Source organism: Xenopus laevis, chromosome 7L (assembly GCF_017654675.1).
Source record: "Xenopus laevis strain J_2021 chromosome 7L, Xenopus_laevis_v10.1, whole genome shotgun sequence".
In the NCBI taxonomy this organism is placed as follows: Eukaryota; Metazoa; Chordata; class Amphibia; order Anura; family Pipidae; genus Xenopus; species Xenopus laevis.
In genome coordinates this window covers 33,252,380-33,396,558 of record NC_054383.1, presented here as the reverse complement: position 1 = coordinate 33,396,558, position 144,179 = coordinate 33,252,380, and the positions used below count along the sequence as shown (strand labels likewise).

At 39.6% G+C, this 144,179-nt stretch overlaps 1 protein-coding gene across 5 annotated transcripts; it reads right to left on the bottom strand.

Moving 5' to 3' along the window:
• Positions 1–53,636: 53,636 nt before the first annotated feature.
• pcgf5.L (polycomb group ring finger 5 L homeolog) lies at positions 53,637–112,069 on the bottom strand. 5 transcript variants are annotated; one of them, XM_041568754.1, is made up of 12 exons: positions 112,027–112,069; positions 95,226–95,335; positions 88,992–89,069; positions 73,929–74,233; positions 72,869–72,965; positions 69,151–69,206; positions 68,996–69,055; positions 66,412–66,554; positions 65,275–65,373; positions 63,572–63,661; positions 60,770–60,850; positions 53,637–55,922 (listed from the first exon to the last, which is right to left on the bottom strand). In XM_041568754.1, exons 4-12 carry the CDS (start codon positions 74,038–74,040, stop codon positions 55,875–55,877), a joined length of 786 nt encoding a protein of 261 aa, XP_041424688.1. In that variant the 5' UTR covers positions 74,041–74,233; positions 88,992–89,069; positions 95,226–95,335; positions 112,027–112,069; the 3' UTR covers positions 53,637–55,874. The 5 variants fall into 5 exon arrangements, with proteins under 5 accessions (XP_041424688.1, XP_041424690.1, XP_041424689.1 ...); XM_041568756.1 differs by lacking the exon at positions 88,992–89,069; XM_041568755.1 differs by lacking the exons at positions 88,992–89,069; positions 95,226–95,335; positions 112,027–112,069 and adding exons at positions 75,774–75,880; positions 81,782–82,066.
• Positions 112,070–144,179: the final 32,110 nt, after the last annotated feature.

The window sequence follows — 144,179 nt, the reverse complement described above, 5'->3', positions numbered from 1 at the left end:
AAAGTCTTTAACCCCGGCCACACACTGTCCACTTATCTCATAGTAAAAGTTCATTGTGATGGGCATTGCTGACTAGCTGGTGCAAGAGGATGAAGAGGGAATTACTGGATTCAGAATATGACAACTCTTACAGTCCTAATGCCAGTTCCATATCAAGCACCTCACAGCCCAGCATCTACTCATCTCTGGTCTAGTCACTCCAGATGCCAGTCATCCTGTAGATGCTATTAAGGACTTAACTGTCAGAAACTCCCTGGGACCTGTTGTATTCCTGCCACTGCTCCCCCAGCTTTAGTTACAGAAGGCGGTGTGTTGCAGCCTGACCCTGACAGAATATCTTCTTTGACACTGCCCCCAATTCACATGCCTTTTCCAGCTGAGGGCAATAGCTTGTTAAAGGGCTAGTTAAGCCCGCTTCCCTGTCTCCCCAATGCTGGATCATTGGCCAATCTGCCTTGTCTAAGGCCCGTGTCCCTGTTATACTGTTTCTGTTATCTTATTCCTGATCCTGAAACCTTGCTCCTGAAGTCCTGTTCCTGCCCTGTCCCTGGTCCCCCTGATTCTGACTCCCTGGTTTGAAGTTGGCCTGTTACCTAATTATGCACCTTCTCTGCCCATCCTGACCTCCTGAATTACTTTGTCGGCTGCTTGCCCTAGACCTTCGCCTATATCAAAGACTTGTTTTTTCTGTTTGCCCCCATTTTCAATTGCCTGCAGAGGTCTATGTAATTTTCTTCTTTATTAAACTGAGTAGTAACTCAGCACATTGGCTCCTGGCGAAAGAGTAACCCTCTTTAGATGGTGGGTTCCACAGTCATGCCGCTGTTCCTGCACCAACTATTGGGGGGATAAACTTCAGGAAGCTGATCCTAGATTCAACCAGGGCCGCCCATCATATTTATGGTGGAGAGCAACTGTTGAGCTTAGTCTGATCTTCTATTACCCCTCTGACTTGGCACAATAGCTATTGGGTCACAGAATCTGAGTTCCTGGCTTGTAAAACTTTACACACATAAAAAATATACTAAAGACTGCACTTTAGTAACTCAAGATCCCATATAAGGTTAATAGTCATCTCACACTGAAGTTGGTAGCATCAAGAGCAACACATTACCTCCAGCTATAAGGCTACACCATAAACACTTTGTTTATTCTTTATAAATAACACGCCTATGCATTGTTCTCCATGAATTCTTGAAGTTGTTGTTCAGCAGCAGGTAGAGCACCTGAAGCACTGCATGTTGAATACACTGTAGTGTTAGAATAAATAACCTTAGCACTAATGCCCAAAATGAGATGGCCCCACCTCTGCTAAAGACGACCCTGCTTACAACTACTAAGCTGACGGCTGTTATGGGAAAGAAACAAAAGTCAAAATTTTCCCTATGGAAAGTGTTGTTCAGAAACCTACTGTGCAGTCGGAAGTCACATCCAACATTTCCACTCCATTCTCTTTCTCAGTCCAATTTACAGAAGCAGCTCAGTATAAGATGTAGTTTTGTACTGGCACAAGTAGAATGTTAAACACAAGACTATTTTTTGGGAACTTGTTCTTCAGTAGACATCTGAAAAGACTGTAAAGAGAAATAAAAAGGAAAAAATCAAGGGAATGTTAAAAAAAAAAACAATGCAGAAACCCCCAAAGCCCAATTTATGTTATATTTATTCTACAGTGAAGTGATCAGCACATGGGTCTTTGCATTAAAGTAATTGTTCAGTATAAAAATTAAAATTTAGTTATTAGATAGGCTGTGCAAAATAAAAAATGTTTTAATATAGTTAGCCAAAAATGTAATGTATAAAAGCTGGAGTGACTGGATGTCTAACATAATAGCCAGAACACTACTTCCTGTTTGCAGCTCTCTTTTTCCATCAATTGGTTACCAGGCAGTAACCAGTGACTTGAGGGAGGCCAAATGGTTCATAACTGGTTGCTTTTTAAATTGACCTGCATGCTAAGAATCAATTGCAAACTCACTGAACAGTTATGTCCCATGTGGCCCCCCTTAAAGTCGCTGACTAACTCAGAGTTAGAGAGTTGAAAAGCAGGAAGTAGAGTTCTGTTCTGTTAGACATCCAGTCACTTCAGCCTTTATAGATTACATTTTTGGCTAACTAACTATATCATGTAATGTGTTATGTCTACCGCTCACCCGCCACTTCACTTTCCTGCAATGGTGGTGCTGGTCCTCTGTCGACCCCGACAAGGTCCCTCAGTAACAGCAGTAAATTCACAGGTCTGCACACACTCTATATATCTGCAGTTGGGGACGTGGCCCCTCTTTTTATTAATGTATCATCACAAAGATCAACATTTCGGGGGGTTCAACCTCCCTTATTATGTCACAGTCACTCCAGCCTTTATACATTACATTTTTGGCTAAGTAACTATATCAGAAACATTTTTTTTATTTTGCACAGCCTATCTATTTACCCAGTTTTTATTTTCACAAAATTTTAGTATGTTATACAATTGCCAATTCTAAGCAACTTTTCAATGCAAATATATATTTATTGCTACTTATGAAGACTCACCTTTGTATTCAGACCCTCTCCTATTCATATTCCAGGCTCTTATTCAAATGAATGCATGGCTGCTTAGCTGTTTTGAACCTTAACAACAAAATTCGTGAAATTGCGAACTTTTGAGCTACTGAATAAAAAGTTAAATAACTAAAAACCCACAAATAATAAAAAATGAAAACCAATAAGCAAATTGTCCCAGAATATCACACTCTACATCATACTAAAGGTTAATTTAAAGGTGAACAACCTCTTTAAAGGGATAGTGTCATGGGAAAAAAAAATTTTTTCAAAATTAATCAGTTAATAGTGCTGCTCCAGCAGAATTCTGCACTGAAATCCATTTCTCAAAAGAGCAAACAGATTTTTTTATATTCAGTTTTGAAATCTGACATGGGGCTAGACATATTGTCAATTTCCCAGCTGCCCCAAGTCACGTGACTTGTGCTCTGATAAACTTCAATCACTCTTTACTGCTGTACTGCAAGTTAGAGTGATATCACCCCCCTCCCTTTTTCCCCCCAGCAGCCAAACAAAAGAACAATGGGAAGGTAACCAGATAACAGCTCCCTAACACAAGATAACAGCTGCCTGGTAGATCTAAGAACAACACTCAATAGTAAAAACCCATGTCTCACTGAGACACATTCAGTTACATTGAGTAGGATAAACAGCAGCCTGCCAGAAAGCATTTCTCTCCTACAGTGCAGGCACAAGTCACATGACTGGGGGCAGCTGGGAAATTGACAAAATGTCTAGCCCCATGTCAGATTTTAAAATTGAATATGAAAAAATCAGTTTGTTTTTTTTGAGAAATGGATTTCTGTGCAGAATTCTGCTGGAGCAGCACTATTAACTGATTCATTTTGAAAAATGTTTTTTTTCCCATGACAGTATCCCTTTAAGAATCATGGGTCATCTAATGTGGGTGGTCCGAGAACAACGCAGTCCTTGCAAGTCTCTATTACTTATATATGGTGGAACAGTCTATCCCTGTGCCCCTTTATCTGTTCTCAGTAGACTTCCCAGTACCCAAGAGATTTTAGGGAGAGCTGGGAGTTTGTATTCAAGAAAATGTATGGTAATCCAGTCTGATTAATAGAGAATCATGCAACAGGACTTACACATTTTGTCAAGATACTATGTAAAGGATCATTCACCCGAAGCCAAGATGCACTTTATATCCTGTGTTATGAACATGGCTAACACATTTTGGGCACAAGCACTTTATCAAAGGCATCACACAAATCAGTTACGCCATGTTTGTAAAAAAAACATCTACCACTCTCTGCGGTAGGTTGGGTCTAATGCACCAGACCTCTTTGCTTCTATTTAGGCAATTTGGTCCTGTTACATGGAGCACAACCCCCAAAATTGCCTCAGGTGCCATTTCCCAAAGAGTAAAACAGTGCACAGTAGGTGTTAAGTTGTATACAACTACTGTTCAAACTGTAGAAACCATTTTTGGAAACTTCACTGCCAAAAAAATCTACTTACAGTGCAATGTCTTCAAGATGTTTGGAAGCAGAATGTGAGAGGGACACATGGAAGGAAAGTATGATCCTCTACAGCTATTTCCCTCATCTGCTTCAAATAGTCGTTTTGTGCCCTCAGACAGCCACACTGCTTTGAACTGCTCTACAGAACAAAAAAGTACAATAGACATAGAAAGCTAGTTACTAACCCACTTAAGTCAGCAGATGTTCCACTTCAGATCAGTGCTCCACGTTCCATGGTACTACAAGCAAACTTTTGCCATCTTTCAAAACAATTTGAAATTTACGAAAAAGCAGTAGGAATATATTCTTCAGTATTATATGAAATGGTACACTGAGCTCCTCAAAACCTTTTGGATAATATAGAATTACATTTTTGATGGTTAGGGCAAAATTGCATCTTGGACCGTGGCCACAATTACCCAATTATGAGCATTTATAAAATGGCACTTTGCATATTGCACTTGTGTTCATAATTGCCCCCATTGGTAAAACAAAGGGAGGAAGAAAGGACAGGAACAATAGACTTCAGTAGACTTTTAAAAAGGTACTTGACCCATTTGGAAACTGGCCAATTACTGTAGTTTTGAATATTATAATGAGCTGCTGCATGGCAGCCTAGGAGGAAATTCACTTTGCAACAGATTTACGACATGCTATTGCTGTGCAGCTGTGATGATAGAGGGACACCAGCAGCAGATGATTTACATACCATTAGAGGTGGAAGAGAACACAGGTACCACTAAGACAATGTTTTCAACAAACAGCATGCAGCATCAGGGGGCTCCCCACTCCATCCCCCACCTGCAAACTCCTCTATGCCACCGATTCCCACCCGTGCATACATATGTTTTTCCAGCGCAAAAGAGGTGGTGCAGGAGTGGGTCTGGGCCACCAGGGCCCATCAGGTTTTTTCCCGGGGTCCCACTGGCCTTGTCCGACCCTGCTTGCCTGAATTCAAAACAAGATTACACACATGAAAACACAGTTTTATTTATTCAGCCAACCAAGAATCTTTATTACACAGAGCTGTCAACTTTGTAGCAACAATGTTTGGGGGAAGTTTGGCGCGCAACAATGCACCATCGAAAATTTCCGGATTTGTGATGTAATAGGAAGTGACATCATGTGCACAGAGCCTCTCCTGAAGCTGCTCCGCTGACGTCACTGAAATATTCTGCACATGCACACATAAGGTTTTTGCCTACAATCATGCAAAGTCAGAAATCTGGGAATGTGTGTAAGTGACAGGAGATTGGGGGACACAGCGTAAAATCTGGTAACTCTTGATAAAATATTACCTCAAATAGATGTTCAACCAAATTTTACTCTTATTGACCTTCAAGATTGGCTTTCAGGATTTCAAAATCATAAAATCTGCATTCTACCCAAATATATCCCTAACTGGCTTAGAGGCTGCTCCCCACCCAGCCTCTGCTCTGAGCTTGGGAAAATTGGAATTATTAGTGTGGGCTCTACTTCTCTGAGGTAGAGCTTTATCAAAACATTTACCAGGGTAGGGGCAGTGCATTGCTCTTTTCTTTGTGTTGGGAACAAACAGTACAATAAGCTCATGGGCCTTTATCTGTGTCGAACAGCTGTATGTAGAATGACAACTGGGGCTGAATGCAATAACATATCTAAAAATAAAATGCAGGGTGGTCTGCAGTACAATAAACGTGGGCATTCATGTATGTGATTACATTGCAATGAAATATATTGTTCATTTTTATTTGCAATCAGTGTGTGCACTGTCTCTTTGAAGCATATAGATTATCTTACATGAATTTGGACCTGTGTTTTCAGCTTGATTTTATTCCCTCTGTGTCATATTTTGAGATGCCATAATGATCTTGTATGAAAGTCAACTATGTTCTACTCATATTCTACCAAGTTATGTACCAGTAAGTGCAGGTTATTCAGCTCTTGCTTAGACTTATCAACTGCTCTATTCCCACAGCTTTTACAGAATGCACATACAAAAAATCACCATTCTGATGACCCACAAGTAATTAGAATGAATACATAGTAACATAATAAGTTAGGTTCAAAAAAGACACACGTCCATCAAGTTCAACCTTTTAACCTTTTTAAACCTGCCTTACTGCTTGTTGATCCAGGGGAAGGAAAAAAAACATCTGAAGCCTCTCCAATTTGCCTCCGAGGGGAAAAAAATTCCTTTCTGACTCCAAAATGGTCTAGTCCCTGGATCAACTTGTACTATGAGCTATCTCCCATAACCCTGTATTCCCTCACTTGCTAAACACCATCCAACCCCTTCTTAAAGCTATCTAATGTATCAGCCTGTACAACTGATTCAGGGAGAGAATGCCACATCTTCACAGCTCTCACTGTAAAAAACCCCTTCCGAATATTTAGGCAGAGCATCTTTTCTTCTAATCGGAATGGTTGACCTTGTGTCAGCTGGAAGGACCTACTGGTAAATAAAGTATTAGAGAGATTATTATATGATCCCCTTATATATTTATACATAGTTATCATATCACACCTTAAACACCTCTTCTCCAGTGTGAACATCCCCAATTTGGCCAGTCTTTCCTCATAGCTAAGATTTCCCATACCCTTTACCAGCTTAGTTGCCCTTCTCTGTACCCTCTCTAATACAATAATGTCCTGTTTGATCACTGGAGACCAAAACTGTACAGCATATTCTAGATGGGGCCTTACCAGTGCTCTATAAATTGGACGAATCAATGCCCCTTTTTAATACAGCTCAAGACCTTATTTGCCCTTGATGCTGCTGACTGGCATTGCTTGCTACAGCCAAGTTCATTATCTACAAGGACTCCAAGGTCCTTTTCCATAATGGATTTGCCTAGTGCAGTCCCATTAAGGGTATAAGTGGCTTGGATATTATTACATGCCAGGTGCAGGACTTTACATTTATCAACATTGAATCTCATTTGCCACTTAGCTGCTCAGATTGGCAGTTTGTTAAGATCCTGTTGCAAGGATGCCACATCCTGGATGGAATTAATTTCTATGTTGTGACCATTCTCATTGTTCACCTTGGGTGATTAAAAGGGCTGTTAACTTTTAGTATGAGAGTGACATACTGAGACAATTTGCAATTGGTTTTCATTTTTTATCATGTATGGTTTTTAAATTATTTAGCTTTTTATTGAGCAGCTCTCAAGTTTGCAATTTCAACAAACTGGTTTCTAGGGATCAAATTGCCCCAGCAACCATGTATTGATTTGAATAAGAGACTGGAATATGAATAGGAGAGGGTCTGAATAGTAAGACAAGTGATAAAAAATAGCAAAAACATTACATTTGTAGCATTTCTTTAGATGGGGTCAGAAGAAATGGCAAATAGTTAAAAAAAGTATAAAAATTAAATAATGTAGACCATTTGAAAAGTTGCTTAGATTTCTAAATCATACTAAAATGTAACCTGAAAGTGAACCACCCCTTTAACTCTGGAGTGATAATTAAAAAAACTAATGTAGAAGCTCCTGCCATGTGAACCCATTTAATTATACTGTAAATGCATGCCAAACCAGTCATATTCATCCAAATCTAAGTGCACAATAACAATAGCAAACAAGGGCTTGTCTAATACTGAAACATATGGTCGGTCTAAGCTTAGAGCTATACTGTCCAACTCACTGACTGCCAATCATTTATTTTGTCCCATGCCCTAGGAAAAGATACCTGAGTCTCAGCAGCCTATGTATTGGGTGCCATAATCTGAGGAGTTGGAGTCAACGGATTTATGTACCACTGAGGAGTAGGAGTCGAAAGATTTATGTACCAACTCAACCAACTCTGACCCATGGTTTGTGTCGAGTCAAATCTTTTCTATGAATGCAGCGCTGCTTTCATCATGATGGGAGGCTGGGGAGGTAGCCCATGGTCATCCTTTTGGATGCCCCAGGCAAGGGAGCACCAAATGGCACAAAGTTTACATTTAAGTTAATGTTTAATATGTTATAGAATGGCTAATTCAAAGCAACTTTTGCAATTGGTCTTCATTTTTTTGTGTGGAATTATTTGCCTTTTACTTCTGACTCTTTACAGCTTTCAAATGGGGGTCCTCCATCTGACCCTAACCCTAGCAACCAGATTGTTGAAATTGCAAACTGGAGAGCTGCTGAATAAAAAGCAAAACTCACAAATCATAAAAAATTAAAACCATTTGCAAATTGTCTCAAAATATTACCTTTTACATCATACTAAGGGCCAAATTACTAACCAGTGAAAATTCACCAGCGAAGGCTTCGCAGCCATCGTAACACTTCGCTAGACGTAAATTCACTAGGACAACACTAATTTACTAAAATTCGAAGTTGCATCCAGGGCGCCAAACGCTGACAAAGTTTCGATAGCGTTACTTTGGCAATCAAACCAAATATGTGCTAGCGTTGGCTAATTTGCATACAGTGGGAAATTATAAAGTAGAATGTACGTATATGTTGCAGCAAATACATCACATTACACAAGTCCAGGGAACCTTAATAAAGAAAATAGAGTTGTTATATTGCCCTACACATGAGCCCACTGTATAGTTTACGTTCCATATGTTAGAAAATATATAGGGGAACCCGGTTACCTAAAAAAAAATTACGGACTTTTGCAGGCTATCACTCTGTAAAAAGGAAAAGACGCCAGCGTTTTTTGGGACTTAGAACATTTTTAAACGAATACACCAATTAGACCGCTCCCAGCTTCCCCCTCCTGCGCTGCTCCGTGTATTCCTTGCTGGCTGCTCAGTCTGCAGCGTCCCCACCGCTTGTCACACACCAAACCAAAAAGAATGATGGCACTCCATTCAAGGAAAAGGCTGGTTTATTACAGACCCCACAGGGATCTCAAGCCCATGGGTTTGTTACACTAAAAATTGACGAACATCTATGCACTTCGCCTGGTCTGAGCTGGCGAAGTCTGGTGAAAGAGGTAAATCCGCATCATAGTGAATTTTGCGGAGTAACAGGCATTCGCCATTGCGAAAAATTGGCCTGGCGATAGAGTGTGAATGATCGCTAGCATCTGCCTCTTTCGCTAGCGAAGTTATGCCTGCGCCCGTTAGTAAATCGGCGAAGTGCCTGAAAGACGTAACACTGGTGAAGTTTCGCCAACGTTAGTCATTTCGCCCTCTAGTAAATCTGCCCCTAAACGTTAATTTAAAGGTGAACAACCCTTGTAAGGGAGCTCCCTTAAATCTGAGAGCACTGCCCAATGCACAGAAAGCAAGAAATAAGAGCAGAAGTGCTCCATGGATGGGATTGCACCGCATTTAGGGTACTTGCGCCCATGGGATTACTAAATGAGCCTTTTCATTTTTTTTTTTAAATTAAATTTGACACAAAAGTCAAATTGATAAACAGAGTTATACAAATGACCTGCAGTGGTATGCAATGGAATGTTAATTTTATATTACATTATATAAATGGCAGTTGGGTGGAATAAGAGCAGGGACAAACAGCACTGTGGGCAAAAAACAGCAGTGTTTTAATGGTTACAGTCCAGTTTTATTACAGCTCATAGTGCAGAGGATAAAGGAGTGCAGAGAAATCCTCTCTTCTCATGCAGTTTAATTCCCGATGTTTTGTCAGAAATGTGCTGAGAATAATAATCAGCCTACAAGCTGAGTCATAGGGAGCAGAGAAACTCCTAATACACCTCCTTGGCACAAGGTCCACACCATTACCCTCTGCAGGCTGGATACATGTATATCATTAACAATTAATGGAAGAGAATGGCAACAAGCACTCTCAAGCTGGAGCAAGGATTACTTGATAATTGCCGCTGGTACAATTTACAAGTGGCCTTTGAGTGCCTATAAGAACATCATACAATACTGGCAAATATGTAATGTGCAGAAAATGGTTATTAATCTAGGTAATTACAGAGAATCCAGCACTTTACTAGTCTCTCTACTTTATAGTCTCATCTGCCATTTGCTTGTATGAGACACAGGTCTCAAAAGAAAAGGTGTCTAGAAGGAGGCTGAAAAATATCTATCTATATATATTGCAAGTCCAATACTATCTTTGATAATAAGACAAAGACAGGCACTAGATGTGATTTTCTATATGTACAAGTGACCTGCATTTATAGGATATATTGAATGGTTGTTTCAAGTGAGAGGTTTGGAGCCTGAGCATCCGAACTAATTGAGTGAGCGCTTTAAAGATGCAAAGGTGCAAAATAGACAGTCGCTTGAATGTGAATATTATTGTTTGGGAACCAGCTTTTGGGTTTAAGCACATCCGAATTTAATGTTTATTTTTCATATTTACAGACCAAATATGTAATGTTTGTTTTCCGGTACAATGCAAATGTGAAGGAAAAGAACGAAGCTCCTTCCCATTACTGAGTGAGTGAATATCTCCATCTAGTGGCCATTGGAGAGACATTAGTGCTGTAACTGCATCTACATGGACAGGAGTTTTATTTGCATGATTATAAAATGCACCCCTTAATTATATCTATATAATGTAAGCATACGACTTAGCATTTTGACTGTATTCATGTTTTACAATATAAAATGGTGCCCTTAGTCACAGGCTTATGTCTCAGGGCAGTGATGCCAAAAACGTATAAGGCGTTGGTCTTGAGGCTGCCTGTTTTTAAATGGACTAAATATATATATATATATATATATATATATATATATATATATATATATATATATATATATATATATATATATAATTTTTTTTTTTTTATGGAGCATGGTTTTGCGGCTTCAACTTTTTATTTGAGGCTCGGGACACGGGGAAGCATGCGCTTGTCTTTCAGCAGTGCACGAGTGTCTACAAATTGAAGCTGGAAACAGCTGTTTCATATCATATAGTATTGTTTTAATTGTGATTTTGCCAAAAATATCAAAAGATATCAGGTTTTTTTGTGATTGCAGCAAAAATACGATTGCAAATAAAAAAAATGCCACAAGCCAAATGTGCTGAAAATAATAATTATGAATGATTATTTATAGTTATAAAGAATAAAAATTGCAATCAAGATGTTGCCACAATTTGTGAATCACAACAAAATCACAACTCAAACATTTATAAATTGCCCCTAAAAGCTTGTATTTTTTCCTGATATTTGGTTTAGGTGGGCAGGGATTAATATTTCTACCTTGCAGTGCTGGGGTCCCAGGTTTGATTCGGGGTTGGGCACTGCAAGAAGATTGTATGTTCTTCCCGAGTCTGTGATAAAACTGACCATAGAGTGTGATTAAAAACCTTAGATTACATTGTTACAGGTTCCACTGGGACAATGACTAATGTAAATAATATATATAATCTCTGTAAAGCATTGCAGAATTTGTTTCGACTGTACAAATAAGTAATACTAATGATAGTTAGGAACAAAAATTAGAAACCTTTCACAAAACTTTCCTAACCAGAAAAACATCAGAGCAGCCTCTTTCTCCTGACAACTTACTTGGTGGTCAGAAAATGACCAGCAAGTGGCGCTGTTGTAACAAAATTCATTCATGTTAACAGTACATGTATCCTTTAATATGTTGAAAAACATATAAATAAATGTACATTGCAAAAGTTCTTAGTATAGCACCCTCATTAATTTTACCTTCACTTATTTTAAAGGTTAACGTATCCTTTAAGGGGTTATGGGCTGAGATATGCCGGTTACTCCTTTAGGTCTCTGTGGCCAACCCAGATCCACTGGTTTAATAATTCAGACACATAAATCCAAACTTGCACACGACCTGTTTCAATCTTGTTAGATCCTATCAATGCAAGAACATTGTAACCTGGCTCCTCATGGGTAAGACCTGGAAAGCAACCAAGCAAAACAACAAAACATCAAGGTTAGGGTGAGAGGGGCCAAAAGGAGACACAAACCAAAGGAGTAATCCATATGTCTCCACCCATATTTTTGCATTGCTTTTCCTGCATTAGGAAGGATTCTTACTTTTTCCAAAAGTCCCGAAATAGTCCTTTGTGCATAAATATGAACTTGAAACGTTGTTGATTCTCTACTCCCTAGGGCACCAACATTCAAAATAAAAGGACGTAGAGATCACGTGTTCGATTATAGGAATTGCTGACTTATGTTTCCTGGGTTTCCTAAATTCCTAATTTGCTGTTTCCTGGATTCCTGACCCTCTGTTAAGACGCTGATTCTGATCCTTGGAAACTAAAGAAGTTGCTGAGATTTGAGCATAAGGGATCCCATGTAAGTTCTGGCTCAGACCATGATCGTCTGATTCACTTAGTGCAAGTCAAATCATGGATGCAACCCACTGGGGAGCCCTGGAATTACTGCCAGGTCCATACTGGGTTCCCTGCAATTCCAAGTACCTTTATGATTAACATCAATTTTGTGTCCATTCTAATGTTTTGGACCTGTTGTATTAGTACAAATATATCTCTGAATAAAATTCACTTGAAGGCTTTACATTCAAAAGAAATATGCACGCTTGCGAATATAGGAAGTCTTACTGACATCAGGGTTAATGGGGTTTAGCACCTATAAAGGCTGATGGACGTACTGGGGTGGGTGTAAGACTAGAGTGGTTTTTAAGAAGGATCACATACAGACATGCCCAAACACTTCCTAGGCAAGTGATATTACGTGAGCTTATCACTGACATTAAGGAAGATTAACGGCCCTATCAGCAGCAAATATCACTTATACAGTACTTGCGCTAAGCAGGAAACAAGGGAAAGGAATGGTGTCTGAATGTTGCACCACAGAAAGAAAAGACACTTTTCAAATTCTATTTCAGTCCATAAATCTCAAACATTCAAGTTCATTAAAATCAAATTGGAAAAAATTGCGTCTTTTCTACATTCATTTTCTTAAATATGGTAAAGACATGATCTTGAATGTGAACAAATAAGCCACTTATGGGGATTCAGAAATCCTGGCAATTTACTTATTTTCTAGTAAAAAATTTTAAAAACGAAAAAGTTTGTAAAAGCTAAGTCAGTGAAAAAACAAATATAAACACAATCAAGTTATTTCTGGAAACATCACATATTTACTCATGTTATGTAAAATGAAATTACTAGTTTTTAGAAATTTGACTTATTTTATCAAACTCAAATAAAATGATTGCATTAGAACCTTTGAAGGCTTTTTCCATTGAGAAATCTCAATGTGAGTTTGGGAAACATTTTTTTGCTGTGATTTTCTCAAATTGCTTTAAAAAACAATGCGTCAGTTTGAAATAAATTGCCCGCAAAGTCTAGTGGACTAAAAGATTTCATGTAAAAAACAGGACTAACAGTAGTATATTGGTTCTTTGGATAGAGGAGGGAAGCTACTTAGTCAACTGGATAGTTTTAGAAAACTGGGAGGATTTATTTTATATATATATATATATATTGTGTCAAAATCACAACTAAAAATGAAATATGATTGCCCCATAGTGAGCAGAAGTCAGAATGGAATATCAACAGGCTATAGACAGAAAACAAAAGATTGGGTAGCAATTTAGAAGAAAAATCATCATTACAAATAAAATAAATGTAGCCCTCACAGTTGATCTTTTTTTTCAGGGTCAGTGACCCCCACAAATAAACAGTATTTACAGTTGTGGGCTGTAAGTAAGCAGAATAGGAAAGCTAATCATTCAAACGCCATGCAAATAAATACAGTAGGACAACTGAAAATCTATAGGTTCTGTTATATAACATCTAGGGGCACATTTACTAAGGGTCGAATTTCGAAGTTAAAAAACTTCGAAATTCGACCATCGAATTTGATACTTCGATAGCCGCAGTGCCGGGCGTTTTTGAGCGAAGTAAAAATCGTTTTAATCCTTCGAACGATTTAATCCTTCGAATCGTACTAAAAAAAATGTCAACTTCTAAAAACTTAGCCAAAGACTCAGAGAGGTTTCTAGGAGGTTCCCCATAGGCTAAACAGCAATTCGGCAGGTTTAAGGTGTCAAAGTCAGAGTTTTTTTTATAGAGACAGTACTTCGATTTTCGAATGGTCGAATTTGTGAAGTTTTTTCAATTCAAATTGAATTTTGGCCTATTCGATGGTCTAAGTACCCAAAAACTACTTCGAAAATTCACTTCGACCCTTAGTAAATGGGCCCCATATAGTCACAAATGAGCTCCACTGAGTGATCCCATCACCATACCAAACAGCATTCTCACTAGAAAAAAAAATTGCCAAAAATTTGAACCAGTGGGGGAAAAAAACATTACTTGCCTCCCCTGCCTTAATAGAACTGTTTTTACTGAAACGGGTAGGACTGTGCACTTCTGCCAATATCGAGTGCTTCTAAAATTGGAATTCTAATACAGGGTGAGAGCTGGGGGCCACAGGGGACCTGGACCGGTGTGGGGATAAAATGAGGGGCAATTTGCCTGGCAAAAAGGGCCTGGGGAGAAAACTGCTGAAGCTGAAGTTGCTGATCACTGTGGTCTTTGCCATATCTGATCTTGGAAATGTATTTTAAGGCAAGCTGAATAACTTCATTAAGGTGACCTTTCAATGCGGCGCATGCCTGTAACATAATGAGTTACATTTCTGCAATGCCTCGGGCTGACTTTGAGCCTGTACTTCAGGATATAAATATATCACTTAGTAGGACATGAAGATTAGAGGTTGGTGTGAAAGATCTATTACTATACACGTGGCTATAGCGAAGGCTGAAATAAAGATACTGTACATGCAGATGCTAGATATACATGTAAATACATCACCGTAATCCAGTTCTCATCCAAATAAAGATCCAAATAACCTGGAAAATAAATCCTTATAAATGGTCGTTGATGTAACCTTTGTATTGCAAGTCATTTGGGGGCTGATTTATCAAAGGTCGAATGTTAGAGGTTTTTTTTTACCTCGAATGACCTCAAAACTCGAATAGTATTTTATTGTTAGATGCACCGGGAGATCCCTGTGCCTTGATACCTCCCGGAGTGTCTCTCCTCGCATCTGTGGGGTGCAGGCGCTGACGTCAGGAGGAAATTGATGCTGGCGTCGGTTCTCCGGCATGGACGCTAAGCATAATGGCGCTCGCGTATCGGCACTGAGCGTCACGACGTCATCATTCAGCGTGAAATTTGAAATCTTGGCGGCAAATCCCCTTTAAAAGGGGATTCTCCATTTTGACAGTGCCCCAAGCTGGCTTCTGTTTACAGATACTGCCGAAGTGTTTATACTGTTTTCGAACTCTTGGTTTTTGTCTTCTGCCTGATTCCTGCTGCCTACATTGACCCTTTCGCCTGATCTTCGACTATGTTTTTGCCTAATTCTTGCCAGTACCTCGTTTTTTGGACTTGTTACTATTTTTGCACTACTCCTTGTAGGTTCCGCAGCAGAAAGCCTGGGTCCCCAAAAGGACGTCGGTGAACACCGGAATCCACAGGGGTGCCCTGAACATCTGAGTGCGCCCACTGCTTCTAAGGTTCCTAACTAACTAGTACATTACAATTATTTAAGAAAAAACACGAACGTCTAAAACTGGAATGAATACTACCGTCCCGAAAACTCAAATCAAATTCGACTAAACTCGAATCGAGTTGTTCGTCAAATGGGTCACTGGACCTCTACCATTGACTTCTACATGAACTCGGCAGGTTTTAGGTGGCGAATATTCGAATTCGAGTTGTTCCCAGGGTCAAGGTATGATAAATTCGAGTTTGGATTATTTTTATTTGGATTGAGTTTTGACCAAAAATTCAACTCGAAAATTCAAATTCACAATTCGAACCTTAATAAGTTTGCTTCTTAAAGTCTGCACCCCCCAATTAGTGTCGCTCTGTATATATTAATAACAAGCATGCCCTTTTGGATTTAGTTATTACAAATGTTTGCTCTGCTTAGCCGAGGCAGTATAAGGAGCGTGGGAGTGTACATTCTCCCCGTGCTTGCATGAGTCTCCTCTGGGTACTTTAGGTTTCCTCCCACATTCCAAAAATAGACAGGCAGGTTAATTGGCTCCAGATAAAACTGACCATAGTGTGCGTGAATGTGATAGGAACTTTAGATTGTAGGCTCCACTGGGTGCCTGGACTGATGTGGTGGTGTATAATCTTTGTAAAGCAGTGCAGATTATTTTGGCAGCATATATATATATATATATATATATATATATATATATATATATATATATATATATATATATATATATATACACATACACAAACCAAAAAGGCGTAGATTCGCCAGGAAAACGCAAATTCACTAAAATCCAAAGTTACCTCCAGGGCCCCGAAGTTGCGCTAGCGTTACTGCGTGAAGCGACGTTGCGCTAGCGTTGGCTAATTTGCATACGGCGGGAAGTTAAACCCTTTAGTGAATTTTTAGAAAGAAACATTTAGGAGTTAGCCGAAAATTGTCCATGGGACTATATCAGTAATGGTATGACCTACTTATTTCTACATAAGACCTGTGAGTGCAGACCTTTTTGGCTTGTTGGATTTGTTACTACTACATTGGACTGCACCCAGGCATGTGGAAGAGCATACTGTTGTCCTGAAACACTTGATTACATCCCAAGTATCTAGAGCACCTCAATTAATGTGGGAGTAATATTCCAGCTATTATCACTTCTTTTTTAATTATAACCATAGTCTACCTTAGGTGTAAATGAGGACCATTTTTTTATAAAACCGAAAAAGCTTTATTATTTTTTCCTTAGTTTAGAAACATGTTAACACTATATGAAAGGGTCTAGTACCAATATTACCTACCTCAGCAAATAAGTGTCTAATCTAGGAGACATTATCCTAAATCTCACTTGTCTAACTGGTCTTTAAACTGCCCCCCCCCCACCCAACCATGTCAGGCCCACAGTTCTGGAACCACTGCTCTAAGGCTCGGGCCAGATGACGATTAACATTGCAGATTCTCTGCAGACAGAGAATCCTCTTCCCTGCTGCTCCCCTTGCACAAAATGTCATGTTCTGCGCTCGAAATCCGCCGCGTATGCCTGCATCTGAGCGTAAACAATGCTTCCAGGTTTAGGCAGAGCAGGAGTGGAAGAGCAGTGGGGCAGTGGATTCTCGGCCATCCAACATTGTCTGGCCCTAGCCTAAGCCCATTAATATACGTCTGCACGGCTATAATTGCCCACTACCCTGGATGGATCAGTAGGTTCTTTGACTACTACTGAACTGTTGAAGTGTGCTCTAAGGGCTCTTACACATGGGTGTTTCTTGATGCATCGCTGGGCTTTTGTATGTGTTCCACCACACAAGACATTCTGTCATTCTGTCCTATAGTGATTGTACCCACGGCACTACACTGAATGCAGGTGAGATGCTGCAAATTGCATCTCAACTGAGTGTGGCAGTTCAGCGCAATAGTGTGGGTATAGACACAATAGAGAAGAATGGGCTCTATTATGTATGGAACACCTAAAAAGCCACCACGATAGAGCACATGTAAATAGGCCTGTGTGTAAGACCCCCAAATATGACATTGGGTCATGGATTTTAGATTTATTTAAGACTCTATACAAGCCAAAGCGTTCAAGCATCTTCAAGCTGTGTTCAGGGCTGGCCTTAGGCCTATTGGACCAATAGGGCCCGCTCCTCAGGGGGCCTCGCACCAGGGGAGAGCACGAGCAAGAATTCCCCCAGAACATAACACTGCCCAGCCCGCACCCCCCCAACTTCGTAGGGCCAGCCTGCTCCCAATTTTAATAGGCCCAGCCCAACCCCAACCTGAATTGGTCCAATCTGCCCAAACCCCGATTGGCCCAGTCCACTCTCCTATTTCCTTCCTCTCTCTCTCTTTCTCTCTCTGTTTCCTCCCTCTCTTTTTCTGTGTGCCCCTTACCCTGTATGCTCCTATTTTCTCTCCCATTCTCTCTCTCTTTCCCCGTGTGCCCCTATTTGCTCCCTCTTTCCTGTTCCTTTGGGCCCAATTTGCTCTCTATAGTTTGTGCACCATGTGCCCCTGTTTCCTCCCTCTCTCTCTTCCCCAGTGTGCCCCTTTTTTCTTTTCTATCTTGGTCCTGTATGCCCCTATTTTCCTATATACTTGGTGTGTCTGTAGTCAGCAACACCTTGTCTGGAGGCCCTGCCAAAATAGTCCCAATTGGGCCCCACATTTGATAGGACCAGCCCTGACTGTGTTCATGGTTTGGGGGGTTATACTCTAAGCCCCACATTTTAATTTCCATTTAGCCACACAGGCTACAAAAATAGCTTGCACTCATACACCCATATAGATTTATTTTTCTCTATATGTAATTGTCCATTTGCAGTGAAAGTAATTGCAGCCAAATAAGTGAAGCTAGGAGATTTACTTGATACCATACACAGTATATAATGCGGAGTCATTGCCATATAGGGCTGTGCGTTAACTCTGAAATGTAACTAAAAATATTGGCTGATGAGTCCATGAAGCGCACTGGCATTCTGAACAGGGTGAGAGCTGAGTGCCTGAATGATGAAGCCCTTAGTAAGATCACAGAATGAACACATCAGAAATATTTGGGGCCTTGACACAGACACACACACTCGCTCTCTCCCCTCTGACACAGATTGCTACAGACATGGACACACTCCCTCTTTCTCTCTGCCACAATTTGCTACAGAGTCGCACACTCCCAGTCTCTTTATGTTTGCCCAACACATTCTTTTTATCTGACACAATTCCTTCTCTCGCTCTCTCTGGCACACTGTGTTCCAGCAGGGTTTCCCAAACTGCCAGGCTCATTACTAAAGCCCTGGTTAACTCCTTTCTCCTCCTCCTGCTTCATAAAACCTAAAGTCCAGTCAATTGTATGAAGAAAGCGATGTGCAAAAATAGTTTATTTCGCATTTGTTACTGGCTACTACTTTTTTCAGCGGTGGCAATGTTAGAATGTAAAATTCAAAGAATTGAAGTAACTACAATATTTTTTCAGTGATGTGTAAATAAGTCAGGTCTGGGTGTCATCTACAGTAAGCATTTAAACATAATACGGGTAATTAAAGTCAGCAACTTGCTCTTTTTCGGACAGCAATTTGCAACAAAAATCATTTTTCTTAAAGCGGACCTGTCACCTCCACATAAAAAGCTGCACAATGAAAGTCCTTTGCAAATTAAACATGAAACTCACGTTCTTTTTTTCATTAAAGCATCCATATCTGTTATAAAGGTATTTAAATATTTTAGCTGTCGATCAAATATTATATGCCCCGCCGTGGGGCAGTCAATTACTTTCACTTTCAATTCAGCACTTCCTACATATGACTGCACTTCTTACATTGTCCCTCCCTCCTCCAGCTCTATAATTATGTAGGGCACTGTGTATGGAAATTAGGTTCCCCATTCTGGTGCATACACAAGATTTTGGGGTGATAAAAAATGTATCTTAATAACACTGTCCACAAAATGGCTCCTGCCTGCTTGCTGTGTAAGTGTAATTCTAAGACTGAAGGAAACAAAATTTAAATAATACATTGAGTGTAAGTAAAGTTTATTTTTCTCAGCTAGCATGATAATAAATAATTTGGAATTATTTCTTAGGGTGACAGGTTCCCTTTAAAGGAGTTGTTCACATTTAAATTACCTTTTAGTATGATGTGATATTGTACAACAATTTCCAATTGTTTTCAAATTTTATTATTTGTGGTTTTTTATTAGCTTTTTTTTCAGCAGCTCTCCAGTTTGCAATTTTCAGCAATCCGATTGCTATGGTTCAATTTACCCTAGCAACCATTCACTGATTTGAATACAAGACTGGAATATGAATAGCAGTTATAAAAAGTAGCAAATAACAATAAACCCGAAGCCTTACAGAGTATTTGTTTTTTAGATGGGGTCAGTGACCCTCATTTGGAAGCTGGAAAGACTCAGAAGAAGAAGGCAAATACAGTAATTCAAAAACTACAAAAAAGAAAAAATGAAGACCAGTTGAAAAGTTGCTTAGAATTAGCCATTCTATAACATACTAAAAGTTAACTTAAAGGTAAACCACCCCTTTAAAAGGTACCTGTGGCAAAATGTGCTTTCTCCATATAGTTGCACTTGCTGCTGGTCAGTCCTACCTGCTAGTAATGTGCGGGTCAGGTTTTTCCTGATCCACACCTGCCTGCCCAAGCCTGACTTACGGGTTTTATATTCCCACCTGAGCAGGCACGAGTCTATAAAAGCTGAACCCGGAAGCTGGAATTTGTAAGGTCACAGACGGGGAGAGCAGACAGAAGAGCTCAACCCGGACCGGCAGCGACCGAGAAAGGGGGGGGGAGGTTGGCCCGAACCTGCCCGACTTGCGGGTATTGGGCCGGCCCGCACATCACTACTACCTGCCTATTGTTGCAAATTGGGGGCTGCTGTATCTATTGACAGAGGGGAACCCTGCAGCTACCACCACCTCTTCACTAGGCTCCAGGGTTCCCTTAGCACCCTGCATACTTGCACCTAAACAATCACGTGCAGATGTCACATGCACAGCAAAACCCTGGAAAAGATGCCCGGCAGTCTTGAAAAATACTCAGTGCAACGCCATCCAATTTGTGAAGAAGCACATGTACAGTTACATCCATTTTGGCGAATCATATGCAATTATGGTAGACACAGCACGGTTGCACTAAGCAAACCACCCAGTTGCTGCTAGAATTCTGGGAAAAAAACAGGAAGGAAGTAGGAAAAAAAGGTTCTGATTGTGCTCAAAATTGCACTTTGCTCACTAAATGAATGTAAGTGAATGTATCCTATCAGCTATACATTCAAAACAAATGAAACCTATTCAGCCTGAATGAATTTGATGTTAGACCATTATGTTTCAGGGCTGTACCTTCTAGAGATGAGCGTGAGTAGAACAATTACAGAAGAGTAACTGGATGTCTGCCATGTTTAACAGATCATAAAGTCCTCCATCACTACCTGTTTATGGCACAGATTGTAAAGAGGGTTGGGGAATGTGCTGGTCATAATCATTCGGGCCAGTTGTAAACAACTCGACTTATTGTCACTCTCCAGAAGTTTCCATCTTTACAGCACATCACTGGTTATTAGATAATATAATCTCACAGATGTGCCTGTTTAGCGCTGGTTGTTTTTGTATCTTTAACATGATCTCTCTGTAGTTAATAAAGACTTTGCCCTGCCCTGGCTGCTTAAAGCAAACATCTGACCAAGAGAGATGTAACCATTTTACTCCATAAGCCCCAAGGATACTGTTTATTTCTAACAGGGGTAATTTACGCCTGATGGATACTGATGGAGTGGAACCCATATCAGCATCTCGATCTCTGCCTTCATCTAAAACAAAAGTGAGATCAACAGGGTTATGTTTTTTTTGTCCTGTGCCAACATCACAAGTATTCAATTTCATCCTATTCCTTGATGCTCAGTGATAATAGCCATCAGCCAAGTGCTCAGCATCTGCACAATTATGGGGGTTATTTATTACGTTCTGGGCAGGGTGCAAAAAACAGCGCCAGGCTCCAGCCAGACCCCAAGTCCATGCAATCTCTGAATGAGCACTGAGCGGCACATATTAGCACTTCTACACTTAAGTATGGGCTCTATGTAAATGATCTCTTATGTGTGTCTATACTATTGAGCAGGGCCCTCATTACCTTTTCTATTGCTCAGTGATGATGATGTATACACCCTTCTATGTGGAATATGTTGGCATTTTATAAAAATGTGTTAAAATTACATTGTATATGAATGTTAAAAAATGCTTATATATAATATAATATAGTAATGTGTGTGTGTGTGTATATATATAGTGGATAATGTACCCCCTACTGTAATTTATAAAGATATTATTAGTCACCGAGGAGTTATGTGACCATATAAAAGCACGAGGCCGCAGGCCTTTTATACAGGTCACATAACTACGAGGTGACTACTAATATCTGTATAAATTTAAGTAGGGGGTACATTATGTATTATAATCTACAGTTTTGTGTCCAGTGTCTTCCTTCCTATATATGTGTAGTATTTTAATGGCTTTGCCCTATGTGCTGTAAAATTACACTTTTAATGCTGTTTTCCTTTCCCCACCCCAGCCCCCCACTTAATTTTATCCCCGTAGTTACTTTTTTTGTGTGAAAGTACCTGTTTTTGAATTCAATGTTTTTTTCCCAATATGCCTTGTATCCTGCCCTGGGTGACGTCAGTTGCAGGGGAGGGGGGAAGGTGAGGGAGGGGAAGTGTCAGAGGACTGGAGAATGATGGGTGGAGGCGGAGCAATACCGGAGATTGTGTGAGGGAGACAAATGGCATTGTGAGGGGAGCTAAAGGAGCCGACACGGTTACAGGTTACACGGAGGAGCATGAAAATGGATGTTAAGAAGGTGGGTGGAAGGGAGGGGGACTGAGAGTGAGACGGAGAGTCACTGTGCAAACATGAGGGAGCCCATTGAGCCATCATGTGAGGGGGGAGCTAGACTAAAGAGACACGGAGGGGGCAGGACCTGAGAGTGAAGCAGCCGAGAGTTAGTGAGAGCAGCGCGACAGTGTTAAGCTAGAGCTGAGCCAGGGAATTAAAAGGAAGGGGGGCAGAGTGGAGGAAAAGAGCAGCAGCGGCAAGTGCTCTCTCTCTAGTTTATAAACGGCGCGTTCTGACGCAAGAACGCGCCGTTTATAAGGATATAATTTACAGTCTGGTCCCATAGGGAAATGACCAGACTGTAGATTATATATATATATACAATATCAAAACAGGGGGGTTGTGGGAGCACTCTAAAGGCTTTAAAGTATATATATTTATATAAGTATAATAAATGCTATTGCATATGTACCCAAATAGGGGTTATTTTGTTACAAAGTTATGATCATAAAATTGATAAGCCACCATACCACGTCAAGGTAAACCCCGAATGGTGGTCCCTAGCTTGTTTTATTTTTTATGTGCATTCTAGCATTACCTGTAATCAATGTCCGTTGAACGCTGTTTTATTATCTCTAAAGGCAGTGTTAATCGCCGATCTATGGCCATCAATGTGTAATCTGAGCATAAGGTCTGTCTTGCCGACATAGGACAACCCACAAGGACAAGTAATCAGATAAATGACATGTGTAGTTGTACACGTAATGTGATGCCTAATCAAGAATCGATGTCCTGTTCGAAGATGTACAAAACTTGTCCCGGGAATCATATATCGGCAAGACAGACAAGAGGGGCACCTAAAACAACCACACTTATTTGAAGGGAGCCATGATAATTCAGATTTTGGTGGTAAGTAACTTTTAACTGGATCTCCCACTACTAATAGATCCCTCAAATTTTGACCCCTTCGAAATCCGAACATAGGGGGATTGGGACTAATCTTGTCTAGTTGTGGATCTGCTTTAATGATTTTCCAATTTGATCGAACCGCTTGGCTAATAGAGGGGGATAAATAGTTAAATTTGTGTAGAAAGTATTAAAGGGCAAGAATTACTATTATGATTTGGTGACGACAAAATTCTATTTCGTGCTACATTAAGTGCCCTATCCAAATCTTTCTTATGGTAACCACGTTCCAAGAAACGTTCAGTCATTTGTGTTAGTTATACTTCACAATTAGATGAATTAGAGTTATTTCTTAACACTCTGCAATATTGTGATATTGGTAGTGAGCATTTCAAGGCTGGAGCATGACAACTAGAAGCATGTAACAGGGTGTTTCGATCTGTTCTCTTACGAAACAGAATATACTCCAATTTCGACCCCAAAAGTGTCAAATGTAAATCCAAAAATTCCAATTCTGTACCACATTTAGATGTAAATTTAATTGAGCCTGAACTCCGATTCAATTCTGTTATCATGCATTCAAAACTCTCCACATTACCCTTCCAGATTAATACAATATCGTCGATGAATCGTTTATACATCACTATATGGTGATGAAATTTAGACAAAATATGGGCTCGCTTGAATTGATAAATGTATAAATTTGCATAAGAGGGGGCCATTGGCGCCCCCATAGCTGTCCCAGAAATTTGTTGGAAAAAATTTTCTTCGAATCGAAAGTAGTTGAAATTGAGACACATGGTTAATAATTCTATTATGAAGCCAATGGGGGTCCCTTGTAATCAGTACATTCTAAGAGGGATTTCTCTACAGCCATCAAACCATCACAGTGTGGAATACTGGTATATAAGCTGACTACATCAATAGTAGCCAGCAATAGAGTATCATCCTCTGGTAGAGCAAAGTTCTTAATGCAATCCAAAAAATGGGGAGTATCTCGTAGATAGGATTGTGTTGTTTGAACCACTGGTTGTAACACTTGGTCTATATATATACCCAATGGATGTAATAGGCCATCCCTAGCAGACACAATAGTGAATGTGAATTTTTGGAAGGGCATATAAAATCGGACATATAGGGAAGTCCTGTCTTAGATATTCATATAATGTCTGGTTAATCCAACCATTACTGGATATTACAAATATCTATTTGAGTTTTGAATACCTTGACAGGGTCTCCCTTCAGTCGTTTATAAACCCTTTCGTCAGACAATTGAGTAAGAATTTCCGCTCTGTAGTCACTATAATTAAGGATCACAATCCCCCCTCCCTTATCTGCGGGACGAATAACTATAGAAGTATCTTGGCGTAAAGAGTCAATGGCTAAAGTTTCTGCCCTTGTCAGATTATTATGAATTCTTTGCTGCTTAGTACAAAGTTGATCAACCTCATGGTCCATTGCCTGCTTAAAAAGTTTAATTGCCACGTTCTGTGTGGGTGGACAGAATGTGCTCTTAAATTATGGATTTCTAACACGGTGTGCGTGTAACCTTGGAACGCTATATATATATATATTATATAATATATATATATATATATATATATATATCTGTCAGGCTTACCGGTATTATCCAGACGTAGAAGGAGCTGGAGCTGAAGATATTGAACCCACAAGCGCCTCACACAACCGCTACCCACCTGGAGTGGAACAGGGAGCAGGGTTGTGGAGAGTAGCCAATGAGACGATCAAGCGAAGTACAAAAGGATTAAGCAGAGTCGTGGTCAGGAGGTCCGAGATCAAAAGCAGGCAGCGAGGTTCGTAAATGATGAGACAGGCCGAAGAGTCGAGGCAGGCAGAAGAAATCGTAGTCCAGGTACAGGCAAGGGTCAACAACAGGAATTCAATAGTATAAAGACGCTAGGGTTTCAGTCAAAATAACCTAATAACCAGGCAATGCATCACAGTCCGGATTTGGTTTAAGTACTGATACTTTGGCGCCAAACCGGCGTCATTGCGCTGACGTTGCGGAACTGACGCCAGCACGTCCATCACTGGCGTTTCCGCTTACGTCCTTGCGCCCGCGACTGTCGCCGACGCCTTCGCGTCCGCGACCGTCGCCGGCGTCCCGCGTCACACGCCGGCGCGCATTGACGCGCCCGGACAGGACGCATGCGTAGATTCTCACATTGCCCCTCACATTGCGGCCTCAGGACGCGACAACCAGAAGGCTTACCAGGGTAAGTTCCATGGAATTTTTCCAGCAACTCCGGAGCGTGGATGTTAGACGCTGGTTCCCAAGAATTCTCTTCCGGACCGTAACCCTTCCACCTCACCAGATACTGTAGACGCTTGCCTCTTAATCTGGAATCCAGGATCTCCTCAACCACAAATTCTTCTTGACCATCGACCACCACAGGAAGCGGAGGAGGAGTCGAACGCCCAGGAAACCGGAACGTTGAGGCCGGTTTCAGAAGTGCAGCATGAAACACAGGATGGATGTGCCAGGATGCTGGAAGCTTAAGCTGAAAAGCCACAGGATTGACTTGACGAATAATAGGAAAGGGACCCAAGAAACGTTGACCCAACTTCCTACTGGGACAAGAAAGCTTAAGGTTAACAGTTGATAACCAAACACAGTCACCCACCTTGAACTCTGGGTCACCTCTCCGCCTCCGATCGGCATAAATCTTGAAATTTTGTTGAGGCCTTCTTCATGTTTTCTTGAAGTTTTTGAAAATTATTGGGATAGAAAAGTTAATCGGGTCCTTGACAGCAGGAACTAAAATATCAGAAACAATGGCAGAGGGAAAAGTTACTGGATGAAGACCATAGTTTGCGAAGAAAGGGGACTGATTGATTGAAGAATGGTGGGAATTATTATAAGCAAATTCTGCAAGAGGAAGAAGATTCACCCAATCGGCTTGGAGGTACGAAGAATAACATCTCAGATATTGCTCGAGAGTTTGGTTAGTTCGCTCAGTCTGGCCATTGGACTGAGGGTGAAAGGCGGAGGAAAGGGATACTGAAATCTTGAGTGCTCCACACAACGATTTCCAAAACTGTGATGTGAATTGCGGTCCCCGATCCGACACCACCTCATCTGGAAGACCATGGAGCCTTACCACTTCTTTAATGAAAGTATCAGCGGTCTCAGAAGCAGAAGGAAGGTTTGGTAAAGACTTAAAATGAGCCATCTTGGTTAAACGGTCAACAAAAACAGCAATGGTGGAACAATCACAGGACAATGGTAAATCAGAAATAAAGTCCAAAGAAACTGATCCCCATGGACGGGAAGGCACTGGCAGAGGTTGAAGAAGACCAATAGGCCTAGAATGAGAGTCCTTGGATCTAGAGCAAACTTCACATGATGCAACAAATTTAAAACAGTCTTTAGCCATCCCAGGCCACCAAAATAATCTCTTAGCCAAGATAATGGTTTTCTTGATACCTGGATGACCCGCCAATTTGGAATCATGAATATTCTTAAGGACCTCTAAACGCATCTGTTCTGGAACAAAAATTTTACCTTGATGAAGAAGAAGACCGTCCTTGGAAACTAATGATGGTTCAGAGATGTTTATGGAAGCGTCTTTAATTCCATATACCAGGGTAGACTGTAACAGGAGGAAGTTGTTAGAGTTTAAAATCGTCTCAGGAGCCAAAGGAACCTCGTCTTTAGAAGAGAACATTCGGGATAAAGCATCTGCTTTAACATTCTTAGACCCAGGTCGGTATGTAAGATGAAAATTAAATCTCATGAAAAATAAAGCCCACCTTGCTTGTCTAGGTCTCAGCCTCTTAGCCGAACGTAAATACTCCAGATTCCTATGATCAGTAAAGATTAGAATCGGATGTTTAGACCCCTCAAGAAGATACCTCCACTCTTCAAGTGCCAGTTTGATGGCGAGTAATTCACGGTCAGCTACATCATAATTGCATTCACTCTTGGCTAATTTACGAGAAAAAAAAGCAACAGGATGAAGATCCTCTTGAAACCCAGTTCTCTGCGACAACACAGCACCCACCGCAAGTTCTGATGCGTCTACCTCCAGAATAAAAGGAAGGGAGACATCCGGATGGTAAAGAATTGGGCCCGAAGTGAAGAGTGACTTCAGTTTCTCAAAAGCCTCCTGAGCCTGTGTGGACCAAACAAACTTTTGATTATTGCGAGTCAACTCAGTGATTGGGAGGATAACTTGGGAAAAATTCTTTATAAATTTTCTATAAAAATTTGCAAAGCCAATAAAACATTGAACTGCCTTTTTAGAAGACGGAATTGGCCAGTTAAGAATTGCAGAAATCTTCCTGGAGTCCATCTGCATCACTGAGGAGAAATGAAGAAACCCAAAAAAGTCCACAGATGATTGTTCAAACACACATTTCTCGATCTTAGCATACAGCTGATGAGTGCGCAGACGAGCCAGGACCCTCTTTAAGTGTAATCTGTGTTCTTCCAAAGAATTCGAAAAAACAAGAATATCATCTAAATAAATGATGACAAATATATCAAGGAAGTCTCTGAAAACATCATTAACAAAATGCTGAAACGTTGCAGGAGCGTTGCAGAGACCGAAGGGCATGACCAGATATTCAAAATGCCCGTAACGAGTACGAAAGGCCGTCTTCCATTCATCGCCCTCTCTTATTCTGACCAGATTGTAAGCGCCCCGGAGATCCAGTTTAGAAAAGATCTTAGCCTCCGCAAACGTTGAAATAGTTCAGGAATGAGAGGAAGTGGGTAACGATTTTTGACTGTGATTTTGTTCAAATCCCCGATAGTCTATGCATGGCCTTAATGAATGATCCTTCTTCTCAACAAAGAAAATCCCGGCTCCCTGCTGGAGAAGAAGATTGTCTAATGAACCCTTTAGCCAAATTCTCATCTAAATAAGAGCGAAGTTCCACAAGTTCAGACTCGGATAAAGGATAAACTCGTCCAAAAGGAATCTGGGCCCCAGGAAGAAGATTAATAGGGCAATCATAAATACGATGAGGAGGTAACTTGTCAGCCCCTCTTTTATTGAAAACGTCCGAAAATTCCCAATAAACCTGAGGAAGAAGTTCATGGATTTCAGAGGCAGGTGATAAAGAACAGACTCTTTTTGAAGAGGAAATTCGAAAGAAACTTTACTTCACCGGTAGCCCAGTTGATAGATGGGTTGTGTTTCTGCAACCAGGGTAATCCCAGGATAACGGTCAATAAAGGAGAAGAGACCACATCAAAGTTCATGACTTCAGCATGCCTTTTATTCAGCAAAACAAAAAGAGAAACAGTCTCTTGCACCACAGGACCTGAGGTAATCAGAGAACCATCAGCCACACGGAGAGCTACGGGATTCTTCTTGGTCTGGAGCGGTATCTGGAATTGTAGTGCTACTTTATTGTCCAGAAACACCCACTGGCCCCAGAGTCAAGGATTGCTTGGAGATCTACCTGTTGGTCTCCCCCACTGCAAAGACAAAGAAACTGTCAGGAGAGGCACAGGAACATGGCAGGAGGTAAAGTCTTTTTCGAGCAACTTCTTACCCGTTGGGCGGATCGGACAACCCCGAAGCAAATGGCCTGCTTGTCCACAGTAAAGGCAGAGGTTCAGTCTGCGGCGCCTGATACGCTCCTCAGGAGTTAAAGCAGATCTAATGGCACCGATCTGCATGGGCTCTGGAGCTGTACTGAAGACGGGTGGAGGCATAGCTGGAGGAAAGGTGGAAGGCATTCGGACCGGAGGAGGAGCAGATGGTAACATCCAAGTTTGAGGTGGAAGGCCCGCTTTCTCCGCCCTTTCTTCCTCTCTACGTTCCCTGAGCCTCTGATCAAGTTGGATAGAAAGGAGGATGAGGTCCTCCAAACTGTCAGGGATGCCAGTACGGGCTAACTCATTCTTCAGTTCGGATGAAAGCCCAAAGCGATACTGATTTTTTAGTGCTGCAGGGTTCCATTCAGTATCATCCGCCCATTGCCGGAACTCCAGTGTGTAGTCTTCCGCAGGGCGGACCCCTTGCTTCAGGGCACGCAAGGCGGCCTCGGCGGTAGTGGTTCGGTGAGGATCATCAAAAATGACCGCCATTGCGTCAAAGAATGAATCCACTGTGGCCAACACGGGACTGTGGCGATCCATGAGACGAAAGGCCCAAGTCTGTGGTTCTCCCGTAAGGAAAGAAATAATAACCCCAACCTGGGTTTGCTCAGTAGGGTAAGTGTGGGGTTTTAGTGAGAACAGCAGCTTACAGTTGCTCCTGAAATTCCGGAACATCTTTCGGTCACCGGCAAACTTCTCAGTAAACGCTACTTTTGGCTCAGAGATTTCGGAGGTGATGACCTGGACCTGGAGCAGGAGGAGTGGCAGCAGACGTGGAAGGGAGTACAGCTGGCGGATGAGCTCTGATATGCTCTTGTAGCTGAGCATAGCCACTTTGCAGCTCCCGGACCGCTTGCGTGAGCGACGACAGCTGCTGGGTTAGGACAGCAAATGGAGAAGCCCCTTCAGCTGGATCCATCTGGCCTGGTTGTACTGTCAGGCTTACCGGTATTATCCAGACGTAGAAGGAGCTGGAGCTGAAGATATTGAACCCACAAGCGCCTCACACAACCGCTACCCACCTGGAGTGGAACAGGGAGCAGGGTTGTGGAGAGTAGCCAATGAGACGATCAAGCGAAGTACAAAAGGATTAAGCAGAGTCGTGGTCAGGAGGTCCGAGGTCAAAGGCAGGCAGCGAGGTTCGTAAACGATGAGACAGGCCGAAGAGTCGAGGCAGGCAGAAGAAATCGTAGTCCAGGTACAGGCAAGGGTCAACAACAGGAATTCAATAGTATAAAGACGCTAGGGTTTCAGTCAAAATAACCTAATAACCAGGCAATGCATCACAGTCCGGATTTGGTTTAAGTACTGATACTTTGGCGCCAAACCGGCGTCATTGCGCTGACGTCGCGGAACTGACGCCAGCACGTCCATCACTGGCGTTTCCGCTTACGTCCTTGCGCCCGCGACCGTCGCCGCCGCCTTCGCGTCCGCGGACCGTCGCCGGCGTCCCGCGTCACACGCCGGCGCGCATTAACGCGCCTGCGCCGGACAGGACGCATGCGTAGATTCTCACATATATATATATATATATATATATATATATATATAGTTAAATGTTATAATTTGTGGCATTCAGTGCTATAAGATATTTTTAGGTTGGCATGGACTAGAGTTGGCAACTTAGGATCCCTCTGGTCAAAACTTATACCGGTATGTGATCCATTAACTGAAAACCCATTATCCAGAAAGCCATTTCCTATAGACTCCATTTTTATCAAATAATTCAACTTTTTTTTAAAATGACTCCTTTTTCTCTGTAATAATAAAACAGTACAGGTATAGGATCCGGAAACCTGTTATCCAGAAAGCTCCGAATTACGAAAAGACCATCTCCCAAAGACTCCATTTGATCGAAATTTATAAAAACGATTTCCTTTTTCTCTGTAATAATAAAACAGTACCTTGTACTTGATCCCAACTAAGATATAATTAATCCTTATTGGAAGCAAAACCAGCCTATTGGGTTTATTTAATGTTTTCATGATTTTGTAGTAGACTTATGGTATGAAGATCCAAATTACAGAAAGACCTGTTATTCCTAAAAACCCCAGGTCCCAAGTATTCTGGATAACTGGTCCCATACCGGTAATGGTACTGAAAATATAAACTATCAATGCTTCGTCAGATCAACTGTGACCGGCATTATAAACAGAATTCCAATACGACAAGAAACCAATAACACTGCCGATTGTGTGGAAGGTGTTAAGGAGCATGAGATGGACAGCTCATTAGAACTGAATCTGGAAATAATAAGTGACTTGTAGAATAGTAAATGCAATGACACACACAGCCTTAGAAATGCAGTAAGAATAGGTTATTATATATACAGTGCCTCGACTACATTGACTGAATAGAACTCTGCTAATAGCCCTGTACTTGATAACCCACATGGAGACGTTTCTTATGCTCAGTCACGATGACTAATCATCTAGCAGATTGGTTGTAATTTTCTTACACGGTCTCAGAAAAGATAACTGGACCTCCTCGCGTGCTGTATGATCAAAGCATTACACAGTCAATTCTAATTTAGTGTTCCAGGGGGAAAAAAAACCTAAGAGAAAGTCATTAAAAGCTCAGCAGACCCTACTACTCATACCCATGTGTATTCAACACACAATTAACAGCACACACGCACACAAAATATATATATTTGTTTATATTTTTTTGGAATAGTAGCAGGGTGGATATTAATTTAATTTGCACCAATATTAATGGTGGAATTGCATCCATCTTCCACAAGTTGAGGATCCTAGAATTTTGCAAAAATCACTTTATTTTGGTTAAAACAACACAAGTAGTAAATGAGCCATAAAGTTCCTAACTGTATGCTACTAAAGCAATCTCCCAATGGTTTTGCTAGCAAGAAGTGGATGCCCAGAAGGTTGGGTTTGACCATTATGACTGGGGATTAAAGTCGCCATACGCGCTACAATTCCGATCTTTCCCATGACCATTGGACGTATGAAAGATCATTTGTCCACTCTGCTACCGTTAAGTGATGCATCGTCAGATATGCCAGTACAGGTATGGGATCTGTTATCCGGAAACCCGTTATCCAGAAATTACAGGATGGCTGTCTCCCATAGACTCCATTATAATAAAATAATTTTAAATTTAATTTAATTAAAGTGATTTCCTTTTTCTCTGTAATAATAAAACAGTATCTTGTGCTTGATCCCAACTAAGATCTAATTAATCCTTATTGAAGGCTAAACAAGCCTATTGGGTTTGTTTAATGTTTAAATGATTTTTAGTAGTTTTAAGACACAAAGATCTAAATTACGGAAAGATCCCTTATCCGGAAAACCCCAGGTCCCGAGCATTCTGGATAATAGGTCCCATACCTGTACAAACAAAGTGAATTCTTTAGTAGGGATGCACCGAATCCAAGATTCGGTTCGGGATTCGGCCTTTTTCAGCAGGATTCGGATTCCGCTGAATCTTTCTGGCCGGCCGAACCGAATCCTAATTTGCATATGCAAATTAAGGACAGGGAGGGAAATCATGTAACTTTTTGTCACTAAACAAGGAAGTAAAAAATCTTTTCCCCTTCCCATCTCTAATTTACATATGTATATTATATTCGGATTCGGTTCACTGAATCCAAAATAGTGGATTGGGCGCATCCCTATTCTTTAGCTCTAGCTGACCATTCAGCATTAGCGTTACGATGTTCAGGCTCATCAAAATTTTTAGCCCTACCCGATCAACAGGACATCCAAGGCTTTATACCGATATCGGTCAGCACACATGCACAGATTATCGCATGAAAGATCTTTCGTCCGATAAATATTGGTGCTTGTATGGCACATTTAATAAGAAATATTCTTAGTCCTTTCGAGAAGAAGCAAGAACATTTGAAAAATAACAAAAAATCTCAATCTGTAGGAGAAAAATTTAAGTTTCGTGGAGACCAAGCGCACAACAAAGCTCGAACCGTTGATAAATCAGACATGGGGAGGTGCATTTATCAACATTTTCATTTAACATTCAACAAATTTTCTCTAAAAGCACAAGTGCCATGTACTTTATTTATAGATCCGAATATAAAAAGCACAAACAAAAAAAGTGCTGAATGATAAAAAAAGAGAATAGGCATAGAAAAAAGTTTCAATAGGATCAGCACAGTTCCATTGATTTCTATAAGGTCTTGACTGTCGAAGTTATGTATTACACTTTATGTTTTTATAAATCTTTATAAATCTTGAATTTTTTTAGAGAAATGTAAAAAACACGAATCAAATGTTAGTAAATAGGCCCCCTAGTGTCTGCCAAATGTCAGTTAAAGCTGACAGTATACCATTGTGTTGATAGCAAACTGACAGTTGCAGTGCTGTGTGAATGATACTCATACAGGGAAGGTAACACTTTTCTGTACAATTAATCCTGGGCAATTCTTGGGCAGTTCATGCATTTATCATTTAACAGCAATGGCATGATAATACCCATTTGGGTACCTTTAAGTAGATGGTAGGTATTTTTCCATCCCACTCTACGCTCTGTCCTCCCCCTGCTCTTCCCGTTAGAATGAGTTCATTGTTACGTCACTCCAGGATTCCAAAATAACATTGTTCTGGGAAGTTGGAATTATCTGCTTCACAGGCAACAGATGTTAGTGTTCACTGCAGGACAGAAAAGGTTTAAATATTCAGAAGTAACTGATATGTAAATGTAGAGGCACCTCAGATACATGTACTGTATATATATTCTATATACAGGTATGGGATCTGTTATCCGGAAACCCATTATCCAGAGAGCTCCAAATTATAGAAAGGCCGTCTCCATAGACTCCATTTTATCCAAAAAATCCACATTTTTACAAATGATTTCCTTTTTCTCTGTAATTATAAAACAGTAACTTGTACTTGATCCAAACTAAGATATAATTAATCCTTATTGGAAGCAAAACCAGCCTATTGGGTTTATTTTATGTTTACATGATTTTCTAGTAGACTTAAGGTATGAAGATCCAAATTACAGAAAGATCCGTTATCTGGAAAACCCCTGGTCCCAGCATTCTGTATAACAGGTCCCATACATGTACTAGAATTTTCATCTTAATTCTGTAAATTCTCAGATCAGAGGATCAGCCTGCTTGGTTTTCCAGTAGAGATGAGTGAATGGGAACATTTTGATTGAATCAAAATCATTTGATTTTGAATCAATTCACAAGTAGTTTATGACACATTGAACTGGGCAAGACTGGGTGTTGGAAAAGTGTAAATTTGAACTTTAATAGTTGAAGGATTCAGTAATCATTATTCTTAGTTTTACATTGTGGCACTGGGAAGACTCTAAAGGCGAGGCATCTTGCCCAATATGAGAGTAAATGTGGAGAATAAAAGGCTGTGTTCACTGAGGCAGAAAAAGCTTTCCGTATCTGACAATTTCTATCAAACGTGGGGCCCAGACAGCTTCGTAGACAGACAGGGTGATGCCTAGGGATGGCTCCAATCCTATAAATCAATGTGGAAGACAAGGAAAACACATACGAATATCTGCTTGAAGCTACCCTGGGTGTTACTATCCAGGGTCGGACTGGGCCAGCTGGACACCGGGAAAAAACCCAGGGCCCCGGCTCTCGTGGGCCCCATCGGCCCAGACCCAGTCCCTGCTGCAATCTGTCTCCGCTGCCCTGACCTCCTTATCCTGCCTCGGAAAGGTGCACATGCACAGGCATGGAGGCGGCTGGAAGAGGTAGTGTTATCGGCGGGGGGCCCATGGGGGATTTTGTGCCAGGGGCAGAAGGTGTGCGGGGGCCCTATGTCAGCAGCAGTCCGACCCTGTTATTATCTCTCACTCTGAAAAAGGTGTTACTACTTCTGCCATTATAGTGAATTCCATCAATCTACAGCAGTGTTTTTCAACCTTTTTTGAGCCAAGGCACATTTCTTTCATTGAAAAAATCCCGCGGCACACCACCAGCTGAAAATGTGAAAAAAAGCTTATATTAACAATATAAGTGCTATTGTTAATGTAAGCTTTTTTTTAAACATTGATGCATGAGGCAGAAAGTTGTCAGTAAGAAAGTAGAAGGAAACATATATGAAAAGGCCAATTGAACTTTATTATATCATCTGCAGTCTTTTTACCTGATAAGATTTTCCAAAGCAGGGTAGCGCTGCCCTCTATTTAAGCTGGTTGGGGCAATAGTTCTCTCACGAACACAGAGATTAAATTATTTTGTTATTGTGTTTTTTGTAATAACACTCCCCAAATATTTTATAATTGCTGCCAAGACCGTTGGGGTTTTATAAATAAACAATACTGATAATCAAATCTCAAATCTAACTAACTAGATCTGGGTGCTTCAGCTAGCAACTGTGCAAAGGGAGAAGCAGGTCACTTATTATTATTTTGTTATTACAAAAAAACACAATAACAAAATAATTTAATCTCTGTGTTCGTGAGAGAATTCTCACATTCATCATTCAAGGCCCAGGGTAAGCTTGCTATGCCGGGTACCCACGCTATTGCCCCTACCAGCTTAAATAGAGGGCAGCGCTACCCTGCTTTGGAAAATCTTATCAGGTAAAAGTTCAATTGGCCTTTTTCATATATGTTTCCTTCTACTTTCTTACTGACAACCTTCTGCCTCATGCATTGCAGCCAGACAGCTAGAAATATGGTTCTCCTTATTACAGCATGGCTAAGCCGCAGGGTCTGCTTCCTTAATATTTTGATAACAGCACTAGCCGTTCACCTGTCAGTCCGTGCACTTCTGCCTTCTGCCTTCACATCGAAGCTGCGCGCAGTGCAGCCAGCGACCTCCCTGATCAGCCAACCCAGGCACGGCTCTTCCTGCCCCGCTCAGGTCACGTGACGTCACGTGAAAGGTCCGCGCACTTCGGCCTTCAAATTGATAGCGGCACACCTAACATTAGTTTGCGGCACACCAGTGTGCTGCGGCACACAGGTTGAAAAACACTGATCTACAGTATATATGTGTAACGTGGCACTTTAAACAATATCTTATGAAGGGCAATTAAGCTTCTCCAGATAATGTGTTTTCCACCTGATTAACGAGATAAGGTCCTTATCACATCTACTATTTTAATTAAAGTGGACCTGTCACCCAGGCATACAAAGCTGTATAATAAAAGTCCCTTTTAAATTAAACATGAAATTAAAGTTCTTTTTGTGTATTAAAACATCCATACCTGTTATAAATCGTGTAGCCAATGCATGGACATCAAGTGCCCTATTCTGGTGCATAAACAAAATTTTGGCATGATGAAAAGCTTTCCTTAAAAATGGTGCCTGTCTGCTTCATGTGATTGTGAATTCCAAGACTAAGGGGGTTATTTATCAAAGTCCTAATTTATCTCAATATTTTCTGCTACAAACTCCGATCAAATTTACTCAGATTTTTTTACGCTTATTTATTATTAAATTTTCACGATTTTTTCATCCGATTTTCGCAAATTTTTCGGTTTTTTTTTCAGAATTTTCACCCAAAAACTCAGAAAACATTGGGGTATTGCACGTAACCCAGCGCTCATCAAAAAATCATTGGGACTTCACCCATTAACTTATAGACAGGTCTGAGATGCCAGATTTTCAGATTCTGACTTTTCCCATCCTCAGGGTTTAATAAATTCTGAAAAATTTTTTGTGATTTTTGCATTCGGAGTTTAGTAAATAACCCCCTAAGGGTCAGGCACATGCTCATATTCAAGGAGATTAGTCGCCGAAACTTCGGGTAGCTTCAGAAAACGAAGTGCCATCCCGCCGGCGATTTACATTCTAGCCGGCAGGGAGGCAGTTCAGGGAGATTAGACTCCCCAAAGAAGAGGAGATTTGTCGCCCCGAAGAAGGGGAGATTAGTTGCCCGGCAATAAATCTCCTATTTATAGCCGGGGAACTAATCTCCCCGAATCTGAGCATGTGCTCTGACCCTAAAAGAAACAGTGGAAGTGAAGTTTATTTTGTTTGACTAACTTTATAAAATAGGGTTTGGAATTATTTCTTAGGGTGGCAGGTCCCCTTTAACTTACCTTCATCCAAAACTCTCAATATATGCCCATTATAGGATATATGGTTTGGATATAGAAAAAAATGTATTGTCCCGTTATGCACATTCATACAGTAAACAGAAATTTGGAAACAAAATTGGAACGTGAATCTGAAATCCCTGATCATAGCTTTCCAATCAGTTCCTATGGAGGCAGCCAAGTCTCACATCACTTTGAACAGACCATGAATAGATTGAAATACATATTGTTACACTAGGGGGCACATTAACTTAGCTCGAGTGAAGGAATAGAATAAAAAATACTTCGAATTCTTAAGTATTTTTTTGGCTACTTCGACTACGACTTCGACTTTGAATTGAACAATTCGAACTAAAAATCGTTCGACTATTCGACCATTCGATAGTCAAAGTACTGTCTCTTTAAAAAAAAACTTTGACCCCCTACTTCACCACCTAAAACCTACCGAACCTCAATGGCTTTCCAGCCAATTTTTGATCGAAGGAAAATCGTTCGATCGATGGATTAAAATCGTTCGATTCGAAGGATTTAATCGGTTGATTGAACGATTATTCCTTTGAATCGTTCGATCGAACGAATATTGCTAAATCCTTCGACTTCGATATTCGAAGGATTTAACTTCGACAGTCGAATATCGAGGGTTTATTAACCCTCGATATTCGACCCTAAGTATATGTGCCCCTAGTAGTTACTTACATTTCTAAACTGAAGGATTTTGCAAACGTTTTAATTTTTTTTTTATGGTTGAAATATTTTTGAGCTTTTCCCACTGCCGTCGCAGTTCATTTTCTATAGCCTTCTGATATTCTTTAAAAAAAACAAAACAAAAGAAGGTATACTTTGCTATAATGGTTCGTTAGCAGGTGGTACATATCCTAATCACACGGCATGGATTGCTTATTTTTATACAAGAACAATAGTCTTGATTGCACCGTTTCCCGACTGTGTGAGGTTTGTCTGGGGAGGCAGTTCTGGCTGGTGGAAGCTGAAGAGGAAATTAGGCAGGTGTTATACTTGATGATGCCATTAGCAAGAAACCTATGTTTGGTAAGCGGTGGTTATTCGGTACCTACAGTATGAAGGTGTTACGTTTTTTTTTGCTAAGTAATCATGAATCATAGGCATATTTTACAGGAGCTACAAAGTATCAATCTCTCTTTTGATCCATCTATATCTATCTCTCATCATTTCATTTATACATTTATACATTATAATTAACCTTGAGATGATGCTATGAGAGCACCATTAATATCCCGGCATCTGATCATGATTTGTTTCACACCAAACAACTGATGCCGATTGATATCTCCATCTGAGACTGCCCAACTTAGAGTCCCCATAGACGCAAAGATTTCTCTTGCCGAACGACCGATTTTAGCAAAGTCCGACCAATCCTTCAAAATTATCGTGCGGTTAGTGGGATTCGAACGATTGAACATTTTATGATTTTTCGGCCGACATCTGTCAGGAAATTGATCGGCCAGGTTAAAAAATCTTTGTCCGTCCCGGTGCAATCTATCTATGTTTGCAGGGCCAAGCAGGCAGCTCCCTTTTGTTTTCCTGGCAAATTGGTCTTTTTAGTTGATGGACAATTCGTACAATCGTTCCGAGATAATCGTGGTCTCACTATGACGATCGGATCTTTTAAAAATCTCAACATCTATGTCCAGCTTTAGAGTCCTGCGCGGGTCCATTTTTTGGAACCCATACCCGACCCGTACCCGCAACCTGCAATCCGCAACCCGGACCCGCAAATCCGCATTCTAACCCGATTGGACCTGCTACCCGGCCCGACCCGCAAGTAACTTATCCACAACCTGGACCCGCAACCCGATGACCATCAAGAATCAGGAAGTGCTGTCATTGTAAACCAGAAGTGACATCATCGGAAGTAGGCGTGATCAGAAAAAAAGGAGTAAAAATCGCTATTGAGAAGACCCACGGCCCGACCCGCGACCCGCAGAACCGCCGACCCGCGTCTATACCCGCACCTGGAACGTCTACCCGCAACCCACAGGATACCGCAGTTTTTTGCGGGTACCCGACCCACTGCACGACTCTAGCCCAACTGTGCTACCAGCAAACTGTGGGGCCTATTTTTGAAGCAACGGAGATGAGAAAAATGGTCAAAATTTGAAGATTTACTGAATTTTTGTAACTTTTCCTATTTGTAAAACTTTTCCTACTTATAAAACTATTGCTTTAACAGCAATTCTTCTTAGAAATACTTCTTAGAACATCTACGTCACTAGTTTTACTCGCATTATCTTATTAAGAACTGTGCCATCCATTTTGACCAAAATACAGCTATCCAGAAACCCGTTATCGAGAATGCTCCGAATTATGGAAATGCGGTCTCCCATGGGGGCAGATTTACTCGAGGGTAAAAATTCATCAGCGACCGATTCGCAGGCATCGCTACACTTCGCCAGGCGAAAATTCGCCCAGACACCGCTAATTCACTGGAATGCGGAGTTTCATCGCAGGCGCCGAACGCTGGCAATGTTTCACTAGCGTTACATCGACAATGCAAACATTTGGACTTAGAAGCTTTTTCCACTAAAAAATATGATGTAAGTAACAGAAGATTAAGCAAGATATATGCACTGCAGTGCACTGCGCATGGTCTGAGCTGGTGAAGGCAAGTCTGGCGAAAGACGTAACGCTCTGTAAAATCCGCATTTCATTGAATTTGCGGAGTAACGTCCATTCGCCAGAGCAAAATGTCGCCTGGCGATAGAGTACGAATGACCACTAGCATCTATCTCTTTCGCTAGTGAAGCCCGTTAGTAAATTGGTGATGTTCCTGCGGGCAGTAACACTGGCGAATTGACGCTAGCGCTAGCCACTTCGGCCTCGAGTAAATCTGCCCCATAGACTCTATTTTATCCAAATACTTTTTTAAATGACTTCCTTTTTTATGTGATAATAAAACGGTACCTTGTACTTGATCCAAACGAAGAAATAATTAATCCTTATTGGAAGCAAAACCAGCCTATTGCGTTTATTCAATGTTCACACGATTTTCTAGTAGACTTAAGGTATGAAATCCATATTAAGGAAAGATCCATTATCCAGAAAACCCCAGGTCCAAACATTCTGGATAACAGGTCCCATACCCGTGCTACTAAAATCACTTCGCTAACTCTGAGAAAATAATGATTTCCTATAGGAGGGTCCAGATAGTCTTTCAAAAAGTGAGAGAATACAATTATCAATTTTTTCAACTGGTCTAGTTTGTAATGTGAACTGGTATTGATAAAATGGGATATAATGGAGTCTCAATCACAAGCCCTAAGGAGACAGCCAGCTATGGTGAGTCTCTTCTATAAACAGTAGAACCTCTGCTAGTACCTGTCTTCACTGAGTCCCTTTAATGGAGTTGTTCACCTTTGAGTTAACTTTTAATATGATGTAGAGAGGGATATTCTGAGACAATTTGCAATTGGTTTTCATTTTTTATTATTTGTGTTTTTTGAGTTATTTAGCTTTTTATTCAGCAGCTCTCCAGTTTGCAGTTTCAGCAATCTGGTTACTAGGGTCAAACTGACCATAGCAACCACGCATTGATTTGAATAAGAGACTGGAATATGAATAAGAGAGGGCCCAAATAGAAAGAGAATTAATTAAAAAGTAGCAATAACTATAAATGTGTAGCCTTACAGAGCATTTGCTTTTAGATGGGGTCAGTGACCTCCATTTGGAAGCTGAAAGGAGCCGGAGCTCTTGGACAGTTGGGGGTCATACAGGTATAGGATCCCTTATTCCGGAAACCCAATATCCAGAAAGCTCCAAATTACGGACAGACTGTCTCCCATAGACTCCATTTTTTCCAAATAATCCAAATTTTTAAAAATGATTTTCTTTCTCTCTGTAATAATAAAACAGTAGCTTGTACTTGATCCCAACTAAGATATAATTAATCCTTATTGGAAGCAAAACCAGCCTATTGGGTTTATCTAATGTTTAAATGAATTTCTAGTAGACTTAAGGCACGAAGACCCAAATTACGGAAAGATCCGTTATCCGGAAAACCCCAGGTCCCGAGCATTCTGGATAACAGGTCCCATACCTGTACAATTATTTTTCAGTTCAAGCAAATGAACCTCCAGGTATGTAGCCTGAGCTCAAGAGCATTGCGACTGCAGTACCAGTAGTAATGATACGGATTTGTTGCATTACATACAGTAGGCTTATACTTGGAGCCTAAGGCAACAATAACCTGCCATGATCTATTAAGGTGCTGAGAAATCAAATTCTATGAGGAAGATAGCTTTCCAGTTCACAAAACAAATCCATATAAAGCTCAAAGGTCTGTGAGAGATTTATAACGAAAATCATAGCTACATGTATTAAATCATTTCTAACACTGACAAGAGTTTTTTAGGGTGAGTACGTTGTATTTTTTTGTCAATGGTATATGAGAACAAATTGAAATTAGCGGTTGTTATTGCTGGTCACACCCCTGAGCCTTTTTTAATACTACCGTCTATGGGGCAAATTCACTAAGCCGGGAAGCGCCGAACGCTAGCGTTAATTCGCTAGCATTTGGCATTTTCGCTACTGTGCAAATTCACTAACGAACGCTGGCGTAGTTTTGCTAGTGTTACTTCGCAACCTTACGCCAGGCGAATTTTCGCTAGCGACGAAACTACGCAAATTCACTAACTTGCGCAGTGTACTGAACGCTACCTTTTACGCTAGACTTCCTTCGCCACCTCAGACCTGGCGAAGCGCAATAGAGTAGATAGGGATTGTTTAAAAAAAAGTCAATTTTTTTTCTAAGTCCCAAAAAACGCTGGCGTGTTTTCTACATGATGGCTGATAGGCTGAAAAAGATCGAAAACATTTTTGGGGCTCCCCTTCCTCCCCCCTACATTTCCTGACTCATGGCAACTTACCTAGACAGTGGGCACATGTGTAGGGCAAAATAAAATTTTTATTTGCTGATTTGAAGGTTTTCTAGGCATTTGTAGTGCAGATACGTGTTCCTCCATTGAAATTTTAATTTCGCGCCGTATGCAAATTAGCCTTCGCTAGTGTAACTTCGCTTTATATAGCGAATCAACGCTAGCGCAACTTCGCAACCTTACGCTACCCCTGTGCGCAACTTCGTATTTTAGTGAATTTGCGGAGCCCTGGCGAAACTACGCCTGGCAAAGTGCGGCGAAGTTGCGCCTGGCGCAACTTCGCATCTTAGTGAATTTGCCCCTATGGGTTTTTGTACGGGCAGTAGAAATTGTCCTGAGGTTTTCTTCCCGTGAAAAGAGTTTTCGGTCCAGTTTCCATGTAACCAACTGAAATCTGCCAGCAGCCTGTAATTTGAGCGCCTCCTTAGAATGGCAGAAATCCAGCAAGTTCATTTGGAAAGCATTTACTGCATTTATAATTCATAAAAAGGGTTGGCATTAATCCCGTAAGCCATCACAGGAGGGGAAAATGTTCTCATGCAGCTCAGAAACACGGCAAACTCTTAAGCTGCTGAGTTTCACACAGGCCCGTATCTCTGCTGCGTAACTTGCTGGCGCTGTATAAATAAATGAAGATGATGGTCTATTCGTGAACCCAAGTATAATGACTTCATGTGGAAAATGTGAGCTAACAAAGTAGTGTTGGATCTAGGAGAGGCTCCATCAGATCGGGATACATGAAATACATGGAAGCCCACTCAGGTTATAGTGGCTATGAGATGTATACACGCTGTATAAGGTCACGTTTTTCAGGCAGTTTGGGTACAAAGACTCCCCCTTTACATACAGGTATGGGATCCATAATCTGGAAACCCGTTATCCAGAAAGCTCCAAGGTCGTTTCCCATAGACTCCATTTTAAACAAAGAACCCACATTTTTTCTCTGTAATAATAAAACAGTAGCTTATACTTAATCCAAACTAAGATATAATTAATCCTTAATGGAAGCAAAATCAGCCTATTGGGTTTATTTCATGTTTACATGATTTTCTAGTAGAGTTAAGTTATGAAGATCCAAATTGCAGAATGATCCGATATGTGGAAAACCTCGGGTCCTGAGCATTCTGGATAACAGATCCTATACCTGTATAGTAATATTATATAAAGGGTCGTTCACCCCTGAGTTAACTTTTGGTGGGTTATTTATCAAAGTCCAAATTTATCTCATTATTTTCTGAAAAAAACTCTCTGACCAATTCCGCACGGGTTTTTTGGCCTTATTTATTAATACACTTTCCCGAATTTTTCATCCGATTTTTTCGTATTTTTCACCCGAAAATGGCGAATTTTGCCCAAAAACCCAGTACACATCAAAAAATCATTGGGACTTCTCCCATTGACTTATATGCAACCTCGACAGGTCTGAGATGCCAGATTTTCAGATTCTGACTTTTCCATCCCCGGGGTTTAATAATAAATTACAAAAAATTAGCCACTTTTTAAAAGTCCGATTTCATAAAAAAGAAAATCATGAATTTTTCGTGATTTTTGCATTCGGAGCTTAATAAATAACCCCCTTAGTATGCTGTAGAGCAGGGATCCCCAACCTTTAGAAGCTGTGAGCAACATTCAGAAGTAAAAGGAGTTGGGGAGCAGCACTAGCATGAAAAATGTTCCTGGGTGCCAAAATAAGGGCTGTGATTGGCCATTTAGTAGCCCCTATGTGGATTGTCAACCTATATTGAGACTCTGTTTGGAAGTACACCTGGTTTTTATGCAACTAAAACTTGCCTCCAAGCCTGGAATTGAAAAATTAGCACCTGCTTTAAGGCCACTGGGAGCAACATCCAAGGGGTTGGAGAGCAACATGTTGCTCGCGAGCTACTGGTTGGGGATCACTGCTGTAGAGAGTGATATTCTGAGACAATTTGCAATTGGTTTTCATGTTTTATTATTTGTGCTTTTTTAGTTATTTAACTTTTTATTCAGCAGCTCTCCAGTTGCAGGTGTCAGCAATATGGTTGTTAGGGTCCAAATTACCCAAGCAACCATGCACTGATTTGAATGAGAATATGGAATATTAATAGTGTTACAGCGTGTGGAGGCAACGCAGGTCAAAGCCATTCTTGTCTCCCCGAGCTCTTTAGCGCTGACTCATACGGAAGATGATATTGTGAATTTCAACCCGAGGAGAAACGGGAATTACCGAGTCGGAACCAAAGGGGAACCCTGAGGACTGCAGTTACACTTTAATTAAGAGGGTAGGGTTGGAACAGAAAGATGAGTACCGTAATAAAAAGTAGCAATAACAATAAATTTGTAGCTTTACAGAGGATTTATTTATAGAGGGAGTGACCCCCTTTTGAAAGCAGGAGGAGAAGGCAAATAATTCATAAACTATAAAAAAATAAATAATGAAGACCAATTGAAAAGTTGCTTAGAATTGGCCATTCTATAACATAACTAAAAGTTAATTTGAAAGTGAACCACCCCTTTAAAACAAACTTATCCGAAACTCTAAAAAGCATTCTCTAGGGCTGTGCTGTACCTTGTGCACCCACTTATTTGCCAATGGATGTACCTACTGCAAAGCAGTTTTTTGACTGTGGGGTGTTTACTTAGGAAGACTAGATACTGTTTTTGAGGACACCAGACATTCCTGGCCTCTTGTTATAATATAGAAGTACTACAAACATATTCCCTTTCCTCCCCCAAATTAGTACAGTAGCAACCAATAGAATATTTCCCCCAGATTTTTTTCTGTCCTACCGAGTAGGACAGTCTTTTTTAATCCATGGATTGGGGTCTTTAGTGGGCTCAGGGCATACAGGAAGCTGGCAGGGTTGGTTGTCCCTGAAAAAAACTACGCTTTCTACGCTAGGGCCCAATAGATTTTGCCATTCTATCACTATGTTTCTCATTATTTACTAAAGGCTGTGCTGCCTGGGGAAGCAATAGCTGTTTCAGCAAAGAATTCTTTTTCAGATGAAGGCTACTAAAAAAAGTCCAAGAACTCAAAAGAGTTCAAGGTACCTATTTAATAGATTTTTTGGTACCAAAACCAAACAGCACTTTCCATATGAGATCTTAGGCTGGTGACCCAGTTCAAAAGGAATAAGCATTTTTCCAATGGAATCAATAAAGTCAGAGATCCAGATTTTGAGGTAAGAAGACAAGCTAAAATAGAGCTAAACGTTTATTAGACATCTTCCTATTTTTCCACTTTAGAGAAAGTTTTTAATAATTGAAGTTTTCTTTTACAGAAAGATCTTCGCCACTTTAAATTCAGAGTGGTATCCTTTGGAATAACTTCAGCACCAAGAGTTTTCACCAACAAGATCCATGGATATATGGCATCCATATTGCCTTGTATCTGGCGGACTGGCTCTTAAAGACAGGGTCTACTTTTTTGACCAAGTATCTTCAGAAAACCTTTTGATATGGATAATGAACATAGATCCCTTGTTCCATACAGTCAAATGCTGTTCCTGGGAACCATTGTAGTCACTGTCAATATGAAGTATTTCTGATTTAGAAGATATAAGATACTCAAACTTCAGTTAATGCTCTCTTGGACAATATCTCTGTGCCAGATGATGTTTTTGGGTCTCATTATAACTTCTATAGAATCATTCCCATTGGCCAAATTGAACATGCAGCCCATGAAGTCACTAGTAGACACAAAATTAGTAATTTGTCATAAAAAATAGAATCTTTAGATTGGTGGCTTCAGACAAAGTCAAGCAAGAGTAGAAGAACCAGATTAGCTCGCTATTACCAAGGACACTTTCTTCAGTGGCTGGGGTGCCCACATGGCTCATGGGAAAAGACCCTAACCTCCAATTAAGTGCAGTCTTCCTTGCTCTAAATGCTTTGCTCTTCTTTGAATATTCTTCTATTTCTACAAATAATGTCTTGGAGTTTCTTCAGCTTGGGCTGGGAAAATCTTGGATCCAACTGTGCAAATTAGGGGGCGGGAAGAAAAATCAGAAGGAAAGATCATGATTTTTGTAAAATAGAAACCTGCCATTTTGTAGCAGGGCCTTAGGCGTTCCCCTCTCGAGCACACGCAGAGGAGACGGAGGGGAGGGAGAGCGAGGAGATGGAGGGGAGAGGGATGGAGAGGAGGGAGGGGACAGCAACAAGGAGGAGGGCTGGGACAGTAATGGAGGGAGGGGTGAGCGATTGAGAGGAGGGAGGGGAGATTAACTGAGGGTGGGTGACAGAAGGAAGGAAGGGGAGTAAGTCTGAGGGGTGCGGACTAGGAGAAGGCAGATGACAATTTTAGAGGTAACTGCCCAGTGCCCCCCTGTCATTGCGCCCTAGGCAGCTGCCTCTTCTGCCTACCCCTAGCTCCGCCCCTGTAGTATCTTATCTACAACATTTTCTATTGTAGAAATAGTAATAAACACCATAAATATAAATGCCACATGTTCTGAAACAGTGACCACATATTCAAACCATTACCCAAGTACATGACACATACAGATTGAAAAGTATGAAGTGCTTTACATTTTTCACAGATAAGCTTCGGTCCCAGCATATAAAACCACAATGAGCTTGCTTTATGTGCCCCAAATCCACGAAAATGAGGTACCACTAGGATAAATATATATTTGGAAAATAGATATCCCAGAGAGTTTTGAAATGGGTAAAAGTACTTTTTATAGGCAGTATTAGCAAACCAAGGAAAGAAACAGCAGACACTCACAGATCTCATGGACAGGCAAAGTAAAATAATTTAGGCACTTAATCATAGGCTCATAGGCCGCCTAAGTGCACAAATGTAGTAAGGCTTTGTCTATTACTTGCCTAATAAAGTCTACAGCGCTTTTACTCTGCCTGTCTGTGGGATCTGTGAGTGTGTGCTATTTCTTTCCTTCATCAGATACCACCACCATGAGCATGTGTACCCAGACCCTTCGTATTGCTGAGTTGTCTGCATACACGGCCAAGCACCAAGTATTAGCAAACATCATTCTTTGGCTAAACAGAGTCAACACTGTGATATACAAACAAAACTGGGGCCCCAGTGAACGGAAAATATAGACTACTTGAGAATTATTCAATACAATTTTCAAATTTTATTCATATTTGAAAATAATTTTCCACTGAAAACTATTTATATCATCTACCTGCCAGAGATGATTTTACCGATCAGTCCTAACAATGCATGCAAACCAAATATACAGCCGTTTATATTGATCAAGTGAAAATTCTCAGACAGATAGTAATTCTGAAACCAGATCCTAGACAAATAAGTTATTTTAAAGATTGTCACATCAGCCCCTCAATATACTGCATTTCACAGTGAATAATAGAAAATCTAACATTTAAAAAGCAACAACAATTTCGGACATCAGAAATGTCTAGAGTTAAACTATATTCAGTTCCATTGTTGCAAAACGAGCCTATGCTTTAAAGGGATACTGTCATGGGAAAAAATGTTTTTTTCAAAACGCATAAGTTAATAGTGCTGCTCCAGCAGAATTCTGCACTGAAATCCATTTTTCAAAAGTGCAAACAGATTTTTTCATATTTCGTTTTGAAATCGAACATGGGGCTAGACATATTGTCAGTTTCCCAGCTGCCCCCAGTCATGTGACTTGTGCTCTGCTAAACTTTAGTCACTCTTTACTGCTGTACTGCAAGTTGAAGTGATATCACCCCCCCTCCCCCCCAGTAGCCAAACAAAAGAACAATGGGAAGGTAATGAGATAGCAGCTCCCTAACACAAGATAACAGCTCCCTGGTAGATCACGCAATAGTAAAAGCCAAGTCCCACATTTCTGCCAGAAAGTAGTTCCATCCTAAAGTGCAGGCACAAGTCACATGACTGGGGCAGCTGGGAAACTGACAACATGTCTAGCCCCATGTCAGATTTCAAAATTGAATATAAAAAAATCTGTTTGCTCTTTTGAGAAATGGATTTCAGTGCAGAAGTCTGCTGGAGCAGCACTATTAACTGATTCATTTTGAAAACAAAAATGTTTCCTCATGACAGTATCCCTTTAAGATAAACACCTACGGGAATGAAAGATGGCCGCACACAAATAGCAGAGTACACAGCTACAATGTGGATTAACTGCATAAATATCTATTAACAATGAAGTAAATCATTATAAAAGTGTATACAGCTTTAGTTGATTATCGAAGCAGCAATTTATGAAGATTAAACACCATGGTGTTTCCCCCACTGTTTAGCTTTATACATGTACTTTCAGTATTTACATTTTTTTTCTAAAAATATATATCATTTTAATAGAAGGAACAAGGTAATCACAGTATTATTCTATACAATTGTAAATATTACTGTCACAGCAAAGAGTTTAATACAGGTATCACGTTAGCCTAAAAGCCCACAATATGACAGATGAATTGGGTTAACATTTTGTTTCACAGAAACATAGGCCTACAGAACAATTAAATACAAAACAAATGAGTGAAATGGAATATGAAAACTGGGAACCAAACATACCTCCCAACATTCCAAAACTGAAAACAGAAAAGTCATAACCAGTTATAGGCAGACACACCCCTGACCTACTACAAACCACTCCTACTTTCAGGTAAGCCCCACCCCCGGGATCCATAAATCGGCACTATCCAGCTTTGATAGACAAATGGGAGTTATGGAATCAATGGTTCTTTAAATAGTTTAGTTAGAATAATGGTTTACGTGTTCAAAAGTTATCAACTATAGATAGGAAGTTATACAGTTGGAGCCATAATGTATGAAAAATAAAAACAGAATAAAAATAAAATTATTGCCTAAAAAAAGTTTTTTTATGTTATCCAGAATTTAGATGGATAATATATGGAACAGAATAATCATATAGGATTGCGCTTCAAGTGATGCAATCTACCCTTAGGACAGCTCACGGGAGAAAAGATGCAATACTTTAGCTGCAAATAAGTTTAACGTTGCCACATCATTTTGCTAAAACAAAAAAAATAAGATTTTACATATATCTTTTCCCGTTTATCAATAGCTGAGTTTTCTGCACATATTACAACAATTGTGAATTTGCTCCATTTATTATATGCTACTCAATTTAAAATGTTGGCAAGGTGGCGGTTGCTAGTCTATACCCTATCAGTGTCAGACTTGCCAGGATAAATCCCGGTGGGGCAGGTGTCAGTGGGCCCTCGTGCTCATAACGAGTTGGCCTATTTCATTGTTATTCCTTATTTCTGTACAAAACAGAAGAAATACATGGAAAGATAGATTACAGTATGTAAAGAAGAGAGACTAGGAGAATAAAGAGGATGAATGAAGAGGAAAAATAATTTGAAGAGTGGGTTTATGGTCTTAAAGTGTTCTGGTGGGCCCCTGACGTCCCTGTCCAACACAGTACCCTATGGTAAAAAAAAAATCTTCACTATTAAAGGGCAGATTCATCAGGGGTAAAATTTCGAATTTGAAAAACGGTGAAATTCTAATTAGAAAAGACCAACCAAAATTGTTTTTTTTAGGCCGAATAGGTCAGTTTTCGATTGACTAGGTCCATTTTCGATTGAATTCTAATCGTACGAATCAAAGTAATAGCACATTTGAATCATACTATTACAATTTTTTGCTCCAAATGGGTTCTAGGAGGTCGCCCATAGGCTAAAACAGCAATTCGGCAGGTTTTAGACGGCAAATGGTCAAAGTCGAATTTTTAAAGAGACAGTAAATTTCGAAATTCTAATTTTTTTCAAATTCAAATCAAATTTGGACTGTTCCTTAGTCGAAGTACACAAAAATTAGCTTTAAATTCGATTTTTCACTTCCACCTTTTTCACCTGATAAATCTGCCCCTAAGAGTAAACAGCAAGAAATCAACCTTCTTTTCCAAAAGCAATTGCATTTTCTTTGGGATTTTTAATAGATGTCTCACAATGTTTACTTAGTTTGCACTTTTTTTTCTTTTAAACATGCAGTATACACAGCTCCACTGAAGAAACCAGGCTGGGCTTTATTTAGACAGCAACTAAAAAATGGCTGATGTATTTCTGACAATAAAAACAAGTACTTCTACTTCTAATTAAATATCTTTAAGTTTCCAGAATGGAAAAAAAATTGTATTTCAAATTAAATCAATATTGTACATTTTTGGTGTTACTGGTTCTTGTATCTTTCTAGAAACGTATTCAGGAATAGGTCTTAACTGACAGCAGAAGGAATCTATAATAGAAATGGATGGAAGTTAAATGGGTGAGTGTCTGAAACTGATGGAAATTGGCTAATTCAACCTCACAACTGCAAATAAATACCCTTGAAAAATGTAGATAAAGAAACCTTCCATTAGAATATATTGCCCCATCACAGTTTTCTCCAAACTTTTCTTAAAAGCATTGGGCCATAAACAGTGACAAATCGGTATATTTCAAATTCATTTTAAAGTTAACTTTCAGTATGTTATAGAATGGCAAGTTCTAAGCAACTTTTCAATTGTTCTTAATTTTTTGTAGTTTTTGAATTAGTTGCTTTTTTCTTCTGACTCTTTGCAGCTTTCAAATGGGGGTCATTGACCCCATCAGAAAAGCAAATTCTCTGCAAGGCTACAAATGTATTTGTGACTTTTTATTACTCATCTTTCTGTTTCTATGTGTTTTAATGCAGTCTTTTTAGAGAGTCAATATTTTTCTGGCAAAATACCATTGCCGTTAGGAGTCCTGGAACACAAAGGGACATTTTTTTTTTAAAACGGTGTAAAAAAGGGTTGACAAAGTACAATTTACACTGACACAGTATAGTGTGTAAAATCCTGCATGTTTATACGCATCACACTAAAATGGGGATTTCAAGGTAGGAGATGATGTGATACACGGGTAGAAATACTGTACACATGTTCAGATTATATTGCTGTTTTACCAAACAGAAAACAATACAATAGTTATTAACAGGGTTTCATACAGTTAATATTAATAACTAAATAAATATTTGTTTTCGAACAAATTGTTTAAAGGGGACATAGCGTCAAAAAGAACCAGCAAGCTGCTGTTCCACTCAAAATCTCCCCCTTATCAACTTTTAAGTAACCTTAGTAGCTACTTTATCTTCATTTGAAAGTCCAGAGGAATAGTGGGGTGTATTTAGGGGTGTAGCGAAAGAGATAGCACACCTATTGGCTGCATGGAAGAAAACAAAGAGAGGGACCAGAGGGGGGTCCTAACTCTGAATAGTTTTACTAGAAGGCACCCCTATTAGAATCGATGTTCTAACATTAAAAGTATAATTGTGCCAGAGCAATAGATTATACACTACTGGAGAGGATTAAAGGGGATGTAAAGTCAAAAATTTAAATCTCAGTCTCAGGTTCTCCATGGTAGTTTTATGTTAAAGCCATAGGTTCCATTAGAGGTGCCATATAGTAAAACTGTGCATAATTTGGAGCCTCTAATTCAGTGATCCCTAACCAGTAGCTCGAGAGCAACATGTTGCTCTTCAACCCCTTGGATGTTGCTCTCGGTGGCCTCAAAGCAGGTGCCTATTTTTGAATTCCAGGCTTGGAACAAGCTTTAATTGCATAAAAACTAAGTATAGTGGCAAGCAGAGCTTTCTGTAGACTGCCAGTCCACATGGGGCTACCACATAGCCATTCACAGCACTTATTTGGCACCCAAGGGACTTTTTCATGCTTGTGTTGCTCCCCAACTCTTTTTACATTTGAATGTGGCTCATGGGTAAAATAGGTTGGGGGCCCCTGCTCTAATTGTTTCCTATCTTAGCAGCCAGTGGGTGTGTTGTCTCTATTGCTACAACCACTACAACACCCCACTATTCCTCTAGACTTTGATATGTAGATATAGAAACTATAAGGGAGTCAAGGTAGCGGATCAGGAGGCTCCATCTGAGAGGCAATAAGGGTGAGATTTGGAATGGAGCTACAGTTGGCTGGTTCAACAATAAAACCCTAAAAGTGAAAAACCACTATGCACTAAACTTTTATTTTCTCATTTAATTTACAGTTATTCGTTTACATTACAGTTACCTTTTTTTTTACATCTTCAACTTTGAAGAACAACAAATCATATAAATTAACAAAATGAATATATTGTATCATTAAAAACTCTATTAAAGGGGTGGTTCACCTTTACATTAACTTTAAGTATGGTGATCTTCATTATTTTTTTTTTATATATAGTTTTTGGATTCTTTGCCTTCTTCTTCCGACTCTTTCCAGCTTTCAAACGAGGGTCACTGACCCCATCTAAAAACAAATGCTCTGTAGGGCTACACATTTATTGTTATTGCTACTTTTTATTACTCATCTTTCTAGTCAGGTCCTCTCCTATTCACATTTCAGTCTCTTGTTCAAATCAGTGCATGATTGCTAGGGTAAGTTGGACCCTAGCAACCCGATTGCTGAAACTGCAAACTGGAGAGCTGCTGAATAAAAAGCGAAATAACTGTAAAACTAGAAATCATAAGAAATGAAAAACAAATGCAAATAGTCTCAGAATATCACTCTCATACTTATACTAAAAGTTAATTAAAAGGTGAACACCCCCTTTAAGTTCTCTGTAGCAATACCTAGTAATCAAATTTTAAAGCAATTGGACCGGCTGAATAATCTTGAAACCATTTCGCCAGCAGAGCAGATTCTCCAGTTCAGCTGAGCAGCTACTTCAAAAAGTCTTATTTTGCTCTTGCTGAATGGCCAATGTTTCGGCCAATTGAATAGGACGCTGCCTGCGTTAGGCATTGCTCTATCCCAGAGGGGCAGGCAATGCAGGTAATAACCCCTGCTCTCTGTCCCGTTTTTCCTTTAACAAAAACAAACGTTTCTCTCTCAAAATCACATGGTTTGACCCAAAGATTTATGTACTCGGAATGAAGGGCGACTAAAGCACACTAAGGAATAACATGGCTATCCTCAGAAGGACATCTGGCTGCGAAACACTTTATCAAAACTATACAGAAACTCTAATATATTTACATATACACATATCACCAATAAAAAAAAGAAACAGAAGATGAACCAAGTTGCAAAGGGACACCAGCACTACACGTTACCCCCTGCTTCATTTTGCTTTCTTCTTTATAAAACAGAGATATCATAACAAGCACACGCTGTGACATTAATCTAGGCTTAAAGGAACAATAACACCAAAAAATTAAAGTGTTTTAAAGTAATGTAAATATAATGTACAGTTACCCTTCACTTGTCAAACGGGTGTGTTTTATCCTCACAAACACAACTATAGTTTATATAAACAAGCTGCTGTAGCCATGGGGGCAGCCATTCAAGCACAGGATACACCGTAGATAACAGATTCGTTCTGAAGAATATCATTATATACTACAGAGCTTAGCTATTATCCTGTGCCTTTTTTCCTTTTTCAGCTTGAATGGCTGCCCCCATGGCTACACAGCAGCTTGTTTATATAAACTATGGTAGTACTTGTCTGTTATCTACTGTGTATCCTACTGCGTGTTTATATAAACTATAGTAGACTTTCTGAAGCAAACACACCAGTTGTACCAGTGCAGTACATTACGGGGGTTATTTATTAAGGTCTGAATTTATAGGGTCGGGCAAACTTCGGAGCTTTCCCCAAAAACTCCAAATTGTTTCTGTTTTTTGCGCCAAAAACTCAACATCTACGAAAAAAATCTGTTTTCTGTGCAGAAATCACATACTCATTGGATATCGGTACAGACATCAGCGCAGACACTGGGACCTTCTCCATTGACTTATACAGGACCTCAAGAGCTTTTAGACGCCGGGGTTTCGGATTCAGAGTTTTTAGACCATCGGACTAATAAATCACGAAAAATTTGTTGTTTTTTTTTTTTCCTCCGAAAAACCACAAATGACTCGATATTCGGACCTTGATAAATAACCTCCTACATGTTCATTAATTTAAAACCCTTTCATTTTTTGGTGTTACTGTTCCTTCAAATGAACGTACATCCTCAAATATCATGCTCTAAACCCGAGCCTGTGAATGTTTACAATTCACAGATGAAGGTTTGATAAAAATAGACTGAATTCCAATAAGTGGTTTTTATAAAAAAAAAAATTAGATTTGCAGCAACCGATTGCACTCAGAATTTCCAAGCGTAATTCTTTTTTTTTTTTTTTCAGTTAAAAATATATCTGAACTGAAAATACACTATAAAAATATACTTTAATAAATCAGGTCCCTTTTCCAAGTCTGGTAGTGCAAGAAGCCTATTCTTTACCTGGCTAATCTTATAAAATTAGATCATTTTGGTTACATTTTAAAGGCATTTTAAACATAGTCTACAGAATGACAATCGACACGAATATATCCTTATATCTATCCATATATCTATATATATATCTAAATCCAACCAGCATGGATGGATGTATATATATATATATATCTATATATGGTTTGGTAAATACAGAAGAAAATATATCTGCAACATTTCACTAACATTTTGAGGGCTGAGAGTAAACAATTACATACACACTTTCCAGATATATAAAAAGCGAGGCACACGTTTCACTAGAATAAGAGGAAAGGGCAATATTTTGGGGAAATATTCAAAGAAAAATGTAAATGCATAAAGGATAACCACTTTCACAAGCAAGGTCCATGCAGGTTTCCAAATACAAAGAATCTATAGAAAAGGTATTTTCATGCAGGCTTGGTTCTCTCAGCATTATTAAAATCACATGGTTTTGGCCCAACATACTCACTGAGGCTTATATTAACATGAAACTTCTAATCAAGGTGGAAGACATCTGAATATTTAATGTGGGAAGAAAAAAATGTGCTTCAAATAAATACTATTTATACGTTTTCTTACCTGCTTGTGCCAGTATTTAAAACAAATGCTAGACAGTTGTGTCCCAGAAAGAACGCACATTATCTAGGTAATGCACTAAAGGTTCAAAGCTTGCACCAGGTCTAGTAACCCATGGCAACCAGATATTTGATTTAAAACAGCTGACAAGTATGTGCGGATTGGTTGTTACTTTTACTGGTGCAAATGTTGCCACTTTCATTGCATTTTAAATAAAACAAACTAGACCTGTGTAACTTAAGGCCTAAAGGACCTACCCAGTTCAACCTTTAAAATATATCTCTTAATTTTTGTTGAGAAAATCAGAAATTCTGCTACTCAAGCAGGCTGCTGATTCGGCCACTTCAGATGGCAGATTATACACCCTTGTGTGGACCTATCAGATATCTATCTGTCCAAAAATCTAGATCTGGAGGCAAATGTTGTGTTTGTCATTGCACAGACCCCAAAATATTTGCTATACTGAGTCGAGTCATGGTTGGTAAGCAGTGCTCTCGCTGTCAGTTTCAGTCTATTGACTTATTGCAAAGCCTATGCTCATACAGTATACCTCTTTTTAACTGAATCTAAAGCAAATACTTTGCTTGTCATGCCCCTTGAGGCATTGAGTAAGTCTTCGCTAAGACAATTGCATCACAATTAGTGAGGGCATTAATAGCATTAATGAAAAATGGGGAAAGGACAAAAGAAAAACGGAGCTAAAAACTGGAACAGTTTGCCTTTGCTCTGCCCCTATTTCATCCATTTATGAGAGATAATTAGGCAAACATTCTGTGTCCCTTTCAACAGGTTTACTACAATCCCCCATATGTTTTAAAATGGAAAATATCTGGTAGAGGTGTTACAGCACTTTTCATCTAAGGCAATACACTTTGACTTTAATGTACTCGTCCCATTCATATGCTTGACTCAAACCTTCTAGACTACAACAAAAAGAATATAGTATCTGTAGAACATAGTATGTGTAGAACATAGTAAGTGTAGAACATAGTATCTGTAGAACATAGTATGTGTAGAACATAGTATCTGTAGAACATAGTATGTGTAGAACATAGTATCTGTAGAAAATAGTATGTGTAGAACATAGTAAGTGTAGAACATAGTATCTGTAGAACATAGTATGTGTAGAACATAGTATCTGTAGAACATAGTATGTGTAGAACATAGTATCTGTAGAACAAAGTATCTGTAGAACATAGTATGTGTAGAACATAGTATCTGTAGAACATAGTATGTGTAGAACATAGTATGTGTAGAACATAGTATGTGTAGAACATAGTATGTGTAGAACATAGTATGTGTAGATGTTTGCTTGCGGACTGGCACTTGGTTACTTTCAAACACAAATAAACTGGGTAACATTTTCTGAAATAGCGTATCCATCTTCTCGTGTTGTAAAGAAGGTTTTGTATTTGTCCATAGTTCAGGCACATCCATTCATTGTGCAATCTGTCGATGAGTAAACACATAGTGCAGAAATCTTCTTACTGTGGCCCAGACCCTTGTGTGTCTTAACCAAAGTCAATTCTTGGTCGGTATTGTAATACCATGGGGTAAGACTGAGGAAAATGTTGAAAAATGAAACAAGTCAAATAACAAGTTACATGAAATAATAAGCATAACATTTTAGATTGTATTATCACAGAAGAAATATCATCTGTACTTTAAGTAGGGGAACATGTATTCATTAAGCTATTAGGGGGTTATGTAATAACAGGCACTACGTTTGCCCAGGAGCAGTAACCCATAGAAACCAATCAGCATGTAGCATTTACTGGTCACCTGTTTAAACGCAAACATCTTATTGGTTGCTATGGTTTACTGCTCCTAGGCAAACTTAGTGTTTTTTATTACATTTGGGGGATTATGTAGTAGGGTCAGAAATGGGCACAAACTATGTCACGTGACTGGGTTGGATTAATTTAAAATCATGATATCGTACAGAGAAGACAGTCCAGCCCTCAAGCTAACTGGGTCCTTAAAGTCTGCAAAACCCACAGCACAGCTCAGAGTTTTAAAGGGAAAATTAAAGCATTTTTGACATAAACTCACTCAGTTGGGAAAGTGCATAAACAGGACTAATTCAGGATTACTACTGACAGTGCAAGTTTATTGCATTCCCACACAACATGGTTCAGGCATCACAGGCTCTTCAAAAACATAACTGACTTGCAGTAATTTTGCATTTCTCCTTCCATTTCTCGCTTTTTGTGTCCCCTAATGTTTTAATACCTTAATGATTAAAGGGGACCTGTCACCCAAAAAACATATTCCAAATCCTATTTTATCACGCAAAATTAACTTTAATTACACTGTATAAATTATATGAATCTTGTTTCCATCAGTCTGGGAATTCATAATTATAACAAGCAGGCAGCAGCCATTTTGTGGACACTGTTATTAAGGCAAGCCTTGTATCATCTCAGAATCTTGTTTGTGCACCAGAATGGAGGACCCAATGTCAATCCCCATGCCTTGGTTACACAATTAAATGGTTAAGAGAACTGGGGGAATGTTGGGAGAGCAGTGACATCTAGGAAGTGCTGAATAGAAAGTGAAAGTAATGGTCTGCCCCACCTCTATGGGGGCAGACAATATTTGATTGACAGCTGAGATTTTTAAATGAGTTTACTACAGCTATGAATGCTTTAATAAAAAAAAATAATTTATATTTCATGTTTAGTTTGAAAAGGACTTTTATTATACAGCTTTTTGTGTCTGGGTGAGTCCACTTGAGCAAAGCAGGAAGCCTGTTTAAACTCTAGGACTCCTCGATTAATAAGCTGCTGCTTATTGTATTGCACAGTCACTATTCCCCAGGTTTTATTAGACTGTATATGTAAGATCCTGTAAATGGGCCCGGTAGAAAGTTACATGTGTTAAGGGAAAGTCAAAAAGAAGCTAAGACACCAAGAGGCACATTTATCAATTATCGATTTTTTTTTTTTACTCTAATAAATTTGAAAATTCTAATGGGAGGTTATTTAATAAAAATGTGAACATCTAAAACTCAAACAAATATTACTAACTGGAAAACTTGAATTGAATTCGACTAAACTTGAATCGAAAAAACTTGAATGTCAGAAAGGCTTCTTACATCTTCAAATGGGTCACTGGACCTCTCCCATTGATTTCTACATGAACTCGGCAGGTTTTAGGTGGCGAATAGTTGAATTCAAATTGTTCCCAGGGTAAAGGTTTAATAAATCTTGAATTTCAACTTTGAATTGAGTTTGGATTATTCCCAATTCGAATTTGTGAGTTTTGACCAAAAAAAAAAAAAAAAAAGATTCGAAAATTCAAATTTATCATTTGACCCTTGCTAAATCTGCCCTCAAGAATCTCAGTAATAAGACAAAAACTGCGATACGTTAAAATATAACTCTTCTGTCCCTGAAGAGCACTAGGGGTTGAAGGCAATCACTGCTTTAAAAAATGTAACTGCATATATAGAGATGTCATTTCTGAAAACATGGTTGAAAATGCCAAATACTGACCATTCGGCACAAACACCAAACTGCTCTAACGCCACACTCACAGATCACTCCCCATTGTCCAAAAGAGATGAATCCATTAGAAAAAGAGAAGTACGTGTATTACAAGCTAGCTGCAATGTCAGTGATCTTGCATGCCTGGCTTTACCCCAACTAAATTTCCAGCAGGTGTACGAGGCAGCCCTGAGCTTAGCCAAAATGTAGTGCCAGAGATCTAACTCCTGGCAGCTGAAGCTAAGCAGGTGTGGGGAAAGCTAATGTAAATATATACAGAGATCATAGATTGGTTTTACAGCAGCTTTTGTGCGGGTAGAATTCTAGGAAACCCGTTAAAGTGGGAATCTCAGCCTCTGTGCTACAGGTAAAGGAATCTGGCTAAGCAGTTATGGTGACTCGGGGCCCGCAGGAACGATCTTGGACTATGGAAACCCGATAAAGAATGGCAGCACTTTAGAGCAGCCTTGGTGCCATATTTATTATGAATTATGGAATTGTCACTGAGAAGAGTGTTGGTAAAAAAAGAAAGTTAAAAAAGTCAGGTTAGTACTGTAACCATGGCATCAAAACACTAATCCTTAAAGGAGAAGTAAAGCTTAAGTAGGGCAGAAATATTGTTCATTATGTTTCAGCTTCTGTACCAGCCAAAGGCAATCTCAGCCCTTAAACAGTAAAGATCTGTGTCTCCAAAGATGTCAACATCTTCTTTTCTGCTGATTCACTGAACATACTTTGTGCTGCTGTCAGTTACCTGAACTTAGGGACCACAATAAACTGTAAATATGGAATATGAATAGCAAAATTTAGCAAATCATTCAGATCTGAAACCAGTGCATTTAGCATCAGAATGGAATATCATCAGCTTCTAGAACAGGCAAACCACATGTTCTGCTTGATGATTTGTGACGACCCCCAAGTTTAGCTTCTCGACAGCTGCTCAGACTGACACCTCTAACAAAATCTGAGATGGTGAGCTCTTGTGACAAATTAGAAGGCCTGGATCATTACTACTAAATAGATGGTGAACATTTAGGGGGTTATTTACTAAAATCGAATTTAGCTCATAATTGAAATAAAAAAACCTAGACCAAACTTCCATGTCTGATTTTTTTTAACTCAAATAAATCAGATTGGGAAAAAAACTGATAAAATTGAGCAAAAGCCCACTTTGTCTGATTTTTTTCGGATTTAGTTTCCATAATTGCTAAAAAATGTTCGGGTTTTTGCACGAAAACCCCATATTTATTGGATTATCGGGGCTAAACCCAACGCAGACCATGATAACTTACAATTGGGATAGGGAACTCTGCCATTGACTTATACAGGACCTTCACAGGTCTGAGTTAGCGGATTTTTTGATTCTGGTTTTTGCAGTATTGGGGTATAATAAATCTCGAAAACTAATAATTTGAGTTTTTTCCCCCAAAAAGCTTTACCAGATAAATTCGAGTTTAGTAAATAACCCCCTTAGACTGCTACAATAAGTTCAACATATAGATATGCTATTTCTAGCTAGCACTATTCATTTTTAGGGTTTAGTTCTTGCACGCTAAAGAATCCCTGCATAGTGATCCACAAACATCTGATTTAATTTACCAAATGCTGTTTTTTTTGCTAATAGTTCCGTGTGCAAACAGCATATCCCTACATAAGTCCAACGGCAGTTATAAACATTAATATCAAAATATCAAATGATGAGTTAACACTGCATTAATCTACAGCTTAAATAAATGCATCTCCCCTTCCTCCCCATAACTACTATGACAAACACCTTCACTGTTGTTACATTTTATATATCTACACAATTGTTTTCTCTTCCACTTGCTAACCTCCCCTTCATGACTTCGAATTTTTTCTTTTGTTCTGGTAATTACTTTGCAAATGCCCTACTTCTTCTTCCCCTGTGTGAGTTATATGCATTTAATGCTTTAATAAGCTTTCCTTCACTTAAAGGGGAAATCCACACAAACATAACTTAAGCTTTTTGAAAAGTAAACATAATTTCAAGCAAATTTACGATATAAAACAATTTAAAAATAAGCAGACTTCTCATGATTTTAATGGTTTGGAACAGTTCCCTAAGCCTAGCTCCCTGCTGATCAGTCTGACTACTTTGCTGAGCTGGCTGACTACTGTTACTTTGTATCAACAGCCACCTGTCCTCAGCCTGCATCCTCCAAACCCCACAATTCCCTACACAAGTGATTTCAATAAGAAACAGAACATCACAGTGCAATGCATTGTGGGTTATGTAGTTCCTGCATGCTGTCTGTAAACTGTGGAGAAGTTACAATTGTAACATCAAAATTTAGTCCTTCCTTCCCTGTCAGGATTTCAAATGATGCAGAAAGAGAAGAACTGTTAAACAGCTGGATTTCAGCATAGAAATTAAATTTATTCATACTTTTTGAAGATTACTCTGATGGGTATATAAGGGGTTTCTGTGTTATGTGGGTCTCTTTATCAAATTTTGGTTTGGAAGCCGGAGTTCCCCTTTAACATTTACCCAGTCCTCAGTTGACTAGTGTCTTTGGACAGAAAATAAAATAGGGATTAATGTACCCCCAAATTGTAAAATATATGGATATTATATTTCAATGTTCAATGTTTTATATTTCATATAAAAGTGAGAGGCTGAAGGCCAAGTGCCGTCCTAAATACAGACCAGGAAGACAGGTCAGGACCAAGGTCACTTCTAATATCCTCACATTTTCCAACATTGGTACATTATTTCTTATAATAGTTTCAGTGAGTCATGTGATGCAGATTATAACGGATGACATCACTAAGTATATAATTGACAGGCTATCCATGGCTCTTGTGTATTATATGATATATCTTTTCTTTCTAACACGGTAGTAAACAATATACACTGACTTCACGACATATAAAAGTGTGGTTTAATTTATACATACGATTGTGGATGCCTCTGAAACTCCGCGTGCAGTTTCGGTGAGAGACATGTGCAGTGAAGTCGAGCTTTTCTCATACTGAAACTGTGAAGGAGAGGATGCCCTGATCAGAAACAGACATCCACAATTGCATGTAGAAACTAAAGTATTCAATAACGGTCATGTTTAAAGTAAGAACATCTGGTCCTAACAACGCTATAAACAGGTATCTATTTGTTACGATAACTACTGCATAATATTGTATATGAATAGTATGGAACTTATGCAAATTAATTTGTCGATAGAAGTTTCATAATTCAACACAACAAATGCTGGTGCCTTGTTGAAAAACGAGATAGGCTAGATACTACACGAATCCAGATCTGGACTGTACACACAATAAATAGTGAACAACTACAGCAGCTCCCTTGGCTCCTTGAAAAGCATTAAGGAAGAGATCTTAGGATTTGCCAATATTTTAGGAATTTTGGCTGAAAGGCTATTAAAGCAATTGACCAATTCTTGGACCACTAACATAGCCTTGAACTGAACTACTTTGAAAATAGGCCAAGTGACTTCAGAATTCTTACACAGGCAAGAAAAAACATCACTTTATAACTTAAGTTGTGCACAACCAAAAAGGGAAAATATCCCTTAACTCCCATATAAGAACATGCAATTTAAGGGGTACGTGGTAGAGTTCTGTGTGGAACCAATTTCTAAAACCCGGACCTGACCCGCATATTTACTCACTTTGATCCGCTACCGGACCCGCAACTGCCTTATCCGCAACCCGACACACAACCCACCAACCACCCTCAAACAGCTAGTGATGTTGATGCAAACCTGAAGTGACGTCATCAAAAGTTGACGGGACAGAAACAAGTTTTGTAAAACTTTAAAAGGACTAAAATATAAACAATATTACATAAGATAAGAAATTTAGATAAGATCGGAAACCCGACCCGCGACTCCGCAAACCCACGGGTATACTCGCACCTGAAAATCCTCCCCTCATTCCGCAGGGTGCTACTTTTTTTGTGGGTAACCTGAGGGTACCTGACCTGCTGCAGGACGTGGGGGCAGTATGTGGGGAAATAGCTATGGTTTTATTGGGGATTATAGCATTTCCAATTGAACACAGTGGTTTCCAGCCTCTCGAATGCATCCAACACATTCTCCTGAATGAAGGCCACAGTGGGACACCTACATCTAGAGAATTATTAGTCTAATATCCTGATGATTTACTTCCTCAATGGCCTAGGGTTTTAAATAGATCCAGACAAATCTATCCTAGAACAATGTCAAGAACTTCTGTTCATGAGTTTCGTTACTCAACAAATACCTACTCAGAAAATCAAATTAAGTTTTACTAACCCTAAAACTAGAGATAGCTGACAGATTGGAATATCGTTGCCCGTTTTAACTACTCTTGGCCAAATTGAGCTAATTTCACACACGGCCCAATGTTTGGATAATAATAGGGGCCTGTGTTGGTCTATCCAGAGAGGAGCCCACCCACAGTCGAAAGCTATCTTCTCTCAATAGGGTTTTTAAACCTGCCCCTTTTTGCATTCTCAGTCACTTAATGGTCATGCTGGCTGTAAGTTTGGCCCCATACACTGTCAAATTACCTGCCAATAGATGAGCAGGGGCAGTATCTGCAGCTAAAATGGACAGCTTTAGGAAAAAAGCAGTGATCATAAGCCAGCTAGTGGCTCTGTTACTGGGTTTCTAAAAAGCTACCTTATACTGCAGTCATCTTCAATGCCTATCATAGTTTCTCCAAGAAAGAGGAAAATTTATACCAGGATTTCTAAGTCTAAATGAAGAGCCAAAGCTATGCCATTTTATTAGCTATCCCCAGACACATTTCTCTGAAACACACCAGAATTAGCTAGTATACAATAATACTACACAACACTTTAGGTGCACTTATTGAGCTTGTCCTGCCTTAAACGTCACTTTCAACTTAAAGGGGAACTATCGCAATGAAAATTTAATATAAGCTTCCTCATACTACAGTAAGAAACTTTCTAAATACAATCAAGTAAAACTTCTGCATTGTATATTCACTATTCCTCTCTCAGCATCTGTTTCTCTTCATTCTGTCTTCATGCAACAGTTGGGTGTCAGATGAATGATCCAATGTATTTTATAGGGGGGCTTCCTTTCCTAGCAGATGTATTAGAGCTCACTCAAATAATTGATTCCAGTACAAACAAAATCTAACAAAACTGCCTTTTGCACAAAATTCTGCATGTAGAGAGACATGATGTCTGGTAATTTTAATAGAGTGAGCTCTAATACATCTTCTAGGCAAAAGGAGCCCCCTATAAGATATATTGGATCATTCACCTGACACCCAACTCCTGAATAAAGACAGAATGAGGAGAAACTGATACTGAGAAAGGAATTATTTCAGAAACGGTACAGAATATTAAATTGATTGTATTTAGAAAGTTTCTTATTTCAGTGTGCTGAACTTGTATTTTCACGATAGTTCCGCTATAAGCTGAACTGAAAATGGCTTTTGGCTGACTAATACTAATATTATAAAAGAATAGGATCTGTTATCCAGAAAGCTCTGACTTACAGGAAGGTTATCTCCCATAGTCTCCAGTGTTATAAGTCCACCAACCAGGTAAGGACTGGATGTTGGGTGTTAACTATGAAATATTGGTCCTCTAAGTTCATATGAATCATTGTGTTGTTCAACATTGACCTTTACTACAAGACTTGGCAATAAATAAGAAAAATATTGTCAGGTAAGGTATAAATAGTAATTTAAATAATACTATTACAAAACATAAAAGGGCTGCGTACATTTTCACCCCTCAGTCGCCATCTTGTCATGTATATGAACTCCATCGTATGGTCCTTCCCCATAATTTCACCATTGCATAGTACATCCAGCTGTCAAAAAACACAGGTATGTGTCATATTATTTAGCATATAAACAAACTGAATATTGTTAACATTTATATGTATATCATTTGATCAACATGTTATAAAAACTGTAATACTTTTCTGTTTAGAATAGTGAGTTGCAATGGCACTAAGGGGCTGATTAACAAACATTCGTATTTTTTTTCATTTCTCCAAATCGTATTTTTAGGATTTTACCAATTCATAATTTATTAAATGTATAAACCACGAAAAACACCAATACAAAACTTTGCCTTCTAAAAGTTGAGATCATGTAGAAGCCAATGGGGTCTGTCCTTTTCCAATTGTAAAATCTTTCCTTATTTTAGAGATTTTCATGTTTTTTGACACTCGTTTGTGTTTCGATTCTTCCCTTTGTTTTTGTTTGTGCATTATATATTAGGGTCTTTTAATAAATTAACTGACATTTGAGATTTTAGTGAAAAGGAGCTTTTTCGTGGTATTAGTGAAAATAATTTTTTTGTGATTTCAAAACTCTCTAAAACCACATAAATCAGAAAGTAAAACTCAAATTTATCTCAGTTTCTTTGTGAAAACAAAGTCGACCGTACTCCCTTTCACGATTTTAGCTCATTTATCAATCATTTTTCTCTGAAAAAATTGGAGCTGCAAACAGTCACAACAAAATCTAGCATCAATTCGTATAGTGCGATTTTCTCTGAGAAAACTCTACTTTTTGGATTTTTTTGGATTATCCAGAGCAGATCACAATGTCAAGAAACAGGGACATCTTCTTTTGACTTTTACATGACCTTGACTGGTTAGAGATGCCGGTGTATTTTCAGATTCAGATTTTAGCAGCTTTGGGGTAAATCTCTAAAAACTGTAGTTTTTTTCCACGAGTTTTCACACTAAAAACCTTGACCAGAAAAAAATGTAAGTTTAATAAATGGGCCCCATATCAAGTATAACGATGTCAGGACATGGAGAAAAAAAACATCGGGGAAAGCCCAAATCCAAAATCTGCCATATCAGACCTGTCAACGTTCTGTATAAGTCAATGGGAGAGGCACCTATTCCAAATTGAAGTTATCATGTTCTTTGATGGGTTTAGCCTGAAAATCTGACTTTTTCTGGGTTTTCTCAAAAAAATAGAGCTTTTCAGGAGAAAAGCCCCAAAAAAAATTATATGATTTTTTAACAATCCGATTAAATCAAGGTTATTTGTTAATAAATAAGGCAAAATCGGGCATGGGAATTTGGTCGAGTTTTTCTTATTGGGACAATGTGATAAATTTGGATTTTAGTAAATAACCCCCTTGAACTCCAATGTGAACAACTTAAATGGAAGAATAAGCAATATTTTTGCTCATGCAGCCTACAGAAGTAAGAAATAATAATGACAATCTAGATCTCGTTAAATGATACTTTGGGCAAGATGGAGCTAAATTGCAAATCCTTGTGTATCTGTGTAATGTAACATGTAACAACTCTGACCAGAAGTCAATCAAGAGAATTTTGTTCCCCAATGAATTTATTCAAGGCCGTTATGTCTAAACATTTAAAACATACACCATTTTGCAGTGGTTAATATCACTTTGTCATATCAAATTATGATTAGCTTCTCAAACAGATCTTACCTCATATGTGCTTGGAAGTTTTAATTTTAAACTCAAAAACTTCTTAATCGTCCCAACAGTTACACGAGTTGAACAACGGATGAATTTTTTCATCAGACCCTAAAAATAATGTTGATAAAATATAATTATAATCATAAAGATGTATCAAAAGATGCTGGTAGGATTGATTTTGTTTCATAGATTCCACAAATATGAATTCAAGAGCATTCCCAATTCTGTATTGGCACAAGTCAGGAAGAGCTTCCAAACTGCAAGCTGTAGGCACTCTGCTATTCAACACCTTAAAGGAGAACTAAAGAAGTAGTCTAGAAATGTTGTACATGATGTTTTGTGAATTTGTACCAGCCCAAGGCAATCACAGCCCTTTAGCAGTAAAGATCTGTGTCTCCAAAGATGCCCCAGTAGCTCCCCATCTTCTTTTCTGCTGATTCACTGCACATGCTCTGTGCTGCTGTCACTTACTGAGCTTAGGGACCCACTCACAATATACAGTACACATTTAATAGAAATGTCACAATTTAAGGCTGATTAGTAATTAATACAGATAATTACTACATTGCAGCACAGAAACCAGTGCAATTGGCATCATAATTTAATAATCAGCCCTGTAGCGTCAGCTTATATTACATGCCAACCTCATTTTCTGCTTGATAATTTGAAGTCCTGGATCATTGCTGCTATTGACAAGCTGAAACTTTAGGCTGGTGCAATAAATTCAGTATATAAAATATGACATTTTTAGCTATATTAATTTTTAGAGTTTAGTTCTCCTTTAATTTACAGTGACCCTGGACGCAACTGAGCAAAATCAGGGGTGCAAAATCTTTACTCACACTTATGCCCAGGGATATGCTGAGCTCTTACGGATGAATGTGACTTATTTATTATGATGTTAATGTTGCACAAGCTACCTGAAATTGGAGAGGGCATATCCTTTAAGGTACTCCCTGTATTAGTGCTATAAATCTTTGTTATTGCATTCATGTCCATTTGGGTCTGATAACATTTTTAACAGTTGGTTTCATTTTAATAAAAGGGCATTTCTAAGAGGGCACAGCATTTCTAAGTACTTTATAGTGCACAATTCCCTTGTTTCATATAATTGTGAATTAACGTTCAATAAGAATCTACTTTTACCTTCACTATGTTGTCTCCGGATTGGCCATTATTACGTAAGCAGTCAAGACAAATGGCAATTTGTGGATCACTTCTGTGATAGTCCCTGTCTTCATCATTTTCCTCTTCATCGTCTCTATGCCTTTTCACATTCACAACTCCATCTGTAAAAATGATAAAACTAAGGGTAAGGGATCTTCCTGTAATGTGGATCACAGTACCTTAAGTTTGCTAAAACTGATTTAACCCAATAGCACTGCCTTGCCAAATATATGGATTCATGCAGATCATTTAACATCAAAAATAAGATAATATCATGTTAGTACATAAAAAAATAATAATTAAAAAAAAAAAAAAAAAAAAAAAGGAAGATGACTTTCTGGTTAATGAGTTTTTGGATAAGGGATCCCATACTAGTAATAATTATTGCTGATTCGGAGTTCCCAGTGATTTATTAATTTATTACTCAGAGGGTGAGGGAACAAAATCCTGCCTCCCCCTCAATTTAAAATGAAGTGGAAATGTCACAATCATATCTTCTACAAGAAATTCTTAATTATATACAGAAGTTTTTCTCTCTGTGATATTCAGTCAGTACCTTGTGCTCGATTTCACTTTAGCATAAATCCATACTGATTGCAAAACAGTCCTATTGCTTTTATTAATGCTTGAATATTTTCTCGTAGCATAGTTTCCGAATCATTTTTCACTTTGTGTTTTTGTCAGAAATTACAGCTTGCAAACATCAAATGCCAATTTATAAATAACTGCAATTAATTTTAATAGCATAAACATTTTTTTTTTAAACAATGATTTTCTAAGCCACCTGCTAAATAAAGACATTTTCTTAAAAGAAATCCATATCTTCTATTTATATTTGCTGTAAGCCTCCTGGCAAATGAGTAAACAAAAGCAATGCGAACTACAGGGAACTGGCAAAATTTCAAAAACTAAAAACGCTAATCCCAGGAAGCTGACCAAAACCCATTTTATATTTATCTCTTAATGGGAACACTGAAATATTAGGACACCATTTCTCTCCTTAAGACGACCCAAAGGGTTTGTAAACACAGGAATAGCATTTTAGAATAATAATTGATTATTTAGAAGGGGACATATAGTCAAGGATTGAAAACATTTATTTCCCCCATTCTTTTTTTAATATACTTCTATTAAAAATTCTGGACCATTTTAAAAAAAAAATAAAAGAAGCTTTTAAGGGTAGGACTACACGAACGTTTTTGGCGCGATCCGACACGCTGCGACAAAACGCCTGCGACAAGTCGCATGCAACGGAAATAAGGTGAGATAGAAATGTCGGATGAAGTCGCAGCGTTGATCCGACACAACACGACTGTCAGATGCAGACGCTGCGTCTGCATCCGACAGTGTGAGACTTCATCCAATATTTCTATCTCTTACCTTATTTCCGTCTAATGCAACTTGTTACATGGCGTCGGATCACGCCGAAAACGTCCGTGTAGTCCTACCCATACTGTTCAGCCGATCTTCTTCCTGCTACTCACAGAACTGATCCTGATCTACAAGAGGCCACCGGCTACCCAACTTGAAGACAATCAGAAGTGTTCTTAGTACCAGACAGCCCAAAAGCATCTTGTGTGCAGTCATTTTGCCTTGCATGCTGCTTTCCAGCTGTCTGGAACTTAGAGCTCTTAAGGGGGAATGTAATAAAAGTCGCTAAGAGCAAAACAATTCGCACCAATAAGAATAAAAACCTTGCAATATAATATTGTTCCTTAAACTGTTATTACATTGCGAATTTTAATTTTGCATTGGGAATTTTAGTTGCGCACTCTTAAGAAGTGCTTGTTGGTGTCGTAATGTTTTGGAGCAAACATAATGACTTTTTCAGTAAGAAGTTTTATTACATTGACCGTGCATTGGCGCAAAGTATAAAATTCGCAAACTGTCGGAAGTGGTCGCTAAACAGTTTCAAGGTTCGCAAAAGCTATATTAAATTCGTACAAAGCTAAAATCGCGCAAAGGCATAATTTTTCGCATTGCGAATCGTTTTTCCCGTTACCGACTTTTACTACATTCCCCCGTTATTGTCTTGAAGGTATGCAACTGCTGGTAGATCAGCTTCAGTTCTGCGATTAGTAGGAAGAAGACGCTTACTACCCATGTCTGTTATAGTTATCTTCCCCTTTATCTTTCAAACCTTAATTTTCCCTCCCTCCACTGTTAATCGCCGTGTTGGTCTTTTCTGTCCTTTTCAAACTTCTTCACTCCCTTCAGTTTTTCTTGTTTTCCTCTCTTTTCCCCTTCTTACTTGTTTTTTTTTTATCCCCCAGACCCATTGTCATACTCTTCAATTAGCTGTTATGAAATCTAATTTTCTCCTTCGATCACCATCATTATATTCAATATCCTACTCCATCTCAGTTGCCCCTTTGTGCTGAGCTCCTTGTGATATGACAATATTAGTAGTGCTATCCAAAACAACCCAGAGAGAGAGAGAGAGAGAGAGAGAGAGAGAGAGAGAGAGAGAGATATGCATAGAATCAACTAGGCAGATCATGCTAGGGTCATTTATTTTAAGCTAAACACAGATGAAATATGAACATGTAAAAATAGAAATCACCATCTCCATTTTCCTGAGGTTGTTTCCTCTTCCAAAATTCCAGTTCTCGATTCTGTTCCCCTGTTTTAATAAAATATATACTTTCTATCAGTGACTGACAACTGCAAAACAAAGTAAAAGAAATCTCATCAAGTCTCCCAAAAACAAACGCATACCTTCTCGCAGTCCTGGAACCAACTTGAATATAATTTCTTCTAATGTGTTATCTAACCTTTTAATAAACAAAAATAAAAGTGTTAATTAGTGTGTGAATTTTTTCTAAAACATATATTATAAATATTATATCATAATAATATCACCAAAAGACCTCATGTAGTCAGTTTATTGGGCATATTTATAACAGTGTAAAAATATGAAATACAACAGAGACTAGCACCATAATGCCACATTACACTGTGTAAAATCACGTATATTTATAAAGTTGTTGTATAATGATTTAATGCAGATCTTTAGGCAAGAGAACAAAGATGTTACCTTGAAAACAAATGCATCAAAAAGGTGTTAAATGCAGCTGCTTTTTCACAGCATTTTTTTGCTGCCTTGGTTCTTTATGAATATGCTGACTGGCTCTTTGTAGTGGATTACATCTTTAATTGTGACACATGACATTCATTGCAAAAAGACTGCAACATATGTACAAATACACAGTTCATTTTTGACAAACATGTAAGTGCCACAGAACGTAGATTCTAGGTTCTGCAGCACTTCCAGGCGGGGGAGAAATTTTAAAGCCGCTCGCTCAGAAGCCCCGAGGCAAATGAGTGGAGCGGCGGGAAAAGGGACCCCTGTGGCGTGATCGCCCAGGGGCCCCATTAAGCACAGTGTCTGCTACTGCCTGGCGCTGCCTCAGTTCCTGCTCCCCCCAGCAATGCCCCCCCAACCCATAATCTAAATGATGACACCTTCCTCCAGGGCCTCCACTCCTCCTGCTTGCGTGAAGCTGGATCTGCTGCCTGCACACCCCAGGTTAGTGTAACACACACACAAAATACACAATCACATACTTTTTACCCTAATATACACTTACATTTACACATACTCACATACATGTTTGGGGGACTGGGAGGCTTTCACACATTCACACCACTTACACATACTTGCACACAAGCATACAACATGCATTTTGCCAAGTGTATGCGCACATGTACACAATTTTATAGCTTTTTTTTTTTTTTACTGGATTGTGGGGGTTTTTTTGCCTGAAAAAACGGTTATATTGCCATTGTGAATAGCATATTTACTACCGGTAACTGCACTGCGCAATACCTTTGCTATGTTATTTCAGAGATTATATACCATTGTTGGTGATTTTGGTGCATTTTTAGCCGTTTTATTGCATTTTTAGAAATCTTATTCATTTTCAGTTCTACGTAGGTGTTGTTCACTTGTTTCTGTCCGTAAAAACCTATTTGGCAAAGATAAAATACTCAAACTATTATTCTGACTGCTTATTACACAAGACAAAAAAAAACAAACATTGATTTTAGTGCTTTTATTGAATTTTAGTGATTAAGTGATTTTATTGCAATCTGCATTGTTCTTTGCCCATGGAAATTTTGCCTGCTGTATATCCATTTGAGGGTCTCTGAATGCCACATAGTTTGGTAAATCTATGCATATTGGGCATCATACTGTTCAGTAGGCTCCTGGCAAACTTATTTAGGGTGCTTTATGTTGGTACAATGCTATGTTTCATAATTTGCAGTAGAAAGACGCATTTTGGAGTGCGTACTTTCCAAAAATATCGTTTTCTAGAGTCTCCCTACTGTTAGGGAGTCTTATGGCACATAATACATATAACGGGTGCTTATATTGTATTGAGTTGTTTTCATTTGGGTGCTACCAACATAGTTTGGTAAATCTACGCATATTGGGCATCATACTGTTCAGTAGACCCATAGTGTTCATATTTCGGGTGTTTTATGCTGATACGTTAAGTAATGTGTAGCATATAATGGGGCAAAATTCAAGCTTTATGACAATTTTTGGAAATTGCATAAAAACTGCTACGTTTAGAAAGGATTTTTGCAGTTTTGTAGCATGCAGTAGAAAACCGTATTTACCTGTTTTGGATTTGTCAGAATGTGTACTTAAATATATGGTTTTCTAGGGTCTCCCTACTGTTAGGAAGTCTTATGGCACATAATACACATACCGCGTGCTATTATTGTCAGCAGTGAAAAAATCATATGCACTGTTTTCATTTGGGGGTCTCTGTACGCCACATAAATTGGTAAATCTATGCATATTGGGCATCAAACTGTTCAGTGGATCCATAGCGTTAATATTTAGGGTGTTTTATGCGGATACGTTAAATAATGTGGGGCATATAATTGGGTGAAATGCAAGCTTTGTGATGATTTTCATAAATTTCATTAAAAACGCTACTTTCAGTATAGCTTTGCAGTTTGGTAGTTTGCAGTAGAAAGATGTATTTACCAATTTTAAATTAATCAGAATGTGTATTTTCTGAAAATATATGGGTTTTCTAGGGTCTCCATAATGTTAGGGGGGGGTCTTATGGCACATAATACACACACCGGTGCTTATCCTGCAGCAGCCAGAGTGTCAGACATGAACATTTATATGCACTATTTGCATTTGGGGGTCTCTGTACGCCACATAATTTGGTAATTCTATGCATATTGGGCATTATACTGATCAGTAGACCTCTAGCATTTATATTTAGAATGTTTTATCTTGGTACCTAATGCTATGTGGGAGATTGCAAAATGAAAGTTTTGAGGTTATTTTTTCGAATTTGCATACATTTTTATAGAAACCACTTTAGAAAAGCTTCAATGTTTGGTAATTAGGAGTAGAAAAACATGATTACTCATTTTGGATTCGACAAAATCTGCACTTTTCAAAAATATATGGCTTCCTGGGGTCAACCTACTATACCAGGATTTATTGGCTTTGGAATCCAAAGTACGCCATATTCAACTATAGTGCTTTGAAATTCAGTTATTTACTGAGTTTTTGATCTATAGAAGTCAGAAATACACATATCTGCTATTGGAACGTTCAAGAAACTTGACGCTTTCCAAAACAATTGAATTTTTGTGCATGAAATAAAATATGTTTCTGTTATAAATCCCTATATTGTGATAAATGGCAATTTTCTGTATTTTGAGGTCTAAATCTTGTTCCCAGAGTGGAAATACACTAAAGCGCTGGATCTCCTGAAAAACACAATGTATAGTTTTCCTAGGTAAACGAAAAATACTCCCCCCCCAGTAAATTCCACTAAAGTGAGAGAGCACAAATATTTAAAAAAAAAACAAATGAAATGCAAAATTCTGCTGGCACTTAAAGGGCACATTTTTGCATTAGGGTAATGGTACCCAGCAACTGTGCATAATTACCAGTATTACATATAATTACCACTGGCGGTTTACATTTATCTTGGTTGGAATGTAACTTGAATGTTTTGTTGCATGCCCTGGAAAAAATTCATAGTGGACAATAAAGCCTATGCAGTATTAGGCTACTAGGGGAGTAAGGTGTGTAATATATATATATATATATATATATATATATATATATATATATATATATATATAAGCTCTCAGAAACACTATAAACAACCCAAGAGTATGCTGTGCTAGTGTAGAGAAGATCAACAGGGACACTAGATTTAATTTCCTTGGCACTGCATGATTCTTTCTTCTTGGGCAATCAGTCTGAACCTCCCTATATTAAAAGTACTGTAAATGCCTGTTACAAAGAAGATACCAGTCCTTGATTAATACACTAGAATAAAATATTGTACCAAAAGCATGAACTAAACATCAATGTTATTTAATGAGTATCCAGGACTGTACTTCCAACTGCTGTAGCTTTTGGTCCTCGAATGCATTTACTTCTTACCTTAACATCTCTAAAGGATTTGTCTCATGCACTTGATTTCCACATTTAGGACAGTCGTTACTTTCTTCGAAATGCTGAACAATGCAAGTCTTACAAACTAGGAGAGAAATTGAAAAAATTACATGATTATTATTAGACAATATCTTTGTTCTGTAAATACTAGCCCTCCCAGAGGCATAGATCATAGAATTAGATTTCCTCAAACAATTGTAGCAGAGATCTCTATCGCTGTAATTGATGTTTTCCTACATTGGAATACTGGTTGCTTTAATATTTTGTTGGATGAGCATGCATTTTGTCAAATTTTGAAATTCAACTCCTGACAATTATTTTAATTAATTTCATGTGTTAAATGAAAAATACTGTTTTTTTTTTAAGAAAAGAAAGCCTGTGATTTTTGTCTTACAAACAAATGCAGTCTTAGGGGCAGATTTAGCAAGGGTCGAAGTGAATTTGAGGGTAAAAAAATTTGAAATTCGAAGTAATTTTTTTGGATACTTACATTGGTTCGAAGTAAAATCGTTTGAATAACCGACCATTCGATAATCGAAGTACTGTCTCTTGAAGTCAAAGTTAAATAGTTTGATCGATCGCTGAAATTCTTCAAATCGATCGATTCGAACGATTTAAACGTTCGATCGAATGCTTTTACTTCGACCTCAAAACGGTCAACTTCGGTAAAAAATACTTCGACTTCGATATTCGAAGTCGAAGTATAGCCATTTGATGGTCGAAATTCCGAAGTATATGTATTACTTCGAAAATCGACCTTTGATAAATTTGCCCCTTAAAGTGACTAAAAAAAAAAATCTGGTAACTTGGCTTCTCACTGTGACTTGCATCCTTGAGGTATTTTGGGAACATCACATAAGTCCTCAAGAACCTCTATCAGAAAAGATTTTAAAGACAGACAAGGTTCGATGCAGTTGGCTCTATCTACCAGTCTGACTATCTAGAAAACTTGGATCCCTTCCTCGGTCCACTTCCCAGCAAGCGTTAGAACACTGATGATTTCACAACAGGCTTGTTTAGATTTTGTGATTTGTTGGAATCTACTTACATGTATGCAGGCACTCTGTGACTGTGGTTGGCTTAATCAGATAACCTTTGCAGATGTAGCATGTGATGTGAGGATTAAATTCTTTTACAAAGCGCCTCCTTTGGGTTGCCATTGACAGGACGCCTGAAGAGAGACAATGTCTGAATGTGGGCAGCAACTGGCTGCTGGATCTCTGTTTCCCAGACCAGTAATATGACTCTTGGATCTTCACATTTTTCTCAACTTAGTGATTGTCCTCCACTTGAACGTGGTAAAATCTTTGCACATATTCATTCTGGAGGGAAGGTCAGTCTTTTTCTTTACACCTGAAAGGCAGAGCAAAGACAAGGGAGCAATTAATTAACATAGGATACATAGCAATATTGTGACAATCATCTAAAATTTGCAGAAAGCAAGGGTTTTACATTTTTTAAAACAGGTGTATTCCAACTTACTGCCAGTTATCAATGCCATGATCAAGCAGAAAAAAATCAATTATATTATATATACTATATATTATATACACCTAACATACTGTAGCTGCAATGCCTAGCACCATTCTGTAAACAAAGAGCGAGTACATAAAGCACCAATGGAATTGACAATATATGAACAGGTATTAAGTAAGGTACTTCTGCTGTGTATATAGGTAGTGCTGTGTAAATAAAATATACATACACTTAGGGAATCAGTGCAAACTGGCCTAGGGGAAAAAGGTATCTCAGCGCCGCCATGTTTTGTACCTTTTGTCTCTGCAGACTTAGACTGACGCATAAGCAACAGGGTAAAGATTATTAATCCTCATCTACTGCACATACACAAGACAAAATATGACTATAGACGCAAAGATACTATCGTATGAACCTTTGTTTCGTAAATTTTCGAACCGTATGTGGAGTGTCCAGATATTTTTCATACCATTGGTCGTTCAGACGATCTGACAGGTTAAAAGATTATATTGGCTAATGATAATATCTCGCATCAGGCCTGGGAGTCAAAATAGGCCCTGCCATTCCAAGTACACAGAGGCCCAAACAGCCCCCTACCAGCCCACTATATAGTAACATTCTATGGAACCATACAGCATTCCCTCTGGCATTTGCCAGAACCCACAGATTGCCAGTCCGGGCCTGTCTTGCATGTGTTGCCTATCTGACGATATCAATGGGAGACTGTCACTACTATTTGGCGGACATAACTTTCATACGATTGCTTTCTGTCAATTAATGGCCTGAGCATTGAGTGATGTATTCTCTTTATTCCTATATATTAATCTGAATGTTTAGTTTCAGGTCTGAAGATTGGCACGGATCGACATAGGATCATAATCTGCACGTCTATGGCCAGCTTTTGTCTGCTCTAGTTTTGTATTGTACTTGATTTAAAACAACTACCTGACTGTCAGGATCCCTGACCCACAGATAACTGCTTATGCAGAACAGCCCCTCTGCTAGATTATTTTTTATTGGCACTGGTGCCATTTATAAATGCAAAGGCAGTGCAGCTCCTGCAAATCCCCCCCGTAGTCAGTTGCACAAAAACTGGCGTTAAAATGCAATCTTTGCACCTCTGTATATTCATGCTAGACGCCACTCAGTCCTTCCTGCCTCCAATTCCAAATTAACCTAAAGGTGAACAAGTCCTTTAAGGTATGAAGATCCAGAGAGATCCCTTATTCGGAAATCCCCAAGTCCCAAGCATTCTGGATAACAGGTCCTAAACCTATACGAAGTAAATGGCTGTTATACAAATATGCTTATATGGCCATATCACCCCTTAACCCTGCACCCAATGAATTAGTTTAGTCCATAAGCCGACCCCAGGGAGCACATTCACAATTATAGGTAAATACAAAAAACATATTACAGCAAAGTTCTTATTTTACTTCATCGGGGTAATTTGGATTCCTGCATAGGAGTTTTCTGGGCTCTCTCTTTTTCCCTCTATACTGAGTTCCCGATGTACTTGTTGTGCTATAAAAGAAAATACATAAATGATTTCACTTTGAACACCATTTACAGCATACTAAAAATGATGATTAAGGAGCAGATTTATCAAAGGTCGAGGTGAACTTTCGAATGAAAAAAAATTCAAATTTCAAGCTATTTTTTGTGTACTTCGACTAGGGGATAGTCCAAATTCAATTTGAATATCGAAATTTATCATGTATTGTCTCTGTAAAAATTTGACTTCGACCGTTCGCCATCTAAAACCTGCCGAATTGCTGTTTTAGCCTATGGGGGACCTCCTAGAACCTATTTGGAGTCAATTGGTGGACTTTGAAAAATTTTTGAGGAAAAACTTCAAATCGAATTCGATCGAATGCACTATTCCTTCAATTTGTACAATTCTAATTCGGCCCAATGTGGACCTATTAGATAAAAAAAAAACTTAGACTTTATTTCGGTTGGTCTTTTTGAATTCGAATTTCGAAGTTGATAAATATGCCCCTAAGTAATATGGTCCATTAAAAACACCTAAAAAACACTGATGTCTGAACAAATCAAGGTTGATAAAAGAGACTGCAGATTCTTTTACAAAGCAGCAGTTCCCAGCACAGCTCACCGTAGTTCGAATTACAAAGCATTGCGCGGTTGCTAAAAATACAAGCAACCAGGGAGATTTTTTTTTGCATTTGTTTTCGGCTCTTGCAACTCACGCGTGTACTGAATCAGTAATGCGGGTATATTTAGAATGATATCAGCAGCTGTAGAAATGACAGCACGTCAAAGCAGATGGATGTGGTTGCGAGGTTTTTTAGATTTGCCTTATACAAGACACCCTGTTACAATAAATGCACTCATGTTTTCCATAAACACGGGCAAATATTTACTACTGATACTGGGGCTTTAACTCCCCTCCTTTTCAATATAGTCATAACAAAAGCAGGGGAATCCTGTGATGTCATAGGGAAAGCCCCATAGAATTACAGACCTCCGTCAACAGTTTCCCACTATCATTACTTAGCTTTATACATTATACACAACACTTTCATTCCGCAGTTGAATACGATCAACTGCTTTTGTTTGCATATGAAGCAATCTAGGACAGGTATGGAATCCATTATCCGGAAACCTGTTATCCAGAAAGCTTCAAATTACAGGAAGGCCGTCTCCCATAGAGTTGATTTGATTAGAATAATCCAAATTTTAAGAAAATATTTCCTTTTCTTTAATATTTCCAGCCTATAGGGTTTATTTAATGTTTACATGGTTTTCTAGTAGACTTAAGGTATGAAGATCCAAATTACAGAAAGATCCATTATCTGGAAAACCCCAGGTCCTGAGCATTCTGGATAACAGGTCGCATACCTGTATAATTCATTCTTATTGGAAGCAAAACCAGCCTATTGGGTTTATTTAATGTTTACATGAATTTCTAGTAGACCAAAGGTATGAAGATCCAAATTACAGAAAGATCCATTATCCGGAAAACCCCACGTCCCGAGCATTCTGGATAATAGGTCCCATGCCTGTATAATTATTATTGGAAGCAAAACCAGCCTATTGGGTTTATTTAATGTTTACATGATTTTCTCACCCCCACCATTGGCCCTGAAAGTCAGGTTCTCTGCTGGTCCCTTGGAGGTTCTGTCTGTCACTGTATGGGACTTATTATCCAGAAAACCCATAATCTGTTTAGCTCCAAATTGTGGCTTTGTGTCTCCTTTGAATTTGCACTTTGCAGTCTCTGAGAGATATTGGTGAGGTACTGTTAGCATGCACTGGTAAAAGCTGTGTGTTTGCTTCAGGAAGACTATTATAGTTTATATCGGTGCTGTCAAACTTCTGTGGCACTGAGGGCCGTCATTTTTCTGGCCTATGTGGGGGAGGGACCATAATGGAAGCCAGTGTTGACCACTCCCTGTTTTATACCACACCTACTTAAAACTACACCCATGTTACCTACCACAAGAACTTTTAAGACCATGTCCACACTAGCGCACCAAAAAAACAAATGGTTGGTGCTCACTGCAGGGATATCACTTATCACTCACATGTGGAACAAGTTTACTATGTCATATTAAGACATACTCTTAAATCCATATGCCTCCTCTTCCCCTTGGATAACACAGCACCCCCAGCACATGATTAAACACCCTGGGGACCCCTAACAAGTATTTCCAAATGCTAACATACCCCCAACAGATTTACCTCAGACAGAGTATGGCACACACAGAGATCATAGGGCAGGCAGAGTATGGCACACACAGAGATCATAGGGCAGGCAGAGTACGGCACACACAGGGAGCATAGGGCAGGCAGAGTATGGCACACACAGAGATCATAGGGCAGGGACAGTATGGCACACACAGAGATCATAGGGCAGGGACAGTATGGCACACACAGAGATCATAGGGCAGGCAGAGTATGGCACACACAGAGATCATAGGGCAGGCAGAGTACGGCACACACAGGGAGCATAGGGCAGGCAGAGTATGGCACACACAGAGATCATAGGGCAGGCAGAGTATGGCACACACAGAGATCATAGGGCAGGCAGAGTATGGCACACACAGAGATCATAGGGCAGGGACAGTATGGCACACAGGCATGAGAATGTATTCTGTGGGAAAGCACAAACAAGAAAACTCATCGTGCAGAATATCCAGATAAGTATGTCATAGCGGGCAGACTTTTATGTGGGGGCCACGGACCCCCAGTTGGACAGCACTGGTTTATATAAACAAGCAGCTGTGTAGCCATGGGGGCAGCCATTCAAGCTGCTGGAAAATAGGAGAAAAGGCACAGGTTACATACCAGAGATAAGCTCTGGCCAATACAATGGTGTTTTATCTGTTATGTGCTATGCAACCTGTGCCTTTTCTCCTTTTTTCCAGCAGCTTGAATGGCTCACCCCATGGTTACACAGCATCTTATTTATATAAACTATAGTAGCCTTTCTGAAGCAAACATGCCACTTTTCCCAGTGCATGCTGACAGTATATTGTATGTTAATAACTTTGAAACACTTTAATTTTTTGGTGTTACTGTTACTAATGTATTTTCCATGTTGATTGAAAGAAGTTAAGTACACAACATACAACATAAACCATATCCTTTGGTAATTCTAAACCAAAATCAAAGTTAAACTACATAAACCAAAAACAGTTGGAAAACCTAAAAGAACTTACATATTAATTTAACCTGGTGTATAACTGTAGAATAGCTGATAAATATAATCAAAAATTAAATTTAATTAATTGACAAAGTATTGTCCTTAAAGGAACAGTAACAACAAAAAAGTAAAGTGTCCTAAAGTAATGACAACATAAACTACTGTTGTGCTGCACTGGTACAACTGGTGTGTTTGCTTCAGAAACTCTCCTATAGCTGCTATATAGGCATGGGGCAGCCATTCAAAGCTGCAAAGGAGAAAAGGCACAGGAAACACAACAGATTATAGATAAGCTCTGTAGCATACAATGGGATTCTTCAGAGTATATCTGTTATCTACTGTGTGTCCTGTGCTTGAGTGGCTGCCCCCATGGCTACACAGCAGCTTGTTTATATAAATTATAACTGTGTTTCTAAAGCAAACACACCAGTTGTACCAGTGCAGGGCAACACTACATTATATTGTCGTTCCTTTAAAACAGGGGTCTACAACCTTTTTTGGGCCGAGGACCAAAAAAGAGCCACATTTTTTTCCAAGGAACGGGGGGTGGGAGGGGGTCAGCGGGCAATTTGGCGCGCCGGTGTCCAATTCAGCACACCGCGTTAATTGCGTTAATTTTTGCTGTTACTGTTCCTTTAAAAACAGGGTTGGATTTTCTTATTTTCAGTGTTTTTTAAAGTTAAAGTTATTAGGAGTCAGAGTCTGTACATTTTTGGTGATGGACTCCAACTCCACAGTTCTGTGAGGATCATGCAAGGGTTACCGGCAGCCTTAAACAATCCGAAAACAACAAGACTGATGCCATGTGACCGTGTAAGCAGTGATGGGAAAGAAGAAGGCAAGCCAATCAGGTAAGGAGAGAGCATGCACCAAACTGGCAGCAGGGAGGGGGAAAATTCCCTGGGATGCAAGACTGGTAAAGTTCAGGAAAGGCTGCACCAACTGTAGACAGTGATATTCTGAGACTTTTTTTTGTTCAGCCAGTTAGTGGTTTGAAAAAGAGACTGGACTATGAATAGCAGAGGGACTGGATAGAAAGATAAGTCATAAAAAGTATAAATAACAATTAAATAGTAGCCTCACATAGCAAAAGGTTTTTTAGCTGCCTGTCAGTGACCCCCCGTTTGACAGGTGGAGAGTGCCAGAAGAGGAAGGCAAATAATTCAAAAACTGTAAATACAAAGACCTAATGAAAAGTTGCTAAGAATAGGCCATTCTATAACATGGTTAAAGTAAACCTAAAGGTGAACGACCCCTTTAAAACAAGATTTTAGCATGATGTAGACATCAGTAGACTAAGACAACTTGAATATTTGTGTTTTTTAAAATATTTTTTTCTGCAACTCTCTTCAATAGAAGAGACCCTGAAATTAAAAATATGCAATTAAGGGGGTGGTTTACCTTTCGGTTAACTTTATGTATATTATAGAATGGCTAATGCTAAGCAACTTTTTAATTGGACCTCATGTTTTCTTTTTTATAGTTTTTGAATGATGTGCCTTCTTATTCTGACTCTTTCCATCTTTCAAATAGGGGTAGGGTTGCCGCCTTTTCTGCCGGTGGAGACCAGGTAGGAAACGGGGCAATGACATGGAGGGGCGGGGTTGTGACACGTCAGTGGGCGTGGCTATGAAACTGCCATTGGCCAATCGCCGTGTCAATCATGGGGAATCCTGCCCGGTTTTCCTAATTTGGAAAACCGGGCAGGAAGCTTTGAGCCGGGCAGCCCTTCAAATTACTGGGCTGTCTGGGTCAAAACCGGACAGGTGGCAACCCTAAATAGGGGTCACTGACCCCATCTTAAAAAATGCTATCTATTTAGAACCTCTCCTATTCATGTCTTTTATTCAAATCAATGCATGGTTGCTAGGGTAATTTACACCCTAGCAACAAGATTGCTGAAACTGGAGAGCTGCTGAATAAAAAGTTAAATAAGTCAAAAACCACAAATAATAAAAAATGAAAACCAGTTGCAAATTGTCTCAGAATATCCCTCTCTACGTCGTACTAAAAGCTCATTTTAAGGTGTACAACCCCTTTGGAAGAAGTACAACAATAAACAGAAGCCGTGCAGTTTACCCAATTCTTGGATTGCTGGGAGTAGACTAGACAACAACAAGAAAAGCATTAACTAGTTGCAGGCGGAATTGAAGCGCTAATTCAAAAACCATGGACATAAATAATGAAGACCAACTGAAAAGCTGCATAGAATTAGTGTAGCAATTGCATAGTAAAATAGTAAAAGGTAGGACAAAGATAAAGAGCTCAGTGATGATTTCCCAGCTCAGATGAATAATGGGGATTGTTATTGGCAGTCCCTGAGTGAGAGGAGGCAAGTGCGATGAGGCTCAGGGCGAGTACAGGTCCAGCAGCAGCAGCAGCAATGGAAGTGCATGTTGTTCGCTGCCTGTCACTGCGAGCCCCGCCCCCTCCCCAACTCCTCACACGGGCAAATCTTCGCTGTGAGTCCGGGCTGCAGTTTCTGCTCGCTCTGCACAATCCCACATCATAACACAGAAGCGGACTGTCCTGCCTGCGGCCCTCCGGCTGCTGTCCAGCAACTCCTAGCAACCCTGGCTGAAAACTGACAGCAGCGAGGTGTTGGGAGTTCTAATTGGACAAGAGCTTGAGGGCAATTGGTGACACTGAGGGATTCAGAGAACCCGGGGATTCCCGTATGAACGCGACAAGAAAGTTATTATCCCTCTAACTTGTCCCGAGCCCCCTCCATCTCCTCGGCCCTGCCCTTTACTCACATAAGCACGAAACTTATCCCCTGCTCCCGCCGGCGGCAACGTCCCACGCCCCCCTCTCGCCTCGGTGACTGTAGCAGCAATGTGGACGCGCTGGTTGGCTCACGTCACCTGTCAACCCGAGTGCACGAGAGGTTTTGGTTCCTCACAGCTTCCCAGAAAGGATGGTGGGCGGGGGGCGGACACTGGCGCTTCCCAGCAGTAATACGCACGCGTGTCACTATTGCCGCGCTCTCCTGTCACACAAGGAAGAGCTTCAGTGGCTACTGGCGGGATCTCAAAGCTGTCGCTCACTTACATTTTATACAATGCCCCACCCAACAACACCACATGCAACTACTTCCTAGTACGAAGGAAGCGTGTGTCTCTGATCATCGACTTATCTTACCAGCGCCACATTATTAGTAAATAAAGCAACCACTGAAAATACACTGCACAGGGAGGCTTGTCCTGTCACAAATGGGACTGGCTGTGGGATAGTAGGGAGAGATGGTGCCTATAGTAACAGTAGGATAATAGTCTCTGGGAAGGGAGTGTGACTGTGGGATAGCAGGTATAGTAGGGAGAGATGGTGCCTATAGTAACAGTGGGATAATAGTCTCTGGGAAGGGAGTGTGACTGTGGGATAGCAGGTATAGTAGGGAGAGATGGTGCCTATAGTAACAGCGGGATAATAGTCTCTGGGAAGGGAGTGTGACTGTGGGATAGCAGGTATAGTAGGGAGAGATGGTGCCTATAGTAACAGCGGGATAATAGTCTCTGGGAAGGGAGTGTGACTGTGGGATATCAGGTATAGTAGGGAGAGATGGTGCCTATAGTAACAGTGGGATATAGTCTCTGGGAAGGGACTGTGGGATAGCAGGTATAGTAGGGAGAGATGGTGCCTATAGTAACAGCGGGATAATAGTCTCTGGGAAGGGAGTGTGACTGTGGGATAGCAGGTATAGTAGGGAGAGATTTTGTCTATAGTAACAGTGGGATAATAGTCTCTGGGAAGGGGCTGTGACTGGGATATTAGGTATAGTAGGGAGAGATGGTGTCTATAGTAACAGTGGATAATAGTCTCTGGGAAGGGAGTGTGGCTGTGGGATATCAGGTATAGTAGGGAGAGATGGTGTCTATAGTAACAGTGGGATAATAGTCTCGGGGAAGTGAGTGTGACTGGGATAGCAGGTATAGTAGGGAGAGATGGAGCTTATAGTAGCAGTGGGATAATAGTCTCTGGGAAGAGACTGTGGCTGATAATATACTGTGGCTGTGTGACCAAAAAAATAACCTTAAAAACTCACATTTTTGTGGAAAACACAACTCGATCTTTAATAAATCTGCCCCTAAATAAACCCAACACAATTGATTTGCCATCAGTAGTGCCTTATGCAGCTTAGTGTAAGGATACTTGGGAGGCGACGGGGACACCTACAGCTGTATTCCTAGTTGGCTCACAGTTTCTTCTGGACGCATGTCTGTTTCTGCTTTGATGCGCACGTCCATACACACGCTTCTTTTCGGTTCGCACGTTCATCGCTCTTGCCGTGAAATTTTAATATTTAAAAGCCCCATGTACTACTTAGCATCGCCCGACTTAGGTCTATTGTACATAGTTCCTGGGTACGCTTCTAGTCTGGTTTCTCTGTTCCTTAAACCTTGTCTGTCCTTGCCGACTGCTGTATCGTTGCCTGAACCAACCTTTGCCTGTTGCAGACTATTCTTCCTGATCCTGAACTCTGTACTGAACTGATTGGTTTTGAACCTGGCCTGTTCTAAGACTACTCTTTGCTCTAAACCTTTTGTATGTTACAGTTCTATTGTCTGCCCAGAACTCTCACCTTAGGTCTCTCACTTTAAAGAAGAAGGAAAGTAATTTTGCACTTGGGGATGCCAAATGTTAGGCACCCCCAAGTGAATGTATTTGCTTACCTGAAATCCTGGGCCGGTGCTCCTATCAGCAGAAAACTGCACCGGCCCGGGGTTATTCCAGCGAGCACCACAGAGTGATCCTCTTCCGGCTTCTTCTGTTTTCTCACGGCTGCGCATGCGCAGTAGAGTGAAAAGCTGAACTTTAACTAAAAAATTTTTTTCATTCTACTGCGCATGCGTATGACCCGGGAAATAGCGATCTGTGGTGCAATTACCCTGGACCGTTGCAGTTTTCCGCTGATAGGAGTTTCAAGTAAGTATATACATTCACTCGGGGGTGCCTAACATTTGGCACCCCCAAGTGGTTAACAACTTTCCTTCTGCTTAAAGACCTGGTGGAATCCAAGTAGCGGATGGCTCCTCCTGAAGCGAAAGGCGGCTGTTACAGACGGAAGCGTGAGCCATGACCGGAACCTTGGTGTCTGTTTTGGGTTTTGGGAAACCGTATGTGGCACTTAGTTACCATCATGTACAAGGTACTAGTAACATAGTAAGTTAGGTTGAAAAAGGACACACGTCCATCAAGTTCAACCTTTTACCGTTTTATTTTAACCTGCCTAACTGCTAGTTGATCCAGAGGAAGGCAAAAAAACATAAAACATCTGAAGCCTCTCCAATTTGCCTCAGAGGGGGAAAAAATTTCTTCCTGAATCCAAAATGACAATTTAGTATGAGTTATCTTCCATAACCCTGTGTTCTCTCACTTGCTAAAAAGCCATCCTACCCCTTCTTAAAGCTATCTAATCTATCAGCCTGTACCACTGATTCAGGGAGAGAGGAGAGTTCTCACTGTGAAAAACCCCTTCCGAATATTTAGGCAGAACCTGTTTTCTTCTAATCAGAATGGGTGACCTAACATCAGCTGGAAAGGCCTACTGGTAAATAAAGCATTAGAGAGATTATTATATGAGCCCCTTATAAATACAATTTTATTATTACAGAGAAAAAGGAAATACTATTTAAAAATTTGAATTCATTAAAATGTACTCTAAGGAGATGGCCTTCGAGGCTTTCTGGATAGAGGGTTTCTGGATAAGGGATCCCATACCTGTATCATCGGACTAGTGCATGTATGTTATAAACATAATAAGAGAGGTTTTAACATATACTAGTTGCAGTTATATGCAGTTATAGAAAATTCACTGCCAAAATGGTTGCACGTGTCATTTGAAGCCAATCTAGTTTTTTAAGCATGGTTAATGCAATGAGTACAATCTCACGTTCCTTCCTTGTATCCTGTATAAGAAAGTGGTATCACAGTGTCCACGCATTTACTTGATCAGGATATTTTTTTTCTACAGCCTTTATTGCCCAGGGGCTGTGCTAACATGAAGTAGTAATTCTATTTTTAGTGGCCTGTGAATTGAGCATTGGCACTGAAATCACCCCTTCACTAGATCTTTCTAAAGGAAATGTGACATGTCAACACAGCAGTACCTTCAAATGTCTAAACTGGTTAAACAATTGCCGGCTTATTATTTTCCCATCATGCTCATTTGTTTTTGCTAGTGTTAAATTAGCTTTTACTTATAGACGGACTGAATTTGTCTGACCAGATTGCTGAAATTGCAACCTGGAGAGCTGCGAAATAAAATGTAACTCAAAAACCACAAATAATAAAAAATGAAAACCAATTGCAAATTGTCTCAGACAGTAGCGTAACTACCGGGGGAGCAGGGGGTGCGGTTGGGCCCTCGGGGCCCCCCCGGCAGCTCGCACGCCACTCGTAAATGCGGCCGTTTCCGGCCGTACGGAGGGGGCGGGCCCGGCTGCAAGTCCCGTGCCAGGGCCCGCCCCCCTCTAGTTACGTCTCTGGTCTCAGAATATCACTCTCTACATTATACTAAAGGTTAACTGCAAGGTGAACAATCCTTAAATTATTTAAAAGCAGAATAAAATGGGTTCACTGCTGTTTCACGTTCTTTCAGTGTAAAAACTGAAAATACGAAAATACGAAAATACAAATCTACGTAAACTGCAATTGTTCTCAAAAAAGCACTCTGAGCAATTTTAACTTTAAAGGGGTGTTCACCTTTAGAATTATAGAATGGCTACTTCTAATCAACATTTCAGTAGTCATTCAATATTTCTTTTTTTATAGTTTTTGAAATATTTGCCTTCTTCTGCATCTATCCAGTTTTCAAATGGGGCTCATTGACCCTCATCTAAAAAACAAATGAGCTGTAAAGCTACAAATGTATTGTTATTGCTACTTTTTATTACTCATTTTTCTATGCAGTCCCCCTCCTGTTCATATTCCAGTCTCTTATGCATGGTTGCTAGGGTAAAGTGGACCCTAGCAGCCAGACTGCTGAAATTGCAAATTGGAAAGCAACTGAATAAAAAGCTAAATAACTCAAAAACCACAAATAATAAAAAATGAAAACCTACAGCAAATTGTCTCAGAATACCACTATTTACACTATATACTAAAATGTATTTTAAAGGTGAACAACCCCTTTAAGTTTTAAAGTTATGTCGTGGGTTATATGTTCCCTGTAAATCTCTATAAGATGGAGCAGATACTATGGCTAGACCATGATTAATAAAGCAAACATAAAGCATAGTCTAGACTAGAGTTATGGAACAAATTCTCCAAGGACTTTCTATTAAAGTGGACCTGTCATCCAGACACAAAAATCTGTATAATAAAAGTCCTTTTCAAATTAAACATGAAATCCAATTTCTATTTTTTATTAAAGCATTCATAGCTGTTGTAAGCTCATTTAAAAATCTCAGCTGTCAATCAAATATTGTCTGCCCCTCCTCTATGCCCTGGGCATAGAGGCGGGGCAGACAATTACTTTCACTTTCCATTCAGCACTTCCTAGATTTCACTGCTTTCCCCCCATTCTCTTCACCATTTAATTGTGTAGCCAGGGCATGGGGATGGACATCGGGTCCCTCATTCTGGTGCACAAACAAGATTCTGAGATGATGCAAGGCTTGCCTTAATAACAGTGTGCAGAAAATGGCTCCTGCCTGCTTGCTATAATTTTGAAATCCCAGACTGAAGGAAGCAAGATTCAAATAATTTATATAGTGTAATTAAAGTTAATTTTGCTTTACTAATGTGATAAAATAGGATTCTGAATAATTTTTTTGGGTGACGGTCCCCTTTAAAGGGGAGCAATTGCTATTATAAAAATCACTAAACTGTAAGTGTTTCATAAATCTGGTTGACAAACAGTATTTTTTTACTTTACATCTGTCAATATATTTCACATTTCTAATTTATTAGTGAGTTCCTCAACCAAACTTTTTATTTCTGGGTGTAGAAGGATGCTGTGAGTCACTGACATGTCTCTCCTGCTTTTACTGGCTGATTCTAACATGAGTCAGCAATGTGCAATGCACTAGTGATTACTTATTTGTGTATATATAGAAGGAAAAATCATGGGTTGAGGAAGTGAGCTAATATTCTATAACCCAAAAAAAAAAAATACAAATACAATTTGTATGTGTTTATCATATCAGAGAAAAAGATATGTACATGCAGTAGGAAATCAGCAGCAATAGGATGTGCAAAACCAGAGCCAAAAATCATTTATAATAATACATAACAAACTTTCTTAGTTGGTTCTTTATATGCCATTATTATAAATAAATACAAGGTTCAGTTTAAGTGTGAAATGTTGAATGTAACATAATCAAGTACACAGACAAGTAATTTGATATGCTCAAAACAGAAATCTAAATGCTATAGCACTGGCACTCAGGTTCCTATGGCACTAAAAGAGTTAATCTCAAAATCACTAAATAACATCACCAACAATTCCGGGACAGCATTGTTGAACTACCAGGCGAAGGGCATTAAAGGAAAACTATATAATATAATATAGATATAATATATAATATATTGAATAAAATATTTCATATGTAAAACCCTGCTTCACGTAAATAAACCATTTTCATAAGCATATACTTTTTAGTAGTAAAATACAGTATGTGCCATTGGGGAATCATAAATAGAAAATTGCCATTTTAAAATATAAGGGCCACCCCCTGGGATCCTAAAATTTACGGTGCACACAAACAAACCATACATGTTAGGTCACATGAGCCAATTAACAGACAGAGTTACAGTATGTACTTTGCTTCACACACTTCTTCCTGTTACAGTTAGAGTTGCACTATTTCAGGTGATCTCTGAGGCAGCACAGAGACCATCAGGAAATGGTGGTTCAAGGCAAGAGATGTAAAAGGGCAATATTTACTTAAATACAGTACATATACCAGCTATCTGTTGATTCATTTTGGGGGTAAAGTTTTCCTTTAGCAACCGTATAAACAATCTACTACAGTTAATTATGCTGGCAGGAGGCACATTGTGTTGCCATAAACTCCAGTGATACAAAGGCGTAAATATTTTTTTTAGCGAAAATTTGCCAAAATGACAAGCCGCAGGTACTTTGCCAATTTACTAAAAGGCGAAGAAGACAATCATTAGTGTTTCATGAAGTTTCACCAGGCAAACGAGCATTAATCCACACATTTATCAACGTGTGAACTTTCCAATACGTTACCCTTTTCGCCAAAGTTTATTTTGCCATTTTTGAATTGATAAGTGAAGCTACATCCTCAACATTATTATGTCAGTGACATTGTATCCTGTATTCCAAAAAAGTCATAAAAAAAAGACAAAACACTTAAGTTTTTTCATATTTTGATTTGGGATTATGTTTACAAGTTATCACTGTTAAATACCATTTGAAGCTCATTTGTTTTAGCGTAGGCTCATGTCTAGGACAATAGAGGATCTTTTGTCTTTATTTTGCTTCCTTGGACATTTTTAATAATAAAAAGTGGCCACTTCCAGCTATTTCACCAACATCTCTAATAAATACATACATATGACCTGTATGTACCCGCCCTATTTAAACTGACGTAAGTGTAAGTATGTTAACAAAGTGTGAACAATATCTGCGTCCACGAAAAGATCCCCAACATAATTTGGGAGGGTCAAAATTAGAATTTGGAGATCATCTGTTCAAACTGTTCACCCAGAAAGAGTGAATTTACGAAGCAAAAATTCGAACATAGTCAGGACAGTCAAGTTCTCCTGTTCAAATATCAAAATAGTTTGTATATAAAATCATTATGGTGCTGAAAAGGGCAGCCCAAAAATGTTCCCATATAATTGTTAGGAATGGCTCATAATGTAGTGACCCCACCCTGGCAATGATGGGTGTGGCATAAATAGCCAGCTGTATTTTTAGTCACGATGACTTCCCTTGCCATTAGGTTATGATCATTACAGGGTTTGTAGTGATTTAACAAACCAATTCAGACTCACCCTACTCCCTTCTGCTTGGTGTCTCAAGCAGGACTGCAGAGGATTCAGTGTGCCTGCATTCATGCAGAGCTCCTCAAACTGCGATTATCCAGGACAAAAAAAAAAAAAAAAGAAAGAATATTGTTTTTATTTTCCTTTTAGAGTAAAATAAAAAACACTACTATTAAAACATTAAAAAGCACAGGTGGCTGCTGTGTAATGGACAGCTAACACGTTTTGGGAACACCCCTTAATCATAGGGGAAATATCGTTACATGAAAATTTTATCTAAACTTCATCTCATGGAAATAAGAAACTTATGTGTAGTCAATTAGAAATTCTGTACTATTTCTGAAAAAAATCTGAATACATTGACTGAGAGGAAAATAGTTTTTGTTTTTTTAATTAAGCAGATTTCCCCCTCATTTTTTCAGATTATGCCAGGTAATTTAAACGCTCTAGTGATCTGAAGGCAAGGCTTTATTTCAGATTATGCAATTTAATTTGAATATGCAGTATACGTTTTTGTATTTGTTTCAGTATTCAGCCAAATCCAAATTGTGTATTTGGAGCATCCCTTCTTTAAAAGTTATTTAAAGGAGAACTAACCCCCCCCATGGTGATAAGTCCCCACTTGCCCCTTCCGCTTGCCCCCCTCCCTGCCCCCCCTGCTAAGTGTTACCCCTGAATTCTGTCCCCTCTAGAAATAGTGACCGCACATGCTGAGTGAGAGCAGCGGAGCTCACTGGCGCCATCTTCTTCTCTTTGGTAATCTTCGTGAAGTGAGCGGCGTATTGGCAGATGCGCAGTTGGAGCAATCTTCCAGTTTGCAACAACTGCGTATTCGCCGAAAGAGACAGAAATTGCAGAAGGGGAGGAAGAACATACGAAGATTACCGAAGATGACGCCAGTGAGCTCCGCTGCGCTCACTCTGCATGTGCGGTCGCTATTTCTAGAGGGGACAGAATTCAGGGGTAAGAGTGTCTGGGGGGGCAGGGAAGGGGCCAATGGGGACTTATCACCATGGGGGGTTTAGGTCTCCTTTAAAATCTACATATAGCATCATCAGAGACTGTTAATTCAACAGTTAATTTCACTCTGTATTCAGATGAGACAATGTGTATTATTTTACAGTGTGATTTTTATAATTTTTTTGATTAAAACAATATAACACAGCTAGTTTTTCCTATGTATTATGCATTGTTTTTCTTGTTAGCATTTGTTGACCTGTACTTATTTGTATAAATGTATTTTTGGAAATATCACAAAACCCCTCCTTTATGACAAAAATAACCTTCACTTAACTTTTTTATGTTTTCTAAATGCAATATAAAGAAATGATTAAAAAGCAGAAGTGGAAACAAAGGAGTTCTATGAAGCTTTCTGTCCACATTGAATGTATTTAATTGAAATACACTACACCCTTGTGTGAGCTACCTAGCTCTTAAAAGAACAAAAAGGTTCATTCAGTTACTTCTTTATTCCAAGTACTTTGTACTGTTGCTCCTGGGAAACTAAATGTCTGAACAAATTCTCTTTCAGTTTTCCCAGCAGACATTCATTTTCTAATCATGTCATTACATCACCCAGACTTTTGGAGTGGAATAATCTTGCAAAGAAACACAGTCTATATGGAATGATATTATTTTTTTTGGCTTGGGTCTGTCAAGATAAAGGGTATGTTTAGAAAAAGTTACAAATTCATATAAGGGAGAATTCAATGTCTCTATAGTAATGAATTTCACAATTTGGGTTTTTCTGGTCTAAACCAAATATCATGTTCAATCAAATATTCATGTTTAAGAATTTCAACATGTTAATATAGATATTATTATTGTTATTTGTATTAATATTATATAGAATATACTATTGTGCCAACTTCATTGATTATATTACAATTTTTATTTTCTGTGTATTTTTTAAAAGTTAATAAAAAGGAAGCTTTTTTTTAAAATCAATTATCTGATTAATAATTAAAAAGAGACTGACATTTAGTTTCAGTATCTACCCACCTACTGTATATCCTTAGCTTATTCCTCTTTTTTTGATTTCTACATTCTAATCTTCCTGAAATAAGTCCCTGCTAAACCCTTTAAACATTTACTAGGGTATAAAAATGACATTATATTTCCCCACCTACACTCTCTGCAAAAAAGTTCTAATACACATATTAATTACAGTACATCTTCAAATATCACAAAACTCCTCTATTAAAAAATATTTTTAAAAAGGCCAAAGTTCATCTGCTTATTTATTGTATAATCATCTCTCCCATAAGGTTATTCAACAACTGGAGAAATGAGAAGACCTTACAGACTGATGAAAGCATAAATAAAAAATGAAAAAGTGGGGTCGGCAGCAGAGGAGGTGAAGATATTTGTGCATCAGCGCTTCGGGTGCTGCAACCCACCAATGAACCCACCCTGATGACGGGTAAGTTGTGCCACTCAAACATGAAGGCACAGGTGGTCACAAGAAAAAGCGTAAGTTCCTCATCTACTGTACACTTAAGGGCAGTGATACACCCTAAGATTCAGGGAAATTTAGTTGCCCAGCGACAAATCGAATCCTTCTTCGGGCGACTAATCTCCCCGAAAAGCCTTCCTGCCAGCTAAAATGTAAATCGACGGCAGGATGGCACCCGGAGCACTTTGTTTTCCGAAGTAGCCCGAAGTTTCCTCGTGAGGCGACTTCGGAAAACGAAGCTCTCCGAGTGCCATCCCGTCGGCGATTTAGATTCTAGCAGGCGGGAAAGCTTTTCGGGGATATTAGTCGCCTGAAGAAGAGGCGATTTGACGCTGGGCAACTAAATCTCCCCGAATCTTAGTGTGTGTCACTGCCCTAATTGTTTGTGTGCAGCTCCATGTTGACTTCAATAATGGAGCTTAGGCATATGGCAGAATAATTAACAAATATAGTAGTGGTGCACCTTCTTGCCCTCACCCAGGGCAGCCATCAGGGGGGGGAAAGGGGGGAGATTTGTAGGGGGCTCCGAGGGTAAGGGGGGCCCGGCCACGCCACACTTTCTTGATTAGCCAGGCCCCCTGCTTTCTGAGAGCTGCCGACTTAGGGAAGGCAGGGCGGGAGCACAAAAGGGGATGTATCTTCTGTTCATTACTTCCCCTTATTGGTCACTGAGTTTAAGTCCCGGTTGAGCTGCTCAGGGATTGGATAGCTGAGGTTTGAACTTCTCCTCCAGCTCATCCAATCACCATGCAGCTTTACCAGGACTTGAAATTCTGCGACCAATAAGGGAAGAAAATGCTGACACTGGAAGAAGATGCAGCCACCTGTGCTCCCCTCCTCCCTTCTGTAGTTGGCAGCTCACTGACAGCAGGTGGGCCCCACTAATGAAGTAAGTGTAACATGACAGAGCCCCCCTAAAGGTAACCCTTTGTGGTCCCTGTTGTGTGGTGGGGCCCTGAGCACCAAATTTTTTTTAAACTTCTGGGGGGGGGCAAGTTTTTTTACATGGATGTTTAAGGCAGGCCCTGGCCACCAATTTTCTTATAACGTGTGGGGGGGCCCTGGCAACCAATTTTTTTCCCCATGTGGGGTCCTAGCCACCAATATTTTTTAATGGGGGGCCCTGATCACAAATGTTTTTTTATGGGGGGGCCCTGTGCACAAATGTTTTTTTTCAATGAGGGGGTCCTGACCACCAATATATTTTTATTTTTTTATTAACATGTGGGAACCATAGCCACCAATGTTTTGTTTGTTTTAGTGTGAGGTGGGGGGTGGACATGTAGATGGGGCTTGTGGAGGGCCCGGGGGGCCCAGGACATTTTTTCGTATGGGGCCCTGCAATTTCTGATGGCGGCCCAGCCCTCACCCAACTATAATATGTTCATCATGGGCCCAGACTGGTGATATCAGAGAGGCAAAGCTTCCAGTGCACAAGGGACTTGCAATGAGGAAGAGAGAACCCAGCTCAGCTATTCATTAATGACTGACAGAAAATTGTACTACTGTATATTGTATATTGAAATTTGTATGTTAAATAGCTGAACATTCTAAACCTTATTACACTGGGAGCAAAGTACACACTCTTGAATGGACACACTAATTATGTGTATACCCTGTATTCCTGAACTATTATAGCAGTGAGTGGCATGTATATAGTAGCTGATTTGTATAGTAATAATATTTTCTCAATTACTAACTCTGTTTACCAGATCCATGAATACAATTTCTCTCTCGATTTTGCTGACAACACAATTGATGTTCCTAAAAATATTAAGAGAATACACAGCATTCTTAAAGCAAAATCAAAAATTAATATAAGCTTCATCATACTGAAATAAGAAACTTTCTGAATACAATCAATTAAAAATTCTATATAATTTCTGAAATTATCGCGTTTATCTTCACTATCCCCTTCTCAGCATCTGTTTCTCTTTATTCTGTCTTCATGCAGGAGTTGGGTGTCAGATATTCATTGACAGTTAGATCCAATATATCTTACAGGGGGGCTCCTTTCCTTGCAGATGAATTAGAGCTCACTCAAATAACTGGTTCCAGTACAAACAAAATCTAACACAATAATTGACTTTTGCACAAATCCTGCATCTTCAAGGCAAAAAGAGCCCCCCCCCCCAAAAGATATATTGGATTTAATTGTCATTCAAAATCAGACACCCAACTCCTGCATGAAGAGAGACAGATGCAGAGGGGGTACATGAAGAGTAACTTGAATGTTTAGGAAACGGTTCAGAATTTTTAATTGATTATATTCAGAAAACTTCTTATTTCAGTGTGATTAAACTTACAGTATGTTTTATTTTTGCTATAGTTCCCCTTTAATAATTAATCTGAACCAGTCAAAATAATCAAAGTGGTTGTTCACGTCTGAGCTAGCTTTTAGTATGATGTATAGAGTAATATGCTGAGACAATATGCAACACTTAGGGGCAGATTCATCAAAGGTCAAAGTTCGAAGTTAAAAAAACTTCGAACTCCGAATTCAAAAAGACCAACCAATGGTGGTCGAAGTTTTTTGAGGTCGAAGTGGGCCTTCAATTCGAAGTTTTTTTAACTTCGACCTTCGATCTCCCAAACTCCCCCAATTACCTCCATACAGGTTGTAGGAGGTCCCCCATAGGTTAAAACAGCACTTCGGCAGCTTTTAGGTGGTGAATGGTCGAAGTTTTAAAGAGACAGTAATTAAAAAAAATCCAACCTTCGAATTTCGACGTTTTTTCAAATTCGAATCAAAGTATGACTATTCCCTAGTCGAAGTACACAATAAATAGCTTGAAATTCGAAGTTTTTCACATCGAAACTTCACCTCGACCTTTGATAAATTTGCCCCTTATTGTTGGGTTAATTTTTTGGAGGCAGTAGGGGGTAAATATGGTGGAGGAATTTCAATTGGGTCAGTTTGTCTCTACTGCATTTTAACCCTTAGTTTCCAGCACCTCCTGCCAGTACTTGTCGGTTATACCTGGGATATCTCCCTGCCATTTGTTTTATAGCTTTCTAAGTGGTATCAGGTAGGTATAGAACAATGACAGGGGTTTTTTAAAAGTCAGGATTATGAGCTCAGATTTCCAATCTCAGGGGATCAGTATTTAACACTTGTATGCCAAACTGGGAGGTCATAGCATTTCGCAATTGTATATATTAAAACAGCATTTTATTGGGGAGAGAAAATCTCTCTTTAAAGGGGTGGTTCACCTTCACCACAAGGTTTAGGTTCAGTTCAACAAATTTGTCTGCAGGTATCCAAATTCCCAAGTATTTAAGGTATTTTTAAAGTATTTTAAGGTCATGGGATTTGGGGTTCCCTGTGGTTGTTTGTCTATAGGAGAGAGTACTGATTTTGACCAGACCCAAATCCGTAGGTAGTGTGAGTGTTTATTATACACAGGTTGTCGTCCGCATATATTAGCACCACTTCTTTAACTGGTCCAAGAAGCAGGCCCTCGACCGACTGAGAGGATTTGAGCCTAAAAGCCATGGGTTCCATTGCCAGAGCAAATATCAGTGGGGAAAGTGGTCATCCCTGTCTAATGCCCCTGGTTATGGGAGAAGGGGGAGAAATTGTATCTAACCTTGCCAACGAGCTGTTGTATAGTTCACAGACCCAGGTAACAGTGGAGGGGGGGAGGTATCCACTTTCCGCATAGTAGCCCAGATGTACTTCTATTCCACTGAATTGAATGCCTTTTCATTATCTAATGCTGCCACTACTCTAGAAGTTGAACTTTTAGTACAATAGAAGAATGAGAGCTAGTGATGCAGGCACTGACCTGGAACTCATACGTTTTGCGGATTCGGGTACTAAACCCACGACAACAGTTCAACAGCACTTCAGGAGCCAAACAGAGGATTTTGGAAGTTGTTTCCACATAAAAAAGACCTAAGGAAAAATTAAGATGGAATCTTAGAATAGAATCTTAGAATTCTTTAATATTGTATTAACAATAAGATGCAGAATTATGCTTTAAATGTGCAGATTTATTAATAATTGACTGATTTACTAATAATTTACCACATTAGGCTAATGCCACACAGGGACATCTCTAGTAGTCAGGGGGGATCCTGGCCCTTCCGCCGCCTGAGGCAGCTTGCTGCTGCGCTGGAGGGGGGTCCACAACATCAGCGGAGGGATCCAGGAGGCTAGCACAGAGAGCGCAATTGATATTTTCTCTAAGCCCTAGTCAGAAAGACTCCTGTGGTGATGGGATCCACTGGGGTAAAGAGGCTACTATTGATGCTCTATGGTGATTTAGCTGCTTTGGCTACATAACCCACACACAGCGGCAATTCTGGGGCTGCTGCTGACCGAGGCAGCAGCCCACATGCCAACCCCTCTCCCTCTCTGCACTTAAAAATTAACGTCAGAGCGGGTCTAAGGGGGGCACCATCACTAGTGCTGCCCCCCTTAGCGCTCTGTGCCTTAGCGATCTGTGCCTTAGCGATCTGTGCACTAGCTGAGCCGAATTTCTGGGTTAAAACCAATTACAAGAGGCGGCTTTTTTTCACCTTGCCTCATGACAGGAGCTGCCCTGCCAACACAGCTTCTGCTACTAGTGTCCAAACATTTGTATTCTATAGTTTAGCCTGTCACATAGTGCAAGTCACAGCAGAACACAGGGTTCCTGGGTAAAATAATTCAGAATAGTTGTATGGGTATGCCCAAAACCCGCTGGAACTTGTAAACTGGTCTGACTCTCCCCCTGGCCTGGCATGCTCTGATGATCCCCCCATCCAGCCACTCACTGCTGGTAAAAACCTAAGCTAGGGTTAAAAACTGGAATCCTTTAAACTATGTGACACAGCACTTTATCTAATGGCAGGGCTGCCATCAGGAGGAACAGAGGGTGCAGCTGCAGGGAGACATATTTTGTTGACCCTGAAAAGCAACATTTTGTTCTTTACAATATAGCACACGGAGGACCTGATTTTACACTTGCAGTGCACATTGCCCCCCACCGCCACCATACCAATCTATAGGGCTACTGTATCGAAGCATTGGGTTGCTTTTTGGTTGTTAGGCTTGAAACACTGGTCATTCCTGTTGCAAAATGTTCCCTTAAATACTTGTAAAAACATACTTTATAGTGGCTGTTTTTTAAATGTTTTACCACCAGAAGAATCTTGCACTTCAGTCACATACTGCCAAATGATTTTTGAACATTTTGTGCTCTTTCAATTTAGGAGAATTTCCTGGACAGTAGGGGATAGCAGGAAGGTAAGGCTTTAGGAAAAGCTGATCTTAATAAGTATTTTCTTCTTTCACTCCAAGAACAAGAAGTTTACTACAAGGTAAGTAGCCAATCTTAGCCAGTGAGTGGGGAGGCATCCAGCAAGAAAACAGTTACTAGTGAAGGAGCAAGATCAGGGTTAATGTAGTTATGTTGTTAGTGGGGTCCAGGAACAATCTCAATCAGCTGCAAAGTCAGTCCCCTAAAAGGAAAACTAGAGGAAAAGTACTAGAGGAATCATGTCCAAAAACAAGCCAAAAGTCAGTCTGCCAAGATGAGGAACCAAAAGGAAAGAAGCAAGGTCAGGATACAAAGAAATTGCCAGTTTCTTAGAAGAGGAAGGAAACCAAATAATTTAAGAACATTTTCAGGATCCAGGGAAGATCACAAGTTCCAGAATAGAAGTGTTTGCACCTACCATTTCCAAGCCTGGCTTTAGATTTTAAGGCAAAATATCCCACTAACAGTAGATTTTCCCCAGAAAACCATACAGTTTGGGAAAGCGCGCATTTTGACAAATCCAAAATAGGCAAATATGTCTTTATACAGGTATGGAATCCGTTATCCGGAAAACCGTTTTCCAGAAAGATCCAAATTATGGACCAGCTCCAATTAAGGGCCATCGCCAGTAAACTCCAATTTAAACAAATAATTAAAAATCTGAAACATGTTTTTCTTTTTTCCTGTATAAATAAAACAGTACCTTGTGCTTGTTCCTAAATAACATCAAGTTAATCATGAGGCAAAAAAATCATATTAGGTCTAATGAATGTTTAAATTATTTTTAGCAGATTTAATGTATAGGGCTAGATGCTTATCTTTCCTTATCTGGAAAACCCCACGTCCCAGGCATTCTGGGTAAAGGTTCCATACCTGTACTCCAAACTACTGAACAGTAATGCTTTCGTAAAATAATTAAAATCACCTCAAAGTTTGCAGCTCCTACAGGTCATTAGGTAACTTAAAACACCATAGATGTGAAAGCCAGGGGCCTACTGAACAGTTTGATGCCCAATGGATAAATATGCCTTTCTACTCTACTCTACTCTACTACCAAAATGAAAAGATTTTTGCAGTGCATATATGAGTGTGTATAAGTGTTTTACATGTGTGCAAAAGTATGCAAAAAAATTTTACAAAGTGAGATTTGCATAAATGTGTGTAAATGTATTTGTAACCTGAAGGGCCACTGGCAGATGAGGTAGATCTTTAGTCTATCTATGGAACAAGAAGTTGTGGGGTGGCTCAGGGGGCTGCAAGGATCAAGACAAAAAGCAGACACATCAATTGCCTAATTATGATTACCTTTTTCTCCGTAATAATAAAACAGTACCTTGTACTTGATCCAAACTATATATAATAATATAATATATAAACTATAATATAATTAATCCTAATTGGAAGCAAAACCAGTTTATTGGGTTTATTTAATGTTTAAATGATTTTCTAGTAGACTTAAGGTTTGAAGATCCAAATTACCAAAATATCCGTTATCCGGAAAACATTCTGGAAAAATAGGTCCCATACCTGTGCTAATAAAACATGGGGCCATGTATGCACTTGCTGAGAGTGGTAGCCCATAATATCAGTAAAGCACCATTTAGGGGCATATTTATCAAGGGTCGAATTTCGAGTTCATGGGAGTTATTTTAAACTGCCATGAACTCGAAATTCGACCAATTTAAGTTTTTATTAAAAATCTAATTTTGGGTGAATAGGAACGACTCACAAAATCGAATTGAATTTGAATCTAATTCGATTAGAGTTTTTAAAATTCAATTCCAGGTCAGGAAGGCTGCAAACAACTGCAAATTGATCCCAGGATGTCTTCCAAAGCTAAAACATCTATTCAGCAGGTTTAAGGTGGCAAATAGTCAAATTCGAAAGGGCCAGTGTATGATAACTTTCCAAAATCTATTCAAATTTAAAAAAAAAAAACCCTCAAATCGAATTTGAACAATTCCCAAGTCGAATTTAACAGTTTTGGCCATAAAAAAAGCTTGAGAATTCAATACGAAAATTTAATTAAGTCTAATAATTTAATTAAGTCTAATAGTCTGTTTGTCTTCTGTCTGTTCCACAAACCAAATGTTTACCCTTTATCACCAGTTATACTTATCTTATATGCATCTCATGGAAGGAGTTATTAAACAACATATTTGATTCTGAATCAGCCACCTGCTTATTCACTACTATATCTTGACTCTGATTTCAGTTAGGGTGACTACCATTTTTGAATTAAATAGAACATAAGCCCTACCAGAGGATGAACTGAATCAAAGTTTTCAAGATTGGGGACCAGATTATCGTGATGAAGTCATCCAGAGTGGTCAGTGGGTTTTTATGAAGGCCATACATTTCTTGGTGGGTCTGCATGCCTCCAGTTGGACAATCATGATGTAGTCAATGATGCTGATTTAAATTAGTTGTCTGTTGTTATTATGAGATGTTTCATTCAAATTGTTATTCTCTTCAGGTTTCAGATTCCACACTTCAGGGCAGATTTACATAGGGTCGAATATCGAGGGTTAATTAACCCTCGATATTCAACCATCGAAGTTAAATCCTTCGAATATCGAAGTAGAAGGATTTAGCGCAAATAGCTGATCGAACAAAAAACGTTCTATCGAACGATTAAATCCTTGGAATTTTAATCCATCGATCGAACGATTTTTCTTTGACCCAAAAAAGCTACCAAAGCCTATGGGGACCTTCCCCATATGCTAACATTGACTTCGGTAGCTTTTAGGTGGTGAACTAGGGGTTGAAGCTTTTTCTTAAAGAGACAGTACTTCGACTATCGAATAATCGAACGATTTTTAGTTTGAATTGTTCGAATCGAAGTCGAAGGTCGAAGTCGAAGTAGCCCATTCGATGGTCGAAGTAGCCAAAAAAACATTTGAAATTCAAAGTTTTTTTCCTCTATTCTTTCACTCGAGCTAAGTAAATGGGCCCCTTCATGTTAATAATCTGAAATAAAGTCCATGTTAGGACAAAATAAAGGGTATTTTGTGTACATTTATTGCTATCTGACATCAGACAATCATCATCAGTCATTACTTCCCCAACCATTCTACTGAGTAAGTTTATTATATTTACTTTGGGGACAGAGAGGAGGTGGTGACAGTAAAAGGGAACAATGTCTCCGGTACGTAAGTCAACATCAACAAGAAACAAATAACTGTGCAAAGATTGGAGAAAACATGGGACCATTTGGAACCAAATACCAAACATGTCCGACGAGGAGCTTTTAAGCCTGGCTTACTTCAGCCATTTGAAAAGCATATGTAAGGGCAAAGGTACACTAGCATTCTGACTGATTCTCTCCGGCTGAAGAATATTAATTAGGTGGAGAGAAGGGGATAGGCTGAAATCGACACATAAACGTATATTCTCCGCCTGTGTGCAGCTACACAGAATAAAGATTGGCTTCAAAATGCCTGCTTTTAGTTTTTCAAGTCAAATTACCTCCCAAGGCTCTCATTCTCTTGGGTAATCTCTGAAAGTATTGGAATGATGGTGACAAAATGGCATATTGTCTGCCACTGTCGTTAGGCAGAGAACAGTGGTTAACAAAATGTACATCCCACCAACTTCTACTAAATGGCAAGCTTCGATTGAACTTACACAGGGTGCTGATAGATGAACCTCTACACCATGCACTCCACCTTGAGTGCCAAGGTCAACCTGTCACTGCTCCATTTCCGTCTTTTCATTCTCTAGTATTCTGAGCAATTACAGGCAGAGAGGACTGCTATCTCTGCCAATGGTCTGCACCTGGCTAGAAAGTTAGAGACTAGTAAACACTATAAACTTTGACCTGGTTTTGGGACTACAAAGGGATAATAAAGATCCTTTCTTGCTTCAAAGAGGAAGTAAGTAGTCAAAACTGTAAGCAAATGAAAGACACACATCACTGTATAATATTGGTGAGACCACAAAGTGGTTACATAGTACATGCAATATTGCTTAATAAAACTAAGGGTTCTGTTGTCCATAGTGAGAGTAATACTGTTGGCATGATTAATAAAATATATTGTTAGTAAATAGGGATGTAGCGAACGTCGGAAAAAATGTTCGCGAACATATTCGCGAACTTGCGTCAAAAATGCGAACGGTTCGCGAACGTCGCGAACCCCATAGACTTCAATGGGAAGGCGAATTTTAAAAGCTAGAAAAGACATTTCTGGCCAGAAAAATGATTTTAAAGTTGTTTAAAGGGTGCAACGACCTGGACAGTGCCATGCCAGAGGGGGATCAAGGGCAAAAATGTTTCTAAAAAATCCATTGTTGACACAGCGCTGCGTTTTGTGCTGTAAAGGGCAGAAATCACACTACATTTCTAAACCTGTGTAATAAAATGCTTTAAAACGTCCGGCGTCTACATGCCAATCAAGTCGTGTAAAGGTTACAGCCTGTTCACACGCAAAGACGAAACGCGGTGCTTACTGCAACGCAAAAAGACGCAAAGAGCTTTAATGAATGATACCGTCAAGTGAGCAAATAATAGTTTTTAATTACTAGTTGCTTGTCACCTCCAGGATGTTCGTCCTGTTGGTGGCAATATTTCTGTAGTGGTGTGTTTAGCAGTCACCGTGCTTGTGCGCACGTGCACGGTCAGGCAGAGGTAATTCAATGTACAGTGAAGTGAACCAAAAAACACTGATTCTGCAGTGTGGGCGCAGTTTTGGTCTACTTTATTGATCACCTGCGGTGACCATAAAAGATGCGATTTTGCCACTGTTGCAGAACCCTGAAAAATTAGGCATGTGTACTTTCCTGAAAAATTATGTTTTTTTTGTCGCAGCCACTGAACCAGAAGTCCAGAAACAATATGCCATATAAATGCTGAAAATATTAATTTTTTTTTGTGGCAGCCACTGCAGCACAGAGGCCAGAAAAAATATGCCATATAAATGCAAACAATATTAATTTTTTTTTTGTCGCAGCCACTGCAGCACAGAGGCCAGAAAAAATATGCCATATAAATGCAAACAATATTAATTTTTTTTTGTCGCAGCCACTGCAGCACAGAGGCCAGGAAAAATATGCCATATAAATGCTAACAATATAAATTTTTTTTGTCGCAGACACTGAAGCACAGAGGCCAGAAAAAATATGCCATATAAATGCTGAAAATATTCTGTTTTTTTTGGCCGCAGCCACTGAAGCACAGAGGCCAGAAAAAATATGCCATATAAATGCTGAAAATATTCATTTATTTTTGTCGCAGCCACTGAAGCACAGAGGCCGAAACAATATGCCATATAAATGCTGAAAATATTCATTTTTTTGTCACAGCCACTGAAGCACAGAGGCCAGAAAAAATATGCCATATAAATGCTGAAAATATTCTGTTTTTTTTGGTCGCAGCCACTGAAGCACAGAGGCCAGAAAAAATATGCCATATAAATGCTGAAAATATTCATTTATTTTTGTCGCAGCCACTGAAACACAGAGGCCGAAACAATATGCCATATAAATGCTGAAAATATTCATTTTTTTGTCACAGCCACTGAAGCACAGAGGCCAGAAAAAATATGCCATATAAATGCTGAAAATATTCTGTTTTTTTTGGTCGCAGCCACTGCAGCACAGAGGCCAGAAAAAATATGCCATATAAATGCAAACAATATTAATTTTTTTTTGTCGCAGCCACTGCAGCACAGAGGCCAGAAAAAATATGCCATATAAATGCTGAAAATATTCTTTTTTTTTGTCACAGCCACTGAAGCACAGAGGCCAGAAAAAATATGCCATATAAATGCTGAAAATATTCTGTTTTTTTTGGTCGCAGCCACTGAAGCACAGAGGCCAGAAAAACTCAGGATTTACCTGGATTCAAATTAAACCAGTAGGGTTTGCACCCTAGTTTGTAACGGTGGTGGAGGGAGGAGGACGCTAAAGGACAGCTGTATGTGGAGTCATGAGGCGTGCAGAGAAGGACAGCTGCATGGGGAGTCAGAATCAGAAACTCAGAACAAGTCTTCCGGCGTGCAGTAACCCTCCGAGATCCACCCCTCATTCATTTTAATAAAGGTCAGGTAATCCACACTTTTGTGACCTAGGCGAGTTCTCTTCTCAGTTACAATCCCTCCTGCTGCACTGAAGGTCCTTTCTGAGAGGACACTTGAGGCGGGGCAAGACAAGAGGTTCATGGCAAATTGTGACAGCTCTGGCCACAGATCAAGCCTGCGCACCCAGTAGTCCAGGGGTTCATCGCTCCTCAGAGTGTCGATATCTGCAGTTAATGCCAGGTAGTCCGCTACCTGCCGGTCGAGGCGTTCTTTGAGGGTGGATCCCGAAGGGTTCTGCCGCTGCCTTGGGCTGAAAAACATTTGCATGTCTGACGTTACAGAGTGGCCAAAGTGCTTTGTCCTTGCAGGTGCGCTCGTGGCAGGATTACTGGCACCTCTGCCCCTGGAATGTTGATGAGTTCCTGAAGTGACATCACCCTTAAAAGCATTGTACAACATGTTTTGCAGGCTGGTTTGTAAATGCAGCATCCTTTCAGACTTGTGGTATGTTGGTAACATTTCTGCCACTTTATGCTTGTACCGAGGGTCTAGTAGAGTCGCGACCCAGTACAGGTCCTTCTCCTTAAGCCTCTTGATACGGGGGTCCTTCAACAGGCATGACAGCATGAAAGACCCCATTCTCACAAGGTTGGATGCAGAGGTATCCATCTCCGCTTCCTCGTTATCAAGGACTGCATCATCCACGGTCTCCTCCCCCCAGCCACGTACAAGACCAGGGGTCCCCAAAAGGTCACCACCAGCCCCCTGGGAAGCCTGCTCCTGTTGGTCCTCCTCCTCCACAAAGCCACCTTCCTCCTCTGACTCCACTTCTGACACCTCTCCCTGCGTTGCAGCAGGTGCCTGGGTTCGTTCTGGTGATTCCGACCAGAAATCGTGCGCTTCCTGCTCCTCGTCACGCTGGTCTACAGCCTCATCTGTCACTCGTCGCACGGCACGCTCCAGGAAGAAAGCAAAGGGTATTAGGTCGCTGATGGTGCCTTCGGTGCGACTGACCATATTTGTAACCTCTTCAAAAGGGCGCATGAGCCTGCAGGCATCGCGCATAAGCACCCAGTAACGGGGGAAAAAAATCCCCAGCTCTGCAGATCCAGTCCTACCACCCAGTTCAAACAGGTATTCGTTGACGGCTCTTTGTTGTTGCAGCAGACGTTCCAACATGAGGAGCGTTGAATTCCAGCGAGTCTGGCTGTCGCAAATCAAACGCCTGACTGGCATGTTGTACCGCTGCTGAATGTCAGCAAGGCGTGCCATGGCTGTATAGGAACGTCTGAAATGGGCCGACACCTTCCTGGACTGCCTGAGAACGTCCTGGAATCCTGGGTACTTTGAGACAAAACGTTGTACTATTAAATTCAGAACATGTGCCATGCAGGGCACATGTGTTAAATTGCCCAGTCTCAGTGCTGCCAACAGATTGCTTCCATTGTCACACACCACTTTTCCGATCTTCAGTTGGTGTGGGGTCAGCCACCGATCGGCCTGTGACTGCAGAGATGACAGGAGTACAGATCCGGTATGGTTTTTGCTTTCCAGGCACGTCATCCCCAAGACAGCATGACAACGGCGTACCTGGCACGTCGAATAGCCTAGGGGGAGCTGGGGGTGCACAGGTGTGGAGGAGGAGGAGGACCCAGCAGCAGAGGACGAAGAAGAGGAAGAAGACGAGGTAGAGAGCGAAGGAGGAGTAGAGGTGGTGGCAGAACCGCGTGCAATCCGTGGCGGTGACACCAACTCCACTGTCGTTGTTGAGCCACACATTTCCTGCTTCCCAGCCATGACCAAGTTCACCCAGTGGGCAGTGTAGGTGACATACCTGCCCTGACCATGCTTGGAGGACCATGCGTCAGTAGTCATATGGACCTTTGGCCCAACACTAAGTGACAGAGATGCGGTGACTTGGCTCTGCACATGGTGGTACAGGTGTGGTATTCCCTTTTTTGAAAAAAAATTGCGGCTGGGTACCTTCCACTGCGGTGTCCCAATTGCTACAAATTTGCGGAAGGCCTCAGAGTCCACCAGCTGGTATGGTAAAAGCTGGCGGGCTAAGAGTGCAGACAAGCCAGCTGTCAGACGCCGGGCAAGGGGGTGACTCGCAGACATTGGCTTCTTACGCTCAAACATGGCCCTCACAGAAACTTGGCTGGGGGCAGATGACTGGGAATGGGAACTGGTGGTCAAGGTGGAAGGCGGAGTGGAGGGTGGTTCAGACGGGTCAAGGACAGTAGAGGTAGAGCAGTAAGATGCTGGACCAGAAGGAGGGTGGCTTTTAGTTTGCCTGTTGCCTTTGAGGTGTTGCTCCCAAAGTGCTTTGTGCTTGCCGTTCATGTGCCTTCGCATAGAAGTTGTACCTATGTGGCTGTTGGGCTTCCCAAGACTCAGTTTCTGACTGCACTCATTGCAAATTACAACGCTTTTGTCAGAGGCACACACATTAAAAAAATCCCACACTGCTGACCTTTTTGAGGCTGGCAATCTGGGGGTAAAAGTAGAAGTCGGCGGCGTTGGCGGCAATGGCGGGTGCGTTGGCCGGCTGACCACAGGTGCCGATACATGTTGTTGCCCTACTGTTCCCTGCGAGCTGTCCTCCCTGCTTCTTCTAAGTCTTATTCTCCTCCTGCCTCTCTGACTCTCCGTCTCTCCATCTGAACTATCCTCCTCTTGCTCTCTTCTACTGGGCACCCACAAAACATCAATCTCCTCATCATCATTCTCCTCAGATGCATCAATTTCTTCTAACAGCTCACAGAAGGAAGCAGCAGCGGGGACCTCCTCGTCATCACTCATTATGTCCATCTCTGTTGTGTTCTCTGCCAGAATTAAATCTGGTGTAACGTCCTCATCTCCTTCATCTTCTTCTGCCAATAATGGTTGCGCATCACTCAGTTCAAGAAACTCATGTGAAAATAACTCCTCTGACTCCAGTGAAGAAGGGGCGCCGGTGGTGGAGGAAGTGTTACGTGGGGTGCCCATAGCAGTGGAGGATGAGGATGTTGTGGTAAAGTTAGAAACGGTAGAGGATGGGGTGTGCTGTGTAAGCCAGTCAACTACCTCTTCAGCATTTTGGGAGTTCAGGGTCATTGCCTTTTTAAAACTGGGCAATTTCCTAGGGCCACAGGATAGCATAGCAGCACGGCCCCTAGTGCCTCTGCGTGGTGGCCTGCCTTTGCCTGGCATTATTTTTAAAACAAAAACAACAACAACTCAGGTGGTGTTTCTGGAGACGGTATTATTATTGATATTTAGACAGAATGTGAACAAGCTCACAGAGCTAGATGGGAGTGGTTTGAAAATGAAGAACACACTGGGCAAATAATGCCTACAAGGTCAACGTATACACTACAGCAGTGGTGGATACGGAATATATTATTGCTGCTTGAAAAACGTCACTCAGGTGGTGTTTCTGGAGACGGTATTATTATTGATATTTAGACAGAATGTGAACAAGCTCACACAGCTAAGTGGCAGTGGTTTGAAAATGAAGAACACACTGGGCAAATAATGCCTACAAGGTCAACGTATACACTACAGCAGTGGTGGATACGGAATATATTATTGCTGCTTGAAAAACGTCACTCAGGTGGTGTTTCTGGAGACGGTATTATTATTGATATTTAGACAGAATGTGAACAAGCTCACACAGCTAAGTGGCAGTGGTTTGAAAATGAAGAACACACTGGGCAAATAATGCCTACAAGGTCAACGTATACACTACAGCAGTGGTGGATACGGAATATATTATTGCTGCTTGAAAAACGTCACTCAGGTGGTGTTTCTGGAGACGGTATTATTATTGATATTTAGACAGAATGTGAACAAGCTCACACAGCTAAGTGGCAGTGGTTTGAAAATGAAGAACACACTGGGCAAATAATGCCTACAAGGTCAACGTATACACTACAGCAGTGGTGGATACGGAATATATTATTGCTGCTTGAAAAACGTCACTCAGGTGGTGTTTCTGGAGACGGTATTATTATTGATATTTAGACAGAATGTGAACAAGCTCACACAGCTAAGTGGCAGTGGTTTGAAAATGAAGAACACACTGGGCAAATAATGCCTACAAGGTCAACGTATACACTACAGCAGTGGTGGATACGGAATATATTATTGCTGCTTGAAAAACGTCACTCAGGTGGTGTTTCTGGAGACGGTATTATTATTGATATTGAGACAGAATGTGAACAAGCTCACACAGCTAAGTGGCAGTGGTTTGAAAATGAAGAACACACTGGGCAAATAATGCCTACAAGGTCAACGTATACACTACAGCAGTGGTGGATACGGAATATATTATTGCTGCTTGAAAAACGTCACTCAGGTGGTGTTTCTGGAGACGGTATTATTATTGATATTTAGACAGAATGTGAACAAGCTCACACAGCTAAGTGGCAGTGGTTTGAAAATGAAGAACACACTGGGCAAATAATGCCTACAAGGTCAACGTATACACTACAGCAGTGGTGGATACGGAATATATTATTGCTGCTTGAAAAACGTCACTCAGGTGGTGTTTCTGGAGACGGTATTATTATTGATATTTAGACAGAATGTGAACAAGCTCACACAGCTAGATGGCCACTGGGCAAATAATGCCTGCAAGTGCACTACTATTGGTGCACTACTATGAAGAACAGCAAACAGCACTGGACACCTTAAAGAACAGTAAGATAAGTAAATAAAAAAAAAAATTATATGTATATTAAAAAAAAAAATATTCTCGGGTTGGTGCTGCTGAACTACTAGGAGCAGCACAGTAGCACACCAGTCCCACTCCCCAACACTGCTAGACTAATAGCACTTGGCTGTTAAAGTAGCAAAGTAAAACAACAAAAAAGAAAATAAAAGCAGTCCTTACAAGGACTATTGGGTTATTACAGCAGTCAGCAGATGAGATCAGAAGAGATCAGTGCCCACAGCAGGCAGCTACATACAGAGCACTGCAGTAGAAGGTAGATTACTAGCCAGCAAAGCTACCCTAAAATGTCCCTCAAATCCCTGCAGACTTCTGTCCCTCCAATACAGAGCAGTATCAAGTAGATTACTAGCCAGCAAACTTACTATCAACTGTCCCTCAAATCAGTGAAATCACTAGCAGCTCTCTCCCTACACTAGCTCTTCCAAGCACACACAGGCAGAATGAAAAAACGCTGCAGGGCTTCAGTTTATATATGGAAGGGGAGTGGTCCAGGGGTGTGGGGGTGGTCCAGGAGGGAGAGCTTCCTGATTGGCTGCCATGTATCTGCTGGTCTGGGGTGAGAAGTCAAAAAAAAGCGCCAGGTAAGGCGAACCCAAAATGGCGAACGTCGCGCGACGTTCGCGAACTTGCGGCGGACGCGAACAGCCGATGTTCGCGCGAACAAGTTCGCCGGCGAACAGTCCGCGACATCCCTATTAGTAAAGTCTTGCTGGTTTATAATATTATTGCACACGTATAATTAACAAATTCCCAATGAGAAGAAAACAATAGCACTTTTTAGATTTACAAATAAGAACAAATACATTGACGCCTGTAAGTATCAGGTATATGACATGGCACTCTGTAACATTTAATGCATGGCCTAAAAAATAATTGTGGAAACTTATTGATGCACCGTTCGTACATTCGGATTGGTTAAAAAAATATATGGGCCATTTGAGTATGCCGGTAAAAAAATGGTTATCTTTTGTTGTATTTTCAGTTGCCGCATGAACTATGCTGGCCTATGGGTGCAAACACGAATGTCTGCACATCTCTTTCTTGTTATTTCTTGATATCTGTGAAACCAAGAAGAAGAATTTTGGGGTGTATTGGATCTATAAGTAGGAGAAAGTCAAACTTACAATTAGGGGGGGAAGTACTCCCAAAAAAAACTAAAATTTATCTTAGAGGTTTATCTTCAAAGAAGAAATCTGAGCCAAGAAAGTCGACTTTCACTTATCTCACCTCATTATAAACTTTAGAGGGCTACAAACATACAGTTGTGTGAATAATGACAGCAGTTATATAACGCATTTTGAAGTGAACACTAAAACAGCTGGTATACAACTGCTTGCAGCATGCCAGTTGCCAAATTATACAATAGAAATAGAAACATATCTTGTTGTTGCTTTCTAATTGAACTATCCCTGCTTTAGCACTTACTCATGTCACATGTATATATGAGGGATGACATGCATGTATTTTTCAGGGTGCCATAATAATCCTTATAACCACAATATGATTTTACCATTATATACAATATTATATTCAAATGGAACTTTTTGAACACCTTTTCTTATTATTAAATGCATTGTCGATGGCTGAAAAGTAAATGTTTACCTTGCTAGCTGGTACACTGATTTCTGATTTCCCTGCAGTTGTAGAAAAGATGTCAATATGATAAGTATTCAGTATATGAAAAGGATCATTGAACCCACCAGTGTTTGTTGAAAAAAGAGCATTTCATTTGAGACTAGAGTGGAGGAACCCTCTATCGATAAGTGTGCAACTTGCATCAAGACAGAAAGCCTCACTTACAATAGCTGCTGCGTGTGCACTCACATTAAATGGATATAAGGGGTAAATTTACTAAGCGGCGAAAACATCGGCAGTGACGGCTTTGCAGCCATCGCAACACTTCACTGGGCGAAAATTCATGAGGACAGCGCAAATATACTACGATGCAAAGGTTCGTCCTGCCTGACGAACGCTGACGATTTTTTGGCTAGTGTTACTTAGGCAATGTGAGCAAATAAAAGCGAAGAGGCGCTAGTGTTCAATTCTGCCTATCGACACTTCATTAAAGGAGAAGGAAACCTAGTCGGTGCAAAAACCCTCCCCCCCTCCCGTGTGTTGCCCACCCTCCCCCCTGGCCTACCTGTCCTACTGGGCAAATGCCCCTAACTTGTTACTTACCCTTCTGCGCAGGTCCAGTCTACGGAGTTCACCGACGCCATCTTCTTCCACGTGATCTTCTTCCTGCTTTGACCGGCGCATGCGCAGTAGGAGCATTTCGCCGGTACTATCTACTGCGCATGCGCCAAAAGTCATGAATCGGAAAACTTCGTGACTTTTGGCGCATGCGCAGTAGATCCGTACCGGCGAAATGCTCCTACTGCGCATGCGCCAAAACGCAGGTCAAAGCAGGAAGAAGATCGCGTGGAAGAAGATGGTGCCTGTGAACTCCCTGTACTGGACCTGCGCAGAAGGGTAAGTAACAAGTTAGGGGCATTTGCCCAGCGGGACGGGTAGGCCAGGGGGGAGGAGGGAAGGTGGGCAACACATGGGAGGGGGGGAGGGTTTTTTCGCCGACTGGGTTTCCTTCTCCTTTAAAGGTCTTGCGCTCAGGCTAATTTGCATACGGCGGGAAAGTTAAAGTTGAATGCACCTATTTATGTTACATGGTGCATCTAATAAATTACATTTACACTGATACCTAGACATGCCAAGGGAACCTTAATAAAGTCAATAGAGTTGTTTTAATGCCCTACACATGAGCCCACTCTAAATTTTTAAGTTTTGCAGCCTATCACCCTGAAAATAGAAAAAGTCGCCAGCGTTTTTTGAACTTAGATGAATTTTCCACTCAGAATATGATGTAAGTAACTGAAGATTGAGGAAGTTCTATTGTACTTCGATTGGTTTGAGCTGGCGACGGCAAGTCTGGTGAAAGAGGTAACGTTCAGTAAAATCGGCATCTTAGTGAATTTTCGGAGTAACGTCCATTCGCCAGATCGAAAAGTCGCCGAGTATGAATCACCGCTAGCGTCTATCTCCTTCACTAGCGAAGTGACGCCTGTGCCCATTAGTAAATGGGCGCAGTCCCTGAAAGCGGTAAAGCTGGCGAATCATCGCCAGCGTTAGTCACTTCGCCCTTTAGTAAATCTGCCCCTAAGTGTTCCACATATTGACACCAGCAAACAAGCTCCTTGCACTTCCATATAGTGGAGATAGGCGCAAATGCCCATACTCCTATTGAAACTTAGAATCCTGGAATTACTGCCACCCTAATGTGCCGGTAATTCCAGAATTCCCAAAGGAGTTTGTATCAATAGTCACAACAGACTTGTGCCAAAAGAATTACATGCTAATTTAATATCACACTTCGGAAGTGACACAATCAGCACTGTAAATATAAATTGTATCTTGCACCTGATTCACAAAATGCATTTTGCATATTCCAAAGATGGGATACAGGGAGTCCCCGGGTTACAAACATTACATTAATGTAATTTGGTTTGCTTGGCCTTTATTAGCATTTAGCTTTAATAAACCACCTGCCCCAATCCCCTCTGGTGAGTGTTGTCTACTGCAGAGCACAGAGATTTAAAAATGAATCTGCACAGAAAGGTAAAGATAAATACTATGCTAAGACAACCATCTGTCTAAATTGCATTTAATAGGTACTGTAAGGGGCAGATTTATCAAGGGTCGAAGTGAATTCCAGGGAATTTTTGAAGTAAAAAAATTCGAGATTCAAAGTAATTTTTTTGGATACTTTGATCATCGAATAGGATACTACGACTTCGAATTCTATTTGAAGTAAAAAACTTCAATATGAATATTCGACCATTCGCTAATCAAAGTACTGTCTCTTTAAAAAAACTTCGACTTCAATACTTCGCCAAATTAAACCTGCCGAAGTGCTATGTTAGCCTATGGGGACCTAGAACATTTTTCTAAGTTTTTGGAAGTCAAATTAAAATTGTCTGTTCGATCGCTGAAATCCTTCGAATCGTTCCATTCGAAGGATTTAATTGTTCGATCGAACAATTTTAATTCGACCACAGGATACCCAAATTCGCTGAAAAAAACTTCGACTTCGATAGTCAAAGTATTTAAATTCGATGGTCGAATTTCGAAGTATTTTTGACTTCGAAATTCGACCCTTGATAAATCTGCCCCCAAATGTACCTGTTCCAGCTTACATACAAATTCAACATAAGAACAAACATACAGACCCTATCTCATACATAACCTGGGGACTGCCTGTATGTATATCCAAAGATGGGCGAAGGATACTTTGGAACAACATTTTTGATGTTAGTTCTCATTAGAACACAATATGTAGGGTTGCTACCTTTTAAGCAGAAGTATACTGTGAGTACCATCAGCTAGGGACTGGGTGAGAATAGGAGCTAGGACAAGGAGAAAGGGGTGATTAAGAGGCAGAATGGGGGCGGATTGACTAGTTATTGCAAATTTATCAGTGAGCACTAGGTGGGTTATTTTCTAATTTATGGTTTTATATTACAATTCTATGTGTAGAGCAGAAGTAATTTAAAGGACCAGTAACATCTTTTTTTTTTAACCACAAGGACAATTAAACTTAAGAATAACTTACCGAAACTCCGCTTGTGCTCCTCTTCAGAAAAGGCGATCCATTGTGCGGTGCTCGATTTTTCCTCCTTGCTCCTTATGGAGATCCAAATTACAGAAAGATCCCTTATCAAGAAAAACGAAAAAAAGTCCCAATCATGCTGGATAAAACATCCTATACCTGTACATTCTATTATTAAAAAAATGTCTATATTATTTTAGGTCACAACGCCATAACTTTATCAGAAGTTCTGATTGGTTCTTCTCCAAGTCCTGCATGCTAGTTGTCTTTGCTTAATACTGGGAACCAATGAGGTGTTAACACATCCTCCACTTGTATGTTTTTGTCACATGGTTCTGTATATCTGCAGTTTAACCTGTGGTTATAATGTCTATATGGGACTATAGGAACAGTTTGCATGGCTCCATATATTTGCATGTCTCTATATTGAGAACGTTTCTCTCTTTTCTTGCTTTGTATTTCCATGTTATACAATATATTATCAGGATTAGTTCCTCTTGTAAGAATTGTACTTTGAATATTGTTTGCCTCCTTTATTACTTCCCACCATAATTTTACAGGTTTCTCTCATTAATACATCTGAAAGGTTCAATTTATCTTTATGTCAGCTTTCAGCATGTTATAGAATGTCCTATTCCTAACAACTTTGCAAGTGGTCCTCATTATTTCAAATTATTTGCCTTCCACTTCTATATCTTTCCAGCTTTTTAAATGGGGTCACTGACCCCGACAGCCAACAACTATTGCTCTATGAGGCTACAATTTTATTTGTTACTTTTTATTGCTTATCTTTCTATTCAGTCCCTCTCCTATTCATATTCCAGTCTCTCATTAATCCACTGCCTGGTTGCTAAGGTAAACAAGACCCATTCAACCAGATAGCTGCTAAACTCCAATCCGGAGAGCTGCTGAGCAAAAAGCTGAATAATGGAAAAACCACAACAATAAAATGAAAACCAATTACATATTATTTCAGAATATCAATGTCGACATCATACTAAAAATTAATCTAAAGGTAAACAACCTTTTTCAATTGCTGTTATAATTTAACAAAATATAATATATTGCAAGCGAATATCTACTGTATGTACTGTATAAGCATTTCTGCACTACAAAAAAAAAATGATAGATATCTATGGATTCTAAATCAATTAGTTTACCCAAGTAATAACGAGTAACAACACCAACTAAATTGTAGCCTCTCAAAGCAATAGCTTGAAACAAGCAGAAGAAGATGATAAATAAATAACTCAAAAAGTAGAAAACATGAATACCAGTAGAAAAATTGTTAAGTATAGAACATTCTTTAACATACTATTAGTAACTTTATGTCATTTTGCTTTTAAGCTGGAGGTGCCACATTTTTAACACAGTATTTTTTTTTTTGAGTTTGCATTCAATTCTTTATTTGGCCAAATCTTTCTGTATGATTTAGTATTACCCAAATACAAAAATGTATTTTCGAATTAGGTGCATCCCTAACTAAAGCTGATTTGGATACTCCTATTCGAGAAGGACATCAGTTGACAGCAGACACAGTGTTTATATATGTATTCGATCTAAGAACTGGTTCCGATTACCATCTTGGAAGTGAAACTTGATGGATGCCTGTCTCTTTCCAACCTAACTTACTATGTTAAAAAAAAAAAAAATATATATATATATATATATATATATATATATATATATATATATATATATATAATAGAGTATCCCACAGTACCCACACTCTGATCAGTATGATTGCAGTGGTGCACGATCAAATCGAAGTAATAAAAGATGGAGGATCAGCACTCACTGTAGTTGAAGCGAAAAAATCCTTTTATTTTCATAAAGTTTTACATCTGAATCCAACGTTTCGGTCCCACCTGGGGACCTTTAGCAAGCAGCCTTGAGAAAGGTCCCCAGGTGGGACTGAAACGTTGGATTAAGATGTAACCATCTATTATATATATATATATATATATATATATATATATATATATATATATATATATATATGTATATATATATATATATATATATATATATATATATATATATATATATATATATATATATATGTTAATTAATAGGTGAGTCTTTCCATTAAATAAAAACACACAAGATACAGAGGTCAGTTATTAATAATCACTCTTGCTTTGACCACTAAAATGTCAACATAGGATTCAGCAATGACTGAAATCACATGCTTTCCCCTCTAGCTTCTAATTCTAGCTTTCAGGCAGAAATCATGCGAGTAGCGACAGTGAAGTAGTTACTAACTACTTAGCCCCAAGTCAGTGAGAGCCCTCCCACGTAACACGTGCATTGTGACGTCGCTCCTACGCCTCCAAGCACACAGGTGTAAATTGGGAGCCTCTGCATCCCTCCTCGTCTGTGCCATTTCAGCCTGAGCGCAGATCCATTTTGCAGCACTGACATCTTACATAACAATAGGCAGCCTAATGAAGCCCACTGCAGCAGATGAGAAAGCAGCCTGGAAAATACTTTTTTATTTTGATTCTAATGCCCTGTGTAGACAATAATAATCCAGCAGTAGCAGGCAGTGCAAGGAGACTGGATACGCAGCCTGTTAACTCGGTGTCAGCCCAGGAAGCCACAGACATAGTGAAGTGCGTCAGCAATCTAATCACACACTTAGCACCCTGTTTACTTATATAAGGAAGGAAATACAAATCAAGAAAGTTCTATGACTGGGTGCTGTGCCTTGGGAGAAGCAAGATTAAACTATACAGTGAAGCTAAAGCACATTTTGCTGCACAATATTCCTGCTTTGTTTAACTGAAGGATGACAACCTGGAGGCCCTTTGGTTGTAATTTGACTACAGGCTCGTGCCTGCCTGACAGCCTATAAGGATGCTGGGAGTTGTAGTTCAGCAGCAACTAAAGGGCCACAGATGGAAAGTTGCTGCTGCTTCTGCAACTCAAGAGTATAGGATACATCTCAGTGCAAGTGCCAGTCCATTTGATCTGAAACAAGATCAGGGCAAGAGATGCTCTTGTTTATAGTCAGGCATTACAATAAATGTGTCACTGAGTGATTTTTATAGGGGGTTGACTGGTTGCCTGCTGATTGCTAAAGAAAAACATGCATGGCTGAAAGTCATCTTGTAACTTACCAGAATCCTTAGTAAATTCCCCAAAGTGTACAGTGAATCACGGTGCTGCCACATTAGTCTTTGCAATACACTGAATTCACGCTGCTGGGCTGGATCTGTGTGACTTCTCTGTGGGCGTGCACTGCATTAAAGACACAGGAGATTGTGTATTCAACAATCCTCATTATCCCCAGCTCCTGTTCTACCAAGCGATACTGGGCAGCGATAAAAGGGAACATATACCCTAATTATACATAGGGTTTTTTTCCTTTTATTTCCATGTTAATGTTTCTTTCTATTTTTTTGCCACGGAGAGATTTATTTATTTATTTGCTTATTTGGATGCATTAATATGTAGGACCTACCACACTGATTTCCCCTGCTAAAATGATATCTCACCCACAGGCTCTAATGAAACAGTGCCCCTAGTAACCAGATAATTATAACCAAATCTATATTAGAAAAAATGATAACATTTCTTGTTTGCAGTTTTTACAATATAGAATATCCAAACAAATAATCTCGTAGACCCTGTATTTAAATTTAAAGGGCTAGTATAACTTCAATACAGGTATGGGATCCGTTATCCGGAAACCCGTTACCCAGTAAGCTCAGAATTACTGAAAGGCCATCTCCCATAGACTCAATTTTATACAAATAATCCAAATTTTTTTCTCTGTAACAATAAGACAGTACCTTGATCCAAACGAAGATGTAATAAATCCTTATTGGAAGCAAAAACCAGCCTATTGGGTTTATTTAATGTTTACATGATTTTCTAGTAGACATAGATTACGAAGATCCAAATTACGCAAAGATCTGTTATCCAGAAAACCCCAGGTCCCGAGTGTTATATTTTGGGTAGCCGAGGATGAGTAGAGTATAACAGTGCTTTATTAGCAGGCTCATGCAGGCATTACACAACAGTAACTTTCACTTTTTAAGCTGTCCAGGAAGTATGAACAGTATGTCTGAACACAGTGACATTTACAGGCCATTTGTATAAATATCACACCGAGCATTCTGGATAACAGGTCCCATACCTGTATTTAATTTTCATATGGAGATAATACAAATGTGAATGTATATCTAGTTCCCATTTTATTTCTTTCCGCAAGCATCTCTGATAGTGTAAGGTCTTGTCTAAGGAGCAATTAGGCTTCATTTACAGTTCCCTACATAATGGACAAAGTACAATCGGGCAATTTATTTTTGCACTTGCCCATTGTGAGGGGCAATGTAGTGCTACATAAAGCAGCCCTGCTCCCAGACCCCAACTGCAACTACCTTGTGCATCAATCTAAGGCACAAAGTAGAAGTGGCAGAACGCACAGCCAAATCGGGCCACAGCAAAATTGTCAAGTCCCATTATTTGGTTTGGAGTGACCCAGTTTTGGTATCCTTCCCTGGTCTCCAGCTACTACACAGAATGCCCTTTTATAGGGTCTTGAGTGATTGCATGCCCATGCAGTAAGCATTCAATGAGCAGTTAGCATTCTGCAGCTTCAGGAGAACGTTTGCACATCTGTGATGATGTCAATAGTGAGCACACCTAATGACATCACGGGTAGTAATGAAATCTTTTTTTTTAAGCAGATCCACTGGCGCCCATTATGCCTGGGCCCTGCCCTAAGGCACTGACCCCTGTTGTCTCACTGCCAGCTTGGGTAGCACTAGCCGGCCTTCTTCATATGAGGGACATCTCTCTGGTCTGTGCAGAAAGATTCCATAAGAAACATACTAGAATAAGTTGTCCCCTGTACTAATGATAGGTCATTTGATATTTTAGGCTTATGTAACCCAGGATGAAAAGTAACTTCTACACAATTAGGCTAAAAGCAGATTTATATGTATTTCTGTGGAGGTATCTTAGACTACTTGGCACACAGCTCATGTCTGCCCTGTAAGTCATGCACAGACATGAGCTTTTTTCTTTGGGTTCCAGAAGTTTAAGTGTTCATTCATCCACTCTCATATGTCTGATGTTAAGAAATTCCGGGCTGCCCACATACCTGCTGTACAACTGTGTGTATCAGTAGCCTAGTAGTCTAATATTAGGAACAAATGGGCAAACTGAGAGTTTTGTCCTCTAAGAAGCAATAGATACAGTCATCAATACATTAGGCTCAATTTCTGAATTACTCTGTCCTCTGCAAATGTGATACCCACACATCCCTTTTTAGCAGTTAATTTTACTTGTAACTTTCTGGTTTAGATGGTTTAATGTGGATTCATGTAAAAACCCCTATTTAAAGCATCACACTGTTCAATTATAATGAAGCAGTAAAACCTAAATACAACCTGATCTTATATTAGAGTATTATGGGGTGCATATATTTATGAAAAGATTGTTATTTTGTTGGCATAGAAAATATGGGTAATCAATAAATGCTGCACATTTAGGTAAGTCAGAATTACAGTAGCATATGTATTAGGTTTGTACAGTTCAGCAGGAAACATTTAAGAAATCTGACCTACCTACAGCCACTGACTGTATGCTACACTCCTCCATTTTTGTACAGAAAAATGTAATCTCCTGATTTGGGCTAGATAGCCATGGCCGGTAATTGAATGGTATAGCCAGTAAATTACCAGCTGGGACTGGTTTTACAAATCTACCGGCAATGTACTTTCTAGTACATTTGTATACCTGCTATCTGGAAGCCCATTATTCAGAAAGCTTTGAATTACTGTAAGGCCATCTCCCATAGATTCCTGGGCGGGCAGGACACCGGAAAAAAACCTGTTGGGGCCCGGTCCTTTTGGGCCCAGCAGGCCCAGACCCGCTCCCTGCACTACTGCTCTCCTTACCCAGTCCTGACCCAGTCGCTGCCCCAACCTCCTTCTAGGGTTGCTACCTGGCCGGTATTTCACCGCCCTAGCCGGTATAATACCAAGCCAAGGCTCAGGCCGGTATTAAATTTTTACTCTTAATGTAGCTGCTGGTAAATTTGTGATCACTAGTCAAATTGCTCCTGGCCTGCCTCCGATGCTCCCCCAGCCCACCCCTTTTTTCCCTTTAAAGGCTACAATACTTACCAATTCCACACTCCATGACTCAGGTCCGGCCCCTCATGATCATGATCCCGTCCCTGTGACATCACGACCCGACCATTTACATCGCTATCCTCCATCTCGTGGACCCGCCCCCTACCCTGGCGGTAAACTTTTTTCAAAAAGTTGGCAACCCTAACTCCTTCCCTGGCCCTCCTCGCTGCTGAGGTTTCTGTCATTTGGACCGTTAGGAGGCAGAGTTATTACAATTCTGAGGATTTTATGAGAAAATCCCAGCAGTTCAAATGTTATCATATGTATTCTGGCTTTATCAAATGGCATCAAAATCATTTATACTGCATTACGTGATTAAAAATTACCATTTTGCAGCATTGTATCATTGAAATACGGTTTTCTAGGCAGTTTTGGAACATGTTTTTTTTTTTCAAATTTGCATATTGTATTTTTAACAGTAAATTATCATCATAAAGCTCCAATTGTGGATTCTAGTTTGGTCTGACTTTTTTTTTCAAATAGTCAGATCAATTTGGATTTTGATAGAGAACAGCAATTTAAAATACACATCATGGCTAAAAGTCCCCTTGCTTCAATCATTTTTATTTGCCAAAATGTATGTGGTTTTGTGATTGCAAAGCAATGCTGGTCACAAAAAAACGAAATGTCATACTTATTATACAAGCTGAATGTTGGACACATTGTGAGCACAGTAAATATGTTGCCACTGTATCAAGTCCAGATGAATGTTGTAGGATCTATCCAAATGCACTTGGCACAGATGCCCTATTTTTATGGTATGGTGGAATCAACATCCATTACCAGTAGTGATGGGTGAATATTTGCACGAAAAATTTGCAGCATTAAAAAAATTTGGCCGCATGTCAGAATAGTCACGCATAGGGATGGGCGAAGTTGAGCCGTTTCATTTTGCCAAAAATTTGCCGTCGTCGAATTGTCGCCGACGCCCATTAAAGTCTATGGGCGTCAAAAAAATGTTGTCGCACTGAGAATTTTTTTTGACTTGCGTCTTTTTTTTGATGCACGCCCCCAAACAAGTCTATGGGCATCATTTCCACGGCGAAACAAGGCGAAAAAATTCGCTCATCCTATCGCACATAAATTGTTGTGCGTCAAATTTATTCGGACGCCAATTGACTTTAATGCATTTGCACAAAAAAAGGCGCGCGTATAAAAATTGTTGCAGGCGTCAAAATTGACACCTTCAAAATAATTTTGATGCCCACTGATTGTCCTGTTTCGCCGAAAAATTTGCGAATTTCCCGTGAAATTCACTAATTTTTCAGCAAAGCAAAACGGGACAAATTCGCCAATCGTTCATTAGTAGTTAAGAGGCAGACGGTAAGAACACTGCATTGAGCACCTCATACCTTTATCTGGCACAACCATTCCCCTGGGCTCCTCCACTTCTAGCTGTGAAAAACATAAACCCTTCTTAAAATGACCCCATTTTGTCCCTTTGAATACATCAGTCTCTCTTGAAACTCCCTGCAAGTAATGCTGATGATTTGTGTGCTTAGATCTTGTTAAAGAGAAAGTAAACAAGTACCTTAGTTTTTAGGGTCAGGCCACACTGGGTGTTTTGGGGAGATTTGGTCTAAAATGAAAAAACGCCGGCGCTAATCACACGCGGCAATTTGTTTTCCGAAGTCGCCCAAAGTTTCCTTGTGAGTCAACTTTGGGCGACTTCGGAAAACGATTAGCACCGGCGTTTTTTCATTTTAGCCAGCGCAGAGTGAGGGAAGGTGTTTGGGGAGATTGGTCACCGCAAAAACGAGGCATTTAGTCGCCAGGTGACCAAATCTCCCAAAAACGCCCAGTGTGACCTGACCCTAAGGTGGTCTTATATGAAGCTAATATGAAAGGTGGTCTAATATGAAACACAGTTTAGAATGCTGGGCTAATGCCACAATTTTAATGCTAGGAAAAGGAAGGACAATATGACAGTTAATTGTTATTATGATTTAATATTTATTGATTATTATTTAATTTTTATATAGCCTCAGCCTTTTCCACAGTACTGTACAAAGATTATTCATCATTCACATCAGTCCCTATGCCAAAGGAACTGACAGTCTAAGTCCCTTTGACATTCACACACGTACTATGATTAATTGTACAAGGCCCAATAACCTGGTTGGTGTGTGGGAGGAAATGTTGTATTCCATGCAAAAATAACATGCCATTCATATAACATTTTACTATTTTAAATGGGCTGTAATTTTGATTTGTAAGCATGTTAGGCATATTGTGCATAATGTTCACTTTTAAAATAAGAAGGGGAGCCAAGTCCCATAGTTCACACAGTTTGGCTGATCCCCTCTTCCAGGAGCTCAAAATCAAGCAGGAAATATCTGTCAATATTCCTTCTGCTCACCAATGGAGCTTGCAATCTAATACAGGCACACTAAGATAAATAGAAAAACTACTTGTCTTCTTGTATATGTTGAGCTGTGCAAGGAAAGGAAAGAAAGAACTATCTGCACTGTTGTAGAGTTCAACGTAGAGCACATTTCAACAAGATGGCACCCTTGTCAGAAGCAATCCTACTTGAGTAGAGGAGAACAAGAACATGAATGAGTGTCGCTGAAGTAAAGACACAGGATCAAAGGTAAACTTTCTGTAAATATTTTATTTAAAATTAAAGGGGTGGTTCACCTTTAAGTAAACTTTTAGTATTTTATAGAATGGCTAATTCTAAGCAACTTTTCAATTGGTCTTCGTTATTTATTTTTTTAATCGTTTTTTAATCATTTGCCTTCTTCTTCTGAATCTTACCAGCTTTCAAATGGGGGTCACTGACCCCATCTAAAACAAATGCTCTGTAAGGCTGCAAATGTATTGTTATTGGGACTTTTTATTAATCATCTTTCTATTCAGCCCCTCTCCTATTCATATTTCAGTCTCTTATTCAAATCAATGCATGGTTGCCAGGGTAATTTGGAGCCTAGCAAACCGGATTGCTGAAACTGCAAACTGGAGAGCTGCTAAATAAAATGCTAAATAACTAAAAAAAAACTAATAATAAAAAATTAAAACCAAATGCAAATTGTTTCAGAATATCACTCTCTACATCATACTAAAAGTTAATTTAAAGATGAACAACCCCTTTAAGACTGATTCAGACCTCTTCATATCTATGGTCTGTTCAAAAGATTTAGGTTTTGGGAAGGATCTGGAATTCTTGTTGTGCACGTTTGGAGCCTCAGATGCAATAAAAAATGCAATAATTTATATTAACTCTTCTTTTTGCCTTTATCAGGTTATGCTGGCAACTTGAGGAGACAGCAAGCCTTATGTGGCTGTAGAGTCCATCAGAAAAACTTAAGAGACCAACTACAGCAGCCTTCTCAGTGAGGCACAAGTGCTGGAAATCTCCAGGGACTGCCAGTTTCTTTGTCAAGGTTATGCCGCTTTTCAAACTCAGGTACAACGTTGGCTCAATATTGTCAATTATTCCCACAGATGCAGGTCCAGATTGGCCTACCAGAGTAAAAGAGGATTTCTGCTAGGCCCGAGCTCTATTGCCCCAGCCGAGGACAATTCCCTTCAGCCCTTTCTTATTTCCAGTAAAGGCCTATATGCAGGGACGCTTCTCCCATGAGGCCTCTTGTAACTTTAAGAGCCGAACTTCCGGGTTTTAACCCGGAAATTCGGCTCCGCTAGTGCAAAGAGCGCTCTAGCACTCAATGCACTAGCGATACTGCCCCCTGAAACCCGCTCCGACGCTAATTTTTAACCGCGGAGCGGGAGAGGAGGGGGGCGGCATCTGGGCTGCTGCCTCAGATGGCAGCAGCCCCGGAATCGGCGCTGCCTATATGACACCTATTACATTTAGAACTGTCTAAACTTATTATTGTAAGAGTGGGCATTTACTGATAGGCTTTCTGATCCCATTGTGTGACACTTATAACTTACTCATACATCTACTGAAAATGTTTTACATATTATATATATATATATATTATAGTCATCACAAAATAAATTAACCCATAAAACAACCAAACGTAGTTTACAGTACAATATAAAAATAATTCCTAATGCCATTATAAATATTATATAAGGCCTGCTTGCCATGTACTCCTCATACATGTTCATCCAGGATTTATGTACAGAAATAGGTATTCATTATTTTGAATTGAGTACTACCCTATGTTGTGCTATTTCTTCCTCTCCTTCACTTTTCCATTTGTTTGTGTAACCAGCGGCATGCCTTCTACGTGATGGAGTACCTGAGTGGGGGCAGCCTTGAAGATGAGCTGGAGCGACACGATCAGCTGGACATGGACAGAGTACTGTAAGTATTACATTGTACCAATACAATATGACTAATAACTAGATTTATACCTATTGCACCTATTTTTTTACACTAGGAATCTTACTACACTAGTATCATATTTAAATTACTTCTCATTTTCTTAAATAAAAGTTAACTTATTATAGGATAATGGAGCTAACCATTATTTCCCTGTTAATAAGGTTCCATTCTGCAGAGATGATTTGCGGCCTGCAGTTCCTGCATGAAAAGGGGATCATCCCTCGGTCAGTATAGATTTACTCAGCTCTGTAAAGATTTCTGACTTCGGCCTGGCTAAGCAGAACATCTTCCCAGGAGACACCACCACAGGCTGGGTCGGAACCCTGCTATAAATGGCACCAGAGGTAAGAAATGGAAATACAGTACATTAATTGTAGAAACCTAATAAAAGCAAAAAGTATAGGAAAATGTGCCCAGGGCAACAGAAATGTATCTAAAATCCAAATTCAAAGAAATAATAATAGTTAAAGAAATCATTATTAATAGCATAGTTGAATTTTTATGGGTAATTGTTTTTTGTATCTGTGAATATGCCTACATGTAATCATTCACTTTCACATACTGTATTTATTACAGGCCAAAAAAATAGCCAGGCTGTAAAGAACATTAAAACACCAAAAGTCAATATAGATATTGCTACATGGTGGAAAAGTGACAAGAACCAGATTAACTGCATCGCTTTACATAAATGTTTCCATTACTAGTTCATCTTTGCACAGAGCTCTAATGCCACCCATGTTTCACCTGGCATATTTAACAATTAGATGTTCTATTATGTTTTTTTGCCCTTACAGCTTTAATTGGAAACTGACAAAAATTGGCTATATTATTTCAATAGATATTCTCAAAAGGTATAATTTTCCTTTATTTTCAAGATTCTAGATAGAAAAGAATATAATGCAGCGGTGGACTGGTGGTCATTGGGAATCGCCATCTATGAAATGGCCACTGGCAAAGTCCCCTTTCTCAACAGGGACACCGAGGAGTTCATTGAATCCATCATCTCACATGAGCCTCAAATACCTGACTGGCTGGATAATGATCTAAAACATCTTCTAAAAAAGGTGGGTTGCAACATATATTTATATATATAATAGAATAGATATTGAATAGATATATTTGTACTTCATTGCCTTGGTTAAAACTGAATTTAAGATCTCTGAATCTTTCATTTTTATCAGATTTTATCTTCTTTGGATTCTTAAAGGGGTAGTATGCACTGATATACACTTTGGCTCAACATGGACACAAGTAATAGGATTTGAATTGAATTGCATCCTGCCTTTGCTTTTAATAAGCAAAGATCCATATTTCAGTTAGTTTGTATTTGTTGATTTCTTTTTTAGCTTCTAAAAAAGAAGCCTAGACAACGCCTTGGGTTGCGAGGGGATATCAGGTGACACCCATTCTATGAATCCATTGATTGGGTGGTACTGGAAGAGGAAGGAGCAGAACCCCCTTTCAAGCTCAATATGGTAAGTACGTGGTTGGGAATACAGAAACGATTATATCCCTGGGTGAATAGCATTGACTGGTGAAATAGGTGAATTGGAAAGTAGCAGGCACAAGCCTCCATATTCACAGATGGAAAATTTACACACATATCTCTGCATAGGCAAACAATATGGCACGTCCACCTTTAGAGGTTGCATAATTCCATTGCAGTCTTTATTGTATAGTGATGGTGATATACATAGCAAACAAACACAAACTGCCTTCTTAGGGACCTCAAAAAAAACTACCATAATTATTCTAGTCCTCATAATAAATAGATTTCGTATCAAATTCACTAAAATAATTTTTTCTCTTTCGTGCAGCCATCAGCGAAGACATTCCAGCCTTATGATGGAAAGCCGCCACTGTCATTCCCAGACCCAGGATGATGAAGCTGATTCAGGGGACAGAAACACCGTTCCCGGCTTTTCATTTCTAAACTCCACCTGGCTGGAGTGAGTATATAGGCACGTAGGTAATCCAGGCAATATTTACAATATGCTATTCCATCTAGCACAGGTAAACAACACAAGTGGACTGTGGGCATAGCTGCGGTTTAAGAGTCTTTCCATCTGCTGCACAAAGGCCAGATCATCTTCTGCGATTCCTGTTTGCGTCAGGCCCTTCACCTGGGATAACGTCTTGCAGAGTATAAGCTGGGTAATATCATGTTCTGAGAACATGCCAGGCAGTCACTCATCTGGTAAGTTCAGTGGTAGGTATATATATGTGAGCGAATGGTGCGTGAATGTGAGATATGAAAGGATAAGGGTGTAACGAGAAGGCAAGCAGATGGTAAGATCTCAGACTGCTTCGTCTTCCTGCACATCATGTCTATAGATCCTATACCCTGTTAGTTTTGTATATAGTTCTGATAGTTCTGTAGAAATCCAGGTCAAGGGTTTTTTCCCTGTCTGAAGTAAGATGGGGTTTTTTTTACCTTGTCCTGGATTAAGTTTAGTTTTAGTCAAACGAGCAAAGGGTGGGACGTCATAGACACGTGCAGTTTAAACCTCGTTTGTTGTCTTTGTTTGTCACGTTTGTCTTGTCTTGTGTGAGGCGTTACACCCGGTGTGCCGGTAACAGGGTTGAAGCCTTGGTGTGGCGTTACTGCTCACATGTATAAACATGTGCTAATTCAACCAATGGTGTGACTGTGAGTGATGTCTTGTTTCATTAGCAGAATTTGTTTTTGTTATATTAGATTTATTTAAGTCTACATTGTTATAAGGGAATTCGTGATAAAATAATATTGGTGAAAGAGACTAATATTAATGCTAAATATTATCCAAGCAAACCTTTGGAAGATCAGCTTCTATCTGTTACAATAAACAAACAAGAGCTGGTGTGAGAGTTGGCCTGGTTGTCCTGGAGGGCAAAGGGATATAACTGGAAGCTCTTCCATTTGGTGTAGCAACAGAAGAAGAAACCAAGGAATAAGTAACAGTTTATATATCTGAAGAAACACCTTTAAGGAAAGTCACCTAGACGTAACACTATATACACACACAAACCAAGACATTACGTTAGAATAGTTAGAATATGCCTTATAAATAAGCCTTGCATGTTATATGCTTCTTTCATTATGAGATTTAATTTACACTGTGATAACTTGTAATTGTATTAGTTAATTGTGCTAAGAATACACTGTTATGTTCATAAGTTTCCAGAGCCCTATGTTATCACAGTGTGACAGTGTGTTTATAAAACACATCGTTATTGCATGAGAATGTACAGAAAAGCCTGAATTTAAGCTGTATGATATGGGCTGAAGGGGAATGCCTACTCCAGATAGGGTTAATATAACCTCCCAATCAAGTAATAAGATGGCAGAGCTGCTACTGCAGGTAAAAGGGGTGCGCTCCCATACCTATGGGTTCTTTCCTGTATGTCTGGGAGAGACACAGTCCTGTTTGTTCCTGGTGTGGGAAGAGAGAGAACCAAGGGTCCCATGGAGACTGAGACACAGAGAGTATCTGATAAAGAGAGACAGAGTGCCTGAACTTGAGAGAAAGCAAGAGCCAAGGGACCAGTGACTGTGTCTGGAGAGAGGCTGAGGGTTTTGGTGAAAGTGCACCAGTGAAGTTGACTTGGAACTGGGAGTAACAGGGTGTTGACCTTGTAGTGGACCAGAGTCTGGGAGAGGCCCATTTTCATATATGAGAGACTGCTATATTTTGATGCTATATTGCCATATGAAGAGAAACACCCTCGTAATGTGTTTTTTGTTGTTTAACAATTAAAGGTAAAGTCTATTTTTCTGCATCTTTATGTGTCCCTGTCTCTTCTCTGCATAAGATACCATTTGCCTAATGTCACAAAAGCTAATCTTCCCATAACAGGTATAGAAATATATGCTAGTTTATAGTTAAGTGAAAGCCTGTCAGGTTATAGTCCCAAAACCGGGTATTTATAGGGTCTTTATATAGTGGTTCATAGTCAAGGAAAGTCTGACAGGTTATAGTCACAAACCTGGTATTTAGAGGGCCTTTTTGCACCAATTATTTTTCAGGTTTGAATATTGATTTAAATGAATTATTTACCTTTAAATAAACGTTTAGCTTCATATTCTGTCAGAAAAACATAAAAACATATTCAGTGTAACAAAAATGCAGCAACAACGGAAACCAGGAAGGGGCTATACATTTTAACATTTGGTATAAATGTGTCAAGAATTCTGCCATTTTCTTGAATGTATTTATCATTAGAAGTGGGAAGAAGGGCAACAAACAATTAGCAAATATAAAAGCTAAGACGTGCAACACAAATAGAAACAATTATCAGAAGTGAATCACCAAAGCTTCACGTGATTAAATATAATAGTAGAGATTCGCATTAAGATGTGATATGGATATTTGAGGGCCAGTTTATGAACAAGGTAAGAATTGATATGGGACTACTAGGCCCCAGCAGGAGAAAGTTATAAACCAAACTTTTCTGCATACAAAAATATAGTTAGGAAATAAAGACCCAGCAGTTACCCAGAATTACAAGAGGGATAGCTATCAGGGTATAAATGTCAGGTTTAATTGTATGGTATTCATATAAGGAATAATAGATATTAAATACAAGATCTACTAAATGTAGGACAGCATAAGCACAATAGAGGATTCAGGCCAGTGACTGATGGCATGGATGGAGTGATATAAAAACCTAATGAATGTCCTGACTTTCATAGCAAAATCTAATGTCCTGGATACTTATCTAAATGTCCCACATTACTCTTTCATTTCCTTCACTGAAGCTGTCAGTTACAAAGCTTGGGGAATTTAATAAGATAAGGAGGCTTTTGGCAGAGCGCACAGAATACACAGCACCTGCACTTAGATACAATTGTAACTAAGATCATGGATTCTCCTGCAAGATGATTGACAGCTGGGGAACTGAGACTTAAATGAGATGTGCGCCTTCTTCAGATAAACTTTCGATACACAAACAGAATTGTTTGCCTTTTTGGCACTTTGCTGTTATACCTATGTTGGACATATCATCCTATACCTCTTTCTATTTATTAAATGTTGGGAGGTGTGGCCTTAGTAAGTGTGTGAGTGGTTACTCAACACATCAGTGGGTAGTTTGGCAACAATATTTTTAAACCTGCCTGGTGAATATCTGATCAATCCCTGGGCAAAAACATGATTGCAAATAGGATCAAGATTATGTTGTGGTTTGTACACACAGTTCTAAGATGAATATATTTGATGAATAAGATGAATAAATTGTGCCACATTAATAAGATTCAATGAACAGGGACCTTTATCATTATGGGGCAGATTTACTAAGCTCGAGTGAATAGTTTGAATCCAAAAATATTCGAATTTCGAAGTAACTTTTTGGGTACTTCGACCATCGAATTGGTCAAATTCGATAGAATCGAATGATTCGAACGATTTGAAGTAAAAATCGTTCGACCATTCGATAATCGAAGTACTGTCTCTTTAAAAAATTCTTCGACTTAATACTTCGCCAAATAAAAGATACCAAATTGAATGTTAGCCTATGGCAGTGATCCCCAACTTGTAGCTCGTGAGCAACATGTTGCTCTTCAACCCCTTGGGTGTTGCTCCCAGTGGCCTCAAAGCAGGTGTTTATTTTTAAATTCCAGGCTTGGAGCCAAGCTTTTGTTGTATAAAAACCAGGTGCACTGCCAAACAGAGCCTTAATGTAGGTTGACAATCCACATAGGGGCTACCAAATGGCCAATCACAGCACTTATTTGGCAAAAACATTTTTCATGCTTGTGTTGCTCCCCAACTCCTTTTACTTCTGAATGTTGCTCACGGGTCCAAAAGGTTGGGGATCCCTGGCCTATGGGGACATTGTAGATAAGTTTTGGGCACTTTTTATGATCGAATAAAAATCATTTCGATGGATCACTTAAAATCGTTCTATTTGAACGATTCTACCATTCTATCGAACGATTTTTATTCGATCGAACCTTTTGCGCTAAAATCCTTGGAATTCAATATTTGAATTCAAAGGATTTTACTTCGAGGCTCGAATTCGAGGGTTTTTTAACCCTCAAAATTTGCCCCTTGATAAATTTGCCCCTTAGGGGCAGATTTATCAAGGGTTTGAATTAAAAATTCATATTTTTAAATTCCGAGTTTATTTTGCTGTAATTCGACTAGGGAATAGTCCAATTTCGATTCAAGTTTAAAAAAAATTCGAAATTTGCATTTATCATGTACTGTCCCTTTAAGAATTCAAATTTGACTATTCACCGTCTGAGTAGTTTGGTGGACTATTGAAAATTAAAAAAAATTTTTTTTGGTGAAAAAACATGAATCAAATTCGATTTTCGATTCAAGTTTGCAGGTCGATCCTATTCACCGAATTCAAAAAAAATTGAATTCATTTTTTTTAATTTCGAGTTTATGGGAGTTTTTATCAACTCCCATTAACTCTTAATTCGACCCTTGATAAATATGCCCCTAAGGGTTGCGCCAAATCCACTTTTTTGGGGTTTCACTGAATCCCAAATCCTTTGTTAAAGCTTCGGATAAATTCCGAACTGAAAATTTACAAATTTCAGGGCTAGGAAGGGTGTGGATAAAACTTTTTTATCTTCCTTGTTCGTATGACAAAAAGTCGTGTGATGTTAATGATTCAAATTGTATTTGGCCAGGCACTTGGATTTGGCCGAACCCTGCTGAAAAATGCAGAATTGTTGCTGAATCCAGAACCAAATGCTGGATTTGGTTCATCCCTAACCACTTTCCATTACATCTCCTGATTGGGACACAGGCCTGCTCTAACTAGGTCCCTTACAACTAGAGACATATATTATTTGTAACCAATACGCGTAAACTGAGAATTTTAACAAGAAATATATGGATGTCATAAAATTCTATGCATAGTGGTAGACGTGTGAAAGAGAAAATATTGTCATGCTGCCTGTTACTGGGATTAAAGCTAAACTGAAGGATTACATTTTCCCTGATTATATATATGTACAGTTTTCAAATGAATGTTATCATAAGAGCAGACGTAAAGAGCATTACTATTAAAACTTCAACAGCAGATCAGCCCAGCTTGTGCCAGCAAAAATTTCCTCTGCAGTGAAACTAAATCCATGCTCTAGGCTGATACCTATAATTGTAAATCACGGAAGCGATGACATGTCGTACATACTGAAGGTGGGGTTTCTGATACTGAATTATAGTATTATACATATAACATGGGGATATTGGAGGGTACAAGGGTGGGTTTCCTGGTGTAGAATGAATTTTCAGAATGTGCCCGTTACCAGACTGTTGGCAGCACAGACAGTGAATGGCACCATCAAGGAATGCTCACTTTTAAATTAGACTCTGCTACAGTAAATTTGGCACAGTAATTCTAGAACGACACTTCAGCATCTATTTTCTTATTCCTGTTTACTTCCAGTCTTGTCGTTCTTTTTTTTTTTTTTTGCTGTCCTTCCTTGTCATATGTCTTGGCATTCCAGTTACACAAGTGCCATTTAAATTCTAAAGCTGTCCCTATTGTAAGAACAAGCAGGTTCTAACCTTTACTGATAGATCTGTAATAGAAATCAAACACATTCAAATACATCTGTTATTTTGGGTCCCAGAAAAAAAAATGACATATAGTTTCATCATATTACTTCCTGTAGTTTTTGTTGGTTGCCACAATTTGCTGAAGCCAGGAAGTCAAAAATGTAAATTAAACCACATCAAGGTAAGTTCTCAAGGGGGTTTATGTTATTTTTCACCAGAAGAGCTGCTTTACAGGGCCAATATACATCATATGTTATCAGCTAGTTATTATATATATGTGCATATATTATATATATATATATACATTTGCTTTATTTCTCCAGATCATTGAAGACGAGGCTGTAGTTTTGAACTACTGCTACCCAATTTCTCACTGTATGTTGGCTACAAACATAATGTCATCTCCCACAGGGCTCTTATTGAGTTTGGCATGCTTCTACAAGAAGCCAAGAGAAGTGTAGCCTTATCATCAAGGGGTCATGGAATGATGTAATTTGGGGTGCAGCCAGCCAAACACGAACAATTGTTTTTAACAGGAAGAACATTTAAGGTTTTTTTCATGGCCTATGCAGATAGATCCCATAAAGTCTGTGCTAGCAAAAACTAGGGGAGGATGGATGAGGCTTCTGCTTTGGGTTCAAGACCACTCTGGGACACATTTGTGTGAATTAGAAAAGAATGAATTGAAACATTTGTGCTCCATGTCTTCTGAAGCCTGAATGTGCTGCTCCTAAGAATATGGAAAATAAGTTGCCTGTTCCATGACTGCAAGGTGTCTGGGCAGCAGTTAATTGTGAAAATCTCTGTGCTGATATCCAGGTCCGGACTGAGAATTAAAATAGGCCCTGGTATTTCAGGTACACAGAGGCCCAAACAGCCCACACCAGCCCACTAAATAGTGACTTTCTATGGGACCTTATAGCAGCCTCTCTGGCATTTGCCAGAACCCACAGATTGCCAGTCCGGGCCTGCTGATATCTAAGGGCAGTGAGGGGAGAGCAATGAGGGGAAAGTGGACGATGTCAAAGAGAGCATGTTGAATAAATGGCAGTTGTAGATATTAGGAAGAGGAGGGGGTTATTTACTAAAATCCAAATGTACTGTATCTAATTTTTTTATTAAACCAAGCTCGACTAAACTCCCATCCATGATTTTACCTTATTTATCATTAAAATAATTATAAAAAAAATCAGATTGTGGAAAGCCTTGATGAAAATGAAAGAAAAACCTGAATCGTAGGATTTCTTCGGATTTTACTCACTTGATTATTTTGCGTTATCGTCCGAAAAAACCTGAATTTTTCTGAATATTGGTCCGAACCCAGTGCAGACCACGATATCGTCAAATTGGAATAGGTACATCTGCCATTGACTTTACCTTGACAGGTTTAAGATGGTGGATTTTCAGATTCTGACTTTACTTAATAAATAACCCCTAGGTGTTGTAAGGAGGAGATTGAAATACATAGAGCAAGAAACCTGAGATAGAAAGGAGTAAAGCAGGATTGAATGGCATATGGGGAAAAGACAGAATGGCTCATAAAAAATGTAGGAAGGAGGAGAGCATTGCACTGGGGAAATGGTGAAATATGGAGAGAATTATGTATTTGAGTTAGGGGGGAGAATTGCATTTGTGGGGTGGGGGAGAAAATGACACACGAAGGATGAAAGTTTAATCTGACATTTTTGGCAGAACAAACATTCACCATGATATTGCCAATTTAGTAAAAAAACAAATATGACTGTGCTTAGTACAGGTATAGGGTCTATTATCCGGAATGCTATGGACCTGGGACTTTCAATTCCATTAACTTTATAGAGCAGTCACTCAAAGTGAAACCAACGTGACATAAACGTATTGTACTCACTAAGAGATGTGGGAAATGTCTTTATGCATAATCCCCTCAGTACCATTTGAGCTCAATATACTTTTCAAAACTTTTCTCCCACTATATACATAGCTCTCTTAATAAGAGTGCTTCACATTTTTGAAAAATCTGGACACCGCCACTGGACACTATTTTGAGAAGCCATACTCAAAATCAATGAACTTACAGTAGTAACTTCCAATATGCTGCTGCATTCTGCTTTTCTAGTAAGGAATCCAAAAAGAAGCAAACCAACACTTTCCAGTTGGAGTCCAAGGGGTCCTCCAGATCTTTCAACAGCAGAAAAGCTTCTTCTCCCCCCCCCCGGCGTGTGCACTGCCATGGGCCACTTGCGGGTTTGTGATGTCACGTCCAGAAGTGATGTCACCTAGCAACCACTAATTACTTACAGCGGTTACTTGCTAGTGGCTTTGGCTTATTCGTTAGATTCTCCCTTGTGCTTGTAGGAATCTGTCTCTGTATTCGGATCTCCTGCAATCTTTTCTTCAAGGGGTTTATTTTTCATTTTCCCACTGGCACTGAAAGGAATTGGTCGCTATTCTTCTTTGCCTCTTCCGAAGAAATCACTTGACCCACTGCTGCAGAGTTCCTTCAATCATCAAATCATCAACTTCTGTTCTGTGTTACAGTCAGAAGTCCTGTGAGGAAGAGCCGGGGCTGCACCTGTAGTTCCATAGCTGCAGGGCTGGTCGCCCTATCACCTTTTCTCAAAATACATTGCAGATCATGGAGAGGAGTTTTGCAATGGGAACTTTTTAGCTAAACACAAGGCAAATATGTAACATGCAGTAGGACATGGCTATTATTTGGAGGGTAGTTTTGATTTTTTTAATAAACATTTTTAATGTTACTGTTCCTTTAAACCAATCACTTCAAGCTCACTCTCACGTGAGATAAAGATGGGCATTTCTGTTTAAGCTCCTGTTTTGTCATGGAAATAAATCTTACTCTGTTGCATCTCTTCATGACGGCATAGAACATGGTTCCCTGCGTTCAGTCGCTTCTAGATCCAGATCTTTAGGTCCGATCTGGTCTCCAGGGTCGACTCATAAATGAAAGCAAGATTAATTTTGGCGGTGGAACACAGAAACCCCTAATATATCCATCACAGTTACCTGTTGAATATGAATAAATGCCATTTTCTATGCTGAAATCCAGCTTTTTAACAGTTCTTCTCTTTCTGCATCATTTGAAATCCTGGCAGGGAAGGAGGGACTAAAATACTGATGTTACAAATTGTAACAACTTCTACACAGCTTACAGGCAGCATGCAGGAACTACATAACCCACAATGCATTGCTTATTGAAATAACATATGCAGGGAATTTTGGGGGTTGGAGGATGCAGGCAGATGGCTGCTGATACAAAGTTACAGTAGTCAGCCAGCTCAGCAAAGTAGTCAGACAGATCAGCAGGAGAGCAGGGGGCTAGGCTTAGGGAACTGTCAGAAACCATTAAAAAACATAAGTCTGAATATTTTTCAATTGATGTATATTGCAAAGTTGCTTGAAATTATGTTTACTTTTTGAAAAGCTTAAGTTATGTTTTTGTGGAGTTCCCCTTTAATATGGAGGGAAATGGCCCTCCAGCTGGGGAATAGACTCAGTTGGGATGGAGAATGCACAATAGTATTGCTGAGATTTAACAATGGTATTAAGTTGCTTGACTCATAATGTCAAGGGATTTAACTCCCCGGGAAACAAACAGTAGCATTCAAATATTATTAATTATTATTATTGATTAAAAATTAAAAAATTAATGGCGCATAAATGATACTCTGCTGGGTAATGAAGATGATATTAAACAGCTACAGCAAGAGCTAACAAACTTTTTGAAATGGTATGGAAAATATATTCTTACCTAGAAAATATATGATGCATCACAAATTGGAAGGGGGATTGGGAGTTCCAGATTTTAATAAATACGTTATAGCTTCCCAACTGGGCTAAATGGCAAAATGGTACATTATGTAAACTTCTTTCCTTTGGGTTCACTTTGAGGGAGCTGACCTGGCAGACTGTTCTATTTACAATCTTTTATGGATCCCTAAAAAATTAAGACCAAAAGAACTCAACCATGTTTTAAAACCCTGAGAATATGGAACCAGACCAATAAATATTACAAACTTGAATCCCCTCATTCCCCCCTGTTGGGTTTGTTTCTAAACCCTACTTTCCTACCACGAAGATAGGCAATTTTACGTGGTGGCACTTGTCTGGCCTGGGCAGAATCTGGAATATAACTAAATCAGGCTCACTACTGTCGGCTCCAGCTATAAAAGAGAAATTTCACATGCCCAGGGGGAATTGTTTCCTCTAGCACAAATACTTTATTATGGGGCAAATTCATCATGGGTCGAATATCGAGGGTTAATTAACCCTCGATATTCGACTGGGAATTAAAATCCTTCGACTTCGAATATCGAAGTCGAAGGATTTTAGCGCAAATAGTTTGAATAGAGTGGAATAATCCTTCGATCGAACGATTAAATCCTTCGAATCGAATGATTCGAAGAATTTTAATCCAACGATCGAAGGATTATCCTTAGACCAAAAAAATTTAGGAAAGCCTATGGCGAAGGTCCCCATAGGCTTACATTGAGTTCGGTAGGTTTTAGATGGCGAACTAGGGGGTTGAAGTTTTTTCTTAAAGAGACAGTACTTTGACTATCACATAGTCGAATAGTCGAACGGTTTTTAGTTCGAATCCTTCGATTCGAAGTCGTTGTCGAAGGTCGAAGTAGCCCATTCGATTGTCGAAGTAGCCCAAAAAACACTTCGAAATTCGAAGTTTTTTACTTCGAATCCCTCACTCGAAGTTAATGAATTGGTCCCTATGTGTCTTCCCTCCTGAAAGACAGTTCAGGAGAGAAGTTTTATTTCCAGGCCTCTGGGCACTAAAAATGTTTCCACACTGTATAAGGATTTGACCTCCATAGTCCCTATTTTGCAGATGAAATATGTCACAGACTGGCACAGGGAATTGGTTATCCCTCCACCCGAGGAAGTATGGGAAGATATTTTACAGCAACCAGCTAGATGTTCTATTAATGCTGTTATCCAAGAAACCTCATTTAAGATATTATTATTGTGGTATATGGTTCCAGCAAAAATAGCCAAATGGTTTCCCGGTATCTCTCCAAACTGTTTTAGAGGCTGCAATGCATTGGGTACAATCGGACACATCTGGTAGGATTGCCACACCGTGAAACATGGATACAGTTATGGTATTTTTAGCCTTATTCATTTTTTAGGGTTTAGTTCTCCTTTAAAGTCCATTTTCTGGGCTGTTTGATTGTTAACGCTTGGCCTTTTGGGCCATATTTTGTGCATAAGTTTTCACATTTCACATGAACTGTATCACATTTCTTTCAGAATGTAGGCTCTTTTTGTTTTGTATGTCTTCTTGTATTAGGTTTGCCACCATATATTTATCTTTTTTCAATATTAATATGTAAAATACTCGCCAGGTGGCAACCCTATCTTTTATGTTTAACGTATACACCCCATTGTTGTACAATGTTTCCATCAGGTAATTATTAACTACTGACTTTGCATTTTGCACCGAAAAGTCTATTTATGCTGAGTAGCTGTATTTTCTAAGGTGGAAGAGAGGATGCTGTTTTTAAGCTTGGGTAAAAGTAAAAATTAGCACAAAAAAATGTAGTTGCTTCCCCCACCAGGCTTTGCACCAGTTCTTTGGTTAATAGTGGATTAAACATTACTTGATTTTTTTCCTCTTTCCCTCTTCACTCAACATGTTTAATCTCCTGAAACTATTGTATTATGTATCTTTGGGTGATATCCAGTTAAATTATCTGTTAAGCTCAACATGGAATGAACTAAGAATTGTTGTTGCTCAGTGAAGCAGAGGGGTGGAACTAATGTGTCCCGTTATAGTGCCAATGATCACTGGCAGAGCTGTTTTCTCAAATTTAGTGGTGTATAGCCTATGCAGGTATGGCACCCATTATCCAAAATGCTCAGGTTTTTCTGCATAAGGGGTCCTTCCATAATTTAGGTCTCCATACCTTAGATCAACTAAAAAATAATTGAAACATGTATTAAACCCAATAGGCTGGTTTTGCTTCCAATAAGGATTAAGTATATCTTAGTTAGGATCAGGTACAAGCTATTGTTTTATTATTACAGAGAAAAAGAAAATCTGAATTATTTGATAAAAAAAACATGTTTCTGGATAATGGATCCCATAACTGTACTAGTAGGGCGTTTGGATTTCCCTAGTACTTAATGAACATTATTACCTTTAGGTCTTAGGAGTGACATGTCCTGAAAGAGTTGTTACCCCTGCATCCCAAGGTGGTAACCTAGCCTAGAATCATGAACCTCCATTGCCTTGGGTCTCTACACCAGTTGCTTATTGGAGAACTAAACCCTGAAATAAATATCAGAGCACTCTGAGTTGCTGTTACAGAGCCCTGCTACAGGGCTTATTATGATATTCTGATGCTAATTGCACTGGTTTATGAATTATTTACTAATCAGCCTTATATTGTGGCATTTATATTTTATACAGGTATATACAGTACAGTATATTGTGAGTGGGTCCCTAAACTCAATAAGTGACAGCAGCACAGAGTATGTGCAGTGAATCAGCAGAAAAGAAGTTGGGGAGCTACTGGGGCATCTTTGGAGACATAGATCTTGTGGCTAAAGGTATCTGGTTGCGTTGGGCTAGTACAGAAGCCTAAACATAATGTACAAAATTTCTGCCCTACTTCTTTAGTTAAGCTTTAGTTCTCCTTTAATATAATGTAAACTTGTATTATTTACTGTAACAACTGCTGCTCATCAATCTGTAGCACTTTATGAATAATATACATACATGCATATTTCTAAATAAACTCAGCTGCTTTAGTAGTGGAACGTAGCATTAATATAGATATCCATATCCCTGGTTGCCTATATAATGCAATAAAGAGGGCTATGGGTTATTTTCATTTATGTAACATAGCGCCACTGCTTCAGAATAAATACTGGAAATAATGGAAATAACTTAATTTATCTGCTCAAAGGCTTGGTTAGATGTGACAGTTTGTCAAAACACTTTTTTGATGAAATTCAAACTGAAGGGACCAGATGTGGCAAGTGAGATTGCCCTTTTTATTGTCCTTAAATCATGTAGTCACAGGATCATAAACTAGTCCCAAATTAAAATCTTTTATTTCCCTTTCCTATCACCATAAAGTGCAGAAGAGTATGTTTGCAAATACAGGTATGGGACCTGTTATCCAGAATGCTTGGGACCTGGGGTTTTCCAGATAATGAATCTTTCTGTAATTTGAATCTACATACCTTAACTGTACTAGAAAATCCCAATAGGCTGGTTTTGCTTCCAATAAGGATTAATTAGTTGGGATCAAGTACAAGCTACTGTTTTATTATTACAGAGAAAAAGGAAATGATTTTTAAACATTTCAATTATTTGGATAAAATGAAGTCTATGGGAGACAGCCTTTCTGTGATTCGGTGCTTTCTGTAATGGGTTTCTAGATAACGATCTCATGCCTACAGTATGTATAAATACAAAATTGCACATCCGTAAGGACCCTTATGATGACTTCCTACTGGTCTTCAATCAACTGTGGTCTCTTCTGTCTTGTTTGTTGCTTCTATACATCCATATTGATTTACATATTGATCCATACAACTGTGATTTTGCCTCTTTCGATATAAAGCTGTCCATACTCACACCTACATTTTCTGCTGACGTTGCAGCTCTTAACCAAGGTGGCAGCTTATTGACCCAAATATGGCACAACAGCCTCTGCTTACTGGGAATTGGTCAGATATTGATAAGGTTTTAAAATCGCATACATATTGGACCATGGATGAGGTCCCCTACAGACTGGTCATCTAAATATTCTTATTGTAGGCCTGAGGTTAGACAATCATTTTAGCTATATTTGGTCCACTAACTGAGTGCAATGATCTGCTCATTTGACAACCCTGCCAAGCGAGCAAATCTTCCCATGTACTGTATGTCCAGTTTTAAACAAAAAACAGCGATGTGGCAATGGCGGAGCTCATCCCATGCACACCAACTCCTGCTGACCGGCTACTGCTAATAAAGCCAATACATTGATATTAATCTTACCAGACTCCAAGAATGCTTTGATCAGCGCTCCGCAGCGGTAACAGTGGTTCGATGTCCAGTTTTAAAGCTGAGGGTCAACCAATGCCATGTTTATATTATCAATATTTTGGCAGCAAGTGCTGTAAAGAGGCCCAGAGCTTGGTGTTTGCAGCCTTAAGGTTAATGTATGTAACTTGTTTCTAATTTCTTTATATTGTTTAATGGTGGGCAGTTTCAATCTATTACTGCAGGTTTTGAATATTCTTTGCAAACCAGCTTTATAGCTTTTTCACATTTTCCAAAACTCAATATAATTTCCCCCAGAGGAAATGAAACTGTCATGTATGGCTCCCAAAATTTAGAACAAGTGCTAGGCTCCCTGGTTACGGCTGTAGCAGCCGCCTTTGGCCTCGGGAGAAGCCCTCATCTACTCAGATGCCACCAGGTCTTAACTTGAGAGGAGCAAAGCAAAGTGCTCTGAACGAGCAAAGGGGCATATTCGTTTCCAAGGTTTTGGACGGAAGGCAACACCAGGTTCTCACGGATAAATGATAGTCAGGCAGGCCGGGTCAGTACAGGCAGAGTTCACAGAATGGTCAGGCAGGCAAATGTTAGAATTGGCAGAGTTCAGAATAGTCAGACAGGCAGGGATCAAAACAAAGACTAACACTGACAAATCACACCCAGGAAACTAATCAAATTAGACCTAACAGCAATGATTTACAGCCCAAAGCCCCTTTTTTTCGATACGCAAAACCCGGAAGTTCGCACTGAGCACGTCATAGAACCGGCAAAGGAGAGAGAGAGGATTATCGCAGCGGGCGTCCCCGCCGGCCCACTAGCCCACCAGGGTGAGTCCTCACAGAAACAAGTGATGATAAAAGACCTTTGTAACACTGAGCACCCAAAATATATGGTGTGGCTATTTTTGCTTTTTACGAATGCCACAAAGAATACATTTTTATCTGCAATGACTATTTCATGTAAAGATTACAAGGATCATTACAGAACACAGCCACAAGTAAGGTCGCACTAAAATGGAGACAATTGCTGTACATGTTGTTAAGGTATCTATTAGTACTTGCGTCCAAACACACTTCTTGCTCTTCCTTTTAGTTCTGCTAAGTGCTTTTGTGTTATTCCTGCCTCTTCTGCTGACTTGCGCACAAGCACCCTTACTGACGACAGTGAACCTTGTATCTTACCATTATAAATGTGGAGATAATTTCAGGGTTCCCACAGGTTACATCAACCACAGCAGCCTTGCACCCAAACAAATCACACATTAATGATGTGCTCCAGAAGTGATGCAATGCTTACTCTATGTTGCACACTCTACTTGCTTGGAGTTACACTGGATGTTATTAACTTACACTACGCAGAGTCTAAATAAGTTCAGCGCTGACATATTGATTTTGCAAACTAAATAGCACCCCTACAGGGATCCACAGCTATTGAAGGTGCAGCATATAGTGGTGGTAAGATAATAGTGTGAAGATGAGCGTCAGGGTCTGACAAACGGAGATAAATGAAGAGATGATAGGGATAACATCCACTAGATTCTATTCAATTCCATAAAGAGAAACTTAATGTAAATCTATTTTCCTTTATATCATCACATTCAGTGGCACCAGACCAGACTCCTCCACTTTTCCTATCTTTAATTTCCCATTAGTCTTTCTTATTTCCAGGCTTGACAGTCTAGAGAGCAATGTAATATAACCTGCGACAGGTCTCAACTATTCTCAACGGCATCCTGGCCTTCTGCCTGGACATTCCAGACCCCTATCCCTCCTTAATTTAGAATTTCCCCTTCACATAAAGAAAAAAAAAGGAAATTGAAAGGTGCTGGTGATAAAGCTAGTGCACCCCTCTCCCATTTCTTTGTGGAGTGCAACCTTTCAATTTACTCCACTTCTCTGTGAAAGGTTTAGGCTTAGATTGAGGTTTAGTTAAGTTTTTTTATATGCTGTAAAGTTACTTTTCTCTGAAATACATGCCAAGCGGTTCAATCTCAGTGGGCATTGAAATCAATATACCTGATGACTGTAAGACGTTGTACATATATTACCTTCGATATTCAGTCTACTGTATGTACATCGGAGCTATAGTAAATATCTGTGTTTGAACTTTGAGGCTCAGATTTGTCAAGATGTATTCTTTGCCCAAAATATCTTGCAGCCAAACAGGGTTTTCTGGAAACACAGAATAGAAGCATTTATACAGTATACTGAATTTACAGTACTTCCTAGCAGTGTCTAGGTGGATCTTCTATGTGGGACACCATATAAACCTGACCTGCTTCTTCTGCCATCCCCCAGAGTGTCTTAGTGCAGCAGGTATTAATATCACTCTGAATACATCCTTAATCATCCAACATTATGATGAGCAACTCTTTAGGCTCAGAGTTTAAACTGTTAAAACTCCCAGTTACCCTGCAGTCAGGCTGATTGACAGGTAGACAATAAGATATACAGTATAGGACATGATCTGAAAAGATCAAAAATGGATGATAATTTAAATCTAGAGTTAAATGGACCTCTTTTCTAGTCACAGGGCATAGCTGATGCTGGCAATCAGGTACATTTTAAACATTTCAGGTTATAGAGGGGGGAAGAGAAATGCAAATAAAACAGAGGCCAAATGCAGATTTTTTTTTAGATGATCAAGATCATCTTACCCATTAACGGTAAATTGAGTGCATATCTGATCGAGCCACTGTCAAACTGAAACTTTGCCAATTCTAAGTTACTAAGCTCTTTTCATTACTCCTTTTTCAAAATGTATGTTCCACAGCAATTAATTTCAAGGTGACACACAGTTTGCTCAATAATATTAAAGGGCTGTTGTGTCTGTGTGTATTGTGTTGTTTGTATACACCCTTCTGCTGTGATGCAAGAAATGTTGTTAGTACATTTTTGTTAAATAATAATATTATTTTAATAATAATAATAATAATAATAATAATAATAATAATAATAGAGGGAAGCTGCTATATTTGGACAGGGAAGGGTGGTATTGTGAGATAAGGTGCTTGTGATTTTAAAGGGGACCTGCCACCCTGAAAAATAACTCCAAATCCTATTTTATGATGGTACTCAAGCAAAATAAACATCACTTACACTATATAATGTATTTATATCTCTATTCTTTTAGTCTTGGATTTCACAATCACCTGAAGCAGGAAGGTGCTATTTTGTGGACAATGTTATTATTAATAAGGCAAGCATTGCATCATGCCAAAATCTTGTTTATGCACCAGAATGGGGCACCTGATGCCCATGTCCTGGCCACACAATTAGATTGTGAGGGGGGAGGGGGATGTAGGGAGAGCAGTGACATCTAAGAAGTACAACATGGAAAGTCAAAGTAATCACCTTCCCTGCCTCTATGCCTCGGGCATAGAGGAGGGGCAGGCAATATATGATTGACACCTGTGACTTTTAAATAAGTTTATAACAGGTATGGATGCTTTACTACAAACAAAATATTTGGGTTTCATGTTTAATTTGAAAAGTACTTATTATACAGCTTTATATGTGGGGGTGACAGGTCCGCTTTAAAGGGGACCTGTCACCCAGATATAAGTATCTGTATAATAATAGTCCTTTTAAAATTAAACAAGAAACCCAAATTCTTTTTTAATCAAACATCCATACCGGTTATAAACTCATTTAAAACTCTCAGTTGTCAATCATATATTGACTGCCCCTCCTCTTAGGCATAGAGGCGGGGCAGGCAATTACTTTCACTTTCCATTCTGCACTTACTAAATGTCACTACACTCCTCACATTCCCCCTCCATCTTCAGCAACTAATTGCGTAGCCAGCGCATGGGCATGGTTATCAAGTCCCCAGTTCTAACACATAAACAAGATGTTGGCATGATCTAAAGCTTGCCTTAAAGGACCAGTAACATCAAAAAATTATTTTAAAAAATTCGTTAGTATACATTGAAAAATAAAGACCAACACAAATTAAACTTTTAAATTGCAAAGCCTTTACTTAAAAATAACACTGAAACTCCACTTCCGTTCTTCTTGAGAAAAGGCGACAGGGCGACCATCCATTCTGCAGCAGTTGATTTCTCCTTCCTGGCTATCTCTCCTGGCTGCTCTGCCGGCAAGATGGGGCAGCACTTCTAAGCGATGCACAGTCGTATCCTCCAGCCCACGTCGCCATTGCCTGCAAGTTGCTCCCCACTTCCCAGCATTGCTCCTCTGTCTCCCCCTGACATGTTTTTTTCTTCCCGCACCCCCAGCCCTCGCACTGTGCTGCCTCGTCTCCCTCCTTCTGTGCTGCCCAATTTTTACGAGGAGATTGAAGTGAGCTGAGCACCCCAGACTGTAACTCTGTTCTGAAGATTGTAGTTGAACACACATAGCCAGACACCTCCACCTCATACAGAAACATTGGGCATCAGACAGGTAATGTAAAAGCATCCTGCAAATACTTTCCGGCTAAGTTATAAGTAACTTTCAAAGGCAATATTATGATAGATGTAAAAAAAGAGTTTAATTTCTGGTGTCAGTATCTCTTTAATAACAGTGTCCACAAAATGGCTGCTGCCTGCTTGCTGTGATTGTAATTTCCAAGACTAAAATAAATGAGGTTGAAATAATTTATTTAGTGTAAATGAAGTTTATGTTACTTGGCTAACATCATCAAATAGGATATGGAATTGTTTAATAAGGTGACTTTAAGAATAGCAGTTGGACTACTGCATGAAATGTTCTCTCTTTATACAGTATATCACATTCTCTCTGTATACAGTATATCACCTATCCTATATGATATAGATTCAATTGGAACTCCACCAATGAGCCAGACCTGATCCATAACATCAATGCCCAAGCTTGTTCTTGTGGTTGAATGGAAGCAAATCCCAACAACAATGCTCCAACATCCAACATGAAAAGCCCAGAAGAGTAAAGGCTGTTATAGCAGCAAAGGAAGGACCAACCTGATATTAGCACCTCTGGTTTGACAATGAGATGTGGAACAGACAGGTGTTGGGATACGTTTGATCACGTATATGGGGTTTTATGGAGTGTCAGATGAGATAAATGAGCTGCAGATTGATTAACAAGTACGGATTTAGTGGAAGCTATGGGATGAGTTAGCGTTTGAAGGACAGATATTTTAAGATGATATATTCCATCAGGATTAAGATATCAACATTAGTGGATTGCAAAGGATTAATGAATGATAGTTCATAGGAAGTGACTATATTGCATTTCCATGGCCATGAGTGACATTTAACATTAACCCTACCACAAATGTTATTGGAAACATTTAGTACAGGAATCACATTCACTGACGATATAAACTCACAAGTAGGAACATTTCTCTGGCCCCTTTTCTGAGGCATACATATTCCTGTAATATCAGCATATTATTCCCTTCACAGTGAAAGTAATCGCTTTTATACAAGGTACTAGATGAAGCAAATGAGGATTTTGATCTGCTGTCACAAAGGAGCAAACTCTATCGGATTTGGGGCACGCTCACAAAATACAGAAGATGATTAGACCCGCAGTAAATTTGTCATCTGCTTTGTAGTCATTAGGTGCTACGACATTCTATCAAACGCCACACTCTGAAATTAGGCCATAACTGCCGCTCTGTGTTTTCTGGTGGCTTAAAATGCAGAAAATGCTCAGGGGTAAGACAGCACTTGACAGCTCAGCCAACTCTCTCCTATTCTTCTAGGCTCATTGATGTGCTGCTAATGCAGGCTGTGCTTATAATAATGCACCCAAACGTCTATCTGACATTAGGGATAGAAATCCTCTGTCTCTGCAGTGAGCAGTGCTTTTAATTAAGTATCGTCTAACATTGACACACAAGTCAGCACACTAAGGGGGTTATTTATCAAAGTCTGAATTTATCTCAACATGTTCTGCCAAAAACTCTGATTACATCCGCATGGGTTTTTTTCTGCTTATTCATTATTATATTTTCCCAAAAATTTGGTATTCGGGAAAAAATCGGAATTTCATGTTTTTTTTTCCAGATTTTCCACCCGAAAACTCAGATTTTGCATGCTTTTTTACAAAAAACTCTGAAATCTTCTGGGTATTGCACGAAACACAGTGCAAATCAAAAAATTATAGGAACCTCTCCCATTGACTTTATGCAACCTCCACAGGTATAAAATGCCGGATTATCTGACTTTTCCATCCTCGGGGTATAATAAATTCAGAAGAATCCCAAATTTTTGGGGA

What these genes read in the sequence shown, in the direction of transcription:
- pcgf5.L (XM_041568754.1), bottom strand. Translation starts at nt 74,040, where the DNA reads ATGGCAACCCAAAGGAGGCGCTTTGTAAAAGAATTTAATCCTCACATC. An exon ending in ACCTCAGGAAAATGGAGATG is followed by an intron (nt 66,555 to 68,995) that starts GTGATTTCTATT and finishes TCATTTTTACAG; the next exon opens with ATGGAGTTGTGAATGTGAAA. An exon ending in AACTTCCAAGCACATATGAG is followed by an intron (nt 63,662 to 65,274) that starts GTAAGATCTGTT and finishes GTTTTTTGACAG; the next exon opens with CTGGATGTACTATGCAATGG.